Source organism: Chlamydotis macqueenii, unplaced genomic scaffold, assembly GCF_036417535.1.
Source record: "Chlamydotis macqueenii isolate bChlMac1 unplaced genomic scaffold, bChlMac1.mat HAP1_SCAFFOLD_233, whole genome shotgun sequence".
Classification (NCBI taxonomy): domain Eukaryota; kingdom Metazoa; phylum Chordata; class Aves; order Otidiformes; family Otididae; genus Chlamydotis; species Chlamydotis macqueenii.
In genome coordinates, this window is record NW_028239106.1 from 430,784 (window position 1) to 574,962 (window position 144,179).

The 144,179-nt window shown below is 46.0% G+C and overlaps 1 long non-coding RNA gene across 2 annotated transcripts; it reads right to left on the reverse strand.

The window, feature by feature from the left end:
• Positions 1 to 24,576: 24,576 nt before the first annotated feature.
• On the reverse strand, positions 24,577 to 106,932 carry LOC147596058 (uncharacterized). 2 transcript variants are annotated; one of them, XR_015261640.1, is made up of 4 exons: positions 106,718 to 106,932; positions 106,515 to 106,616; positions 105,251 to 105,396; positions 24,577 to 24,658 (listed from the first exon to the last, which is right to left on the reverse strand). It is a non-coding gene; the product is annotated as an uncharacterized LOC147596058 (long non-coding RNA). The 2 variants fall into 2 exon arrangements; XR_015261639.1 differs by lacking the exon at positions 24,577 to 24,658 and adding an exon at positions 104,226 to 104,307.
• Positions 106,933 to 144,179: the final 37,247 nt, after the last annotated feature.

Here is a 144,179-nt window from a genome sequence, read left to right on the forward strand (position 1 = left end):
GCATCTACAGCACCACAGACATCGGGGCTCCGGGCTTTCCCTGACCAACAGGGCTTCGACATATACCACCAGCTGCACCTGGGCGCCCACTGATAAAAAACCACGAAAAATCACCAAGATCGGACGATTGCTCCCACACCGAAAGTGCCAGCCAGTCAAGCTCTTGCTGCTCCTCACCGCCCATTCCCAGCGCATGTACAGCACCAGAGACATCGGGGCTTCGGGCTTTCCCTGACCAACAGGGTTTCGACGTTTACCACCAGCTGCACCTGGGCGCCCACTGATAAAAAAATCCCGAAAAAACACAAACGTCGGACGATTGCTTCAATACATTACGTGCCAGCAACACAAGCTCTTCCTGCTCCTCACGGGCCATTGGCAGCGCATCTACAGCACCACAGACATCGGGGCTCCGAGCTTTCCCTCACAAACAGAGCTTCGACATTTACCACCAGCTGCACCTAGGCGCCCACTGGAAAAAAAACCCACAAAAACACAAACGTCGGACGATTGCTCCCACACCGAAAGTGCCAGCCTGTCAAGCTCTTGCTGCTCCTCACCGCCCATTCCCAGCGCATCTACAACACCACAGACATCGGGGCTCCGGGCCTTCCCTGACCAATATGGCTTCGACGTTTACCAACCGCTGCACCTGGGCGCCCACTGAAAAAAATCCCCAAAAAATCAAGAACATCGGACGATTGCTCCCAAACAGAAAGTGCCAGCCTGTCAAGCTCCTGCTGCTCCTCACCGCCCATTGGCAGCGCATCTACAGCACCACAGACATCGGGACTCCGGGCTTTCCCTGACCAACAGGGCTTCGACGTTTACCACCCGCTGCACCTGGGCGCCCACTGAAAAAAAACCCCGAAAAATCACGGACATCGCATGATTGCTCCCACACCGAAAGTGCCAGCCAGTCAAGCTCTTGCTGCTCCTCACCGCCCATTCCCAGCGCAACTACAGCAGCACAGACATCGGGGCTCCTGGCTTTGCCTGACCAAGACGGCTTCGACGTTTACCACCCGCTGCACCTGGGCGCCCACTGATAAAAAATCCCCAGAAATCAAAAACGTCAGACGATTACTCCCACACATTAAGTTCCAGCTAGTCAAGCTCTTGATGCCCCTCAGCGGCCATTGGCAGCGCATCTACAGCACCACAGACATCGGGGCTCTGGGCTTTCCCTGACCAACAGGGCTTCGACGATTACCACCAGCTGCACCTGGGCGCCCACTGAAAAAAAACCCCGAAAAATCACGGACATCGCATGATTGCTCCCACACCGAAAGTGCCAGCCATCAAGCTCTTTCTGTTCCTCACCGGCCATTGGCAGCGCATCTACAGCACCACAGACATCGGGGCTCCGGGCTTTCCCTGACCAACAGGGCTTCGACGTTTACCACAAGCTGAACCTGGGAGCCCACTGAAAACAAATCCCCAGAAATCACAAACGTCGGACGATTGCTCCCACACATTAAGTTCCAGCCAGTCAAGCTGTTGATGATCCTCACCGGCCATTGGCAGCGCATCTACAGCACCACAGACATCGGGGCTCCGGGCTTTCCCTGACCAACAGGGCTTCGACATTTACCAGCAGCTGCACCTTGGCGCCCACTGAAAAAAACCCCGAAAAATCACGAACATCGGACGATTGCTCCCACACAGAAAGTGCCAGCAACACAAGCTCTTGCTGCTCCTCACCGGCCATTCCCAGCGCATCTACAGCACCACAGACATCGGGGCTCTGGGCTTTCCCTGAAGAACAGGGCTTCGACATATACCAATAGCTGCACCTGGGCGCCCACTGAAAAAAAACCCCGAAAAATCATGACCATCGGACGATTGCTCCCACACCTAAGGTGCCAGCCACTCAAACTCTTGCTGCTCCTCACCGGCCATTCCCAGCCCATCTACAGCACCACAGACATCGGGGCTCCGGGCTTTCCCTGACCAACAGGGCTTCGACGTTTAGTACCCGCTGAATCTGGGCGCCCACTGAAAAAAACTCCGAAAAATAACGAACGTCGGACAATTCCTCCCACACCTTAATTGCCATCTTGTCAAGCACTTGATGCTCCTCACGGGCCATTGGCAGCGCATCTACAGCACCAGAGACATCGGGGCTCCGGGCTTTCCGTGACCAACAGGGCTTCGACATTTACCACACGCTGCACCTGGGCGCCCACTGAGAATAAACTCCGAAAAATCCCGAACGTCGGACGATTGCTCCCACACCCAAAGTGCCAGCCAGTCAAGCTCTTGCTGCTCCTCAACGGCCATTGGCAGCGCATCTACAGCACCACAGACATCGGGGCTGCGGGCTTTCCCTGACTAACAGGGCTTCGACATTTACCACCAGCTGCACCTGGGCGCCCATTAAGAAAAAATCCCCACAAATCACAAACTTCAGACGATTGCTCTCACACCTTAAGTGCCAGCCTGTCAAGCTCTTGCTGCTCCTCATGGGCCATTGGCAGCGAATCTACAGCACCACAGACATCGGGGCTCCGGGCTTTCCCTGACCAACTGGGATTCGACATTTACCACCAGCTGCACATGGGCGCCCACTGAAAAAAACCCCGAAAAATCACGAACATGTGACGACTGCTTCCACACCATAAGTGCCATCCAGTCAAGCCCTTGCTGCCCCTCACCGGCCATTGGCTGCGCATCTACAGCACCACAGACATCGGGGCTCCGGGCTTTCCCTGACCAACAGAGCTTCGACGTTTACCACCAGCTGCAGGTGGGCGCCCATTGAAAAAAAATCCCCAGAAATCACAGACGTCGGACAATTGCTCCCACACCGAAAGTGCCAGCCAGTCAAGCTCTTGCTGCTCCTCACCGGCCATTGGCAGCGCATCTACAGCACCACAGACATCGGGACTCCGGGCTTTCCCTGACCAACAGGGCTTCGACGTTTGCCACCAGCTGCACCTGGGCGCCCACTGAAAGTAAAACCCCGAAAAATCACGAACATCGGACAATTGCTCCCACACCAAAAGAGCCAGCAACTCAAGCTCTTGCTCCTCCTCACCGCCATTGGCAGCGCATCTACAGCACCACAGACATCGGGGCTCCGGGCTTTCCCTGACCAACAGGGCTTCGACATATACCACCAGCTGCACCTGGGCGCCCACTGAAAAAAATCCCCGAAAAATCACGAACGTTGGACGATTGCTCCCACACCGAAATTGCCAGCAACTCAAGCTCTTGCTGCTCCTCACCGGCCATTGGCAGCCCATCTACAGCACCACAGACATCAGTGCTCCGGGCTTTCCCTGACCAACAGGGCTTCGACATATACCACCAGCTGCACCTGGGCGCCCACTGAAAAAAAACCCCGAAAACTCACGAACGTCGTACGATTGCTCCCACACCGAAAGTGCCAGCAACTCAAGCTCTTGCTGCTCCTCACCGGCCATTGCCAGCCCATCTACAGCACCACAGACATCAGGGCTCCGGGCTTTCCCTGACCAACAGGGCTTCGACATTTACCACCAGCTGCACCTGGGCGCCCACTGGAAAAAATAAAACTAAAAATCACGAACTTCGGACGATTGCTCCCACACCGAAAGTGCCAGCCTGTCAAGCTCTTGCTGCTCCTCAGCGGCCATTGGCAGCGCATCTACAGCACCACAGACATCGGGGCTCCAGGCTTTCCCTGACCAACAGGGCTTCGACATATACCACCAGCTGCACCTGGGCGCTTACTGAAAGTAAAACCACCGGAAAATCACAAATGTCGTACGATTGCTCCCACACCGAAAGTGCCAGCAACTCAAGCTCTTGCTGCTCCTCACCGGCCATTGCCAGCCCATCTACAGCACCACAGACATCAGGGCTCCGGGCTTTCCCTGACCAACAGGGCTTCGACATTTACCACCAGCTGCACCTGGGCGCCCACTGGAAAAAATAAAACTAAAAATCACGAACTTCGGACGATTGCTCCCACACCGAAAGTGCCAGCAACACAAGCTCTTCCTGCTCCTCCCCGGCCATTGGCAGCGCATCTACAGCACCACAGACATCGGGGCTCCGGGCTTTCCCTGACCAACAGGGCTTCGACGTTTACCACCATTTGCACCTGGGTGCCCACTGAAAAAAAATCCCCAAAAATCACAAACGTCGGACGATTGCTCCCACACCTTAAATGCCAGCCAGTCAAGCTCTTGCTGCTCCTCCCCGGCCATTGGCAGCGCATCTACAGCACCACAGACATCGGGGCTCTGGGCTTTCCCTGACTAACACACAGCTCTCTCTCTCTCTCTCGCCCACACGCGCGCTCTCTCTCTCTCGCCCACACGCGCGCTCTCACACTCTCTCGCGCGCTCTCTCTTCATCCACCTACTTCCATTTTGGTAAACATCTATTGGTTACTTCCCAAATCCAACAGGGAAGATTATAAAGGATGTTGTAGTTTAGTCACCCCGGTAGTTGTGGTAGCCAATTTGTTCGTCACGTGTTACTAAGGTAGCTAAATTTGGGTGACCGTCTCTGGAAGAACGTCCTATAATGCTGTCGCATCAAACGAGACCTTGCCGTTATGTATTCTTTCAGTTACACATTACTGCTAAGATGCAGAAAAATATTACAAGGCCGATCATAAATCCAGTTAAACGATTGATCACTTTTAAAATTTAGGCTTCCAAATTAATTATCAGGCCTGTGCAGCTCACTCAGAATTCCTGTGAAAGACAAAAGAAAAAAAAAATATGCTCGGTTGAGGATGCAACAAGCAGTTAAAAGGAGGGTATTATCCACTGGGTACTGATGGGGTGTATTTTTCCTGCTTCCATTAAAAAGAGCCCACTGTTTGTGTTGCCCATCTCCCACAAAGGTGGGGCTGTCAGCAGATGCGTGACATTTCTTTTCCTTCAAGTGAATATCATTTCCGGTTAGACCACGTTGATACCACCTTGCTCAGCTCCTTGAGGGATAAACTGTAAAGACAGCATTGCTGACAGGTGCCTCGCAGTCCTCCTTCTGCGGTTTTCAAACAAGGACTGGATTGACTGACTGGCTAGGCCGGGGGGTGAAGCACAAGTCCCTACTTCCTGGATAGCATCTATGCGGTTATCTTAGCAGGCCAGCTCCTTCCCTGGTAATGGAGAACGGACAGTCTGCTGTCCCCGCTGCAGGACCTTTACGCCTCTGGCTTCCACAGAAACTGCACTCCACCCGTGGGAATAGCAACCGAGGCTTACTGTGAAACCTGCATTTGGCTCATGAAAGCAGCAACTGCAGACGAAATCAAAACGGAACAAACATTGCATCTTAGGGCCAGGAAACAAATACAGACATGGCTAGAGGGAAGACAGAACCAAACTGCTAGCCTGCATCAGAGATGCAGACTCCACAACTCTGCTGAGGAAATGACAGAGAGCTCTGGTGGGGGCGAGAGGAGTGTGGAATTAGAGGCAAATGAAGGACCGCTGACACAACGAGGTACTAGGGATGAGATCCAAACAGAGTACAGATATCCTTGGGGAACTGATGATGAAACACAGACACTGGATGGGGCGGAAGAACAGTATGAACGCTCTGACACAAATTGAAAGCCCGAGGAAGACTTGTCTCCTCAATTAACAAAGACAAAAAACTTGCCGCATACCTGAAGGATGGCCAGAGAACACAAGGACGCTTACAGGAAGCGACGTGCGAGAAACAGAGGGGAGCCGAAATACGCGGAGAAATAGAAAGCGGCTTGAAGGCGCAAAGGTATTGGGAAGAAATTGGAACAGACGGCACAGGATGCGTGAGGAAGATTAACAAAATGGAAGGTGGGACTAAATTACATCTCTGAGCATAAGGAATGACCCGATGAGATGTTCTGACAAACAAATATACAAATTACGTTCCAGAGGTAAAAGCCAGCCGAGGAGACCCTCTGAAGCCTCACAAAGAAATGGAGACAAGAGAAAAACCGTCTGAGACAAAAATAAAATTTTTAAAAGCTCAACGTGAGTGACAGACATAAAAAAATAAAAATATGCAGCTCAGTAACAGTAGACGTAGAAATAAAATCCTAAAGTCAACGTGGTATAAGGCAAAAAGGAAAAAAGAATGCAAGTAGGGACAGAATGCTAGATAAAACTGGGCATAGAACAAAACAAATAGAAAACAGCACCATAAGAAGATCAAAAAATGAATAGACAAGCACAAGATGCAAAGTAAACAGGGAAGCGGAAATACAATTCAAAAATTGAGAGAGTAGGTGGGACATGAGAAAAAATTAAATAGACATGGGACCTGAATAAAAGCAAACATAAAAAAAAAATTTTTTAAACTGCAAGAAAAAAAGAAATTACAATAGGAAAAAGGATAACAGACATATCAAAGTAAACAAACACATAGATAAAAAAATAAACAAAACAACAAGGTACACTACAGACTAGAATGGAAAAAAAAAATTACAATGACCCAGATAAAAAGACACAGGAAAAAAAAAAACGACACAAGGACCCACAAAGACATGAAAAAATAAGGAACCAATAAAAAATCATGAACCTGAATAAAAGTAGACAGAAAGAAAATGTTAAAGGTGACAGTGTACAGGACTCATAGAAAAAAAAAAACCCAAAAATAAAGACCAAAAAATCCATAAAAGGGAATGTATGAACAAAAATTTAATAGCAAGGGCATAAAGATAAAGAAAAAAATTAAAAACAGCCAAAAAAATTAAACAGAGAAAGACACAGAAAGAAAATGTAAAAAGCGACTGGGTACAGGACAAACTACAACATTAAAAAGTAAATATGAAAAATCAAATAAAAATAAAGAGGAGAAAGGTAAATTTACAAGGTGACAGCATACAAGACATACGGCAGAACATGAAAAACCAGAGAGAGACATCCTGATAAAAGTAGACGTAAAACAAAAATTTTTAGAGTGACAGCACACAGTAAACATAAAAAAAATTTGAAAGTTGACATAGAAAATGAAATAAACAAACACCAATGGTAAGAAGTTTGAAAATAAAAAAAAAACACAGTGTCGTGGTTTTGTTAGTAAGGGGGGGCCTAAGGTGGTAGCTTCTGTAGGAAACTGCTAGAAGTCGCTCCCCTTTGTTCAGGGGACTCGGCCGGGCCTAGGGCGGACCTGCTGCTGGCCAAGGCCGAGCCGAGTGGTAGCAGAATGTCTCGTGATAACGCCTCTGCGATAACGTATTTAAGAAGGGGAAAACAGAAAAAAAGAGAGAGGAGAGAAGATGTGAAGAAGCTGAGCGGGGGCAGAGGCGCAGAGGGGGAGGCGCAGGCCTCATGGGCCTTGCAGGCCTCACCCTCTGGCCTCTCGCCAGGCAGCCGATTGGGCCCAACTCGGTCCAGCCCAGCTGCAAGAAGTGGAGAGGAGATGAGAAGTGAATGAGATGTAAAAAGGATCCTGAGAGACATCTACCAGCCTGTTGTGAGGAACGGCTGCAGACACCAAGGTCAGTTCAGAAGGAGTGGGAGGAGTAATGCGGCTCCTGGCCAAGATTCCCCTGCAGCCTGTGGTGACGACCATGGTGGAGCAGGTTGTCCCCCTGCAGCCCATGGAGGTCCACGGAGGAGCAGAGATCCACTTGGAGCCCGTGAAGGATCCCGTACTGGGGGAGGTGGATGCCTGAAGGCAGCTGTGGCCCGTGGAGGGCCCGCTGGGACAGCTGTTCTGGAGAGACTGCACCCCGTGGAAGAGATGACCCACGCCGGAGCAGTTCCACAAAGGACTGTGGCCCGTGGGAGGGACCCCACAATGGAGCAGGGGAGGAATGTGAGGAGTTCTTCCCCCGACCATGAAGCAGCGGCGTAAAACAACATATGATGAACTGACTGCAACCCCCATTCCCTCTTCCCCCCTGTGCCGCTCGGGGGGGGAAGGTAGTAGAGATAATGTTAAGCTTGGGAAGAGGGAGGGGTGGATGGAGGTTATCGTGTTCCCTGTCTCATTATCCTGCTGTTTGTAGTAATAAATGAATAGTTTTCCCCAAGTCGAGTCTGTTTTGCCCGTGACGGTAACTTTAAGGATTTCTCCCTGTCCTTATCTCAAACCTCGAGCCGTTTTTCCTTATATTTTCTCTCCCTGTTCTCTCAGAAGGTGGGGGGAGTGAGAGAGAGACTGCGTAGTCTGGTCCGATCGGGGCTGAACTACAACACACAGACAGACAAAAATGGAACGATAGGAACAGTTACCTAGAGAAAATTACACATAACAAGAAGAAAATTTGAAAACCGACTTGGTGACAAACAGGTAATAAAAAACACAACTAGGACTGAAATAAGATTAAACATACAAAAAAAACCAATTTAAAATCAAGAGGAATAAAAAAAATAAAGGCACAAAAAAAAAAAAAAAGGACACCTAACAACAACAGAACAATATTGACAAACACACTGATATTATTACTTCTTCGGATACAAACCAAGCCCACTATCTTAACACTTTCTATACATAGAAAAAATTCCAAAAATCACCATGACTAAAGAAAATTAAGAAACGATTTGGTTAAAAAAAAAAACCAGTGACTGCTATAAAAGTAAACAAAGGCAGTGGATCTTACAAAGAAAAGATTAGGAAAATAGAAAAAAAATCGAAATGTAAAAACAATGTGTTAAAACATGAACAACGGGGTAAAAAAATCACAAATAAGTGGTGTATAGCACAAACCAGAAAAACACTACAATAAATATTAAGCTGATTAAAATGAGACAGAAAATACGAAAACCTACGGAGTTTAGAGAGATTGTTCTAGTTTCATCTAAGATGGACTTACATTTCCTCTCAATACCTAATGTGTTTTTTTTAATTTCCTATCAGAACAATATTGACAAACACACTGATGTTGTTACTTGTTCTGATACAGACCAAGACCACTATCTTGTCTTCCAGGGTCCGCTAATGTGCGGGTGCAGGAAACTGAGACGGATATACCTGGAACAGCTGACCCCGTCTAGCCAGAAAATACAATCCCCCAACCCAAACCTACACAAATGAATAACGACATAAAGAAAAAATTTTAAAAAGACAAAAATGGCAAACCAAAACACATCTGTGCAAAAAAATTTACAAGCTAACGGCAGCACCAAAGGATTAGAAATAATTGTGTAAAAACAGGGAACAGAAATAAAGTATGCATAGAAAGAGTATTTAAAAAACATGTGGTAACAAAGAAATAAGGGAAAAAATGAAAGATAGGGACAGCTAACCAAAATAAATGTAACAATAAATGGAAAAATCAATACCTCTAAGGAAACACTGAGACTAAGTAAAATATGAAAGAGCAATTTAAAAACGGGAAATGGGATAAAGGTAGAAAACATAAACAACTGAGATAATGGAAATAAATGAAAAAAAATTTGAAATCAACACAGGGAGCTAAACACATGTACAAATAAAATCTAAAAAGCGAGGAGGCTAACAAAATTCAAGGTATAAAAATAGATACTGCAAAATGAATACAAAAAAACCAATAAAACTAGACAAACTTTTTAAAGCAACAGAGATGGGGGAAATAACAAAAAATTAAAAAACATTGAGGGCAAACTAAAATGTAGATGTAGAAAAAAAATTAAAAAGCAGCAACGCTAAGGAAGGTTGATAAATAATGAAAACTAACCAATGCAATAAACATTAAAAAACCTGAAAAAAGCACAGGGCATTCCCAAAATAGACAAAAAAAACCCCAAAAAATAGGAACAGCACACTAAAACCAAGATAGAACAAAAACTACAAAAATCACAGGACTGGATAAACACTATACTGTTTTGGTTTTTTTTAATAAAAGTAGAGTACACATAGAATAAGCAAGGAAAAAGCAAGATCATTCAAGTAAATAAATAGAAAAATTAAACCGTAAAGATGACAAACTCAGTCATGTAGAGATACTTGAAAAAGCAAGGTTGCAAATGAAAGGCAAAAAACATTGGCAAAAAAGCAACAACATAAAGACAGCAAACAAGATAAATGCAGAACATTCAAAAAGCAAAATGATTTATAGAAACAAGCATAAAAAAAAAAACTGATGAAAACCTAAACCAGAAATGCAAAAAAAAAATGTGAAAAGCAAATGCTCCAATAAATACAAGAAATGCTTCAAAAATAAATACAGCAAGGAGATTAAAAATCATAATATGTTAGAATACAGTAAGATTACAGAAATAATGAAAAAAATAACAAGTAGCAATATCAAAATAAAATAGAAATAATGAAATTGGGTGAAAAATTCCCAAATAACAGAGTCCACCTAAGAGACGTACAAAATTTAAAAATCAAGGACACTAGACATTGTTGGAATGTAATTAAAAAAAAAATAAAGATAGCAAAATAAAGACATAAACCAGATAGAAGTAAAGACAACATATCAACATCAATTGAAGATTAAAGAAATGACAAAAAAAAAAAAAGAAATAAAACACTCAATGTCAACCAACAAAAATAAAAAAAGGAGAAAGAGAATTTTGAAAGTCAGGATTCTGTGGAACAACAAGAAATTATTATTTTAAAACTGCAAAGAGCATAAAATTAGCCACTGAAATGCTGAAAAAGGAACGGGGAATAGCTGATAAAAGGAAATCTAAAAAAATAGGTACAGCACGGCAAAAAAAGAATTAGGAAGAAACTATCAAAATCAAGAATGCTAAGGAAATAAATAGTTTTTAAAAGACAGCACACAAAAGAAAAGTAGGTACGAAAAAGTGGTGAGTGTTAGAGAAAATAAGTAAAAAAAAAAAAAAAAAAAAAAAAAAAAAGGCAGACAGCTACCTAAAACAGATGTTTTAAAAAAAAAATGAAGAATTCAGACGCTAAGGAAACGTGACAAAAAATTTAAAAACCAATAAATAAAGACAGCAAGCAATATAAATATACAAAGTTTTTTAAATTACAGGCACTACGGAGAATAATAAAAAAAATATTTACATCAAAATAAAACGAAGACAAAAAAAAAATCTAATGGGGAACAACATTAACAAAACACTAGACATACCAAAAAAAAAAAAAAAAAAAAAGACGTGGAAGGAAAAATACAGCCACAGAATAAACATTGCAAAAGCGACAAGAACACAGAAATAAAAGGGAAAAAAAAAAAAACCTGACCCCAAACTTAACCAGGTGTGTACAAAAATGTAAAAAGCAAGGATGCTAATAAAAAACAAGAAATAATTAGCATAAACACATCAGGACGGGGAAAAAAGATGATGAATGAATACACCTTTTAAAGTGAGGCAGATCACGGAAAGACATGTTAAAATTTCAAACTAAAAACGATAAACTAACATAAGCATATAAAAAATTTGAAATGTAGAGACGCAAACACAACATAATATCTAATTAAGGGACAACAAAATACAGAAAAGACATAAAAATAGAAAATTTAAACAGTAAAACATAACACCAATAAATAGAAAAATTTGAAAAAACACACCTACCTAAAACAATAGTAGAAGGAAAATTTATAAAATAAATGCACTTATAACAAAAAAAAAAAAAATTTAAAGACAAAAAATAAAATAAAAATAAAATATCACAAGCTACAGGGATAAAGAAAATGAAAAAAAACCAACAAAAAATAATGGTAAACTGAAACAAAAAAAGTAGAAAGAAAATTAACCATGCAAAGGGATGAGGAACAGAGGAAGAACCAAATAGGGGTTGTAAACTAAATAGATGAAATCACCGAAACTTAATTTAAAAGGTAGAAGACAGGCACAAAGAGATAAAAAACACAGGCAGAGAACACGAGATGAGTGGAGCTGTAAAGGCAAAACTTAGAAAACAACAGAGTACAATCCCAGAAGGAACAATGAAAAAATAAGACCAAGGGGCTTTATGAAAAAAAAAAAAAACAAACTTAGCAACATCAAACTAAAACGTAGATAGAGAAGGAAAATCTAAAAAGCAACAGCTCTAGGGAAAACTCAGGGGGGGTGTGGGAAAGGTTAAAAACTAATAATGCTGAAAGACATAAAAGTAGAAAATTTTTAAAGCCCGAGGTTTAAGACAAGAAGGAACACACAATACAGTCAGAGAACTCAAATGCAAACAGAGGCAGATATTTGTAAAAGTGGTGGCACTAAAAACAGACAAGAAAAAAAATGCAGAAAAAAAATAAGAGACCAATGTAAAGGTAGACATAGAGGGAAAAAAAAAAAAAAAGAATTAATGAAATAAAATACAAGAAGCATGAGGGAAATAGAGACAGCAGACCACAACAGAGATTTAAAAAGAATCTCTAAAAAGCCAGGATGCTAAGGAAAGACAAGAAACAATGAACAAAAAAAGCAAAAAGTAATAACTAAATCATGAAAAAAAACCCTTAAAAACGCAGACAACAAGGACCTAACCAGAGGTAAAAATAAACTTCAAAAAGCCACCACACTAACGACAGACAAAAAATAACTAAAGAAGGGAAAAATCAAGACAATCACCAGCACGAAGGTAGACAGATGCTTTTTAAAGCAGTGACATTTAAGGAAAAAGAAGACAAAATGGTCTCGTGAAACCGAGACAGACACATAGAAAGAAAATTTTTAAGGCGAGGACACTAATGAAAGATGAGATAGAATTTAAAAACGAATACAGCAAATTAAAGGCTGGGAGGGAACTGAAATCAGACAAATATTTGCTGGACTGCAGGGATGAAGACCATAAGGGAAAAATTCTTAAAGGGGGACAGCAACCCGATACCGTAGCCTCGGCCAAAAGAAACTCTCCAAGATTCGATTCTGGAGTTTTAAAAAGCTGGCATTCTTTCATGACGCTGCTAGGTACACGGGGGATAGGTTCCACCTAGCGTACGTGTTGCAAATCGTAACAGACAAACCTTATCTTGCCCAACTCTATCTGGATGCAATACATTTCTCAGAATGCGTATACAAATTCATTCTCTTGCCTGGAACTAACTGTAGTACTCGCGTCTTACTTACACGTGTGCTTCAAGTCCTTTACGGTCTTCTGCACGGGTCTTTGGTGGTCTTCAGGACCCTCTGGGGACTGCTTTCTTGGAGTGCTTTAGTTGAACCTAGCTTTGAAGCATACGCAGCGTGGACCGACTCGTACGGCTCGCTGCTGCTGCTCGAATCGCGAGGCTGGCGACTTCCTCGAGTCCCTTGTCTGTCTGCACAAACCTAAAAGTTTTAAAAGTGTTTCAGTTGAGCACAAATCAAGCACAACGTGTCCACCGCAAAAGGCACAGCGCAATCTTCTCCCTTTCACCTTTTGCTCAAGGTAACCACCAAAGACAGAGACTTAGACATAAAAATGAAAAAGCAAGGGCGGTAAGAAAGGAGAAGACACGATTAAAAGAAAAGAGAGGAAAGGGAATAAAAGAGAGACAGAAACGGAATGTTTTAAAACAAAATAGGACTATAGAAATAAGTGGGGGAAAATGAAAAAGAAGCACCAGTGAGCTAAAAGGGACGTATAAAATAGAACAAAGGAAGAGCGCTGAGGAAAGGCACCAAATAAATAAAGGAGAAAACAGGCAAATAGATTCAGGGAAGCGGATAAAAACAGAAGACTTGGTGATGGGTATCAGAGAAATCGAGAAAAAATTAAAAACCACAAATGAAAAACTGTAACAAGGATCTAGAAAGTTTTACAATAAGAGGCATGAATACAGACAAGAAATATATATTTTTTTTTAAAGATAGCAAACAGAATAAAAGTACAAAGAAAAACGTAGATGCAACAAGGGCACTAGAGATAGTCAGGACATAATTAAAAAAAAAAATACAGATTGCAAAATAAAGGCCGACACCAGACAGAAGTAAAGAGAACATTTCAAAGGCAATTGAAGATTGAGGAAATAAGGAAAAAATGAAAACACAGTGCCGTCAAACAAAAACAAAAAAAAAAAGAAAAAGAAAGTGTAGGAAAAGAATGTTCAAAGTGAGGGTTCTGTGGAACAAGAAGAAATTCTTCTGTTAAAAACTGCAAAGGGCATAAAAGTAGACTTTGAAGGAATGCTGAAAAAGCAATGGGGAATAGGGAAATAAAAGGAAAGCTAAAATTATAGGGACAGCAAGCTAAAAGAGACTTAGCAAGAAAGTTTAAAAACTGAGAATGCTAAGGAAATAAATAGATTTTTAAAAGACAGCAGACGGAAGAAAAGTGGGCACAGAAAAGTGGTGCGTGTTAGAGAAAATAAGACAAAAACTAGAAAAAAAAAATTACAAACAGCTACCTAAAACAGATATATTAAGAAAAATGAAGAAGTTGGGGCACTAAGGAACGGTGAGAAATGATTTAAAGCCAAAACATAAAGACAGCAAGCAAGACAGATAAAGGTATAATTTTTTTTAAATTACAGGGAGTAGGGAAATAAACATGAAAAAAATAAACAGAGTTACATCAAACTAAAACGGAGACGTAGAAAGAAAATCTAAAGGGCGACAACAGTAACGAAAGAGGAGAAATACCAAAAAACAAAGACGTGGAAGGAAAAATGCAGCCACAGAATAAACATTTCAAAAGCGAGGGGAGGAGGGAAATAAATGGAAAGAAAACGAAAACACATGACCACAAACTAAGCCAGAGATGTAGAAAAATGTAAAAAGCAAGGATGCTAAGACAAGGGAAGAAATAATTAGCGTAAACACATCGAGTGGGGAAAAAAAAGACGACGTATAAAGAAGCTTTTAAAAGTGAGGCAGATCAGGGAAATACATGTTAAAATTTCAAACTAGGGACCATAAACTAATAGAGACATAGCAAAAAATCAAAAGCAGTGACACAAATAAAATACAAGAGCTAATTAAGAGATGACAAAATAAGGACAGAGACAAAAGTAGAAAATTGAAATGGTCAGAGATTAGAGCGATATAGAGAAAACTTTTAAAAAACACAACTACCTAAAACAGTCGTAGAAGGAAAATTTAGAAAGTAAAGGCATTTATTACAACAGGAAAAAATGAAAAATGTAAAGACAGCAAATAAAAATAAAAGTAAAAAGAAACTGTCAAAAGCGACAGGGATGAAGAAAATGAAATAAAATCGATAAACACTAATGGCAAACTGAAACGGAAAAGTAGAAATAAAATTTACCATGCAAAGGGATGAGGAACAGAGGAAGAACCAAATAGGGGTTGTAAACTAAATAGATGAAATTACCAAAACGTAATTTAAAAGGTAGAAGACAGGCACAAAGAGATAAAAAAACACAGGCAGAGAACACGAGATGAGTGGAGCTGTAAAGGCAAAATTTAGAAAACAACAGAGTACAATTCCCAGAAGGAACAATGAAAAAATAAGACCAAGGGGCTTGTCAGAGGTACACATATATATAAATAAAAATTGAAAACTAAGGGGATAAATCAAGGAGCAAGAATATATAAAAAATATGAAAAGAGAGGGAAATGGAAGGAGATAGAGATATTAAGTTTGTGAAATTTATGTACTGAAGAGCAGGGGAATGTACTAAGAAACGGCGTCCAGAAGGGAGATACATAGAAATATATTTTTTAAATTATTGCGGTACAATGAAATGTGGGAAGACTAAACTAGGGACAGAGCTCCAGTTAGAGAGAAACATAAGAAAAAAATTTAAAGACTAGACAGTATGGGGCAGAGTGGGCAAAATAACAACATGTTTTTGGGAGCCATACAGATATGTGGATGGACAGAGGAGGAGACAGGGGAAAAGAGGATGGGAGGCAATTGCAGAAGGGATGCAAACCTGAACCCGAATGCAGAGAACAGGACAAGCAACTGACCGCAGCTCCTGGTGCTGGCAGGAGACCCTCACCGCCATGACTCCTCTCTCCTTCTCTGACGCTTGGTCCTGTACTGTGCCACCTGCCCGACCCTCAGCTGTTCGGCAAGCACACAGTGGACACCTCGATGCTCCTCATCTGTGAGGCTTCCCTGATACGTGTTGGCTCATGCGCGTGGTGGACAGAGCTACTGAGCTCCCAACACAGCGTGGTGGTGTGTGCTCTGAAAAGGACAGCTGGGAGGCACCTGCCTCTGGAACCCTCTTGGACTCACTCCTCAGCTGGTTCCCCTTCATCAGCTCCCTCAAGCACTCCTGCCCTCTCTATCCCCTTTATAGCTGGAGCCCCTTCACACTGCAGGACCAGCCTCACTGGCCCCACCTGGGGCTGCCCCACCTCCAGCCCCAGCTGGAGCCCATCAGGAGCAGGGGCCCTTCCCAAAGCCCCGCAGCCCATCACCCCCTCCCCTGCAACTGTCTTCAGCCAAAAGCTATGCCCTCAGGGGCTGCAAACACATCCAGGGGCACAGAGGAGGCAGGAAAAGTCTATTCATGAATGCACATTGAAAAAATCCCAGCAGTGAGTTAGCTACAAGGCTCCATCCAAAAAATGCAGCAGGACACAGGGAGAAAGAGGAAAGAGAAAAGCAGGAGGAAGGACATAGAGAAAAGGTGGGGGATGGGGAATTGGAAAACGGGATGCTGCAAACGAGAGATGTGGAGCCAGAGAAGTGTGTATAGAGAGGAGAGCCAAGACATTGTGTGAATACACAGAAAGACGGGGATAGGGCAGTGAATAAGAGACAGAGGGCAGGAGAGAAATGCAGAAGGAACCACCAGAACACCAAGATGAAGACAAGACAAGGAACGGTGAAAATTATAAAGAGGGGGCGGGAACATTGGCAAAAATCAAAACTAGAAACAGAGAGATAGATAGAGGTGGATGTAGAAAGGAAATTTTGAGAAGCAGCAACCTACAACAAACATAAGCAACCAGGAACTAACAAATTAGTGACAAAGAAACAGAAAGTCTTAAAAGTATCAGGGCACAAAACAGAGGGAAGAATTAAGAATTACAGACAGGGAGATGGAGAGTGGCAGACATACCAAGAAAATTTTGAAATTGCCAGGATACAGGTAGCATACTCAAGACTTAAAAAGTAGAGGAGCTGATCAGAGGGAGACATAGGAAGAAAATCTGAAAAGGGACAGGGTACGAGAAACACGATCAAAGAATTAGAATTAGGTCAGAGAAACAGGATAAGGTGGCAAAAAAAAATGTACATACCTACTGAGTTGGAGCGACTTAGGCAAGAATTAAAAAGATAGGGTTGGAGAGATAGAAAGAAAATTACAGAAGTGGTCGGGTGCAAGAAACATAGCCAACGATTACAAGAAGACAGACAGGGAGCCCGATGGGAGGAAACTGCAGTGACTTAATATTGGATGGCTGCCGTGTGCCCTCAGAGCTGCTCTATAGCTCCCGCTCCTCAGCAAGACAGGATGACAAAATACAACAAAAACCTTGTAGGCGGACATACAGAGAGATCGCTCACCAATGACCATCACAGGCGTAAACAGACTCAACTTGGGGAAATCCATTAAATTTATTGTCGCTCAAAGTCAGAGTAGAATCAACAGAAATAAGACCAAATCTAAAAAGAACAGCTTTCCCCCACCCCCTCTCCCTTTTCCTGGTCTCACCTTCACTGCTTACTGCTGTACATTGTAGCCCTGAGCAACGCAGGGTGACACGGGATGAGAGGTGCAGTCAGTTCATCGCATGTAGTCTCGGTCGCTACTTTGTCCTCAAACTCTTTTTATTGCTGCAGCCTAGGCTCTTCTCCACGGAGTCGCGGATTCTGCCAGGAGATGCCTCCAGCGCAATCTCTCTGCACGGTCACGCCTTCCTTCAGGCACATCCTCCTGCTCTGCTGTGGGGTGCTCCACGCGCTGCCGGACGACAGCCTGCCTGAGCGTGGTCATCACCACAGGCTGCAGGGAAACCTCTGCTCTGGCATCTGGAGTGCCCCCCCCAGCCCCCTTTTTCACTGACCTTGGCATCGGCAGGGCTGGTTCGCATTTTCTCTATCACAGCTTGCGCGCAGCATTTTTTACCTGCTCTAAAACGTTCATCGCAGAGGTGCTACCGGTGTTGCTGACGGTCTCGGCTTTGACCGGCAGCAAAGGGGTCTTGGAACTAGAAGTGGCTGTGTCCAGCGCGGAGGCAGCTCCCAGTGTCTTCTCACAGAACCCATCCCTGCAGCCCCTGCCCGGCCCTGCCGCCACAGCTAACGTAACCTTGCCACGTAACCCCAATACGACAGCAATCAGCCCCAGGACAGAGACGTGGGCTTGAGAAATAGGGCAAGGGAGCCACAGGGAGGGGCCCAGATGGAAAAACAATATCAACGGACTTCAGGCCATACAGGAGGGAGCACATGCTCCACATAAGCCCGAGAGCAATGCGGCGGCGTGGCAGCAAAAACTAAACCTACCTGCACGCACTGGCAAACACAGGATGGGTGCTCGGCCCTGGGTGCGGAAAGACTACACCTCCCAGGATGCTCCGCGGAGACATCATGGCGGAGCAGACGCCTCGTGCCTCAGGACTTCAGCTCCCGGCATGCTCTGCGAAGCCATAACGGCCAACCGCAAGCCCTGTACCCCAGGACTACAGTTCCCAGCATGCCGCACAAAGCAGCCTTTCCTGTGGAGCACACCGTTACCCCTGCGCCGAGCGCCACTGCAGAGCCTCGCAACCCCCAGCGCGGACGCTGGCAGCCCCCACCGCTGACTGCAGCACGCCGCAGCACGGCCGCGCCCCCGCCACTTCCTGTACCCGCACACAGACCGCGCCAGCCCGGCCGCTGCGCTCCTCGGGGCTTTTTCCGAGACCCGCCGGTCCATTGCCCGGCCCCGCTCAGCTTCTCCATCGCTGCAGGCGCAGCCGCAGCCCGGCGGCGCTCGGGACCGCTCCACGCCCCCCGTGGCTCGCACTGGCCCCTCCACGGCCACCCGGGGCGGGGCAGGGCAGCACCAGCCCCTCCAGCAGCACCCACCCCTTTACAGGGAGGGGCCGCCTCCATCACCCTCACTGCCCGCACCTGGGGCTCCTCCAGCCCCAGCCCACAGCTGGAGCCCGGCAGGAACTGGGGGCCATCGCCTGACCCCCACACTGCATCACCTCCTCCCCTGGGCTCCTCACCTCCCATGGCCCCGGGCAAAGGGAGCAGAAACGCAGCCATGAAGTCAAAGGAGACAGCGAGTGTTTATTCAGTCACGCACATAAGTCCGAGCAGCGAGTCTGCTCTGGAGCTTGCAGCCTCCGATCCCCTCTCCGTGTCACTGGAACGACTGCCAAGTCGTTCCGGGAGCCACGCTCGTTGGTTCGGCAGGGAACGTACGGTGGGTCGGCTGTGTCCTGGAGCGCCGGGCTGCCGGGCAGACTTGGAGGCTGCTAAAAACAAAGAGCAGGGCACGGAACACCACAAGAGAAGAGAAGAGAGGCAGCTTGCAAGACAGAGGGGCGTAGCGAGAAAGCACGAGGCAGGAAACAGGATAGCGAGAGAAGGATGGGGACAGAGAAGGACAGGGAGCCTGACAGAGGTGGGCAAAGAAGCAGTGGAGAGAGGAAGAGAGGCAGCAGAAAGAGGGAGAGGGAGCGGGACAGAGACCAGCAAAGAAGGATGGGGAGCAGGATGGAGATGCAGGAAAAACCTGAGCTGGGCAGTACGACAGGGAGGTAAAGACAACTAGGTGCAGGAAGCGAGACCGAGAGAGATGGAGAAAGCTAAAGCCATCACAAGAACAGGGCAGAGAGGGAGGAATGAAACAACAGTGAAACAACAGGGACAGGACGCCAGGACATCAAAGGTTGGACAGAAGAGGTGACAGCAAGGGGACAACACAAAACAAATCATACAGCTGCATGCTTAGAGGGCAGAGAGGGAAGAATTAAGAAATAGGGTCAAGGAGCCTGAAAAAAAGAGAGAGCTGGGAAAAAAAAACAAACAGTGTAGCAATGCATACAGAAAGAACAGGGGCAGAATGGAAAATCAGGTGCATCGGGGAGCCAGAGACGGCAAGCTGGATAAAGGAGAAAAGCGACAGGCTAGAGGGCACAGAGGGAGGAAATGGAAAGCCAGAGACTGGGAGCTGGACAGAGAGAGAGGCAGAAATTAAATGGGCAAGTGCGACAGGCCACAGGGCAGAGAGGGAGCAATGGATAAATACGGACAGAGGACCAGGCAGAACACAATGTGAAATAATAGGAACACGACTGGCATACAGGGAAGAGGGAAGAATTAAAAAACGGGGACTGAGAAGCTAGACAGAATGACATGGAGAAACAAAAAAATAACAGTGACGGCTTACCAGACAGATAGGGAGCCGCAGGCAGAGAGAGATGGAGGGGAAACAATCAAATAGCGTGCAGCTGCAAGACAGAGAATGTAGAATTTAAACTGAGCATTACAAGCAGGTGGGCTAGCTTTGTGGGTTTAGCCCCTAGCACCCATCGCTGTGCAGAAATTACAGAAATAAATACCTCTGCTCCGTGCGTAAGCCTGGCGTACTGCGCACTGGGTAAACAAACCCAGATTTGGGACAGCAAGAGGGATAGGGAGCAGGACAGAATGGGAAAGGAAAAAATGCTGGGAGGCTGAACAAAGGCAAAGAGAAACAAAGACAGAAAGCAGGGCACGGGAACGGAAGCAAAACAAAATAGCGATGGCCTGCAGGACCGAGACGGAGAAATTAAAAAACAACCACAGGGAGCAGCACAGAATGACAGAGAGAGAATAAAAGGACAGAGAGCAGGACAGCTCTGGAGGAAAAATCAACTGTGATAGGCAGTGGGAGAGAGATACCAGAAAAGGAAAAAAACAGTGAGGGAAAGAGAAAGGAAAGAAGAGACAGCCAGCTGAACAGGGGAATACAGTTAGAAAAGACAGGAGAGCAAACGGGACACAGAGAGAAAAACAGAAAATAAAGTAGGAGGAAGCAGGGCAACAGGACAAAACCAGGAAAAAATAGGAGTGAGATCTGGACAAAAAAGGGAAAAAAAAAAACTGACCAAGGAAAAGAGACAGAAAGAGGGACAGGGAGATGGCAGAGAAAAGAAACAGCAGCAGCAGGATGGAGATGGGAAAAAACCATCAACCTTAGATTGTTAGGAGGACAGAGAAGAACATGAATACAAGCAATGGCCTGCAGGACCAAGACGGAGAAATTAGAAAACAACCATGGGGAGCAGCACAGAATGACAGAGAGAGAATAAAAGGACAGAGAGCAGGACAGCTCTGGAGGAAAAATCAACTGTGATAGGCAGTGGGAGAGAGATACCAGAAAAGGAAAAAAACAGTGAGGGAAAGAGAAAGGAAAGAAGAGACACCCAGCTGTACAGGGGAGCACAGTTAGAAAAGACAGGAGAGCAAACGGGACAGAGAAAGAAACAAACAGACAATAAAGTGGAAGGAAGCAGAGGAAAAGGACAAAAAGAGGAAAATAAATAGGAATAGGAGTGAGATCGGGACAAAATGGCGGGGGGGGAAACACTGACCAAGGAAAAGAGACAGAAAGAGGGACAAGGGAGAAGGCAGAGAAAAAAAATGGCAGCAGCCAGACGGAGATGGGGGTGGGAAAAAAACCTTGGATAGACAGCCGGACAGAGAAGAACATGAATATGAGCAAGGATCGGGACCTCATTGCACTCTATAGCTTCCTGAAGGCAGGTTGTGATGAACAGGGGTTTGGCCTCTTCTTCCAGGCAACAAGCAGGACCCGAGGAAATGGCCACAAGTTGTACCAGAGGAGGTTTAGATTGGACTTGAGGAAAAACTTTTTCTCTCAAAGAGTGGTAAGGCACTGGAACGGCCTGCCCAGGGAGGTGGTGGAGACTCCGTCCCTGGCAGTGTTCAAGAGGTGGCTTGATGAGAAGCTACAGGATATGGTTTAGTAGCTGTGGCAGCAATGGTAGTGAGAAGACGGTTGGACTAGATGATCTTATAGGTCCCATCCAACCATGTGATTCTATGATTCTATGAAAGGGATATAGCAAGAAACGACAAGACAGGGAGCAAGACAGACAGAACAAAAAAGCATTGAAAGAGAGAGAGCATGCACTTGTGAGAGCCACAGGGGTTGGAGAGATAAAGATAGATCTCAAAAGAGCTACAAAGGCACATCAACTTAATAAAAAGGGCCAGGGAACAGCATGAAGGCCCAGAGACGGCAAGAGATGAACAGGACGGAGTGAGAGGCAGAATGGAAGAAAAACAGCAACACCAAGCAAGACAAAGGGATAAAGCAAGAAGGGGAAGGGAGGAGAGAGACAGGAAGGCAGGGACTCAGAGCAGCACGTACAGGCACAGGGAGGAAACAAATGCCAGAAAACAGACCAGAGAAACTGCAAAGAAAAAAAGAGAAGGATGCAGAACGGCACAAAGGGAAATAAAAGGAAAAAACAGCGATGGGCTGCAGGACAGAGCCAGAGGGTGGAAAAAAGGGAGAGGAGAGGGGAGAACAAGAGCCCAGATAGAAAAAGAAAGGGTGCTGTACAAGAAGAGAGAGAAGGGGAAAGAGAAAGACTGAGAAAACAAAAAAAAAATAGAACAAGAAGAGAGATACAGGGAAGCCAAGAAAATCACAGCAGCGTGAGAAAGAAAAAGGGAAAGAGAGGCAGCTGGGGGAGGGCCAAGGAGGCCCTGGGATGGAGAGGAGGGGAGAAGGGGCCCCGAGGGCCCGGGACTCACCGCAGCTCTCGGCGCTCCAGGGAGAGTTTGCCAGTTCAGACCCTTCTTTCTCTGCTCTTCCCTTCCTCTTCTGTCACTCCAGTTGCTTGACTGTCCCCAACCTAAGAAAAGAGGGGGATGCGTTACAGCTCTTATGAGACAAAGCTTCCTAGAAACGCAGCCTCGCTCACCCAGTACTTGACCGTGCCCCCTTTTTAAATTATGTGTACAGACCCTGCAGCGCTCTTTGGCGATCTAGCCTGCTGCGGCCTTCAAAACGGGATCTTCCTCACCCAGAGAGGCAGGCTGTCTCTTGCACACAGCACAGGCAGCTGCCGGTCAGACGGCCTTCAGTTACGTCTTCCGGAATACCGATCCACAGTGACAGGTGGCTGCCTTCGTCCGACCGGACTGCGCACCAGCTTGCGGCTTTGCCACCCCCTTGCCCTTGAGAGAGTGGCTACCTGGAGCGGCTCCACAACCACTGCTGCCCAAAACAGCAGAGGAAAAGGCACTAAAAAGCAACGACAAAGAACAAAGACAAACTGTCAAGACACTAGGAATGACATCGACAGCCTAAAGCATCAGCGAGGCAGGGCTTGCAGCTGACCTTGTGCCGCGGTTTAACCCCAGCCAGCAACTGTGCTCGCTCACTGCCCCCGACCCTGTGGGATGGGGAGAGACTCAGAAAGGTCAACGTGACAACTCTTGGGTCTTGAGATAAAAACAGTTTAATATTAAGGAAAAAAACAACCACCACTGGTAAGGAAAAGCGGAACAAAAAAAAAAAATTACAGCAAAAGAAAACCCAAGACATGCAACTGATACAAATGAACACACTTGTAAGTTTCTAATGAAAACATTTAGAGTGTTTTCATTTTAGAATGGAAACAATCTCCATAAAAGTTGGGGGTGGGGGCACTGGGTAAGTTGGGGAACACAGGCAGCACCCCAAGGATCCCAAGACAGAGGGGTCATGGGGAGGCAGCGCCAAAAAGGGGGGCGTCGAACAGGGACACAAAACAAGAGTGCAGGGCACGCAACGGGCAAAACACAGGGGAAAAAAAACTCACAAGGGAGGAAAACCTCACACGGTGGGGGGGTGTTTTAGTGAAAAGCATTTGCAAGTGATACAGGGAATTAACGGTCTGCTAAATATTGCTTGATTTAGAAGACTGACTGTCTGCATACTGCTTGATTTAGGAGACTAACTGTCTGCTAGACAATGCCTAACAATCCTCTTGGCCTTGAAACTCACTTAAGCTTATCAGGGACTGGTACTTGTCAAGAAACTGGTATTCAGTCAAGGACTAATATGTCAAGCAAAGGACATGATAACAGGAGTCGTTCAGAAACTGCTGAAATCCCCAAGTGAAAGGAGAGCATGGGTGAATGACTGAAGTTCATCTAGAGGAAGATCAGACCCCTGAAGAAGTAAACGACCACCAGAGACAGATCTGAAATGCTAATGCAAGTGGTTTTTTAATAACCCCGCCTCGCTTATGCACATGTATGTCTGTATTGTGCAATCCTAGGAATGTGTGTACCTGCACCGGATACATTTTTGGTAAAATGTGCTGTCAGCGTGCGTGCTTTTGGAGAAGCAATCCCCCACGCACCCGGTGCCAAATAAACATGCCTGCTTTATAACTCTCTCCGAGTTGTAGAGTTTGATCCACGCGTCAGGAGGGCTGAGAAACACAGAGCGGGACAGTGGGGACGGATACGAGGGAGAGACGGACACGCAAGGACAAGGGGTACGTGTGGGAAGAAAGGTGCGTAAGGATGACCCATAGCAGGGAGTCCACGCAGGACAATCCACAGCACGTAACTCACCCGGCATAACCTGCACGAGATGACCCACACCGGACAATGGACCCACACTGCGTAATCCCCAGCGAGAACCCCTCCGTCTCCCACTGGGTCACACCAACTATCCCCAAATTGAGTGGCTTTTTTTTTTTTCCTTGTCCAGAATATTTTTTTTCCCATGGCCAGACTATGCTCCAGACCACACCTCATTTGATTTTTCCTGTGTCTGAATATTTAGTTAAAAGACTACAGAAGGAAAATCACCACATTCTTAACATTCACTCTAAAATCCATGCGGCAAGTCCCTTAGGAAAAATGCAGTCACGCATCGCAGACGTACCTTGTACTTGCAGACCGCTGCGGCTCCTTTCCATCCATCTCGTACTTTCATGGCCAAGGAAAGGGCGACCACGGTGAAACGCTGGCAGCAGACATTCAGCAGAGAGAGGGAAAAACCCCTTAGTTTGAAGCTAGGCAGGAATCTAACTCTTCCTTTTGGGGCGAGGTTTCTCAGGACTAAAACCACGTGAAGGACAGAGTATCTTGCAGCACCTTTGGTACAGCTGTTGATACTGGCCTTTAAAGCTTTTGCATTTTTCAGACACCCGGGCCTTTTTTTGACTCATTGGCAGCTTTAGTTTCACTCGAACCGCTGTCCTACATACAGGCAGGGGACAGACACAGATGCCTACATACATTTTCTCAACCCTAAGTACAGCCGAGATCTCCTCACCCTCTATGTGCCAAGTTGAATATTTGTTTGTTAAGGAGCACAGCAACACTTCTGTCCTCGTGAACTGCCTCCGAGCAGAGGAGGGCTCTGGGATTTCCTGGACGCCAGTGCTCCCGCTTTCACTGTCAACTCCGCACGGCCACCCACCGGAAAAAAGGCCTCAAAATAACGGACGTCAGACGATTGCTGCCACACCAAAAGTGCCAGCACTGAAAGCTCGTGCTGCTCCTCGCCGGCCCTTGCCAGCGCCTCTACAGGCCCACAAACGTTATCCAGCCTAGAGACTGCATAAAAGGCAGACCGCCCCAGGCTGCAACACTCTTGCCCAGCGTACACTGACCAGTAACGTCTCCCCCTTCACCTTCCCGAGAGAGACTGTTCCCAGGGAGCCCTCTTCCTCCCATCAATTTACTACACCCTCCCTGCAGTTTTCAACCTTCTTCCCTCCTCGGCTGTGGTCCCTCAACTTAGCTCTCAAATGGCCAGAAATCAGATTCCATCCTCAAAAGAACAACCCCATGCTAACTAAGGTGGCGCTTCCTCGCCCAGCTCCTCATCACCATCTGCAAAAAAAAAAACCCAAAAATAAAACCTACCAAACAGCACCGCCCTTCAACATCACACCACTTACCACCAATCTCTTCTATGGCACTCTCCTCCTCAAAAGCGCCGCAGTGCTCTGCTCACCGGCTCCACTCATTGCCAAGAAGTCCGACGCTGCAACTGCCGCTCGTGGTGCTTCAGATGCTGAGAGACGCAAAGCTCAACTTACTTTTTCTGGGGTGTAGGTAGAAAAAAAATAGGTGTCATACCAAGCTAACTAGAAAAGTATGTCATTACATGCAATGACAACATTATCAAAAACCACCTGCTTTAGCTTCCTACAAGAAAACAAATGCTCCAGGCTTCATTTCTAGCAAGACCATGCATGCTATCTAACTTCTACCACAGCTACGTTCTGGACAGGGCTGAATGACAAATGTAGCAGAACGTGGTGGCTCGCACACGTGGCCGACAGAGGCACGGAGCTCCTGGCACTGCGTCCTGGTGTCTGCTCTGTCAGGGAGGGCTCAGATGGACCAGCCACTCCTTGCTGGAGGCACCTGCCTGTGATTCACTCCTCAGTCCCCTCCAGCAGCCATGCCCAGGCGGCCCCCTTTACAGCTGGAGGCCCCTCATACAGCAGGGCCAGGGCCAGGCCCACCCTCAGCCTCACTGGACCCATCTGGGGCTGCCCCACCTCCAGCCCCAGCTGGAGCCCATCAGGAGCAGGGGCCCTTGCCAAAGCCCCACAGCACATCACCCCCTTCCCTGTGCCTGTCCTCAGCCATCAGCTCTGCACCCAGGGGCTGCAAACACATCCAGGGGCACAGAGGACGTCACAGACAGTGAGATACAGAACAGAAAAAAAAAACAGTGACAGTACGCAAGACAAAGAGATAGAGAAAGAAAGATAAGAAAAGAAAGAGAGAGATAGAAAGGCAGAGGCACAGGGCAGGCATGCAGAGGCGCAAAGAAAAGCAGGCCAGAAAACAGGCTGGAGAAATTAGGTGGGGGGAGAAGACGGATGCAGATCAGGACAAAGAGATGGAAAAGGCAAAAACAGCAATGGGCCGCAGGACAGAGACAGAGGACAAACAAAGGAAGGAAAGGGAGCAGAACAAAAGTGCAGGGATACAAAACAAAAGGAAGCGGTAGAACAAGAGATTTAAAGGGAGAGAGAAAGGGGGAAGAGCATACAAGAACAGACAGAAGAGGAGAGGTAGAAGGAAACAATAACAACAACAACAAATCACAGCAGCTTGGGAAAGGTAGGGGTCACGGGAGCGGCAGGGAAGGACAGGGACGCACAAGAGAGGAGGCAGAGCCCCAGGGGCCGGGGACTCACCACAGCTCTCACTCCCGGCACTGCTGGGAGAATCTGACAGGTCAGATGCTGCTTTCTGCTTCTCTCCTCTTCTGTAACTCCGACCACTTGGCTGTCCTCCACCTAAGAGAATACGTGGGTGTCTTACAGCTCTTAGACAAAAAGCTTCCTAGACACGTAGCCACCCACCCACGCTCGCGCGCTATGTGGCCGTACCGTGCTTCAGGTTCCACATACAGACTGTGCAGTGCGCACTGGCGGTCTGGCCTGCTGAAGAGTACAAAGAGGGATCCTTCCTCACCCGGAGAGGCAGGCTAGGCTCTCTCTGGCCTGCAGCGGGAGGCAGCTGCTGGCTGGCTGGCCTTTGGTTTCTTCTTCTTCTTTACCTTTCTGTGGCCTCTCCAGCTTCAGCTGCAGCAGCTCCTCTCCACAGGCAGTAAGCGCTCTGTTACATGACATAAATGTTGAAAATTAAATATCAGTATGAGGTGATTCTTGCTAACTGTAGAACTGTAGTCACATAGGTTAAGTTTTATACGAAATCTATTTGTCCTTAGAGGGAGTGGGACCCTAGAGATCTTATAATACGCATTTGTTAGAAGCTAGCCTAGCATATCTTTAATACAATGGTAAGTCCCAAACACCCCCAAACACCACCTGCAGAAATAGGCCCTGAGCCATCACTTTGGAGCCAGGAAAATCAAGCAGCACCGCGACCTGTTCTCAAGACCAGATATGGAGATTTCAAGGAGGAGTTTGACCAGCGAATTTGAGGAGGGGGCGTTTTGACGACCACCAAGACCACCAAAAGACCCTCGACTCAAAAGACTGGGCATGCGCGAGTGGGTAGGGAAATGATGTAATGGTTTCTCAGAAAATTTATGTTTATGCATATTATTTCTTGGAATTTAATGAATATGTATAATTAATGTGTATTTAACCCGTGCTGTTGATCAAATGGGTGCGCACGCTAGGTGGAGCGATCCCCCGTGCGCCCAGCGCTGCAATGAAGAAGTGCCTGCTTCTTAACTTCTCATTGCTGTTAAGGAGTTTTATTCCGGATTTCGGTAACAGTTTTGGCGACCCAGATGGGACCTTGCGAGTGAGACTGAACGAGATCGAGTGTTGATCGAACTCCAGCCGGCACCGAGGTATTCTCGTGGAGACCCATCGCTCTCGACTCACAAAGCTCCTCGCAACGTTCCCTGGAGAAAAGGGTAAGGCACTTCTTCTTTGAAATCTGTCTGGTCTGGATAGCCTGCCCGTAAGGCGCGGCGAAAGCTTCGCAGGGTTGGGGCTTAGAGGGTACCCGTTTGGTTTGGAAGCCTAGGCGTCTGCCCGTAAGTCATAAGCGAAAGCTATTGCTGGGTTGGACATTTGTGTATTTGGGACAATTGTCATTTGCATTTGTTTGGTTTTTGTATTTGGGACAATTGTCATTTGCATTTATCTGGTATTTGGCATTTAGTCTAAATTGTTTAAGAGTAAGAGTATGGGGAGTATTGGTAAGATTTGTACATAGCTTGGAAAGGGGCCCCAGGGTGTTTTAGAAGTGATTTACAAGCTGGTAATTGTTGCTTCAGTGCGTTTTTGTTTTGTTTTGTTTTGTTTTTTTTAAGTCTGTATGCATGTGTTGCAGTGTAGGGACTTGAATGATATACAGTATTGCATTTGGGGTTTTAAACTTTTCTTGGTGACGGGATTGACTTTGTTTGTAGAACAGTGTTATTGTCTTTTTGGTACCAAAAACTCCTTTGTAAAATATGGGAAAACACATATCTTCTATGTCTACCTCAATGGTAGGGGAAATATTAATGAAGTCTCCACTGGGATGTGTTCTTAAACATTGGGAGGATATAAGGGGAGACCCAGTAACTAGAAAAAAAAAAAATTGATACAATATTTTACAGTTGATGTTATCTTGTAGAAGGGAAGGAAAGTGAGATGTGGTCCCCGATGTTGATTTGTTCTTTACTTTGGGAAATCATCCCAAGTGGCAGAAAGATTGCAGATACGTCCCCAAGGATCCGATGGTTTTGGCATAAAAAAAAAAAAAAAAAAAAAAAAAAAAAAAAAAAGGAAAAAGGTTGAAAAGATCCTGGCTTGTAGTACAGAAAGTGATGTTTAAAATGTGGAACTGAAGAGGAAAGCATAGAATTCATGTGTTAAATTTCTGTATTATCTTTATGTGTGGTCTGGAAGTGTTGATGCAGGTTTAACAAATGAAACAGTAGAAAAAGGGGCCAGAACACCGAACCCCCGGTGGGAGCTGTAGAGTGGGACAGTTGAATTATGAGGGTTTCAGTCCTATTGCAGGGAGAACTGGAAGCTGACAAGACCAGATAGAACAAGGAGCGGCTCAAGCCTTGCCCCCCCTACCACTTTGACAAGCAGTAGGGGAACAAACCGGGGATGAGATCGGGCTGTGGTAGAGGAATGGATAAAATAACTGCAATAGGAGAGAGATTGGGAATATCAGTGTGCAAAGTGTGAAGCATGGTGGCACTGGAAAAATGCGTGTCCTTATTCTGAAAAAGAAACAAAAAACTGGCAGCACAGCAGATGCCTTTGTCAGAGGTGCAAAGAGGACTGGGGGAGAATTCCCCAGCAGAACCCCTGGTTACAATCCAGCTGGGGACCCAAACCATGGATTTTCTATTTTGATACTGGAGCTATTCATTTTAAGTACTGGTAGAAGAAAATTGAGTAAAAAGCATGTAGACAAAATTGGTGCCACAGGGAAAGCTGAAAATAAATTTTTCATTCAATCCTTAACTTTAAGGTGGGTAAAAATGGGGAACTGGCCAATTTTTATATATACCAGAGTGTCCTGTTGCCTTAGTGGGGAGAGATTTATTGAGCAAATTGAAAGCACAAATTAATTTTTAAAACTGTGACATTCAATTAAATATACCCTAATCAAAAGCCAGAGAGGCAAGAATTTTTATGTTGCAGACAACTTCAGAGCCATATGAAATCCCTCAAGAAGTGGACAATGCAGTAACCCTTTGGTGTGGGCTGGCGAAGTTCCCGGACATTCAAAAGCAGCAGAACCGGTAAAGATTTTCCTAAAGGAGAGCACCAAACTGGTAAGACAAAAACAGTACCCTTTAAAATTAGAAGCTAGAAGAGGCCTTGAGAAAATGATTGAAAATTTCTTAAAAAAATATCGACTATTAGTCGAATGTGAATCAGAATTCAATACTCCCATTTTACCTGTGAAAAAGCCAGAAAGTGAGGAATATAGGTTAGTACAAGATTTTAATAGCAATAAATTTAATAGTTCAAGATACTCACCCCTTAGTGGCAAACCTGTATCCTTGTTGACAGCTTTAAAAGAAAATCACAAGTGGTTCACTGTATTGAACTTATAGGATGCCTTTTTCTGTATTCTTCTTGACAAAAATAGTCAGGCATATTTTGCCTTTGAACTGCAAAATCCCACAACTGGGCAGAAGACTCAGCTCACCTGGGCAGTGCTACCTCAAGGATTTAAAAATAGCCCAATGATCTTTGGAAATCAATTGGCTAAGGAATTAGAAACATGCAAAATAATTTATCCTGAAAGACTGGTGTTGCAATATGTAGATGATATTTTAATAGCCACAGAAACCAGAGAAGAATATTTCAACTTGACTACTAACCTGCTAAATTTCTTGGGCCAAAGTGATAACAGATTTTCCAAGAAGAAAGCACAGATTGGAAAAGAGACTGTCATGTATTTGGGATTTGAAATCACACAGGGACAAAGACAACTTGGAAATGAGAGAAAAGAGGCAATTTGCCAAATGCCGGAGCCAAAAGGAGCTAAGGAGCTGCAAACGTTTCTGGGAATGGCTGGCTGGTGTCACCTGTGGATTAAAGGAATTGAAGGAGGGACCCCTTGTGTGAGAATCTGAAGCTCGAAAGGCATTCCAGAATGTAAAGGTAGCTCTGATGTTCACTCCTGCTCTAGGGTTGCCCGATTTAACCAAACCCTTTGAACTGTTTGTTCATGAAAGACAACATTCGGCCCTCAGAAGAATCCTTTCTCAGAAAAATGGAGAATGAAGAAGACCGGTTGGTTATTTCTCCAAACAATTGGACAATGTTAGCTAAGGATGACCAGGTTGTCTATGGGCTGTAGCAGCAACTGTCCTCCTGACTTAAGAAGCTTGTAAGCTGACAACGGGACACCCAAGAACAGCTTATGTACCGCATATGGTACTTTCTGTTCTGGAACAGAAAGGAGGACACTGGTTATCCCCAAGCAGGATGCTCAAACATCACATTGTCCTGTTGGAACAAGATGATGTCAAATCAAAAACAACTACAACAATAAATCCTGCCATCTTTTTAAGTTCAATAGAAGAAGAAGTTCTAAGTCATGACTGTCTACAGACCATCAAACAAGTTTATTCCAGCAGAAGTAACAGAAGAGTGAACATACCTGACCCAGAATTCGAGATATGTACTGATGGAAGCAGCCTCGTGAGAAATGGAAGAAGATTGGCTGGATATGCAATAACAATAACAAACTCTGTTATTGATGCAAAGCCGCTCTCAGTGAACACCTCAGCACAAAAGGCGGAATTGATAACTAGCCCTCATAAAAGCCCTAAAATGGACAGAACATAAAAAGTGAATATATGGACTGATTTAAAGTATGCTCTTGGAGTAGTACATGCCCATGGAGCCACATGGAAAGAAAGAGGAATGCTGACAGCACAAGGAACATCCATGAAACACCAAGAAGAAATTCTGCAATTGCTCCAAGTGGTGCAGAAACCCAAAGAAGTTGCAATAATGCACTGCAAAGCCCACCAATTTGGGAATTTCCCAGTGAATACTGGAAATAAATTAGTCAATAAAAAGGCAAAGAAGAGAGCAGAAAAAGGCATCATGACAATAATACTAGTTAAAGAAGTGAAATTTGAGCAACAAACCCCAAATTACAGTAAGGTTGATTTGGAATTAGCTAAATCAATTCAAATAAATATGAAAAATGATCATTAGTCCTAAAAATCAAGTTGTGGTCTCACCACAATCAAAGCTAAAAGCATAGAAAAATTCATTGGGAAACAGAGGCAATGATCAGTGATTTAAGAAGACAGGTGATTAGTGTTAGGATGATAAAGCTAATAAAATCAGTAACAAAAAGTGTGAAACTTGTTTAAAGAATAACCCGAGAAATATTAAATAACCACCCCCAGGAACCATATATATGGGAAACTTGCCTGAAAATTATTGGCAGATTGATTTTTCAGAATTGCCACAACAAAATGGATATAGATATCTATTGGTATTAGTAAATATGGCCAAAAGATTTTCTTTTCCTGTCGCACCAATAGGCAAGAGAAGTGGCTAAAAATATGTTAAAAGAAATAATATCATGGTTTGGAATCCCCAAAAGAATATAATCAAATAGAGGTCCTCATTTTGTGTCTGAAATTATTCAAATATTGAGGAAAATTCTGGGAATCAAATTGAATTTACACACTCCTTGAAGGCCACAATCTAATAGACAAGTAAAATTTGTCAGAAAATATCTTTAAAATGGCCTCATGCTCTTCCTTAAGCACTTCCGAGAATCAAGATTCAATCCAGATCTAAGACTAAAATTAGTCCATATGTTAATGTATGGAAAATCTTATCAGACTCTAACCCTTGTTCAAAATGTGACTGCTACTGGGGATAATGAAATGGAATTGTATTTGATATCCCTTGGAAGAACTCTGATATGGATATGGAACTGCCACAGAGCCTCTTTCTTTAGATTCCCCAGTTCATCATTTTAACCAGGAGATTACGTGTACCTGAAAATTTGGGAATCAGAAACTCTTCAATAAGAATGGAAAGAACCATATCAGGTGCTTCTAGCAATATATACAGCCCCTAAATTTGAAGATATTGATTCTTGGATTCATTATTTGAGAGTCAAGAAGCACAGCCTCCAAAACAGAAACAATGGATTTCTAAAGAAATATGTCATTTAAAGTTAACAGTCTCTCATTTTTAATGAATTAGACAAAATCATATCAAAATAATGAAATCTATCAAAGGAATTTTAGTAGTAATGCTAATAATACTTTTTGTTTTACTGATTATGGAGATTAGTTATAAGTAAATGAGACTTATTGAAAAAAATTAAATAAGTCTCAAAGGGGGGAAATGTTACATGACATAAATGTTGAAAATTAAATATCAGTATGAGGTGATTCTTGCTAACTGTAGAACTGTAGTCACATAGGTTAAGTTTTATACGAAATCTATTTGTCCTTAGAGGGAGTGGGACCCTAGAGATCTTATAATACGCATTTGTTAGAAGCTAGCCTAGCATATCTTTAATACAATGGTAAGTCCCAAACACCCCCAAACACCACCTGCAGAAATAGGCCCTGAGCCATCACTTTGGAGCCAGGAAAATCAAGCAGCACCGCGACCTGTTCTCAAGACCAGATATGGAGATTTCAAGGAGGAGTTTGACCAGCGAATTTGAGGAGGGGGCGTTTTGACGACCACCAAGACCACCAAAAGACCCTCGACTCAAAAGACTGGGCATGCGCGAGTGGGTAGGGAAATGATGTAATGGTTTCTCAGAAAATTTATGTTTATGCATATTATTTCTTGGAATTTAATGAATATGTATAATTAATGTGTATTTAACCCGTGCTGCTGATCAAATGGGTGCGCACGCTAGGTGGAGCGATCCCCCGTGCGCCCAGCGCTGCAATGAAGAAGTGCCTGCTTCTTAACTTCTCATTGCTGTTAAGGAGTTTTATTCCGGATTTCGGTAACAGCTCCATCCGTTCATTTTTGCTCCCGCACCGCCAGGAGAGCGCGGCCGGGCAGAGACAGCCCACACAAGCCTGAGGCGAGTGCAGTCAACAGCGTTCCCAGGGGAGGAACGGACAGCCACGGCCTCTGGGAGAGGGAAAGAAGAAGCAGCGACCGTTATTACCGCACGCGGCCCCTGGCCGGAGCGCCTGCTGCCGCAGGGGATTCTCCAGATACACTGAGGTCCCCCCTCGCAGCCTTCAAGGCAGGGCGTGGCCCGGTGCTACGGGACAGGCTTCAGGGGACGCGCCGGAGCGGCGGGCAGCTGCACGGGGCCGGGGGAGGCTCGGGGGGAGCTCTGGCGAGCTGGGGAGGTGCCCGGCGTCTCCGCCCGGGAGGGGGGGCCCCCTCCTGCCCCTCTTCCCTTCTCTCTGCTCTCGGGTCACTCCCCGGGGCTGCCCTCGCCCGGCTCGGCTCCGAGCGGGCGGCTTGAGGCTCCCCGGGCGGGCAGGAGACAGCGCTGCAGCCACGAAAGGGGCTCGCTCACCTCACGGGTGCCCTCGGTACTCACCCGTCACCGCCGCCGGGACCCGCCGGCCGCACACCGCCATGCTGCTCCCGGGCGCATGCGCAGTCCGAAGTCCGAACACAGTGCCTGCCGGGAGACGGGCAGAGCACTGCGCACGCGCGACTCCCGAGCTGCAGTTCCCGCTTTCCGTCACCAGGTGGCAGCAGCCCCCTACCGCTCCGGTCCTGGGTGTTCAGCCGGACGAGCCACGGCCGGTTCCTCCCTCCCGTTCGCGCCGTCCGCAGCCGGTCACCCCTTCCCGGGGCACGGCTGCCCCTTCCCCCCGCGCAGCCTGGGCAGTGACATTTGTGGCCTCTGTACCAAAAAGCGTCCCCGTGGGAGGGGGAGAGAATGAGAAGGGTGAAAGTCAGGAAACTCGCGGGTTGAGATGAAAACAGTTTAACAATTAAGAAGAAACAAACCACCACCAATACCCCTTGTGAGGAAAGGAGAGAACAATAAATGCCCAGAAAGAGAAGTGATAAAACTGAAAACAATTGCAAATTATCAATTAAAACAACTGAGATGCAGTGAGGTGCAGGGAAGCAGGTGGGAGGTTTCAGTTTGGGGGTGGTGGGGGGCAGGCATCACCCCAGGGTCTGCAGGCAGAGGGGTTACGGGGGGCAGGGTCAAATACGGGGAGGCAGAGCAGGGGTGGAGGGGGGAGTGAGGGCATGAGACAGGAGGGCAGGGGTTGCGAGGGTGCCGGGGGGGGGGGGTGCGGAGAAATACCAAAAAACCTCAAAGAGCTAAGGGGAGGGACCAAGGGAGCCAGACACAGAGAGAATGATACAGACAAAAGCGGGCTATGGCACAGAAAGGGAAGAAATTAAAACAAAGGGATAGGGACCTAAAGTAACTTAATCTAATGTAAGAAAGAAAAGGTGTATGTAGGACACAGGGCAGAGAGAGAGGAACTGAAAAATCAGGGACATGGACCTGGACACAGAGAGATAGGGGGGTGGGAACTGTGAAAGGCTAAAAGGCAGATGAGGAGAAATTTTGAAAGTTGTGATAGGAAGACAGACAGATAAATGGAAAAAAAATGGGCAGCAGAGAGAAAAAGAAAGCAAAGAGGTAGAAGGAGAGAGGGAGAGGTATAGGGAAGTAAAAAAAACCTACAGCAGTGAAAGAAAGAGAGGGAGAGGCAGGGGGTGTTACCGAAATCCGGAATAAAACTCCTTAACAGCAATGAGAAGTTAAGAAGCAGGCACTTCTTTATTGCAGCGCTGGGCGCACGGGGGATCGCTCCACCTAGCGTGCGCACCCATTTGATCAACAGCACGGGTTAAATACACATTAATTATACATATTCATTAAATTCCAAGAAATAATATGCATAAACATAAATTTTCTGAGAAACCATTACATCATTTCCCTACCCACTCGCGCATGCCCAGTCTTTTGAGTCGAGGGTCTTTTGGTGGTCTTGGTGGTCGTCAAAACGCCCCCTCCTCAAATTCGCTGGTCAAACTCCTCCTTGAAATCTCCATATCTGGTCTTGAGAACAGGTCGCGGTGCTGCTTGATTTTCCTGGCTCCAAAGTGATGGCTCAGGGCCTATTTCTGCAGGTGGTGTTTGGGGGTGTTTGGGACTTACCATTGTATTAAAGATATGCTAGGCTAGCTTCTAACAAATGCGTATTATAAGATCTCTAGGGTCCCACTCCCTCTAAGGACAAATAGATTTCGTATAAAACTTAACCTATGTGACTACAGTTCTACAGTTAGCAAGAATCACCTCATACTGATATTTAATTTTCAATGTTTATGTCATGTAACATTTCCCCCCTTTGAGACTTATTTAATTTTTTTCAATAAGTCTCATTTACTTATAACTAATCTCCATAATCAGTAAACCAAAAAGTATTATTAACATTACTAATAAAATTCCTTTGATAGATTTCATTATTTTTGATATGATTTTGTCTAATTCATTAAAAATGAGAGACTGTTAACTTTAAATGACATGTTTCTTTAGAAATCCATTGTTTCTGTTTTGGAGGCTGTGCTTCTTGACTCTCAAATAATGAATCCAAGAATCAATATCTTCAAATTTAGGGGCTGTATATATTGCTAGAAGCACCTGATATGGTTCTTTCCATTTTTATTGAAGAGTTTCTGATTCCCAAATTTTCAGGTACACGTAATCTCCTGGTTAAAATGATGAACTGGGGAATCTAAAGAAAGAGGCTCTGTGGCAGTTCCATATCCATATCAGAGTTCTTCCAAGGGATATCAAATACAATTCCATTTCATTATCCCCAGTAGCAGTCACATTTTGAATAAGGGTTAGAGTCTGATAAGATTTTCCATACATTAACATATGGACTAATTTTAGTCCTAGATCTGGATTGAATCTTGATTCTCGGAAGTGCTTAAGGAAGAGCATGAGGCCATTTTAAAGATATTTTCTGAAAAATTTTACTTGTCTATTAGATTGTGGCCTTCAAGGAGTGTGTAAATTCAATTTGATTCCCAGAATTTTCCTCAATATTTGAATAATTTCAGACACAAAATGAGGACCTCTATTTGATTATATTCTTTTGGGGATTCCAAACCATGATATTATTTCTTTTAACATATTTTTAGCCACTTCTCTTGCCTATTGGTGCGACAGGAAAAGAAAATCTTTTGGCCATATTTACTAATACCAATAGATATCTATATCCATTTTGTTGTGGCAATTCTGAAAAATCAATCTGCCAATAATTTTCAGGCAAGTTTCCCATATATATGGTTCCTGGGGGTGGTTATTTAATATTTCTCGGGTTATTCTTTAAACAAGTTTCACACTTTTTGTTACTGATTTTATTAGCTTTATCATCCTAACACTAATCACCTGTCTTCTTAAATCACTGATCATTGCCTCTGTTTCCCAATGAATTTTTCTATGCTTTTAGCTTTGATTGTGGTGAGACCACAACTTGATTTTTAGGACTAATGATCATTTTTCATATTTATTTGAATTGATTTAGCTAATTCCAAATCAACCTTACTGTAATTTGGGGTTTGTTGTTCAAATTTCACTTCTTTAACTAGTATTATTGTCATGATGCCTTTTTCTGCTCTCTTCTTTGCCTTTTTATTGACTAATTTATTTCCAATATTCACTGGGAAATTCCCAAATTGGTGGGCTTTGCAGTGCATTATTGCAACTTCTTTGGGTTTCTGCACCACTTGGAGCAATTGCAGAATTTCTTCTTGGTGTTTCATGGATGTTCCTTGTGCTGTCAGCATTCCTCTTTCTTTCCATGTGGCTCCATGGGCATGTACTACTCCAAGAGCATACTTTAAATCAGTCCATATATTCACTTTTTATGTTCTGTCCATTTTAGGGCTTTTATGAGGGCTAGTTATCAATTCAGCCTTTTGTGCTGAGGTGTTCACTGAGAGCGGCTTTGCATCAATAACAGAGTTTGTTATTGTTATTGCATATCCAGCCAATCTTCTTCCATTTCTCACGAGGCTGCTTCCATCAGTACATATCTCGAATTCTGGGTCAGGTATGTTCACTCTTCTGTTACTTCTGCTGGAATAAACTTGTTTGATGGTCTGTAGACAGTCATGACTTAGAACTTCTTCTTCTATTGAACTTAAAAAGATGGCAGGATTTATTGTTGTAGTTGTTTTCGATTTGACATCATCTTGTTCCAACAGGACAATGTGATGTTTGAGCATCCTGCTTGGGGATAACCAGTGTCCTCCTTTCTGTTCCAGAACAGAAAGTACCATATGCGGTACATAAGCTGTTCTTGGGTGTCCCGTTGTCAGCTTACAAGCTTCTTAAGTCAGGAGGACAGTTGCTGCTACAGCCCATAGACAACCTGGTCATCCTTAGCTAACATTGTCCAATTGTTTGGAGAAATAACCAACCGGTCTTCTTCATTCTCCATTTTTCTGAGAAAGCATTCTTCTGAGGGCCGAATGTTGTCTTTCATGAACAAACAGTTCAAAGGGTTTGGTTAAATCGGGCAACCCTAGAGCAGGAGTGAACATCAGAGCTACCTTTACATTCTGGAATGCCTTTCGAGCTTCAGATTCTCACACAAGGGGTCCCTCCTTCAATTCCTTTAATCCACAGGTGACACCAGCCAGCCATTCCCAGAAACGTTTGCAGCTCCTTAGCTCCTTTTGGCTCCGGCATTTGGCAAATTGCCTCTTTTCTCTCATTTCCAAGTTGTCTTTGTCCCTGTGTGATTTCAAATCCCAAATACATGACAGTCTCTTTTCCAATCTGTGCTTTCTTCTTGGAAAATCTGTTATCACTTTGGCCCAAGAAATTTAGCAGGTTAGTAGTCAAGTTGAAATATTCTTCTCTGGTTTCTGTGGCTATTAAAATATCATCTACATATTGCAACACCAGTCTTTCAGGATAAATTATTTTGCATGTTTCTAATTCCTTAGCCAATTGATTTCCAAAGATCATTGGGCTATTTTTAAATCCTTGAGGTAGCACTGCCCAGGTGAGCTGAGTCTTCTGCCCAGTTGTGGGATTTTGCAGTTCAAAGGCAAAATATGCCTGACTATTTTTGTCAAGAAGAATACAGAAAAAGGCATCCTATAAGTTCAATACAGTGAACCACTTGTGATTTTCTTTTAAAGCTGTCAACAAGGATACAGGTTTGCCACTAAGGGGTGAATATCTTGAACTATTAAATTTATTGCTATTAAAATCTTGTACTAACCTATATTCCTCACTTTCTGGCTTTTTCACAGGTAAAATGGGAGTATTGAATTCTGATTCACATTCGACTAATAGTCGATATTTTTTTAAAAAATTTTCAATCATTTTCTCAAGGCCTCTTCTAGCTTCTAATTTTAAAGGGTACTGTTTTTGTCTTACCAGTTTGGTGCTCTCCTTTAGGAAAATCTTTACCGGTTCTGCTGCTTTTGAATGTCCGGGAACTTCGCCAGCCCACACCAAAGGGTTACTGCATTGTCCACTTCTTGAGGGATTTCATATGGCTCTGAAGTTGTCTGCAACATAAAAATTCTTGCCTCTCTGGCTTTTGATTAGGGTATATTTAATTGAATGTCACAGTTTTAAAAATTAATTTGTGCTTTCAATTTGCTCAATAAATCTCTCCCCAATAAGGCAACAGGACACTCTGGCATGTATAAAAATTGGCCAGTTCCCCATTTTTACCCACCTTAAAGTTAAGGATTGAATGAAAAATTTATTTTCAGCTTTCCCTGTGGCACCAATTTTGTCTACATGCTTTTTACTCAATTTTCTTCTACCAGTACTTAAAATGAATAGCTCCAGTATCAAAATAGAAAATCCATGGTTTGGGTCCCCAGCTGGATTGTAACCAGGGGTTCTGCTGGGGAATTCTCCCCCAGTCCTCTTTGCACCTCTGACACAGGCATCTGCTGTGCTGCCAGTTTTTTGTTTCTTTTTCAGAATAAGGACATTCATTTTTCCAGTGCCACCATGCTTCACACTTTGCACACTGATATTCCCAATCTCTCTCCTATTGCAGTTATTTTATCCATTCCTCTACCACACCCCGATCTCATCCCCGGTTTGTTCCCCTACTGCTTGTCGAAGTGGTAGGGGGGGCAAGGCTTGAGCCGCTCCTTGTTCTATCTGGTCTTGTCAGCTTCCAGTTCTCCCTGCAATAGGGCTGAAACCCTCATAATTCAACTGTCCCACTCTACAGCTCCCACCGGGGGTTCGGTGTTCTGGCCCCTTTTTCTACTGTTTCATTTGTTAAATCTGCATCAACACTTCCAGACCACACATAAAGATAATACAGAAATTTAACACATGAATTCTATGCTTTCCTCTTCAGTTCCATATTTTAAACATCACTTTCTATACTACAAGCCAGGATCTTTTCAACCTTTTTCCTTTTTTTTTTTTTTTTTTTTTTTAATGCCAAAACCATCGGATCCTTGGGGACGTATCTGCAATCTTTCTGCCACTTGGGATGATTTCCCAAAGTAAAGAACAAATCAACATCGGGGACCACATCTCACTTTCCTTCCCTTCTACAAGATAACATCAACTGTAAAATATTGTATCAATTTTTTTTTCTAGTTACTGGGTCTCCCCTTATATCCTCCCAATGTTTAAGAACACATCCCAGTGGAGACTTCATTAATATTTCCCCTACCATTGAGGTAGACATAGAAGATATGTGTTTTCCCATATTTTACAAAGGAGTTTTTGGTACCAAAAAGACAATAACACTGTTCTACAAACAAAGTCAATCCCGTCACCAAGAAAAGTTTAAAACCCCAAATGCAATACTGTATATCATTCAAGTCCCGTACACTGCAACACATGCATACAGCCTTAAAAAAAACAAAACAAAACAAAACAAAAACGCACTGAAGCAACAATTACCAGCTTGTAAATCACTTCTAAAACACCCTGGGGCCCCTTTCCAAGCTATGTACAAATCTTACCAATACTCCCCATACTCTTACTCTTAAACAATTTAGACTAAATGCCAAATACCAGATAAATGCAAATGACAATTGTCCCAAATACAAAAACCAAACAAATGCAAATGACAATTGTCCCAAATACAAAAACCAAACAAATGCAAATGACAATTGTCCCAAATACAAAAACCAAACAAATGCAAATGACAATTGTCCCAAATACAAAAACCAAACAAATGCAAATGACAATTGTCCCAAATACACAAATGTCCAACCCAGCAATAGCTTTCGCTTATGACTTACGGGCAGACGCCTAGGCTTCCAAACCAAACGGGTACCCTCTAAGCCCCAACCCTGCGAAGCTTTCGCCGCGCCTTACGGGCAGGCTATCCAGACCAGACAGATTTCAAAGAAGAAGTGCCTTACCCTTTTCTCCAGGGAACGTTGCGAGGAGCTTTGTGAGTCGAGAGCGATGGGTCTCCACGAGAATACCTCGGTGCCGGCTGGAGTTCGATCAACACTCGATCTCGTTCAGTCTCACTCGCAAGGTCCCATCTGGGTCGCCAAAACTGTTACCGAAATCCGGAATAAAACTCCTTAACAGCAATGAGAAGTTAAGAAGCAGGCACTTCTTTATTGCAGCGCTGGGCGCACGGGGGATCGCTCCACCTAGCGTGCGCACCCATTTGATCAACAGCACGGGTTAAATACACATTAATTATACATATTCATTAAATTCCAAGAAATAATATGCATAAACATAAATTTTCTGAGAAACCATTACATCATTTCCCTACCCACTCGCGCATGCCCAGTCTTTTGAGTTGAGGGTCTTTTGGTTGTCTTGGTGGTCGTCAAAACGCCCCCTCCTCGAATTCGCTGGTCAAACTCCTCCTTGAAATCTCCATATCTGGTCTTGAGAACAGGTCGCGGTGCTGCTTGATTTTCCTGGCTCCAAAGTGATGGCTCAGGGCCTATTTCTGCAGGTGGTGTTTGGGGGTGTTTGGGACTTACCATTGTATTAAAGATATGCTAGGCTAGCTTCTAACAAATGCGTATTATAAGATCTCTAGGGTCCCACTCCCTTTAGGAACAAACGAATTTTATGAAGATTTAACCTATGTGACTACAGTTCTATAGTTAGCAAGAATCACCTCATATTGATATTTAATTTTCAATGTTTATGTCATGTAACAGGGGGATGAGGATGCAGAAGAGGGATGAAACAACGCTGCTGGTCCAGGACCCATTGCTTCTCCTGCTCTCAGATCTGCTGCGAGAATTTGACGGTTTGGATGAGTTTTTCTCTCTCTCTCTCTCACCCCACCCTCCCTTCCTCCGCTGTACCTCTGGTCACTTCACTGTCATCCACTTAAGAGAACAGATTGGCGTCTTACACTCTTACAGTAGGAGGCTTTGAGGACACACAGCCTCACGCGCACACACGTGCCTGTCCTGCGCTTTCGGTTGCATACAGACCCTGCGGTGCATGTTGCCAGTCTGGCCTGCCGCCGGCTACGAAGAGGAATTCTTCCTCACCTGGAGAGGGAGGCTCCCTCTGGGCTGCAGCAGGAGGCCGATACCAGTCAGACGGCATTTGTTTTTTTCTTCCTTACCTTTCACCAGCCTCTCCAGCTTCCCGCTGCAGCAGCTCCTGTCCACAGCCAGTAAGTCCTCCCATGGCTCGCACTGGCCCCTCCACGGCCACCCGGGGCGGGGCAGGGCAGCACCAGCCCCTCCAGCAGCACCCACCCCTTTACAGGGAGGGGCCGCCTCCATCACCCTCACTGCCCGCACCTGGGGCTCCTCCAGCCCCAGCCCACAGCTGGAGCCCGGCAGGAACTGGGGGCCATCGCCTGACCCCCACACTGCATCACCTCCTCCCCTGGGCTCCTCACCTCCCATGGCCCCGGGCAAAGGGAGCAGAAACGCAGCCATGAAGTCAAAGGAGACAGCGAGTGTTTATTCAGTCACGCACATAAGTCCGAGCAGCGAGTCTGCTCTGGAGCTTGCAGCCTCCGATCCCCTCTCCGTGTCACTGGAACGACTGCCAAGTCATTCCAGGAGCCACGCTCGTTGGTTCGGCAGGGAACGTACGGTGGGTCGGCTGTGTCCTGGAGTGCCGGGCTGCCGGGCAGACTTGGAGGCTGCTAAAAACAAAGAGCAGGGCATGGAACACTACAAGAGAAGAGAAGAGAGGCAGCTTGCAAGACAGAGGGGCGTAGCGAGAAAGCACGAGGCAGGAAACAGGATAGCGAGAGAAGGATGGGGACAGAGAAGGACAGGGAGCCTGACAGAGGTGGGCAAAGATGCAGTGGAGAGAGGAAGAGAGGCAGCAGAAAGAGGGAGAGGGAGCAGGACAGAGACCAGCAAAGAAGGATGGGGAGCAGGATGGAGATGCAGGAAAAACCTGAGCTGGTGTCCTGGTTTTGGCAGGGATGGAGTTAATTTTTCCTCTCAGTAGCTGGTATGTTTTGGATTTTGTGTGTGAAGAATGTTCATAAACACCCTGATGATACCAGTTGTTGTGAATGACACCAAGGACACCGTCCTGCTTTCCAAGTCTCGCTAATTTGCAGATGCAGGAAGCTGGGAGAAAGACAGACAGCATAATTGATCCAAACTAGCCAAAGAGAGTATTCCATGCCATAAACGTCATGCTCAGTATATAAGTGGGGGCAGGCGAGGGTGGGTATCTGCCTTCCTGGCATCCATCCTTCCTGCTTGTTTTTGCTGGCATCGTTCCCCCTACCTTGCTGGCTCCCTTTTGCTCCTTTGCTTGCTGCTCGGTTTTGTTTCCGTGATCGCTGCTCGGGACGGGCTGTATCGGTCATTGGGACATCGGGTGGTGAGAAAACACATATTGTTCACTTTGTATATTTTTGATATCCTTATATTCTGTTATTATTGTAGTTTTCCCTTTTATTTTAGTAAATTGTCTTCATCTCAACCCACGAGTTCTCCTTCCTTCCCAATTCTCTCCCCCATCCCCCTGGGGAGGGGGAGAGTGAGCGAGAAGCTGTGTGGTGATTTGGGCTAAACCATCACAGTCATTTTGGCGCCCAACGTGGGGCTCGAAGGGTTGAGGTAAGGACAGATCTGACTAGAGTGTGTTAAAGTTGTTACAAGTGCTCATTATTTTATTTGAATCCCTGGTCACAATGTTGTACTACGTGTTCACATGGTTGTGTTATGTCTTTCCTAAGTTGCATCACGTATTTCCTTTGGTGCTGTTTATCATTTCTCGGAAATGGATGAGAATTCTCATGTTGATTTACTGGGCACTACTGGCTTATGATATGGTATCATCACTGGTCATTAAATTAATCTGGTCCTTGTTTTCGGCATTGCTGGCAACTCCGTACTTTGGATGCCATTTGGTAAGAATTATTAATAATCACACATTTTTCTTTTTCTCCCCGGAGAACCAATCTATGGGGAAGTCAGAGGAGGGTACCTTCCCATACTCCTTTACCTTCCCTTTTTCTTTTGAGCGAGTCACATCAGCTCTCGAGAATTTTGAATATCCTTGGGATGTGCAAGCCAGCATACTCCTATTGCTCTGTGTCCTAAATGGGTTTCAGATGTTGTTTAGGATTAAACAATTATTTACAAAATTCACCCGGAGATCTACCTTGAGGTTGGAGGGGCAGGGGTGGCATGGTATGTGGGAGAAGACAGGCAGGTACCTAGAAAACTTCTCGCCTCCAATGGTCTGGAACTTCACTCCCGAACAACTACAGAATCCAGATGAAGTGATTGAATATTTGAAAGAAAAATGCCATAGCTATTCTAAAGAGGCAAAGCTTACCGCTTTGTGCTGGGCACTGGCTAGTATCTACCAAACACTGCTTAACGTGCAGCACCCTCAGGAAGAAGGGAGAAAAAATCAACCGACCGATACCCTGGCTACTCCAGCCCCGGCTACCGGCCCTGCGGCTACTCCAGCCCCGGCTACCGGCCCTGCGGCTGCTCCAGCCCCGGCTACCGGCCCTGCGGCTGCTCCAGCCCCGGCTACCGGCCCTGCGGCTGCTCCAGCCCCGGCTACCGGCCCTGCGGCTGCTCCAGCCCCGGCTACCGGCCCTGCGGCTACTCCAGCCCCGGCTACCGGCCCTGCGGCTACTCCAGCCCCGGCTACCGGCCCTGCGGCTGCTCCAGCCCCGGCTACCGGCACTGCGGCTGCTCCAGCCCCGGCTACCGGCCCTGCGGCTACTCCAGCCCCGGCTACCGGCCCTGCGGCTACTCCAGCCCCGGCTACCGGCCCTGCGGCTGCTCCAGCCCCGGCTACCGGCCCTGCGGCTGCTCCAGCCCCGGCTACCGGCACTGCGGCTGCTCCAGCCCCGGCTACCGGCACTGCGGCTGCTCCAGCCCCGGCTACCGGCCCTGCGGCTACTCCAGCCCCGGCTACCGGCCCTGCGGCTACTCCAGCCCCGGCTACCGGCCCTGCGGCTACTCCAGCCCCGGCTACCGGCCCTGCGGCTACTCCAGCCCCGGCTACTGGCACTGCGGCTACTCCAGCCCCGGCTACCGGCACTGCGGCTACTCCAGCCCCAGCTACCGGCCCTGTGGCTACTCCAGCCCCAATGACAGGCACTGCGGCTACTCCAACTCTAGCTACTGGCACTGCACCGAATCAGAGAACCAACCTGTGTCAGTATCAGTCGCCCCTGTACAGAAGAAGAAATCTTGGAAGCGAAAGTCAGCTCGTTTAGTAAGGGATGAGGGAAAACCAGGGACCTGGATGTACTTGGTGGGTGATGCGGGAGGATGGGGAAGTCCGATGTGTACCTCAAGGAGATCTGATTTTAGGTGAGAACAGCCAATAATTTGAACTGTATATAATCATTTCCATAGTTCTTATATGTCATATCAAAGGTATTGCAGCAAGAACACCCTGATCAGTGAAGAATGAGTTTCAATAAAACCAAGAGAGATGCAACGATGATGGAACAGGAACTGGCGCCCAACAATTTCCTCAAGATCAACATCTTCAATTTGCAGACTATGGACATGATACACCAGCCACGCCAGATGTACCAACTGCGAGTTCCAGATGCAGCATGCAACAGTCCCATACTACATACCATCTCTCTTGTCCTGAAAGACTGTATGACATATGGAACCCAAAGTCATGGACTAAATGAACTCAACAGACTTTGGAGGGATAGCCCATAGATTGAAGGAGTTACATCTATGTGTGTGTATATGTATACGCATGACGTAGGTGGTATGGAATAAGGGGTGGATACTGTCCTGGTTTTGGCAGGGATGCGGCAAGTCCCTTAGGAAAAATGCAGTCACGCATCGCAGACGTACCTTGTACTTGCAGACCGCGGCGGCTCCTTTCCATCCATCTCGTACTTTCATGGCCAAGGAAAGGGCGACCACGGTGAAACGCTGGCAGCAGACATTCAGCAGAGAGAGGGAAAAACCCCTTAGTTTGAAGCTAGGCAGGAATCTAACTCTTCCTTTTGGGGCGAGGTTTCTCAGGACTAAAACCACGTGAAGGACAGAGTATCTTGCAGCACCTTTGGTACAGCTGTTGATACTGGCCTTTAAAGCTTTTGCATTTTTCAGACACCCGGGCCTTTTTTTGACTCATTGGCAGCTTTAGTTTCACTCGAACCGCTGTCCTACATACAGGCAGGGGACAGACACAGATGCCTACATACATTTTCTCAACCCTAAGTACAGCCGAGATCTCCTCACCCTCTATGTGCCAAGTTGAATATTTGTTTGTTAAGGAGCACAGCAACACTTCTGTCCTCGTGAACTGCCTCCGAGCAGAGGAGGGCTCTGGGATTTCCTGGACGCCAGTGCTCCCGCTTTCACTGTCAACTCCGCACGGCCACCCACCGGAAAAAAGGCCTCAAAATAACGGACGTCAGACGATTGCTGCCACACCAAAAGTGCCAGCACTGAAAGCTCGTGCTGCTCCTCGCCGGCCCTTGCCAGCGCCTCTACAGGCCCACAAACGTTATCCAGCCTAGAGACTGCATAAAAGGCAGACCGCCCCAGGCTGCAACACTCTTGCCCAGCGTACACTGACCAGTAACGTCTCCCCCTTCACCTTCCCGAGAGAGACTGTTCCCAGGGAGCCCTCTTCCTCCCATCAATTTACTACACCCTCCCTGCAGTTTTCAACCTTCTTCCCTCCTCGGCTGTGGTCCCTCAACTTAGCTCTCAAATGGCCAGAAATCAGATTCCATCCTCAAAAGAACAACCCCATGCTAACTAAGATGGCGCTTCCTCGCCCAGCTCCTCATCACCATCTGCAAAAAAAAAAAACCCCAAAAATAAAACCTACCAAACAGCACCGCCCTTCAACATCACACCACTTACCACCAATCTCTTCTATGGCACTCTCCTCCTCAAAAGCGCCGCAGTGCTCTGCTCACCGGCTCCACTCATTGCCAAGAAGTCCGACGCTGCAACTGCCGCTCGTGGTGCTTCAGATGCTGAGAGACGCAAAGCTCAACTTACTTTTTCTGGGGTGTAGGTAGAAAAAAAATAGGTGTCATACCAAGCTAACTAGAAAAGTATGTCATTACATGCAATGACAACATTATCAAAAACCACCTGCTTTAGCTTCCTACAAGAAAACAAATGCTCCAGGCTTCATTTCTAGCAAGACCATGCATGCTATCTAACTTCTACCACAGCTACGTTCTGGACAGGGCTGAATGACAAATGTAGCAGAACGTGGTGGCTCGCACACGTGGCCGACAGAGGCACGGAGCTCCTGGCACTGCGTCCTGGTGTCTGCTCTGTCAGGGAGGGCTCAGATGGACCAGCCACTCCTTGCTGGAGGCACCTGCCTGTGATTCACTCCTCAGTCCCCTCCAGCAGCCATGCCCAGGCGGCCCCCTTTACAGCTGGAGGCCCCTCATACAGCAGGGCCAGGGCCAGGGCCAGGCCCACCCTCAGCCTCACTGGACCCATCTGGGGCTGCCCCACCTCCAGCCCCAGCTGGAGCCCATCAGGAGCAGGGGCCCTTGCCAAAGCCCCACAGCACATCACCCCCTTCCCTGTGCCTGTCCTCAGCCATCAGCTCTGCACCCAGGGGCTGCAAACACATCCAGGGGCACAGAGGACGTCACAGACAGTGAGATACAGAACAGAAAAAAAAAAACAGTGACAGTACGCAAGACAAAGAGATAGAGAAAGAAAGATAAGAAAAGAAAGAGAGAGATAGAAAGGCAGAGGCACAGGGCAGGCATGCAGAGGCGCAAAGAAAAGCAGGCCAGAAAACAGGCTGGAGAAATTAGGTGGGGGGAGAAGACGGATGCAGATCAGGACAAAGAGATGGAAAAGGCAAAAACAGCAATGGGCCGCAGGACAGAGACAGAGGACAAACAAAGGAAGGAAAGGGAGCAGAACAAAAGTGCAGGGATACAAAACAAAAGGAAGCGGTAGAACAAGAGATTTAAAGGGAGAGAGAAAGGGGGAAGAGCATACAAGAACAGACAGAAGAGGAGAGGTAGAAGGAAACAGTAACAACAACAACAAATCACAGCAGCTTGGGAAAGGTAGGGGTCACGGGAGCGGCAGGGAAGGACAGGGACGCACAAGAGAGGAGGCAGAGCCCCAGGGGCCGGGGACTCACCACAGCTCTCACTCCCGGCACTGCTGGGAGAATCTGACAGGTCAGATGCTGCTTTCTGCTTCTCTCCTCTTCTGTAACTCCGACCACTTGGCTGTCCTCCACCTAAGAGAATACGTGGGTGTCTTACAGCTCTTAGACAAAAAGCTTCCTAGACACGTAGCCACCCACCCACGCTCGCTCGCTCGCTATGTGGCCGTACCGTGCTTCAGGTTCCACGTACAGACTGTGCAGTGCGCACTGGCGGTCTGGCCTGCTGAAGAGTACAAAGAGGGATCCTTCCTCACCCGGAGAGGCAGGCTAGGCTCTCTCTGGCCTGCAGCGGGAGGCAGCTGCTGGCTGGCTGGCCTTTGGTTTCTTCTTCTTCTTTACCTTTCTGTGGCCTCTCCAGCTTCAGCTGCAGCAGCTCCTCTCCACAGGCAGTAAGCGCTCTGTTACATGACATAAATGTTGAAAATTAAATATCAGTATGAGGTGATTCTTGCTAACTGTAGAACTGTAGTCACATAGGTTAAGTTTTATACGAAATCTATTTGTCCTTAGAGGGAGTGGGACCCTAGAGATCTTATAATACGCATTTGTTAGAAGCTAGCCTAGCATATCTTTAATACAATGGTAAGTCCCAAACACCCCCAAACACCACCTGCAGAAATAGGCCCTGAGCCATCACTTTGGAGCCAGGAAAATCAAGCAGCACCGCGACCTGTTCTCAAGACCAGATATGGAGATTTCAAGGAGGAGTTTGACCAGCGAATTTGAGGAGGGGGCGTTTTGATGACCACCAAGACCACCAAAAGACCCTCGACTCAAAAGACTGGGCATGCGCGAGTGGGTAGGGAAATGATGTAATGGTTTCTCAGAAAATTTATGTTTATGCATATTATTTCTTGGAATTTAATGAATATGTATAATTAATGTGTATTTAACCCGTGCTGTTGATCAAATGGGTGCGCACGCTAGGTGGAGCGATCCCCCGTGCGCCCAGCGCTGCAATAAAGAAGTGCCTGCTTCTTAACTTCTCATTGCTGTTAAGGAGTTTTATTCCGGATTTCGGTAACAGTTTTGGCGACCCAGATGGGACCTTGCGAGTGAGACTGAACGAGATCGAGTGTTGATCGAACTCCAGCCGGCACCGAGGTATTCTCGTGGAGACCCATCGCTCTCGACTCACAAAGCTCCTCGCAACGTTCCCTGGAGAAAAGGGTAAGGCACTTCTTCTTTGAAATCTGTCTGGTCTGGATAGCCTGCCCGTAAGGCGCGGCGAAAGCTTCGCAGGGTTGGGGCTTAGAGGGTACCCGTTTGGTTTGGAAGCCTAGGCGTCTGCCCGTAAGTCATAAGCGAAAGCTATTGCTGGGTTGGACATTTGTGTATTTGGGACAATTGTCATTTGCATTTGTTTGGTTTTTGTATTTGGGACAATTGTCATTTGCATTTATCTGGTATTTGGCATTTAGTCTAAATTGTTTAAGAGTAAGAGTATGGGGAGTATTGGTAAGATTTGTACATAGCTTGGAAAGGGGCCCCAGGGTGTTTTAGAAGTGATTTACAAGCTGGTAATTGTTGCTTCAGTGCGTTTTTTTTTTGTTTTGTTTTGTTTTTTTTAAGTCTGTATGCATGTGTTGCAGTGTAGGGACTTGAATGATATACAGTATTGCATTTGGGGTTTTAAACTTTTCTTGGTGACGGGATTGACTTTGTTTGTAGAACAGTGTTATTGTCTTTTTGGTACCAAAAACTCCTTTGTAAAATATGGGAAAACACATATCTTCTATGTCTACCTCAATGGTAGGGGAAATATTAATGAAGTCTCCACTGGGATGTGTTCTTAAACATTGGGAGGATATAAGGGGAGACCCAGTAACTAGAAAAAAAAAAAATTGATACAATATTTTACAGTTGATGTTATCTTGTAGAAGGGAAGGAAAGTGAGATGTGGTCCCCGATGTTGATTTGTTCTTTACTTTGGGAAATCATCCCAAGTGGCAGAAAGATTGCAGATACGTCCCCAAGGATCCGATGGTTTTGGCATAAAAAAAAAAAAAACAAAAAAAAAAAAAAAAAAAAAGGAAAAAGGTTGAAAAGATCCTGGCTTGTAGTATAGAAAGTGATGTTTAAAATGTGGAACTGAAGAGGAAAGCATAGAATTCATGTGTTAAATTTCTGTATTATCTTTATGTGTGGTCTGGAAGTGTTGATGCAGGTTTAACAAATGAAACAGTAGAAAAAGGGGCCAGAACACCGAACCCCCGGTGGGAGCTGTAGAGTGGGACAGTTGAATTATGAGGGTTTCAGTCCTATTGCAGGGAGAACTGGAAGCTGACAAGACCAGATAGAACAAGGAGCGGCTCAAGCCTTGCCCCCCCTACCACTTTGACAAGCAGTAGGGGAACAAACCGGGGATGAGATCGGGGTGTGGTAGAGGAATGGATAAAATAACTGCAATAGGAGAGAGATTGGGAATATCAGTGTGCAAAGTGTGAAGCATGGTGGCACTGGAAAAATGCGTGTCCTTATTCTGAAAAAGAAACAAAAAACTGGCAGCACAGCAGATGCCTTTGTCAGAGGTGCAAAGAGGACTGGGGGAGAATTCCCCAGCAGAACCCCTGGTTACAATCCAGCTGGGGACCCAAACCATGGATTTTCTATTTTGATACTGGAGCTATTCATTTTAAGTACTGGTAGAAGAAAATTGAGTAAAAAGCATGTAGACAAAATTGGTGCCACAGGGAAAGCTGAAAATAAATTTTTCATTCAATCCTTAACTTTAAGGTGGGTAAAAATGGGGAACTGGCCAATTTTTATATATACCAGAGTGTCCTGTTGCCTTAGTGGGGAGAGATTTATTGAGCAAATTGAAAGCACAAATTAATTTTTAAAACTGTGACATTCAATTAAATATACCCTAATCAAAAGCCAGAGAGGCAAGAATTTTTATGTTGCAGACAACTTCAGAGCCATATGAAATCCCTCAAGAAGTGGACAATGCAGTAACCCTTTGGTGTGGGCTGGCGAAGTTCCCGGACATTCAAAAGCAGCAGAACCGGTAAAGATTTTCCTAAAGGAGAGCACCAAACTGGTAAGACAAAAACAGTACCCTTTAAAATTAGAAGCTAGAAGAGGCCTTGAGAAAATGATTGAAAATTTCTTAAAAAAATATCGACTATTAGTCGAATGTGAATCAGAATTCAATACTCCCATTTTACCTGTGAAAAAGCCAGAAAGTGAGGAATATAGGTTAGTACAAGATTTTAATAGCAATAAATTTAATAGTTCAAGATATTCACCCCTTAGTGGCAAACCTGTATCCTTGTTGACAGCTTTAAAAGAAAATCACAAGTGGTTCACTGTATTGAACTTATAGGATGCCTTTTTCTGTATTCTTCTTGACAAAAATAGTCAGGCATATTTTGCCTTTGAACTGCAAAATCCCACAACTGGGCAGAAGACTCAGCTCACCTGGGCAGTGCTACCTCAAGGATTTAAAAATAGCCCAATGATCTTTGGAAATCAATTGGCTAAGGAATTAGAAACATGCAAAATAATTTATCCTGAAAGACTGGTGTTGCAATATGTAGATGATATTTTAATAGCCACAGAAACCAGAGAAGAATATTTCAACTTGACTACTAACCTGCTAAATTTCTTGGGCCAAAGTGATAACAGATTTTCCAAGAAGAAAGCACAGATTGGAAAAGAGACTGTCATGTATTTGGGATTTGAAATCACACAGGGACAAAGACAACTTGGAAATGAGAGAAAAGAGGCAATTTGCCAAATGCCGGAGCCAAAAGGAGCTAAGGAGCTGCAAACGTTTCTGGGAATGGCTGGCTGGTGTCACCTGTGGATTAAAGGAATTGAAGGAGGGACCCCTTGTGTGAGAATCTGAAGCTCGAAAGGCATTCCAGAATGTAAAGGTAGCTCTGATGTTCACTCCTGCTCTAGGGTTGCCCAATTTAACCAAACCCTTTGAACTGTTTGTTCATGAAAGACAACATTCGGCCCTCAGAAGAATCCTTTCTCAGAAAAATGGAGAATGAAGAAGACCGGTTGGTTATTTCTCCAAACAATTGGACAATGTTAGCTAAGGATGACCAGGTTGTCTATGGGCTGTAGCAGCAACTGTCCTCCTGACTTAAGAAGCTTGTAAGCTGACAACGGGACACCCAAGAACAGCTTATGTACCGCATATGGTACTTTCTGTTCTGGAACAGAAAGGAGGACACTGGTTATCCCCAAGCAGGATGCTCAAACATCACATTGTCCTGTTGGAACAAGATGATGTCAAATCAAAAACAACTACAACAATAAATCCTGCCATCTTTTTAAGTTCAATAGAAGAAGAAGTTCTAAGTCATGACTGTCTACAGACCATCAAACAAGTTTATTCCAGCAGAAGTAACAGAAGAGTGAACATACCTGACCCAGAATTCGAGATATGTACTGATGGAAGCAGCCTCGTGAGAAATGGAAGAAGATTGGCTGGATATGCAATAACAATAACAAACTCTGTTATTGATGCAAAGCCGCTCTCAGTGAACACCTCAGCACAAAAGGCGGAATTGATAACTAGCCCTCATAAAAGCCCTAAAATGGACAGAACATAAAAAGTGAATATATGGACTGATTTAAAGTATGCTTTTGGAGTAGTACATGCCCATGGAGCCACATGGAAAGAAAGAGGAATGCTGACAGCACAAGGAACATCCATGAAACACCAAGAAGAAATTCTGCAATTGCTCCAAGTGGTGCAGAAACCCAAAGAAGTTGCAATAATGCACTGCAAAGCCCACCAATTTGGGAATTTCCCAGTGAATACTGGAAATAAATTAGTCAATAAAAAGGCAAAGAAGAGAGCAGAAAAAGGCATCATGACAATAATACTAGTTAAAGAAGTGAAATTTGAGCAACAAACCCCAAATTACAGTAAGGTTGATTTGGAATTAGCTAAATCAATTCAAATAAATATGAAAAATGATCATTAGTCCTAAAAATCAAGTTGTGGTCTCACCACAATCAAAGCTAAAAGCATAGAAAAATTCATTGGGAAACAGAGGCAATGATCAGTGATTTAAGAAGACAGGTGATTAGTGTTAGGATGATAAAGCTAATAAAATCAGTAACAAAAAGTGTGAAACTTGTTTAAAGAATAACCCGAGAAATATTAAATAACCACCCCCAGGAACCATATATATGGGAAACTTGCCTGAAAATTATTGGCAGATTGATTTTTCAGAATTGCCACAACAAAATGGATATAGATATCTATTGGTATTAGTAAATATGGCCAAAAGATTTTCTTTTCCTGTCACACCAATAGGCAAGAGAAGTGGCTAAAAATATGTTAAAAGAAATAATATCATGGTTTGGAATCCCCAAAAGAATATAATCAAATAGAGGTCCTCATTTTGTGTCTGAAATTATTCAAATATTGAGGAAAATTCTGGGAATCAAATTGAATTTACACACTCCTTGAAGGCCACAATCTAATAGACAAGTAAAATTTGTCAGAAAATATCTTTAAAATGGCCTCATGCTCTTCCTTAAGCACTTCCGAGAATCAAGATTCAATCCAGATCTAAGACTAAAATTAGTCCATATGTTAATGTATGGAAAATCTTATCAGACTCTAACCCTTGTTCAAAATGTGACTGCTACTGGGGATAATGAAATGGAATTGTATTTGATATCCCTTGGAAGAACTCTGATATGGATATGGAACTGCCACAGAGCCTCTTTCTTTAGATTCCCCAGTTCATCATTTTAACCAGGAGATTACGTGTACCTGAAAATTTGGGAATCAGAAACTCTTCAATAAGAATGGAAAGAACCATATCAGGTGCTTCTAGCAATATATACAGCCCCTAAATTTGAAGATATTGATTCTTGGATTCATTATTTGAGAGTCAAGAAGCACAGCCTCCAAAACAGAAACAATGGATTTCTAAAGAAATATGTCATTTAAAGTTAACAGTCTCTCATTTTTAATGAATTAGACAAAATCATATCAAAATAATGAAATCTATCAAAGGAATTTTAGTAGTAATGCTAATAATACTTTTTGTTTTACTGATTATGGAGATTAGTTATAAGTAAATGAGACTTATTGAAAAAAATTAAATAAGTCTCAAAGGGGGGAAATGTTACATGACATAAATGTTGAAAATTAAATATCAGTATGAGGTGATTCTTGCTAACTGTAGAACTGTAGTCACATAGGTTAAGTTTTATACGAAATCTATTTGTCCTTAGAGGGAGTGGGACCCTAGAGATCTTATAATACGCATTTGTTAGAAGCTAGCCTAGCATATCTTTAATACAATGGTAAGTCCCAAACACCCCCAAACACCACCTGCAGAAATAGGCCCTGAGCCATCACTTTGGAGCCAGGAAAATCAAGCAGCACCGCGACCTGTTCTCAAGACCAGATATGGAGATTTCAAGGAGGAGTTTGACCAGCGAATTTGAGGAGGGGGCGTTTTGACGACCACCAAGACCACCAAAAGACCCTCGACTCAAAAGACTGGGCATGCGCGAGTGGGTAGGGAAATGATGTAATGGTTTCTCAGAAAATTTATGTTTATGCATATTATTTCTTGGAATTTAATGAATATGTATAATTAATGTGTATTTAACCCGTGCTGTTGATCAAATGGGTGCGCACGCTAGGTGGAGCGATCCCCCGTGCGCCCAGCGCTGCAATAAAGAAGTGCCTGCTTCTTAACTTCTCATTGCTGTTAAGGAGTTTTATTCCGGATTTCGGTAACAGCTCCATCCGTTCATTTTCGCTCCCGCACCGCCAGGAGAGCGCGGCCGGGCAGAGACAGCCCACACAAGCCTGAGGCGAGTGCAGTCAACAGCGTTCCCAGGGGAGGAACGGACAGCCACGGCCTCTGGGAGAGGGAAAGAAGAAGCAGCGACCGTTATTACCGCACGCGGCCCCTGGCCGGAGCGCCTGCTGCCGCAGGGGATTCTCCAGATACACTGAGGTCCCCCCTCGCAGCCTTCAAGGCAGGGCGTGGCCCGGTGCTACGGGACAGGCTTCAGGGGACGCGCCGGAGCGGCGGGCAGCTGCACGGGGCCGGGGGAGGCTCGGGGGGAGCTCTGGCGAGCTGGGGAGGTGCCCGGCGTCTCCGCCCGGGAGGGGGGGCCCCCTCCTGCCCCTCTTCCCTTCTCTCTGCTCTCGGGTCACTCCCCGGGGCTGCCCTCGCCCGGCTCGGCTCCGAGCGGGCGGCTTGAGGCTCCCCGGGCGGGCAGGAGACAGCGCTGCAGCCACGAAAGGGGCTCGCTCACCTCACGGGTGCCCTCGGTACTCACCCGTCACCGCCGCCGGGACCCGCCGGCCGCACACCGCCATGCTGCTCCCGGCCGCATGCGCAGTCCGAAGGCCGAACACAGTGCCTGCCGGGAGAAGGGCAGAGCACTGCGCACGCGCGACTCCCGAGCTGCAGTTCCCGCTTTCCGTCACCAGGTGGCAGCAGCCCCCTACCGCTCCGGTCCTGGGTGTTCAGCCGGACGAGCCACGGCCGCTTCCTCCTGACGTGCGGAAAACGGACTCCACAATCTGTAAGATTGTAAAGTAGGTATGCTTATTCAGCGCTGGGCAGCACAGGGGGGTAGTCCCACCAAAACCGTGCGCGCCTTACGTGGCAACTCACTTTAAATTTATACAACCAAATGTTACATATACATCAAGTTTCACAATACGCCTAGACATATGCATGACCTATCCCCGCTTCGTATTAAAATTAGTCCCAAGGGGTCATTTTCATAAACTCCTCCTGTCTGGGCTTGCGCAGTGCCTCCTGCTGGTGGTCGTCGGGGGTCGTGGGGATGAAGGCAGGTGACTCCTCTTCGTCACCGCTAGTAACCTTTTGTTCTTGCGCAAACTCAGTTATCCCTTGGCTTTCATTCAAGCTGCAGGGTCGGTTTTAGCTGGTTCTTGAAGCGACCCCCCTAGTCCTTACCGGGAACTGTCTTTCGTGAAGAATTGCAAGACTTTCTGCTTCAAATAGTTTGCACAATGGTTAGCAAATTATTAAGCAAGTAGTTAACAAAACATTAAGCACTATTTATCAACTTGATTCCTTAGGATGCACAGCAATAATTAATCAATGCCATATCTATTAAGATTTCTTTAACTCCTTCTCTCAGTCCCCCCTTTTCTAGAAAATTAGTAAATTCTTTTACTGCCAGCTATGTTCATCGTTTGTAGATTTACCAGGATTACACAAACCTTAATCCACATTCTACCTTCTCAGTTTAAGCTTTAGGGGTCCCTGAACTTCAGAAGTCCAGAGTTTTTGTGGTGCCTTTTGTACCCTAGTGTGGTGTATCCAGGCATTCTGCTCTCTGATCTTGATTGCTGTAAAGGAGGTGAGGAGTACCTGGTATGGTCCTTCCCACTGTGGTTCCAAGGTTTTTTCTGCAAGAGACTTTACATATACATCATCTCCAGGTTGTATATCATGCACAGGTTCATCTAGACCTCTTCCCCGGGTCCCAATTACATGCTTTCCAATTTTATTGAGCTGTTTGCCCAATGCCACCATGTAGGAAGTCATAATTTCATCCCCAGCTTGCGTAGACATTCCCCTCTGTATTCCATAGGGTCGTCCATACAAAATTTCAAAGGGACTCAGTCCTTCCTTTGCCCTTGGTCTCGTTCGTATACGCAGAAGGGCTAAAGGGAGTGACTGAGGCCACGTTAAGTTTGCTTCTTGTCCCAATTTCACAATTTGCTGTTTGATTAAGTGATTCATTTTCTCTACTTGGCCACTCGACTGAGGGCGATACGGGGTATGAAGTTGCCAATCTATACCTAAATGGTGGCTGATTTGTTGCACTATTTTTGAGACAAAATGTGGTCCTCTGTCTGAGGATATGGTTGCTGGAACCCCAAAACGTGGTATTCTCTCTTGTACCAACACTTTAGTTACCTCCCGAGCCTTGGCTGTCCTAGTTGGGAACGCTTCTGGCCAACCTGAAAAGGTATCAGTTAATACCAGCAAATAGCGATACCCCCCTTTTCTTGGAAGTTCTGTAAAATCAACCTGCCATTGTTGTCCAGGCCCATTGCCCTTCCCAATCTGGCCCATTTCTGGTTTGGGAGTATTTTTTGGATTAGTCTGGAGGCAAAGGTCACACTGTTGAGTCACCTGTCTCACTGTGGTATATAAGTTTCTAGCCACGATTTCCCTTATCAAATGTTTATACAGAGCCTCTGTTCCCCAATGCCTTTTTCTATGTTCCTCCCGTATCAAGTGCCACAGTAAACAAGAGGGAATAATTAGTCTTCCCTGTGGGGTATAAGCCCACCCCTCTTCATTATATGACCCTTCCAAGTCTGTGATAAGTTTCTGATCTTCCTTGGTATATTCTGGCTTACCTTCTAGAGAGATTTGCCTATCAGGAATTAGAGCCCCTTCTATTCTCACCTTCATTTTGGCCGCTTGTTTTGCCTCTCTGTCCGCCAGTTCATTCCCTTTCTCCAAATCGGAGCTCACTCTCTGCTGTGCCTTAATATGCATAATTGCCACTTTCTCAGGGAGCTGGACAGCTTCTAGTAGCTTCAAAATTTCTTCTGCATGTTTGATATTTTTTCCCTGGGAGTTCAATAGTCCTCTTTCTTTCCAGATTGCTCCATGTGCGTGCACAACTCCGAAGGCATATTTTGAGTCCATGTCAATGTTCACAGTTTTGCCCTGGGCCAACTCCAGGGCTCGGGTTAGGGCAATTATTTCTGCCTTCTGTGCGGAGGTGTTCATGGGCAAAGGCCCTGACTCTATTACCTGCTGGCTGGTAGTGATGGCATATCCCGCGTGTCGATTGCCATTTAAGACATAACTGCTCCCGTCTGTGAACCAGTTTTCCCCATTTTCCATGGGGCTATCCTTCAGGTCTGGGCGGCTTGCATATGTTGCTTCGATGGTTTCCAAACAGTCATGGTGCACTGGTTCTCCTGTGTTCCCACTGAGAAAAGAAGCTGGGTTGACAATGTTAGTGACCACGATTTCCACATCGTCCTGTTCTACTAATACAGCTTGATATCTCAGGAACCTTTGTGGAGAGAGCCAGTGCCCACCCTTTGCTTCCAGTACTGCTGATACTGTATGAGACACCAAAACAGTCATTTTCTGGCCCAGGGTAAACTTTCGGGCTTCCTGTATGTTCAGTATCACAGCTGCAACCGCCCGTAGGCATCCAGGCCAACCCTTTGCAGTGGCGTCTCACTGCTTAGAGAGATAGGCAACTGCCCGTCGATATGGACCCAGATCTTGTGCTAATATTCCCAGGGCAATACCCTGTTTCTCATGGGAGAAAAGAAGAAACGGCTTACTCACATCTGGGAGTCCTAAGGCCGGGGCCGACATCAACGCCTTTTTCAGTAGCTCAAAGGCTCGTTCGGTCTCTTTGTTCCACTCAAGGTGCTTCTGCTCAGTAGCTGTCAGAGCATACAGTGGTTTAACAAGCAGTCCATAATTATAGATCCACAATCGGCACCACCCGGTCATTCCCAGAAAAGTCCGTAACTCCTTTACTGTCTGAGGTCTCTGAGTCTGGCATATTGCCTCTTTGCGGGCCTGTCCCAAAGTTCTCTGCCCCGCACTAATTTCATAGCCCAAATAATTCACTTTACGTTGCATTACCTGGGCTTTCTTCTTGGAGACACGGTATCCCTGGAGTCCCAAGAAATTCAACAGACTCACCGTCCATGCCATACAGTCTTCCTCTGTTTTCGTGGCAATCAGGATATCATCTACATACTGCAACAATTTTCCTTCCCCAGATGGGGTTTCCCAGGATTCTAAGTCTTTTGCAAGCTGATTCCCAAAAATGGTAGGACTATTTTTAAATCCTTGTGGCAACGCCGTCCAAGTGAGCTGGGTCTTCCGACCACTTTTAGGGTTTTCCCATTCGAACGCAAACAATTTTTGACTGGCTTCATGGAGAGGGAGGCAAAAGAAAGCATCCTTCAAATCTAAAACAGTAAACCAAATTAGTTCAGGTGTCAACACAGTCAGCAGGGTATATGGATTGGCCACTACTGGGTAGAGGTCCTCAGTTATCTTATTCACCGCCCGTAAGTCTTGGACCACCCTATATGACCCATCGGGTTTCCGAACAGGTAATATAGGGGTATTGAATTCTGACTCACACTCCTTTAATAGTCCTAACTGTAGAAATTTTTCTATCACCGGCCGGATTCCTTCTCTGTCTTCCTTCTTTAGGGGACATTGTTTAATTCTTACCGGTCGTCGGCCTTCCTTAACCTTAACTTCAACAGGTGGAGCACTTTTCGCCCTTCCAGGTACATCAGTAGCCCATACCCCCGGGTACACTTGGTTTAGGATTTCCTCATTCATTTTTCCTTCTGAGGGGAGACTGGTTAAGGTGAGACTCAATATCTGAATATATTGCTGATCTTTTACCTCCAGAGTAATTTCTCCTTTTTCAAATATAATTTTTGCTCCCAATTCTTCCAATAGATCTCTCCCCAAAAGTGCTTTCGGGGAGTTGGGCATATATAAAAATTTGTGGATACCCCATTGTTTTCCCAATTTGTATTTTAGAGGCTTACAAAAATATGCCTTTTCACTTTGGCCAGTCGCTCCTTTTACCATGACATAATCATTTCCCAGGGGCATCAAAGCTTGATTCAGAACCGAATATGTTGCCCCTGTATCTACTAAGAATTCTACTTGTTGTTGTTTTTCCCCTAGCTTAATTATAACCAGTGGATCCGCTAGGGTAGACTCCCCAGGTTCCCGTCAGTCTTCTATCACATTAGCTATCCTCACATTCGCCGGGATCCTCCGGCCTTCTTTCTTGTTCCTTGGGCATTCCTTTTTCCAGTGGCCAAAGCCCTTGCACATTGCACACTGATCCTTTTCCAACCCCAACCGAGGCTGATTTCGCCTACCTCTCCACTCCCCATCTCCCCGAACGACAGCCACCAACCTTCTTTGTCCCTGCCGATACCCTTCTTCTCTATTACTGAACACTCTCCAAGCCTCATCCAGCAAGATCTCTAAATTCCTGCTTTCCGCAGGACCCAACTTTTGAAGCTTTCGTCTTATGTCCCCCGTAGACTGACCCAGGAACAGAGCAGAGAAACTAGTTGCTGTATCCCTACCTCAGACCCCGGGTCCAGCGGCGTGCTACGACGCATCACATCCCTCAGTCGATCCGGGAATTCAGATGGAGACTCGGAAGGACCTTGTTTAATTGCATATAAGGCTGACCAATTTATAGTCTTAGGGATTGCCCGTTCCATCCCCTTCGAAATCCACTCCTGATATTCCTGCAATCTTTCCATATGTACTGACCTGTTTACCTCCCATTTCGGGTCCTGGAGGGGGAAGTGTTCCTTAACATCTCCCCCGGTAACTTTATAATAATCCTCGGCTAGATTTCCTGCCGTTTTTAAAATCAACTGCTTCTCCGTTTCAGTCATGTATTCTAATAGCAGCTGTATGTCTTTCCAGTCCGGATTATGTTGTTTTACAATGAACTGGAAATGTTTAGCCACACTTACCGGATCGCTTCTGTAATCTTTAGCAATTTTTCTCCACTCTCCCAAGTCAGCGGTGGAGAAGGGTACTTTAATTAACATTGTTCCGCCATCCGGCCCCACCGCCTCCTGGAGGGGTGCTTGTAAGATTGTCGGAGCAGATTTCTGTCTAGTACGGGAAGATACAGGGCTATCAGGGGGATTCGATGTCCCTTCCGAGTCTGCGTCCTGGTCCTGTGATCGGGGGGGGAGGTTTAAACAAATCACTTAAATCTTGTTCTGGAACCTGGCGTACTTTATCTGCTTTCGTACACCTCTGCCCAATGCTGCATGATGAACAGCACCTTTTTAACCTGCCCCCACCCCCCTTGTTCTCCCGTTCGAGTGCGAGTACCATAGGGTCCTGCGGGGATATCATCCCACAGTCCCTTTGCCACTCTGGGTGATTTCGTAGGGTAAAAAACATATCTGCATACGACACCTCGTCCCATTTCCCTTCTCTTCTAAGAAACAACATAAGCTGCAACAAAGTATTGTAATCCAACGTTCCATTGAACGGCCACTTGACTTCACCCTCTAACTTATACAATGGCCACCACTGATTGCAATATTTAATAAGAGTCTTTTTACTTTCCGTACCTCCACCCCCGGCAATATCTTTCCAGTGGGCGAGTATGCAGCCCAGGGGGCTTTTCCTTAATATTCCCCCTTGAGTGTTGCCCATTTTATATTTCCTCTGTGAGAGGGTCTCAAGGAATGATTCAAATTTAGACTAACTATTTCACTCCTCCACACCACACTTACAATCAATCACTCAACCACACTCTCTTAACCATACAGCACAGGGATCCCTCATTCATACCAGCCTTTTAAAGCAGCTGCAAAATGGTTGCAAGAACAAACTCACCTACTGATGTTAAACTATCTCCAAATCCGGGTTAAAGAGGCCCGCTTACCCTTCTCCTGCTTCTCATGTACCGATCATCAGCAGGTCCATCCTGGCTCCCAGCAATGGGATGCAGCGGTTACCTCGGACTCGCTCGATCTACCCCCAAGATCGCTAGCGGCCGCTCTATCGGTCAGCGAGTCCCCTTTGATGCTCCAAACTAACCTGGGTACCCAACCAACAGGGACTATGCTGCACGCCAGACGTCTCTGCGCGATTTACCAGCTGCCCCAGCCACGCGTACGACTTACAGGCCCCTACCATTAAACATACCGTTTGGTCCGCGGCTTCAGGAGGTCGTTGTCTGCTCCTGCGGTGAGCGGCTGGCAGCGGAGGCTCCTCCGAGGAAAGTGCTCGGGGCGCGCCTAGGGGCGTCCGCTCCGCAGTCGATCCCGCAGCCAAGCAGAGATCCTCCTGGCTGGCTCGCCAAACTGACGTGCGGAAAACGGACTCCACAATCTGTAAGACTGTAAAGTAGGTATGTTTATTCAGCGCTGGGCAGCACAGGGGGCTAGTCCCACCAAAACCGTGCGCGCCTTACGTGGCAACTCACGTTGGGGGTGGGGGGCACTGGGCAAGTTGGGGAACACAGGCAGCGCCCCCAGGATCCCAAGACAGAGGGGTCATGGGGAGGCAGCGCCAAAAAGGGGGGCGTCGAACAGGGACACAAAACAAGAGTGCAGGGCACGCAACGGGCAAAACACGGGAAAAAAAACTCACAAGGGAGGAAAACCTCACACGGTGGGGGGGTGTTTTAGTGAAAAGCATTTGCAAGTGATACAGGGAATTAACGGTCTGCTAAATATTGCTTGATTTAGAAGACTGACTGTCTGCATACTGCTTGATTTAGGAGACTAACTGTCTGCTAGACAATGCCTAACAATCCTCTTGGCCTTGAAACTCACTTAAGCTTATCAGGGACTGGTACTTGTCAAGAAACTGGTATTCAGTCAAGGACTAATATGTCAAGCAAAGGACATGATAACAGGAGTCGTTCAGAAACTGCTGAAATCCCCAAGTGAAAGGAGAGCATGGGTGAATGACTGAAGTTCATCTAGAGGAAGATCAGACCCCTGAAGAAGTAAACGACCACCAGAGACAGATCTGAAATGCTAACGCAAGTGGTTTTTTAATAACCCCGCCTCGCTTATGCACATGTATGTCTGTATTGTGCAATCCTAGGAATGTGTGTACCTGCACCGGATACATTTTTGGTAAAATGTGCTGTCAGTGTGCGTGCTTTTGGAGAAGCAATCCCCCACGCACCCGGTGCCAAATAAACATGCCTGCTTTATAACTCTCTCCGAGTTGTAGAGTTTGATCCACGCGTCAGGAGGGCTGAGAAACACAGAGCGGGACAGTGGGGACGGATACGAGGGAGAGACGGACACGCAAGGACAAGGGGTACGTGTGGGAAGAAAGGTGCGTAAGGATGACCCATAGCAGGGAGTCCACGCAGGACAATCCACAGCACGTAACTCACCCGGCATAACCTGCACGAGATGACCCACACCGGACAATGGACCCACACTGCGTAATCCCCAGCGAGAACCCCTCCGTCTCCCACTGGGTCACACCAACTATCCCCAAATTGAGTGGCTTTTTTTTTTTTCCTTGTCCAGAATATTTTTTTTCCCATGGCCAGACTATGCTCCAGACCACACCTCATTTGATTTTTCCTGTGTCTGAATATTTAGTTAAAAGACTACAGAAGGAAAATCGCCACATTCTTAACATTCACTTTAAAATCCATGCGGCAAGTCCCTTAGGAAAAATGCAGTCACGCATCATAGACGTACCTTGTACCTGCAGACCGCTACGGCTCCTTTCCATCCATCTCGTACTTTCATGGCCAAGGAAAGGGCGACCACGGTGAAACGCTGGCAGCAGACATTCAGCAGAGAGAGGGAAAAACCCCTTAGTTTGAAGCTAGGCAGGAATCTAACTCTTCCTTTTGGGGCGAGGTTTCTCAGGACTAAAACCACGTGAAGGACAGAGTATCTTGCAGCACCTTTGGTACAGCTGCTGATACCGGCCTTTAAAGCTTTTGCATTTTTCAGACACCCGGGCCTTTTTTTGACTCATTGGCAGCTTTAGTTTCACTCGAACCGCTGTCCTACATACAGGCAGGGGACAGACACAGATGCCTACATACATTTTCTCAACCCTAAGTACAGCCGAGATCTCCTCACCCTCTATGTGCCAAGTTGAATATTTGTTTGTTAAGGAGCACAGCAACACTTCTGTCCTCGTGAACTGCCTCCGAGCAGAGGAGGGCTCTGGGATTTCCTGGACGCCAGTGCTCCCGCTTTCACTGTCAACTCCGCACGGCCACCCACCGGAAAAAAGGCCTCAAAATAACGGACGTCAGACGATTGCTGCCACACCAAAAGTGCCAGCACTGAAAGCTCGTGCTGCTCCTCGCCGGCCCTTGCCAGCGCCTCTACAGGCCCACAAACGTTATCCAGCCTAGAGACTGCATAAAAGGCAGACCGCCCCAGGCTGCAACACTCTTGCCCAGCGTACACTGACCAGTAACGTCTCCCCCTTCACCTTCCCGAGAGAGACTGTTCCCAGGGAGCCCTCTTCCTCCCATCAATTTACTACACCCTCCCTGCAGTTTTCAACCTTCTTCCCTCCTCGGCTGTGGTCCCTCAACTTAGCTCTCAAATGGCCAGAAATCAGATTCCATCCTCAAAAGAACAACCCCATGCTAACTAAGATGGCGCTTCCTCGCCCAGCTCCTCATCACCATCTGCAAAAAAAAAAAACCCCAAAAATAAAACCTACCAAACAGCACCGCCCTTCAACATCACACCACTTACCACCAATCTCTTCTATGGCACTCTCCTCCTCAAAAGCGCCGCAGTGCTCTGCTCACCGGCTCCACTCATTGCCAAGAAGTCCGACGCTGCAACTGCCGCTCGTGGTGCTTCAGATGCTGAGAGACGCAAAGCTCAACTTACTTTTTCTGGGGTGTAGGTAGAAAAAAAATAGGTGTCATACCAAGCTAACTAGAAAAGTATGTCATTACATGCAATGACAACATTATCAAAAACCACCTGCTTTAGCTTCCTACAAGAAAACAAATGCTCCAGGCTTCATTTCTAGCAAGACCATGCATGCTATCTAACTTCTACCACAGCTACGTTCTGGACAGGGCTGAATGACAAATGTAGCAGAACGTGGTGGCTCGCACACGTGGCCGACAGAGGCACGGAGCTCCTGGCACTGCGTCCTGGTGTCTGCTCTGTCAGGGAGGGCTCAGATGGACCAGCCACTCCTTGCTGGAGGCACCTGCCTGTGATTCACTCCTCAGTCCCCTCCAGCAGCCATGCCCAGGCGGCCCCCTTTACAGCTGGAGGCCCCTCATACAGCAGGGCCAGGGCCAGGGCCAGGGCCACCCTCAGCCTCACTGGACCCATCTGGGGCTGCCCCACCTCCAGCCCCAGCTGGAGCCCATCAGGAGCAGGGGCCCTTGCCAAAGCCCCACAGCACATCACCCCCTTCCCTGTGCCTGTCCTCAGCCATCAGCTCTGCACCCAGGGGCTGCAAACACATCCAGGGGCACAGAGGACGTCACAGACAGTGAGATACAGAACAGAAAAAAAAAAACAGTGACAGTACGCAAGACAAAGAGATAGAGAAAGAAAGATAAGAAAAGAAAGAGAGAGATAGAAAGGCAGAGGCACAGGGCAGGCATGCAGAGGCGCAAAGAAAAGCAGGCCAGAAAACAGGCTGGAGAAATTAGGTGGGGGGAGAAGACGGATGCAGATCAGGACAAAGAGATGGAAAAGGCAAAAACAGCAATGGGCCGCAGGACAGAGACAGAGGACAAACAAAGGAAGGAAAGGGAGCAGAACAAAAGTGCAGGGATACAAAACAAAAGGAAGCGGTAGAACAAGAGATTTAAAGGGAGAGAGAAAGGGGGAAGAGCATACAAGAACAGACAGAAGAGGAGAGGTAGAAGGAAACAGTAACAACAACAACAAATCACAGCAGCTTGGGAAAGGTAGGGGTCACGGGAGCGGCAGGGAAGGACAGGGACGCACAAGAGAGGAGGCAGAGCCCCAGGGGCCGGGGACTCACCACAGCTCTCACTCCCGGCACTGCTGGGAGAATCTGACAGGTCAGATGCTGCTTTCTGCTTCTCTCCTCTTCTGTAACTCCGACCACTTGGCTGTCCTCCACCTAAGAGAATACGTGGGTGTCTTACAGCTCTTAGACAAAAAGCTTCCTAGACACGTAGCCACCCACCCACGCTCGCTCGCGCGCTATGTGGCCGTACCGTGCTTCAGGTTCCACGTACAGACTGTGCAGTGCGCACTGGCGGTCTGGCCTGCTGAAGAGTACAAAGAGGGATCCTTCCTCACCCGGAGAGGCAGGCTAGGCTCTCTCTGGCCTGCAGCGGGAGGCAGCTGCTGGCTGGCTGGCCTTTGGTTTCTTCTTCTTCTTTACCTTTCTGTGGCCTCTCCAGCTTCAGCTGCAGCAGCTCCTCTCCACAGGCAGTAAGCGCTCTGTTACATGACATAAATGTTGAAAATTAAATATCAGTATGAGGTGATTCTTGCTAACTGTAGAACTGTAGTCACATAGGTTAAGTTTTATACGAAATCTATTTGTCCTTAGAGGGAGTGGGACCCTAGAGATCTTATAATACGCATTTGTTAGAAGCTAGCCTAGCATATCTTTAATACAATGGTAAGTCCCAAACACCCCCAAACACCACCTGCAGAAATAGGCCCTGAGCCATCACTTTGGAGCCAGGAAAATCAAGCAGCACCGCGACCTGTTCTCAAGACCAGATATGGAGATTTCAAGGAGGAGTTTGACCAGCGAATTTGAGGAGGGGGCGTTTTGACGACCACCAAGACCACCAAAAGACCCTCGACTCAAAAGACTGGGCATGCGCGAGTGGGTAGGGAAATGATGTAATGGTTTCTCAGAAAATTTATGTTTATGCATATTATTTCTTGGAATTTAATGAATATGTATAATTAATGTGTATTTAACCCGTGCTGTTGATCAAATGGGTGCGCACGCTAGGTGGAGCGATCCCCCGTGCGCCCAGCGCTGCAATAAAGAAGTGCCTGCTTCTTAACTTCTCATTGCTGTTAAGGAGTTTTATTCCGGATTTCGGTAACAGTTTTGGCGACCCAGATGGGACCTTGCGAGTGAGACTGAACGAGATCGAGTGTTGATCGAACTCCAGCCGGCACCGAGGTATTCTCGTGGAGACCCATCGCTCTCGACTCACAAAGCTCCTCGCAACGTTCCCTGGAGAAAAGGGTAAGGCACTTCTTCTTTGAAATCTGTCTGGTCTGGATAGCCTGCCCGTAAGGCGCGGCGAAAGCTTCGCAGGGTTGGGGCTTAGAGGGTACCCGTTTGGTTTGGAAGCCTAGGCGTCTGCCCGTAAGTCATAAGCGAAAGCTATTGCTGGGTTGGACATTTGTGTATTTGGGACAATTGTCATTTGCATTTGTTTGGTTTTTGTATTTGGGACAATTGTCATTTGCATTTATCTGGTATTTGGCATTTAGTCTAAATTGTTTAAGAGTAAGAGTATGGGGAGTATTGGTAAGATTTGTACATAGCTTGGAAAGGGGCCCCAGGGTGTTTTAGAAGTGATTTACAAGCTGGTAATTGTTGCTTCAGTGCGTTTTTTTTTTGTTTTGTTTTGTTTTTTTTAAGTCTGTATGCATGTGTTGCAGTGTAGGGACTTGAATGATATACAGTATTGCATTTGGGGTTTTAAACTTTTCTTGGTGACGGGATTGACTTTGTTTGTAGAACAGTGTTATTGTCTTTTTGGTACCAAAAACTCCTTTGTAAAATATGGGAAAACACATATCTTCTATGTCTACCTCAATGGTAGGGGAAATATTAATGAAGTCTCCACTGGGATGTGTTCTTAAACATTGGGAGGATATAAGGGGAGACCCAGTAACTAGAAAAAAAAAAAATTGATACAATATTTTACAGTTGATGTTATCTTGTAGAAGGGAAGGAAAGTGAGATGTGGTCCCCGATGTTGATTTGTTCTTTACTTTGGGAAATCATCCCAAGTGGCAGAAAGATTGCAGATACGTCCCCAAGGATCCGATGGTTTTGGCATAAAAAAAAAAAAAAAAAAAAAAAAAAAAAAAAAAAAAGGAAAAAGGTTGAAAAGATCCTGGCTTGTAGTACAGAAAGTGATGTTTAAAATGTGGAACTGAAGAGGAAAGCATAGAATTCATGTGTTAAATTTCTGTATTATCTTTATGTGTGGTCTGGAAGTGTTGATGCAGGTTTAACAAATGAAACAGTAGAAAAAGGGGCCAGAACACCGAACCCCCGGTGGGAGCTGTAGAGTGGGACAGTTGAATTATGAGGGTTTCAGTCCTATTGCAGGGAGAACTGGAAGCTGACAAGACCAGATAGAACAAGGAGCGGCTCAAGCCTTGCCCCCCCTACCACTTTGACAAGCAGTAGGGGAACAAACCGGGGATGAGATCGGGCTGTGGTAGAGGAATGGATAAAATAACTGCAATAGGAGAGAGATTGGGAATATCAGTGTGCAAAGTGTGAAGCATGGTGGCACTGGAAAAATGCGTGTCCTTATTCTGAAAAAGAAACAAAAAACTGGCAGCACAGCAGATGCCTTTGTCAGAGGTGCAAAGAGGACTGGGGGAGAATTCCCCAGCAGAACCCCTGGTTACAATCCAGCTGGGGACCCAAACCATGGATTTTCTATTTTGATACTGGAGCTATTCATTTTAAGTACTGGTAGAAGAAAATTGAGTAAAAAGCATGTAGACAAAATTGGTGCCACAGGGAAAGCTGAAAATAAATTTTTCATTCAATCCTTAACTTTAAGGTGGGTAAAAATGGGGAACTGGCCAATTTTTATATATACCAGAGTGTCCTGTTGCCTTAGTGGGGAGAGATTTATTGAGCAAATTGAAAGCACAAATTAATTTTTAAAACTGTGACATTCAATTAAATATACCCTAATCAAAAGCCAGAGAGGCAAGAATTTTTATGTTGCAGACAACTTCAGAGCCATATGAAATCCCTCAAGAAGTGGACAATGCAGTAACCCTTTGGTGTGGGCTGGCGAAGTTCCCGGACATTCAAAAGCAGCAGAACCGGTAAAGATTTTCCTAAAGGAGAGCACCAAACTGGTAAGACAAAAACAGTACCCTTTAAAATTAGAAGCTAGAAGAGGCCTTGAGAAAATGATTGAAAATTTCTTAAAAAAATATCGACTATTAGTCGAATGTGAATCAGAATTCAATACTCCCATTTTACCTGTGAAAAAGCCAGAAAGTGAGGAATATAGGTTAGTACAAGATTTTAATAGCAATAAATTTAATAGTTCAAGATATTCACCCCTTAGTGGCAAACCTGTATCCTTGTTGACAGCTTTAAAAGAAAATCACAAGTGGTTCACTGTATTGAACTTATAGGATGCCTTTTTCTGTATTCTTCTTGACAAAAATAGTCAGGCATATTTTGCCTTTGAACTGCAAAATCCCACAACTGGGCAGAAGACTCAGCTCACCTGGGCAGTGCTACCTCAAGGATTTAAAAATAGCCCAATGATCTTTGGAAATCAATTGGCTAAGGAATTAGAAACATGCAAAATAATTTATCCTGAAAGACTGGTGTTGCAATATGTAGATGATATTTTAATAGCCACAGAAACCAGAGAAGAATATTTCAACTTGACTACTAACCTGCTAAATTTCTTGGGCCAAAGTGATAACAGATTTTCCAAGAAGAAAGCACAGATTGGAAAAGAGACTGTCATGTATTTGGGATTTGAAATCACACAGGGACAAAGACAACTTGGAAATGAGAGAAAAGAGGCAATTTGCCAAATGCCGGAGCCAAAAGGAGCTAAGGAGCTGCAAACGTTTCTGGGAATGGCTGGCTGGTGTCACCTGTGGATTAAAGGAATTGAAGGAGGGACCCCTTGTGTGAGAATCTGAAGCTCGAAAGGCATTCCAGAATGTAAAGGTAGCTCTGATGTTCACTCCTGCTCTAGGGTTGCCCAATTTAACCAAACCCTTTGAACTGTTTGTTCATGAAAGACAACATTCGGCCCTCAGAAGAATCCTTTCTCAGAAAAATGGAGAATGAAGAAGACCGGTTGGTTATTTCTCCAAACAATTGGACAATGTTAGCTAAGGATGACCAGGTTGTCTATGGGCTGTAGCAGCAACTGTCCTCCTGACTTAAGAAGCTTGTAAGCTGACAACGGGACACCCAAGAACAGCTTATGTACCGCATATGGTACTTTCTGTTCTGGAACAGAAAGGAGGACACTGGTTATCCCCAAGCAGGATGCTCAAACATCACATTGTCCTGTTGGAACAAGATGATGTCAAATCGAAAACAACTACAACAATAAATCCTGCCATCTTTTTAAGTTCAATAGAAGAAGAAGTTCTAAGTCATGACTGTCTACAGACCATCAAACAAGTTTATTCCAGCAGAAGTAACAGAAGAGTGAACATACCTGACCCAGAATTCGAGATATGTACTGATGGAAGCAGCCTCGTGAGAAATGGAAGAAGATTGGCTGGATATGCAATAACAATAACAAACTCTGTTATTGATGCAAAGCCGCTCTCAGTGAACACCTCAGCACAAAAGGCGGAATTGATAACTAGCCCTCATAAAAGCCCTAAAATGGACAGAACATAAAAAGTGAATATATGGACTGATTTAAAGTATGCTTTTGGAGTAGTACATGCCCATGGAGCCACATGGAAAGAAAGAGGAATGCTGACAGCACAAGGAACATCCATGAAACACCAAGAAGAAATTCTGCAATTGCTCCAAGTGGTGCAGAAACCCAAAGAAGTTGCAATAATGCACTGCAAAGCCCACCAATTTGGGAATTTCCCAGTGAATACTGGAAATAAATTAGTCAATAAAAAGGCAAAGAAGAGAGCAGAAAAAGGCATCATGACAATAATACTAGTTAAAGAAGTGAAATTTGAGCAACAAACCCCAAATTACAGTAAGGTTGATTTGGAATTAGCTAAATCAATTCAAATAAATATGAAAAATGATCATTAGTCCTAAAAATCAAGTTGTGGTCTCACCACAATCAAAGCTAAAAGCATAGAAAAATTCATTGGGAAACAGAGGCAATGATCAGTGATTTAAGAAGACAGGTGATTAGTGTTAGGATGATAAAGCTAATAAAATCAGTAACAAAAAGTGTGAAACTTGTTTAAAGAATAACCCGAGAAATATTAAATAACCACCCCCAGGAACCATATATATGGGAAACTTGCCTGAAAATTATTGGCAGATTGATTTTTCAGAATTGCCACAACAAAATGGATATAGATATCTATTGGTATTAGTAAATATGGCCAAAAGATTTTCTTTTCCTGTCACACCAATAGGCAAGAGAAGTGGCTAAAAATATGTTAAAAGAAATAATATCATGGTTTGGAATCCCCAAAAGAATATAATCAAATAGAGGTCCTCATTTTGTGTCTGAAATTATTCAAATATTGAGGAAAATTCTGGGAATCAAATTGAATTTACACACTCCTTGAAGGCCACAATCTAATAGACAAGTAAAATTTGTCAGAAAATATCTTTAAAATGGCCTCATGCTCTTCCTTAAGCACTTTCGAGAATCAAGATTCAATCCAGATCTAAGACTAAAATTAGTCCATATGTTAATGTATGGAAAATCTTATCAGACTCTAACCCTTATTCAAAATGTGACTGCTACTGGGGATAATGAAATGGAATTGTATTTGATATCCCTTGGAAGAACTCTGATATGGATATGGAACTGCCACAGAGCCTCTTTCTTTAGATTCCCCAGTTCATCATTTTAACCAGGAGATTACGTGTACCTGAAAATTTGGGAATCAGAAACTCTTCAATAAGAATGGAAAGAACCATATCAGGTGCTTCTAGCAATATATACAGCCCCTAAATTTGAAGATATTGATTCTTGGATTCATTATTTGAGAGTCAAGAAGCACAGCCTCCAAAACAGAAACAATGGATTTCTAAAGAAATATGTCATTTAAAGTTAACAGTCTCTCATTTTTAATGAATTAGACAAAATCATATCAAAATAATGAAATCTATCAAAGGAATTTTAGTAGTAATGCTAATAATACTTTTTGTTTTACTGATTATGGAGATTAGTTATAAGTAAATGAGACTTATTGAAAAAAATTAAATAAGTCTCAAAGGGGGGAAATGTTACATGACATAAATGTTGAAAATTAAATATCAGTATGAGGTGATTCTTGCTAACTGTAGAACTGTAGTCACATAGGTTAAGTTTTATACGAAATCTATTTGTCCTTAGAGGGAGTGGGACCCTAGAGATCTTATAATACGCATTTGTTAGAAGCTAGCCTAGCATATCTTTAATACAATGGTAAGTCCCAAACACCCCCAAACACCACCTGCAGAAATAGGCCCTGAGCCATCACTTTGGAGCCAGGAAAATCAAGCAGCACCGCGACCTGTTCTCAAGACCAGATATGGCGATTTCAAGGAGGAGTTTGACCAGCGAATTTGAGGAGGGGGCGTTTTGACGACCACCAAGACCACCAAAAGACCCTCGACTCAAAAGACTGGGCATGCGCGAGTGGGTAGGGAAATGATGTAATGGTTTCTCAGAAAATTTATGTTTATGCATATTATTTCTTGGAATTTAATGAATATGTATAATTAATGTGTATTTAACCCGTGCTGTTGATCAAATGGGTGCGCACGCTAGGTGGAGCGATCCCCCGTGCGCCCAGCGCTGCAATGAAGAAGTGCCTGCTTCTTAACTTCTCATTGCTGTTAAGGAGTTTTATTCCGGATTTCGGTAACAGTTTTGGCAACCCAGATGGGACCTTGCGAGTGAGACTGAACGAGATCGAGTGTTGATTGAACTCCAGCCGGCACAGAGGTATTCTCGGGGAGACCCATCGCTCTCGACTCACAAAGCTCCTCGCAACGTTCCCTGGAGAAAAGGGTAAGGCACTTCTTCTTTGAAATCTGTCTGCTCTGGATAGCCTGCCCGTAAGGCGCGGCGAAAGCTTCGCAGGGTTGGGGCTTAGAGGGTACCCGTTTGGTTTGGAAGCCTAGGCGTCTGCCCGTAAGTCATAAGCGAAAGCTATTGCTGGGTTGGATATTTGTGTATTTGGGACAATTGTCATTTGCATTTGTTTGGTTTTTGTATTTGGGACAATTGTCATTTGCATTTATCTGGTATTTGGCATTTAATCTAAATTGTTTAAGAGTAAGAGTATGGGGAGTATTGGTAAGATTTGTACATAGCTTGGAAAGGGGCCCCAGGGTGTTTTAGAAGTGATTTACAAGCTGGTAATTGTTGCTTCAGTGCGTTTTTGTTTTGTTTTGGTTTGGTTTTTTTAAGTCTGTATGCATGTGTTGCAGTGTAGGGACTTGAATGATATACAGTATTGCATTTGGGGTTTTAAACTTTTCTTGGTGACGGGATTGACTTTGTTTGTAGAACAGTGTTATTGTCTTTTTGGTACCAAAAACTCCTTTGTAAAATATGGGAAAACACATATCTTCTATGTCTACCTCAATGGTAGGGGAAATATTAATGAAGTCTCCACTGGGATGTGTTCTTAAACATTGGGAGGATATAAGGGGAGACCCAGTAACTAGAAAAAAAAATTGATACAATATTTTACAGTTGATGTTATCTTGTAGAAGGGAAGGAAAGTGAGATGTGGTCCCCGATGTTGATTTGTTCTTTACTTTGGGAAATCATCCCAAGTGGCAGAAAGATTGCAGATACGTCCCCAAGGATCCGATGGTTTTGGCATAAAAAAAAAAAACAAAAAAAAAAAAAAAAGGAAAAAGGTTGAAAAGATCCTGGCTTGTAGTACAGAAAGTGATGTTTAAAATGTGGAACTGAAGAGGAAAACATAGAATTCATGTGTTAAATTTCTGTGTTAAATTTCTGTATTATCTTTATGTGTGGTCTGGAAGTGTTGATGCAGGTTTAACAAATGAAACAGTAGAAAAAGGGGCCAGAACACCGAACCCCCGGTGGGAGCTGTAGAGTGGGACAGTTGAATTATGAGGGTTTCAGTCCTATTGCAGGGAGAACTGGAAGCTGACAAGACCAGATAGAACAAGGAGCGGCTCAAGCCTTGCCCCCCCTACCACTTCGACAAGCAGTAGGGGAACAAACCGGGGATGAGATCGGGGTGTGGTAGAGGAATGGATAAAATAACTGCAATAGGAGAGAGATTGGGAATATCAGTGTGCAAAGTGTGAAGCATGGTGGCACTGGAAAAATGCGTGTCCTTATTCTGAAAAAGAAACAAAAAACTGGCAGCACAGCAGATGCCTTTGTCAGAGGTGCAAAGAGGACTGGGGGAGAATTCCCCAGCAGAACCCCTGGTTACAATCCAGCTGGGGACCCAAACCATGGATTTTCTATTTTGATACTGGAGCTATTCATTTTAAGTACTGGTAGAAGAAAATTGAGTAAAAAGCATGTAGACAAAATTGGTGCCACAGGGAAAGCTGAAAATAAATTTTTCATTCAATCCTTAACTTTAAGGTGGGTAAAAATGGGGAACTGGCCAATTTTTATATATACCAGAGTGTCCTGTTGCCTTATTGGGGAGAGATTTATTGAGCAAATTGAAAGCACAAATTAATTTTTAAAACTGTGACATTCAATTAAATATACCCTAATCAAAAGCCAGAGAGGCAAGAATTTTTATGTTGCAGACAACTTCAGAGCCATATGAAATCCCTCAAGAAGTGGACAATGCAGTAACCCTTTGGTGTGGGCTGGCGAAGTTCCCGGACATTCAAAAGCAGCAGAACCGGTAAAGATTTTTCTAAAGGAGAGCACCAAACTGGTAAGACAAAAACAGTACCCTTTAAAATTAGAAGCTAGAAGAGGCCTTGAGAAAATGATTGAAAATTTCTTAAAAAAATATCGACTATTAGTCGAATGTGAATCAGAATTCAATACTCCCATTTTACCTGTGAAAAAGCCAGAAAGTGAGGAATATAGGTTAGTACAAGATTTTAATAGCAATAAATTTAATAGTTCAAGATATTCACCCCTTAGTGGCAAACCTGTATCCTTGTTGACAGCTTTAAAAGAAAATCACAAGTGGTTCACTGTATTGAACTTATAGGATGCCTTTTTCTGTATTCTTCTTGACAAAAATAGTCAGGCATATTTTGCCTTTGAACTGCAAAATCCCACAACTGGGCAGAAGACTCAGCTCACCTGGGCAGTGCTACCTCAAGGATTTAAAAATAGCCCAATGATCTTTGGAAATCAATTGGCTAAGGAATTAGAAACATGCAAAATAATTTATCCTGAAAGACTGGTGTTGCAATATGTAGATGATATTTTAATAGCCACAGAAACCAGAGAAGAATATTTCAACTTGACTACTAACCTGCTAAATTTCTTGGGCCAAAGTGATAACAGATTTTCCAAGAAGAAAGCACAGATTGGAAAAGAGACTGTCATGTATTTGGGATTTGAAATCACACAGGGGCAAAGACAACTTGGAAATGAGAGAAAAGAGGCAATTTGCCAAATGCCGGAGCCAAAAGGAGCTAAGGAGCTGCAAACGTTTCTGGGAATGGCTGGCTGGTGTCACCTGTGGATTAAAGGAATTGAAGGAGGGACCCCTTGTGTGAGAATCTGAAGCTCGAAAGGCATTCCAGAATGTAAAGGTAGCTCTGATGTTCACTCCTGCTCTAGGGTTGCCCGATTTAACCAAACCCTTTGAACTGTTTGTTCATGAAAGACAACATTCGGCCCTCAGAAGAATCCTTTCTCAGAAAAATGGAGAATGAAGAAGACCGGTTGGTTATTTCTCCAAACAATTGGACAATGTTAGCTAAGGATGACCAGGTTGTCTATGGGCTGTAGCAGCAACTGTCCTCCTGACTTAAGAAGCTTGTAAGCTGACAACGGGACACCCAAGAACAGCTTATGTACCGCATATGGTACTTTCTGTTCTGGAACAGAAAGGAGGACACTGGTTATCCCCAAGCAGGATGCTCAAACATCACATTGTCCTGTTGGAACAAGATGATGTCAAATCGAAAACAACTACAACAATAAATCCTGCCATCTTTTTAAGTTCAATAGAAGAAGAAGTTCTAAGTCATGACTGTCTACAGACCATCAAACAAGTTTATTCCAGCAGAAGTAACAGAAGAGTGAACATACCTGACCCAGAATTCGAGATATGTACTGATGGAAGCAGCCTCGTGAGAAATGGAAGAAGATTGGCTGGATATGCAATAACAATAACAAACTCTGTTATTGATGCAAAGCCGCTCTCAGTGAACACCTCAGCACAAAAGGCGGAATTGATAACTAGCCCTCATAAAAGCCCTAAAATGGACAGAACATAAAAAGTGAATATATGGACTGATTTAAAGTATGCTCTTGGAGTAGTACATGCCCATGGAGCCACATGGAAAGAAAGAGGAATGCTGACAGCACAAGGAACATCCATGAAACACCAAGAAGAAATTCTGCAATTGCTCCAAGTGGTGCAGAAACCCAAAGAAGTTGCAATAATGCACTGCAAAGCCCACCAATTTGGGAATTTCCCAGTGAATACTGGAAATAAATTAGTCAATAAAAAGGCAAAGAAGAGAGCAGAAAAAGGCATCATGACAATAATACTAGTTAAAGAAGTGAAATTTGAGCAACAAACCCCAAATTACAGTAAGGTTGATTTGGAATTAGCTAAATCAATTCAAATAAATATGAAAAATGATCATTAGTCCTAAAAATCAAGTTGTGGTCTCACCACAATCAAAGCTAAAAGCATAGAAAAATTCATTGGGAAACAGAGGCAATGATCAGTGATTTAAGAAGACAGGTGATTAGTGTTAGGATGATAAAGCTAATAAAATCAGTAACAAAAAGTGTGAAACTTGTTTAAAGAATAACCCGAGAAATATTAAATAACCACCCCCAGGAACCATATATATGGGAAACTTGCCTGAAAATTATTGGCAGATTGATTTTTCAGAATTGCCACAACAAAATGGATATAGATATCTATTGGTATTAGTAAATATGGCCAAAAGATTTTCTTCTCCTGTCGCACCAATAGGCAAGAGAAGTGGCTAAAAATATGTTAAAAGAAATAATATCATGGTTTGGAATCCCCAAAAGAATATAATCAAATAGAGGTCCTCATTTTGTGTCTGAAATTATTCAAATATTGAGGAAAATTCTGGGAATCAAATTGAATTTACACACTCCTTGAAGGCCACAATCTAATAGACAAGTAAAATTTGTCAGAAAATATCTTTAAAATGGCCTCATGCTCTTCCTTAAGCACTTCCGAGAATCAAGATTCAATCCAGATCTAAGACTAAAATTAGTCCATATGTTAATGTATGGAAAATCTTATCAGACTCTAACCCTTGTTCAAAATGTGACTGCTACTGGGGATAATGAAATGGAATTGTATTTGATATCCCTTGGAAGAACTCTGATATGGATATGGAACTGCCACAGAGCCTCTTTCTTTAGATTCCCCAGTTCATCATTTTAACCAGGAGATTACGTGTACCTGAAAATTTGGGAATCAGAAACTCTTCAATAAGAATGGAAAGAACCATATCAGGTGCTTCTAGCAATATATACAGCCCCTAAATTTGAAGATATTGATTCTTGGATTCATTATTTGAGAGTCAAGAAGCACAGCCTCCAAAACAGAAACAATGGATTTCTAAAGAAATATGTCATTTAAAGTTAACAGTCTCTCATTTTTAATGAATTAGACAAAATCATATCAAAATAATGAAATCTATCAAAGGAATTTTAGTAGTAATGCTAATAATACTTTTTGTTTTACTGATTATGGAGATTAGTTATAAGTAAATGAGACTTATTGAAAAAAATTAAATAAGTCTCAAAGGGGGGAAATGTTACATGACATAAATGTTGAAAATTAAATATCAGTATGAGGTGATTCTTGCTAACTGTAGAACTGTAGTCACATAGGTTAAGTTTTATACGAAATCTATTTGTCCTTAGAGGGAGTGGGACCCTAGAGATATTATAATACGCATTTGTTAGAAGCTAGCCTAGCATATCTTTAATACAATGGTAAGTCCCAAACACCCCCAAACACCACCTGCAGAAATAGGCCCTGAGCCATCACTTTGGAGCCAGGAAAATCAAGCAGCACCGCGACCTGTTCTCAAGACCAGATATGGAGATTTCAAGGAGGAGTTTGACCAGCGAATTTGAGGAGGGGGCGTTTTGACGACCACCAAGACCACCAAAAGACCCTCGACTCAAAAGACTGGGCATGCGCGAGTGGGTAGGGAAATGATGTAATGGTTTCTCAGAAAATTTATGTTTATGCATATTATTTCTTGGAATTTAATGAATATGTATAATTAATGTGTATTTAACCCGTGCTGTTGATCAAATGGGTGCGCACGCTAGGTGGAGCGATCCCCCGTGCGCCCAGCGCTGCAATGAAGAAGTGCCTGCTTCTTAACTTCTCATTGCTGTTAAGGAGTTTTATTCCGGATTTCGGTAACAGCTCCATCCGTTCATTTTCGCTCCCGCACCGCCAGGAGAGCGCGGCCGGGCAGAGACAGCCCACACAAGCCTGAGGCGAGTGCAGTCAACAGCGTTCCCAGGGGAGGAACGGACAGCCACGGCCTCTGGGAGAGGGAAAGAAGAAGCAGCGACCGTTATTACCGCACGCGGCCCCTGGCCGGAGCGCCTGCTGCCGCAGGGGATTCTCCAGATACACTGAGGTCCCCCCTCGCAGCCTTCAAGGCAGGGCGTGGCCCGGTGCTACGGGACAGGCTTCAGGGGACGCGCCGGAGCGGCGGGCAGCTGCACGGGGCCGGGGGAGGCTCGGGGGGAGCTCTGGCGAGCTGGGGAGGTGCCCGGCGTCTCCGCCCGGGAGGGGGGGCCCCCTCCTGCCCCTCTTCCCTTCTCTCTGCTCTCGGGTCACTCCCCGGGGCTGCCCTCGCCCGGCTCGGCTCCGAGCGGGCGGCTTGAGGCTCCCCGGGCGGGCAGGAGACAGCGCTGCAGCCACGAAAGGGGCTCGCTCACCTCACGGGTGCCCTCGGTACTCACCCGTCACCGCCGCCGGGACCCGCCGGCCGCACACCGCCATGCTGCTCCCGGGCGCATGCGCAGTCCGAAGGCCGAACACAGTGCCTGCCGGGAGAAGGGCAGAGCACTGCGCACGCGCGACTCCCGAGCTGCAGTTCCCGCTTTCCGTCACCAGGTGGCAGCAGCCCCCCACCGCTCCGGTCCTGGGTGTTCAGCCGGACGAGCCACGGCCGCTTCCTCCTGACGTGCGGAAAACGGACTCCACAATCTGTAAGATTGTAAAGTAGGTATGCTTATTCAGCGCTGGGCAGCACCGGGGGGTAGTCCCACCAAAACCGTGCGCGCCTTACGTGGCAACTCACTTTAAATTTATACAACCAAATGTTACATATACATCAAGTTTCACAATACGCCTAGACATATGCATGACCTATCCCCGCTTCGTATTAAAATTAGCCCCAAGGGGTCATTTTCATAAACTCCTCCTGTCTGGGCTTGCGCAGTGCCTCCTGCTGGTGGTCGTCGGGGGTCGTGGGGATGAAGGCAGGTGACTCCTCTTCGTCACCGCTAGTAACCTTTTGTTCTTGCGCAAACTCAGTTATCCCTTGGCTTTCATTCAAGCTGCAGGGTCGGTTTTAGCTGGTTCTTGAAGCGACCCCCCTAGTCCTTACCGGGAACTGTCTTTCGTGAAGAATTGCAAGACTTTCTGCTTCAAATAGTTTGCACAATGGTTAGCAAATTATTAAGCAAGTAGTTAACAAAACATTAAGCACTATTTATCAACTTGATTCCTTAGGATGCACAGCAATAATTAATCAATGCCATATCTATTAAGATTTCTTTAACTCCTTCTCTCAGTCCCCCCTTTTCTAGAAAATTAGTAAATTCTTTTACTGCCAGCTATGTTCATCGTTTGTAGATTTACCAGGATTACACAAACCTTAATCCACATTCTACCTTCTCAGTTTAAGCTTTAGGGGTCCCTGAACTTCAGAAGTCCAGAGTTTTTGTGGTGCCTTTTTTACCCTAGTGTGGTGTATCCAGGCATTCTGCTCTCTGATCTTGATTGCTGTAAAGGAGGTGAGGAGTACCTGGTATGGTCCTTCCCACTGTGGTTCCAAGGTTTTTTCTGCAAGAGACTTTACATATACATCATCTCCAGGTTGTATATCATGCACAGGTTCATCTAGACCTCTTCCCCGGGTCCCAATTACATGCTTTCCAATTTTATTGAGCTGTTTGCCCAATGCCACCATGTAGGAAGTCATAATTTCATCCCCAGCTTGCGTAGACATTCCCCTCTGTATTCCATAGGGTCGTCCATACAAAATTTCAAAGGGACTCAGTCCTTCCTTTGCCCTTGGTCTCGTTCGTATACGCAGAAGGGCTAAAGGGAGTGACTGAGGCCACGTTAAGTTTGCTTCTTGTCCCAATTTCACAATTTGCTGTTTGATTAAGTGATTCATTTTCTCTACTTGGCCACTCGACTGAGGGCGATACGGGGTATGAAGTTGCCAATCTATACCTAAATGGTGGCTGATTTGTTGCACTATTTTTGAGACAAAATGTGGTCCTCTGTCTGAGGATATGGTTGCTGGAACCCCAAAACGTGGTATTCTCTCTTGTACCAACACTTTAGTTACCTCCCGAGCCTTGGCTGTCCTAGTTGGGAACGCTTCTGGCCAACCTGAAAAGGTATCAGTTAATACCAGCAAATAGCGATACCCCCCTTTTCTTGGAAGTTCTGTAAAATCAACCTGCCATTGTTGTCCAGGCCCATTGCCCTTCCCAATCTGGCCCATTTCTGGTTTGGGAGTATTTTTTGGATTAGTCTGGAGGCAAAGGTCACACTGTTCAGTCACCTGTCTCACTGTGGTATATAAGTTTCTAGCCACGATTTCCCTTATCAAATGTTTATACAGAGCCTCTGTTCCCCAATGCCTTTTTCTATGTTCCTCCCATATCAAGTGCCACAGTAAACAAGAGGGAATAATTAGTCTTCCCTGTGGGGTATAAGCCCACCCCTCTTCATTATATGACCCTTCCAAGTCTGTGATAAGTTTCTGATCTTCCTTGGTATATTCTGGCTTACCTTCTAGAGAGATTTGCCTATCAGGAATTAGAGCCCCTTCTATTCTCACCTTCATTTTGGCCGCTTGTTTTGCCTCTCTGTCCGCCAGTTCATTCCCTTTCTCCAAATCGGAGCTCACTCTCTGCTGTGCCTTAATATGCATAATTGCCACTTTCTCAGGGAGCTGGACAGCTTCTAGTAGCTTCAAAATTTCTTCTGCATGTTTGATATTTTTTCCCTGGGAGTTCAATAGTCCTCTTTCTTTCCAGATTGCTCCATGTGCGTGCACAACTCCGAAGGCATATTTTGAGTCCGTGTCAATGTTCACAGTTTTGCCCTGGGCCAACTCCAGGGCTCGGGTTAGGGCAATTATTTCTGCCTTCTGTGCGGAGGTGTTCATGGGCAAAGGCCCTGACTCTATTACCTGCTGGCTGGTAGTGATGGCATATCCCGCGTGTCGATTGCCATTTAAGACATAACTGCTCCCGTCTGTGAACCAGTTTTCCCCATTTTCCATGGGGCTATCCTTCAGGTCTGGGCGGCTTGCATATGTTGCTTCGATGGTTTCCAAACAGTCATGGTGCACTGGTTCTCCTGTGTTCCCACTGAGAAAAGAAGCTGGGTTGACAATGTTAGTGACCACGATTTCCACATCGTCCTGTTCTACTAATACAGCTTGATATCTCAGGAACCTTTGTGGAGAGAGCCAGTGCCCACCCCTTTGCTTCCAGTACTGCTGATACTGTATGAGACACCAAAACAGTCATTTTCTGGCCCAGGGTAAACTTTCGGGCTTCCTGTATGTTCAGTATCACAGCTGCAACCGCCCGTAGGCATCCAGGCCAACCCTTTGCAGTGGCGTCTCACTGCTTAGAGAGATAGGCAACTGCCCGTCGATATGGACCCAGATCTTGTGCTAATATTCCCAGGGCAATACCCTGTTTCTCATGGGAGAAAAGAAGAAACGGCTTACTCACATCTGGGAGTCCTAAGGCCGGGGCCGACATCAACGCCTTTTTCAGTAGCTCAAAGGCTCGTTCGGTCTCTTTGTTCCACTCAAGGTGCTTCTGCTCAGTAGCTGTCAGAGCATACAGTGGTTTAACAAGCAGTCCATAATTATAGATCCACAATCGGCACCACCCGGTCATTCCCAGAAAAGTCCGTAACTCCTTTACTGTCTGAGGTCTCTGAGTCTGGCATATTGCCTCTTTGCGGGCCTGTCCCAAAGTTCTCTGCCCCGCACTAATTTCATAGCCCAAATAATTCACTTTACGTTGCATTACCTGGGCTTTCTTCTTGGAGACACGGTATCCCTGGAGTCCCAAGAAATTCAACAGACTCACCGTCCATGCCATACAGTCTTCCTCTGTTTTCGTGGCAATCAGGATATCATCTACATACTGCAACAATTTTCCTTCCCCAGATGGGGTTTCCCAGGATTCTAAGTCTTTTGCAAGCTGATTCCCAAAAATGGTAGGACTATTTTTAAATCCTTGTGGCAACGCCGTCCAAGTGAGCTGGGTCTTCCGACCACTTTTAGGGTTTTCCCATTCGAACGCAAACAATTTTTGACTGGCTTCATGGAGAGGGAGGCAAAAGAAAGCATCCTTCAAATCTAAAACAGTAAACCAAATTAGTTCAGGTGTCAACACAGTCAGCAGGGTATATGGATTGGCCACTACTGGGTAGAGGTCCTCAGTTATCTTATTCACCGCCCGTAAGTCTTGGACCACCCTATATGACCCATCGGGTTTCCGAACAGGTAATATAGGGGTATTGAATTCTGACTCACACTCCTTTAATAGTCCTAACTGTAGAAATTTTTCTATCACCGGCCGGATTCCTTCTCTGTCTTCCTTCTTTACGGGACATTGTTTAATTCTTACCGGTCGTCGGCCTTCCTTAACCTTAACTTCAACAGGTGGAGCACTTTTCGCCCTTCCAGGTACATCAGTAGCCCATACCCCCGGGTACACTTGGTTTAGGATTTCCTCATTCATTTTTCCTTCTGAGGGGAGACTGGTTAAGGTGAGACTCAATATCTGAATATATTGCTGATCTTTTACCTCCAGAGTAATTTCTCCTTTTTCAAATATAATTTTTGCTCCCAATTCTTCCAATAGATCTCTCCCCAAAAGTGCTTTCGGGGAGTTGGGCATATATAAAAATTTGTGGATACCCCATTGTTTTCCCAATTTGTATTTTAGAGGCTTACAAAAATATGCCTTTTCACTTTGGCCAGTCGCTCCTTTTACCATGACATAATCATTTCCCAGGGGCATCAAAGCTTGATTCAGAACCGAATATGTTGCCCCTGTATCTACTAAGAATTCTACTTGTTGTTGTTTTTCCCCTAGCTTAATTATAACCAGTGGATCCGCTAGGGTAGACTCCCCAGGTTCCCGTCAGTCTTCTATCACATTAGCTATCCTCACATTCGCCGGGATCCTCCGGCCTTCTTTCTTGTTCCTTGGGCATTCCTTTTTCCAGTGGCCAAAGCCCTTGCACATTGCACACTGATCCTTTTCCAACCCCAACCGAGGCTGATTTCGCCTACCTCTCCACTCCCCATCTCCCCGAACGACAGCCACCAACCTTCTTTGTCCCTGCCGATACCCTTCTTCTCTATTACTGAACACTCTCCAAGCCTCATCCAGCAATATCTCTAAATTCCTGCTTTCCGCAGGAAAAAGCAACTTTTGAAGCTTTCGTCTTATGTCCCCCGTAGACTGACCCAGGAACAGAGCAGAGAAACTAGTTGCTGTATCCCTACCTCAGACCCCGGGTCCAGCGGCGTGCTACGACGCATCACATCCCTCAGTCGATCCGGGAATTCAGATGGAGACTCGGAAGGACCTTGTTTAATTGCATATAAGGCTGACCAATTTATAGTCTTAGGGATTGCCCGTTCCATCCCCTTCGAAATCCACTCCTGATATTCCTGCAATCTTTCCATATGTACTGACCTGTTTACCTCCCATTTCGGGTCCTGGAGGGGGAAGTGTTCCTTAACATCTCCCCCGGTAACTTTATAATAATCCTCGGCTAGATTTCCTGCCGTTTTTAAAATCAACTGCTTCTCCGTTTCAGTCATGTATTCTAATAGCAGCTGTATGTCTTTCCAGTCCGGATTATGTTGTTTTACAATGAACTGGAAATGTTTAGCCACACTTACCGGATCGCTTCTGTAATCTTTAGCAATTTTTCTCCACTCTCCCAAGTCAGCGGTGGAGAAGGGTACTTTAATTAACATTGTTCCGCCATCCGGCCCCACCGCCTCCCGGAGGGGTGCTTGTAAGATTGTCGGAGCAGATTTCTGTCTAGTACGGGAAGATACAGGGCTATCAGGGGGATTCGATGTCCCTTCCGAGTCTGCGTCCTGGTCCTGTGATCGGGGGGGAGGTTTAAACAAATCACCTAAATCTTGTTCTGGAACCTGGCGTACTTTATCTGCTTTCGTACACCTCTGCCCAATGCTGCATGATGAACAGCACCTTTTTAACCTGCCCCCACCCCCCTTGTTCTCCCGTTCGAGTGCGAGTACCATAGGGTCCTGCGGGGATATCATCCCACAGTCCCTTTGCCACTCCGGGTGATTTCGTAGGGTAAAAAACATATCTGCATACGACACCTCGTCCCATTTCCCTTCTCTTCTAAGAAACAACATAAGCTGCAACAAAGTATTGTAATCCAACGTTCCATTGAACGGCCACTTGACTTCACCCTCTAACTTATACAATGGCCACCACTGATTGCAATATTTAATAAGAGTCTTTTTACTTTCCGTACCTCCACCCCCGGCAATATCTTTCCAGTGGGCGAGTATGCAGCCCAGGGGGCTTTTCCTTAATATTCCCCCTTGAGTGTTGCCCATTTTATATTTCCTCTGTGAGAGGGTCTCAAGGAATGATTCAAATTTAGACTAACTATTTCACTCCTCCACACCACACTTACAATCAATCACTCAACCACACTCTCTTAACCATACAGCACAGGGATCCCTCATTCATACCAGCCTTTTAAAGCAGCTGCAAAATGGTTGCAAGAACAAACTCACCTACTGATGTTAAACTATCTCCAAATCCGGGTTAAAGAGGCCCGCTTACCCTTCTCCTGCTTCTCATGTACCGATCATCAGCAGGTCCATCCTGGCTCCCAGCAATGGGATGCAGCGGTTACCTCGGACTCGCTCGATCTACCCCCAAGATCGCTAGCGGCCGCTCTATCGGTCAGCGAGTCCCCTTTGATGCTCCAAACTAACCTGGGTACCCAACCAACGGGGACTATGCTGCACGCCAGACGTCTCTGCGCGATTTACCAGCTGCCCCAGCCACGCGTACGACTTACAGGCCCCTACCATTAAACATACCGTTTGGTCCGCGGCTTCAGGAGGTCGTTGTCTGCTCCTGCGGTGAGCGGCTGGCAGCGGAGGCTCCTCCGAGGAAAGTGCTCGGGGCGCGCCTAGGGGCGTCCGCTCCGCAGTCGATCCCGCAGCCAAGCAGAGATCCTCCTGGCTGGCTCGCCAAACTGACGTGCGGAAAACGGACTCCACAATCTGTAAGATTGTAAAGTAGGTATGTTTATTCAGCGCTGGGCAGCACAGGGGGGTAGTCCCACCAAAACCGTGCGCGCCTTACGTGGCAACTCACGTTGGGGGTGGGGGGCACTGGGCAAGTTGGGGAACACAGGCAGCGCCCCCAGGATCCCAAGACAGAGGGGTCATGGGGAGGCAGCGCCAAAAAGGGGGGCGTCGAACAGGGACACAAAACAAGAGTGCAGGGCACGCAACGGGCAAAACACAGGGGAAAAAAAACTCACAAGGGAGGAAAACCTCACACGGTGGGGGGGTGTTTTAGTGAAAAGCATTTGCAAGTGATACAGGGAATTAACGGTCTGCTAAATATTGCTTGATTTAGAAGACTGACTGTCTGCATACTGCTTGATTTAGGAGACTAACTGTCTGCTAGACAATGCCTAACAATCCTCTTGGCCTTGAAACTCACTTAAGCTTATCAGGGACTGGTACTTGTCAAGAAACTGGTATTCAGTCAAGGACTAATATGTCAAGCAAAGGACATGATAACAGGAGTCGTTCAGAAACTGCTGAAATCCCCAAGTGAAAGGAGAGCATGGGTGAATGACTGAAGTTCATCTAGAGGAAGATCAGACCCCTGAAGAAGTAAACGACCACCAGAGACAGATCTGAAATGCTAACGCAAGTGGTTTTTTAATAACCCCGCCTCGCTTATGCACATGTATGTCTGTATTGTGCAATCCTAGGAATGTGTGTACCTGCACCGGATACATTTTTGGTAAAATGTGCTGTCAGCGTGCGTGCTTTTGGAGAAGCAATCCCCCACGCACCCGGTGCCAAATAAACATGCCTGCTTTATAACTCTCTCCGAGTTGTAGAGTTTGATCCACGCGTCAGGAGGGCTGAGAAACACAGAGCGGGACAGTGGGGACGGATACGAGGGAGAGACGGACACGCAAGGACAAGGGGTACGTGTGGGAAGAAAGGTGCGTAAGGATGACCTATAGCAGGGAGTCCACGCAGGACAATCCACAGCACGTAACTCACCCGGCATAACCTGCACGAGATGACCCACACCGGACAATGGACCCACACTGCGTAATCCCCAGCGAGAACCCCTCCGTCTCCCACTGGGTCACACCAACTATCCCCAAATTGAGTGGCTTTTTTTTTTTTCCTTGTCCAGAATATTTTTTTTCCCATGGCCAGACTATGCTCCAGACCACACCTCATTTGATTTTTCCTGTGTCTGAATATTTAGTTAAAAGACTACAGAAGGAAAATCACCACATTCTTAACATTCACTCTAAAATCCATGCGGCAAGTCCCTTAGGAAAAATGCAGTCACGCATCATAGACGTACCTTGTACCTGCAGACCGCTACGGCTCCTTTCCATCCATCTCGTACTTTCATGGCCAAGGAAAGGGCGACCACGGTGAAATGCTGGCAGCAGACATTCAGTAGAGAGAGGGAAAAACCCCTTAGTTTGAAGCTAGGCAGGAATCTAACTCTTCCTTTTGGGGCGAGGTTTCTCAGGACTAAAACCACGTGAAGGACAGAGTATCTTGCAGCACCTTTGGTACAGCTGCTGATACCGGCCTTTAAAGCTTTTGCATTTTTCAGACACCCAGGCCTTTTTTTGACTCATTGGCAGCTTTAGTTTCACTCGAACCGCTGTCCTACATACAGGCAGGGGACAGACACAGATGCCTACATACATTTTCTCAACCCTAAGTACAGCCGAGATCTCCTCACCCTCTATGTGCCAAGTTGAATATTTGTTTGTTAAGGAGCACAGCAACACTTCTGTCCTCGTGAACTGCCTCCGAGCAGAGGAGGGCTCTGGGATTTCCTGGACGCCAGTGCTCCCGCTTTCACTGTCAACTCTGCACGGCCACCCACCGGAAAAAAGGCCTCAAAATAACGGACGTCAGACGATTGCTGCCACACCAAAAGTGCCAGCACTGAAAGCTCGTGCTGCTCCTCGCCGGCCCTTGCCAGCGCCTCTACAGGCCCACAAACATTATCCAGCCTAGAGACTGCATAAAAGGCAGACCGCCCCAGGCTGCAACACTCTTGCCCAGCGTACACTGACCAGTAACGTCTCCCCCTTCACCTTCCCGAGAGAGACTGTTCCCAGGGAGCCCTCTTCCTCCCATCAATTTACTACACCCTCCCTGCAGTTTTCAACCTTCTTCCCTCCTCGGCTGTGGTCCCTCAACTTAGCTCTCAAATGGCCAGAAATCAGATTCCATCCTCAAAAGAACAACCCCATGCTAACTAAGATGGCGCTTCCTCGCCCAGCTCCTCATCACCACTGCAAAAAAAAAAAACCCAAAAATAAAACCTACCAAACAGCACCGCCCTTCAACATCACACCACTTACCACCAATCTCTTCTATGGCACTCTCCTCCTCAAAAGCGCCGCAGTGCTCTGCTCACCGGCTCCACTCATTGCCAAGAAGTCCGACGCTGCAACTGCCGCTCGTGGTGCTTCAGATGCTGAGAGACGCAAAGCTCAACTTACTTTTTCTGGGGTGTAGGTAGAAAAAAAATAGGTGTCATACCAAGCTAACTAGAAAAGTATGTCATTACATGCAATGACAACATTATCAAAAACCACCTGCTTTAGCTTCCTACAAGAAAACAAATGCTCCAGGCTTCATTTCTAGCAAGACCATGCATGCTATCTAACTTCTACCACAGCTACGTTCTGGACAGGGCTGAATGACAAATGTAGCAGAACGTGGTGGCTCGCACACGTGGCCGACAGAGGCACGGAGCTCCTGGCACTGCGTCCTGGTGTCTGCTCTGTCAGGGAGGGCTCAGATGGACCAGCCACTCCTTGCTGGAGGCACCTGCCTGTGATTCACTCCTCAGTCCCCTCCAGCAGCCATGCCCAGGCGGCCCCCTTTACAGCTGGAGGCCCCTCATACAGCAGGGCCAGGGCCAGGGCCAGGCCCACCCTCAGCCTCACTGGACCCATCTGGGGCTGCCCCACCTCCAGCCCCAGCTGGAGCCCATCAGGAGCAGGGGCCCTTGCCAAAGCCCCACAGCACATCACCCCCTTCCCTGTGCCTGTCCTCAGCCATCAGCTCTGCACCCAGGGGCTGCAAACACATCCAGGGGCACAGAGGACGTCACAGACAGTGAGATACAGAACAGAAAAAAAAAAACAGTGACAGTACGCAAGACAAAGAGATAGAGAAAGAAAGATAAGAAAAGAAAGAGAGAGATAGAAAGGCAGAGGCACAGGGCAGGCATGCAGAGGCGCAAAGAAAAGCAGGCCAGAAAACAGGCTGGAGAAATTAGGTGGGGGGAGAAGACGGATGCAGATCAGGACAAAGAGATGGAAAAGGCAAAAACAGCAATGGGCCGCAGGACAGAGACAGAGGACAAACAAAGGAAGGAAAGGGAGCAGAACAAAAGTGCAGGGATACAAAACAAAAGGAAGCGGTAGAACAAGAGATTTAAAGGGAGAGAGAAAGGAGGAAGAGCATACAAGAACAGACAGAAGAGGAGAGGTAGAAGGAAACAGTAACAACAACAACAAATCACAGCAGCTTGGGAAAGGTAGGGGTCACGGGAGCGGCAGGGAAGGACAGGGACGCACAAGAGAGGAGGCAGAGCCCCAGGGGCCGGGGACTCACCACAGCTCTCACTCCCGGCACTGCTGGGAGAATCTGACAGGTCAGATGCTGCTTTCTGCTTCTCTCCTCTTCTGTAACTCCGACCACTTGGCTGTCCTCCACCTAAGAGAATACGTGGGTGTCTTACAGCTCTTAGACAAAAAGCTTCCTAGACACGTAGCCACCCACCCACGCTCGCTCGCTCGCGCGCTATGTGGCCGTACCGTGCTTCAGGTTCCACGTACAGACTGTGCAGTGCGCACTGGCGGTCTGGCCTGCTGAAGAGTACAAAGAGGGATCCTTCCTCACCCGGAGAGGCAGGCTAGGCTCTCTCTGGCCTGCAGCGGGAGGCAGCTGCTGGCTGGCTGGCCTTTGGTTTCTTCTTCTTCTTTACCTTTCTGTGGCCTCTCCAGCTTCAGCTGCAGCAGCTCCTCTCCACAGGCAGTAAGCGCTCTGTTACATGACATAAATGTTGAAAATTAAATATCAGTATGAGGTGATTCTTGCTAACTGTAGAACTGTAGTCACATAGGTTAAGTTTTATACGAAATCTATTTGTCCTTAGAGGGAGTGGGACCCTAGAGATCTTATAATACGCATTTGTTAGAAGCTAGCCTAGCATATCTTTAATACAATGGTAAGTCCCAAACACCCCCAAACACCACCTGCAGAAATAGGCCCTGAGCCATCACTTTGGAGCCAGGAAAATCAAGCAGCACCGCGACCTGTTCTCAAGACCAGATATGGAGATTTCAAGGAGGAGTTTGACCAGCGAATTTGAGGAGGGGGCGTTTTGACGACCACCAAGACCACCAAAAGACCCTCGACTCAAAAGACTGGGCATGCGCGAGTGGGTAGGGAAATGATGTAATGGTTTCTCAGAAAATTTATGTTTATGCATATTATTTCTTGGAATTTAATGAATATGTATAATTAATGTGTATTTAACCCGTGCTGTTGATCAAATGGGTGCGCACGCTAGGTGGAGCGATCCCCCGTGCGCCCAGCGCTGCAATGAAGAAGTGCCTGCTTCTTAACTTCTCATTGCTGTTAAGGAGTTTTATTCCGGATTTCGGTAACAGTTTTGGCGACCCAGATGGGACCTTGCGAGTGAGACTGAACGAGATCGAGTGTTGATTGAACTCCAGCCGGCACAGAGGTATTCTCGGGGAGACCCATCGCTCTCGACTCACAAAGCTCCTCGCAACGTTCCCTGGAGAAAAGGGTAAGGCACTTCTTCTTTGAAATCTGTCTGCTCTGGATAGCCTGCCCGTAAGGCGCGGCGAAAGCTTCGCAGGGTTGGGGCTTAGAGGGTACCCGTTTGGTTTGGAAGCCTAGGCGTCTGCCCGTAAGTCATAAGCGAAAGCTATTGCTGGGTTGGATATTTGTGTATTTGGGACAATTGTCATTTGCATTTGTTTGGTTTTTGTATTTGGGACAATTGTCATTTGCATTTATCTGGTATTTGGCATTTAATCTAAATTGTTTAAGAGTAAGAGTATGGGGAGTATTGGTAAGATTTGTACATAGCTTGGAAAGGGGCCCCAGGGTGTTTTAGAAGTGATTTACAAGCTGGTAATTGTTGCTTCAGTGCGTTTTTGTTTTGGTTTGGTTTGGTTTTTTTAAGTCTGTATGCATGTGTTGCAGTGTAGGGACTTGAATGATATACAGTATTGCATTTGGGGTTTTAAACTTTTCTTGGTGACGGGATTGACTTTGTTTGTAGAACAGTGTTATTGTCTTTTTGGTACCAAAAACTCCTTTGTAAAATATGGGAAAACACATATCTTCTATGTCTACCTCAATGGTAGGGGAAATATTAATGAAGTCTCCACTGGGATGTGTTCTTAAACATTGGGAGGATATAAGGGGAGACCCAGTAACTAGAAAAAAAAATTGATCCAATATTTTACAGTTGATGTTATCTTGTAGAAGGGAAGGAAAGTGAGATGTGGTCCCCGATGTTGATTTGTTCTTTACTTTGGGAAATCATCCCAAGTGGCAGAAAGATTGCAGATACGTCCCCAAGGATCCGATGGTTTTGGCATAAAAAAAAAAAACAAAAAAAAAAAAAAAAAGGAAAAAGGTTGAAAAGATCCTGGCTTGTAGTACAGAAAGTGATGTTTAAAATGTGGAACTGAAGAGGAAAACATAGAATTCATGTGTTAAATTTCTGTGTTAAATTTCTGTATTATCTTTATGTGTGGTCTGGAAGTGTTGATGCAGGTTTAACAAATGAAACAGTAGAAAAAGGGGCCAGAACACCGAACCCCCGGTGGGAGCTGTAGAGTGGGACAGTTGAATTATGAGGGTTTCAGTCCTATTGCAGGGAGAACTGGAAGCTGACAAGACCAGATAGAACAAGGAGCGGCTCAAGCCTTGCCCCCCCTACCACTTCGACAAGCAGTAGGGGAACAAACCGGGGATGAGATCGGGCTGTGGTAGAGGAATGGATAAAATAACTGCAATAGGAGAGAGATTGGGAATATCAGTGTGCAAAGTGTGAAGCATGGTGGCACTGGAAAAATGCGTGTCCTTATTCTGAAAAAGAAACAAAAAACTGGCAGCACAGCAGATGCCTTTGTCAGAGGTGCAAAGAGGACTGGGGGAGAATTCCCCAGCAGAACCCCTGGTTACAATCCAGCTGGGGACCCAAACCATGGATTTTCTATTTTGATACTGGAGCTATTCATTTTAAGTACTGGTAGAAGAAAATTGAGTAAAAAGCATGTAGACAAAATTGGTGCCACAGGGAAAGCTGAAAATAAATTTTTCATTCAATCCTTAACTTTAAGGTGGGTAAAAATGGGGAACTGGCCAATTTTTATATATACCAGAGTGTCCTGTTGCCTTAGTGGGGAGAGATTTATTGAGCAAATTGAAAGCACAAATTAATTTTTAAAACTGTGACATTCAATTAAATATACCCTAATCAAAAGCCAGAGAGGCAAGAATTTTTATGTTGCAGACAACTTCAGAGCCATATGAAATCCCTCAAGAAGTGGACAATGCAGTAACCCTTTGGTGTGGGCTGGCGAAGTTCCCGGACATTCAAAAGCAGCAGAACCGGTAAAGATTTTTCTAAAGGAGAGCACCAAACTGGTAAGACAAAAACAGTACCCTTTAAAATTAGAAGCTAGAAGAGGCCTTGAGAAAATGATTGAAAATTTCTTAAAAAAATATCGACTATTAGTCGAATGTGAATCAGAATTCAATACTCCCATTTTACCTGTGAAAAAGCCAGAAAGTGAGGAATATAGGTTAGTACAAGATTTTAATAGCAATAAATTTAATAGTTCAAGATATTCACCCCTTAGTGGCAAACCTGTATCCTTGTTGACAGCTTTAAAAGAAAATCACAAGTGGTTCACTGTATTGAACTTATAGGATGCCTTTTTCTGTATTCTTCTTGACAAAAATAGTCAGGCATATTTTGCCTTTGAACTGCAAAATCCCACAACTGGGCAGAAGACTCAGCTCAGCTGGGCAGTGCTACCTCAAGGATTTAAAAATAGCCCAATGATCTTTGGAAATCAATTGGCTAAGGAATTAGAAACATGCAAAATAATTTATCCTGAAAGACTGGTGTTGCAATATGTAGATGATATTTTAATAGCCACAGAAACCAGAGAAGAATATTTCAACTTGACTACTAACCTGCTAAATTTCTTGGGCCAAAGTGATAACAGATTTTCCAAGAAGAAAGCACAGATTGGAAAAGAGACTGTCATGTATTTGGGATTTGAAATCACACAGGGACAAAGACAACTTGGAAATGAGAGAAAAGAGGCAATTTGCCAAATGCCGGAGCCAAAAGGAGCTAAGGAGCTGCAAACGTTTCTGGGAATGGCTGGCTGGTGTCACCTGTGGATTAAAGGAATTGAAGGAGGGACCCCTTGTGTGAGAATCTGAAGCTCGAAAGGCATTCCAGAATGTAAAGGTAGCTCTGATGTTCACTCCTGCTCTAGGGTTGCCCGATTTAACCAAACCCTTTGAACTGTTTGTTCATGAAAGACAACATTCGGCCCTCAGAAGAATCCTTTCTCAGAAAAATGGAGAATGAAGAAGACCGGTTGGTTATTTCTCCAAACAATTGGACAATGTTAGCTAAGGATGACCAGGTTGTCTATGGGCTGTAGCAGCAACTGTCCTCCTGACTTAAGAAGCTTGTAAGCTGACAACGGGACACCCAAGAACAGCTTATGTACCGCATATGGTACTTTCTGTTCTGGAACAGAAAGGAGGACACTGGTTATCCCCAAGCAGGATGCTCAAACATCACATTGTCCTGTTGGAACAAGATGATGTCAAATCAAAAACAACTACAACAATAAATCCTGCCATCTTTTTAAGTTCAATAGAAGAAGAAGTTCTAAGTCATGACTGTCTACAGACCATCAAACAAGTTTATTCCAGCAGAAGTAACAGAAGAGTGAACATACCTGACCCAGAATTCGAGATATGTACTGATGGAAACAGCCTCGTGAGAAATGGAAGAAGATTGGCTGGATATGCAATAACAATAACAAACTCTGTTATTGATGCAAAGCCGCTCTCAGTGAACACCTCAGCACAAAAGGCGGAATTGATAACTAGCCCTCATAAAAGCCCTAAAATGGACAGAACATAAAAAGTGAATATATGGACTGATTTAAAGTATGCTTTTGGAGTAGTACATGCCCATGGAGCCACATGGAAAGAAAGAGGAATGCTGACAGCACAAGGAACATCCATGAAACACCAAGAAGAAATTCTGCAATTGCTCCAAGTGGTGCAGAAACCCAAAGAAGTTGCAATAATGCACTGCAAAGCCCACCAATTTGGGAATTTCCCAGTGAATACTGGAAATAAATTAGTCAATAAAAAGGCAAAGAAGAGAGCAGAAAAAGGCATCATGACAATAATACTAGTTAAAGAAGTGAAATTTGAGCAACAAACCCCAAATTACAGTAAGGTTGATTTGGAATTAGCTAAATCAATTCAAATAAATATGAAAAATGATCATTAGTCCTAAAAATCAAGTTGTGGTCTCACCACAATCAAAGCTAAAAGCATAGAAAAATTCATTGGGAAACAGAGGCAATGATCAGTGATTTAAGAAGACAGGTGATTAGTGTTAGGATGATAAAGCTAATAAAATCAGTAACAAAAAGTGTGAAACTTGTTTAAAGAATAACCCGAGAAATATTAAATAACCACCCCCAGGAACCATATATATGGGAAACTTGCCTGAAAATTATTGGCAGATTGATTTTTCAGAATTGCCACAACAAAATGGATATAGATATCTATTGGTATTAGTAAATATGGCCAAAAGATTTTCTTCTCCTGTCGCACCAATAGGCAAGAGAAGTGGCTAAAAATATGTTAAAAGAAATAATATCATGGTTTGGAATCCCCAAAAGAATATAATCAAATAGAGGTCCTCATTTTGTGTCTGAAATTATTCAAATATTGAGGAAAATTCTGGGAATCAAATTGAATTTACACACTCCTTGAAGGCCACAATCTAATAGACAAGTAAAATTTGTCAGAAAATATCTTTAAAATGGCCTCATGCTCTTCCTTAAGCACTTCCGAGAATCAAGATTCAATCCAGATCTAAGACTAAAATTAGTCCATATGTTAATGTATGGAAAATCGTATCAGACTCTAACCCTTGTTCAAAATGTGACTGCTACTGGGGATAATGAAATGGAATTGTATTTGATATCCCTTGGAAGAACTCTGATATGGATATGGAACTGCCACAGAGCCTCTTTCTTTAGATTCCCCAGTTCATCATTTTAACCAGGAGATTACGTGTACCTGAAAATTTGGGAATCAGAAACTCTTCAATAAGAATGGAAAGAACCATATCAGGTGCTTCTAGCAATATATACAGCCCCTAAATTTGAAGATATTGATTCTTGGATTCATTATTTGAGAGTCAAGAAGCACAGCCTCCAAAACAGAAACAATGGATTTCTAAAGAAATATGTCATTTAAAGTTAACAGTCTCTCATTTTTAATGAATTAGACAAAATCATATCAAAATAATGAAATCTATCAAAGGAATTTTAGTAGTAATGCTAATAATACTTTTTGTTTTACTGATTATGGAGATTAGTTATAAGTAAATGAGACTTATTGAAAAAAATTAAATAAGTCTCAAAGGGGGGAAATGTTACATGACATAAATGTTGAAAATTAAATATCAGTATGAGGTGATTCTTGCTAACTGTAGAACTGTAGTCACATAGGTTAAGTTTTATACGAAATCTATTTGTCCTTAGAGGGAGTGGGACCCTAGAGATCTTATAATACGCATTTGTTAGAAGCTAGCCTAGCATATCTTTAATACAATGGTAAGTCCCAAACACCCCCAAACACCACCTGCAGAAATAGGCCCTGAGCCATCACTTTGGAGCCAGGAAAATCAAGCAGCACCGCGACCTGTTCTCAAGACCAGATATGGAGATTTCAAGGAGGAGTTTGACCAGCGAATTTGAGGAGGGGGCGTTTTGACGACCACCAAGACCACCAAAAGACCCTCGACTCAAAAGACTGGGCATGCGCGAGTGGGTAGGGAAATGATGTAATGGTTTCTCAGAAAATTTATGTTTATGCATATTATTTCTTGGAATTTAATGAATATGTATAATTAATGTGTATTTAACCCGTGCTGTTGATCAAATGGGTGCGCACGCTAGGTGGAGCGATCCCCCGTGCGCCCAGCGCTGCAATAAAGAAGTGCCTGCTTCTTAACTTCTCATTGCTGTTAAGGAGTTTTATTCCGGATTTCGGTAACAGCTCCATCCGTTCATTTTCGCTCCCGCACCGCCAGGAGAGCACGGCCGGGCAGAGACAGCCCACACAAGCCTGAGGCGAGTGCAGTCAACAGCGTTCCCAGGGGAGGAACGGACAGCCACGGCCTCTGGGAGAGGGAAAGAAGAAGCAGCGACCGTTATTACCGCACGCGGCCCCTGGCCGGAGCGCCTGCTGCCGCAGGGGATTCTCCAGATACACTGAGGTCCCCCCTCGCAGCCTTCAAGGCAGGGCGTGGCCCGGTGCTACGGGACAGGCTTCAGGGGACGCGCCGGAGCGGCGGGCAGCTGCACGGGGCCGGGGGAGGCTCGGGGGGAGCTCTGGCGAGCTGGGGAGGTGCCCGGCGTCTCCGCCCGGGAGGGGGGGCCCCCTCCTGCCCCTCTTCCCTTCTCTCTGCTCTCGGGTCACTCCCCGGGGCTGCCCTCGCCCGGCTCGGCTCCGAGCGGGCGGCTTGAGGCTCCCCGGGCGGGCAGGAGACAGCGCTGCAGCCACGAAAGGGGCTCGCTCACCTCACGGGTGCCCTCGGTACTCACCCGTCACCGCCGCCGGGACCCGCCGGCCGCACACCGCCATGCTGCTCCCGGCCGCATGCGCAGTCCGAAGGCCGAACACAGTGCCTGCCGGGAGAAGGGCAGAGCACTGCGCACGCGCGACTCCCGAGCTGCAGTTCCCGCTTTCCGTCACCAGGTGGCAGCAGCCCCCTACCGCTCCGGTCCTGGGTGTTCAGCCGGACGAGCCACGGCCGCTTCCTCCTGACGTGCGGAAAACGGACTCCACAATCTGTAAGATTGTAAAGTAGGTATGCTTATTCAGCGCTGGGCAGCACCGGGGGGTAGTCCCACCAAAACCGTGCGCGCCTTACGTGGCAACTCACTTTAAATTTATACAACCAAATGTTACATATACATCAAGTTTCACAATACGCCTAGACATATGCATGACCTATCCCCGCTTCGTATTAAAATTAGTCCCAAGGGGTCATTTTCATAAACTCCTCCTGTCTGGGCTTGCGCAGTGCCTCCTGCTGGTGGTCGTCGGGGGTCGTGGGGATGAAGGCAGGTGACTCCTCTTCGTCACCGCTAGTAACCTTTTGTTCTTGCGCAAACTCAGTTATCCCTTGGCTTTCATTCAAGCTGCAGGGTCGGTTTTAGCTGGTTCTTGAAGCGACCCCCCTAGTCCTTACCGGGAACTGTCTTTCGTGAAGAATTGCAAGACTTTCTGCTTCAAATAGTTTGCACAATGGTTAGCAAATTATTAAGCAAGTAGTTAACAAAACATTAAGCACTATTTATCAACTTGATTCCTTAGGATGCACAGCAATAATTAATCAATGCCATATCTATTAAGATTTCTTTAACTCCTTCTCTCAGTCCCCCCTTTTCTAGAAAATTAGTAAATTCTTTTACTGCCAGCTATGTTCATCGTTTGTAGATTTACCAGGATTACACAAACCTTAATCCACATTCTACCTTCTCAGTTTAAGCTTTAGGGGTCCCTGAACTTCAGAAGTCCAGAGTTTTTGTGGTGCCTTTTTTACCCTAGTGTGGTGTATCCAGGCATTCTGCTCTCTGATCTTGATTGCTGTAAAGGAGGTGAGGAGTACCTGGTATGGTCCTTCCCACTGTGGTTCCAAGGTTTTTTCTGCAAGAGACTTTACATATACATCATCTCCAGGTTGTATATCATGCACAGGTTCATCTAGACCTCTTCCCCGGGTCCCAATTACATGCTTTCCAATTTTATTGAGCTGTTTGCCCAATGCCACCATGTAGGAAGTCATAATTTCATCCCCAGCTTGCGTAGACATTCCCCTCTGTATTCCATAGGGTCGTCCATACAAAATTTCAAAGGGACTCAGTCCTTCCTTTGCCCTTGGTCTCGTTCGTATACGCAGAAGGGCTAAAGGGAGTGACTGAGGCCACGTTAAGTTTGCTTCTTGTCCCAATTTCACAATTTGCTGTTTGATTAAGTGATTCATTTTCTCTACTTGGCCACTCGACTGAGGGCGATACGGGGTATGAAGTTGCCAATCTATACCTAAATGGTGGCTGATTTGTTGCACTATTTTTGAGACAAAATGTGGTCCTCTGTCTGAGGATATGGTTGCTGGAACCCCAAAACGTGGTATTCTCTCTTGTACCAACACTTTAGTTACCTCCCGAGCCTTGGCTGTCCTAGTTGGGAACGCTTCTGGCCAACCTGAAAAGGTATCAGTTAATACCAGCAAATAGCGATACCCCCCTTTTCTTGGAAGTTCTGTAAAATCAACCTGCCATTGTTGTCCAGGCCCATTGCCCTTCCCAATCTGGCCCATTTCTGGTTTGGGAGTATTTTTTGGATTAGTCTGGAGGCAAAGGTCACACTGTTGAGTCACCTGTCTCACTGTGGTATATAAGTTTCTAGCCACGATTTCCCTTATCAAATGTTTATACAGAGCCTCTGTTCCCCAATGCCTTTTTCTATGTTCCTCCCGTATCAAGTGCCACAGTAAACAAGAGGGAATAATTAGTCTTCCCTGTGGGGTATAAGCCCACCCCTCTTCATTATATGACCCTTCCAAGTCTGTGATAAGTTTCTGATCTTCCTTGGTATATTCTGGCTTACCTTCTAGAGAGATTTGCCTATCAGGAATTAGAGCCCCTTCTATTCTCACCTTCATTTTGGCCGCTTGTTTTGCCTCTCTGTCCGCCAGTTCATTCCCTTTCTCCAAATCGGAGCTCACTCTCTGCTGTGCCTTAATATGCATAATTGCCACTTTCTCAGGGAGCTGGACAGCTTCTAGTAGCTTCAAAATTTCTTCTGCATGTTTGATATTTTTTCCCTGGGAGTTCAATAGTCCTCTTTCTTTCCAGATTGCTCCATGTGCGTGCACAACTCCGAAGGCATATTTTGAGTCCGTGTCAATGTTCACAGTTTTGCCCTGGGCCAACTCCAGGGCTCGGGTTAGGGCAATTATTTCTGCCTTCTGTGCGGAGGTGTTCATGGGCAAAGGCCCTGACTCTATTACCTGCTGGCTGGTAGTGATGGCATATCCCGCGTGTCGATTGCCATTTAAGACATAACTGCTCCCGTCTGTGAACCAGTTTTCCCCATTTTCCATGGGGCTATCCTTCAGGTCTGGGCGGCTTGCATATGTTGCTTCGATGGTTTCCAAACAGTCATGGTGCACTGGTTCTCCTGTGTTCCCACTGAGAAAAGAAGCTGGGTTGACAATGTTAGTGACCACGATTTCCACATCGTCCTGTTCTACTAATACAGCTTGATATCTCAGGAACCTTTGTGGAGAGAGCCAGTGCCCACCCTTTGCTTCCAGTACTGCTGATACTGTATGAGACACCAAAACAGTCATTTTCTGGCCCAGGGTAAACTTTCGGGCTTCCTGTATGTTCAGTATCACAGCTGCAACCGCCCGTAGGCATCCAGGCCAACCCTTTGCAGTGGCGTCTCACTGCTTAGAGAGATAGGCAACTGCCCGTCGATATGGACCCAGATCTTGTGCTAATATTCCCAGGGCAATACCCTGTTTCTCATGGGAGAAAAGAAGAAACGGCTTACTCACATCTGGGAGTCCTAAGGCCGGGGCCGACATCAACGCCTTTTTCAGTAGCTCAAAGGCTCGTTCGGTCTCTTTGTTCCACTCAAGGTGCTTCTGCTCAGTAGCTGTCAGAGCATACAGTGGTTTAACAAGCAGTCCATAATTATAGATCCACAATCGGCACCACCCGGTCATTCCCAGAAAAGTCCGTAACTCCTTTACTGTCTGAGGTCTCTGAGTCTGGCATATTGCCTCTTTGCGGGCCTGTCCCAAAGTTCTCTGCCCCGCACTAATTTCATAGCCCAAATAATTCACTTTACGTTGCATTACCTGGGCTTTCTTCTTGGAGACACGGTATCCCTGGAGTCCCAAGAAATTCAACAGACTCACCGTCCATGCCATACAATCTTCCTCTGTTTTCGTGGCAATCAGGATATCATCTACATACTGCAACAATTTTCCTTCCCCAGATGGGGTTTCCCAGGATTCTAAGTCTTTTGCAAGCTGATTCCCAAAAATGGTAGGACTATTTTTAAATCCTTGTGGCAACGCCGTCCAAGTGAGCTGGGTCTTCCGACCACTTTTAGGGTTTTCCCATTCGAACGCAAACAATTTTTGACTGGCTTCATGGAGAGGGAGGCAAAAGAAAGCATCCTTCAAATCTAAAACAGTAAACCAAATTAGTTCAGGTGTCAACACAGTCAGCAGGGTATATGGATTGGCCACTACTGGGTAGAGGTCCTCAGTTATCTTATTCACCGCCCGTAAGTCTTGGACCACCCTATATGACCCATCGGGTTTCCGAACAGGTAATATAGGGGTATTGAATTCTGACTCACACTCCTTTAATAGTCCTAACTGTAGAAATTTTTCTATCACCGGCCGGATTCCTTCTCTGTCTTCCTTCTTTAGGGGACATTGTTTAATTCTTACCGGTCGTCGGCCTTCCTTAACCTTAACTTCAACAGGTGGAGCACTTTTCGCCCTTCCAGGTACATCAGTAGCCCATACCCCCGGGTACACTTGGTTTAGGATTTCCTCATTCATTTTTCCTTCTGAGGGGAGACTGGTTAAGGTGAGACTCAATATCTGAATATATTGCTGATCTTTTACCTCCAGAGTAATTTCTCCTTTTTCAAATATAATTTTTGCTCCCAATTGTTCCAATAGATCTCTCCCCAAAAGTGCTTTCGGGGAGTTGGGCATATATAAAAATTTGTGGATACCCCATTGTTTTCCCAATTTGTATTTTAGAGGCTTACAAAAATATGCCTTTTCACTTTGGCCAGTCGCTCCTTTTACCATGACATAATCATTTCCCAGGGGCAGCAAAGCTTGATTCAGAACTGAATATGTTGCCCCTGTATCTACTAAGAATTCTACTTGTTGTTGTTTTTCCCCTAGCTTAATTATAACCAGTGGATCCGCTAGGGTAGACTCCCCAGGTTCCCGTCAGTCTTCTATCACATTAGCTATCCTCACATTCGCCGGGATCCTCCGGCCTTCTTTCTTGTTCCTTGGGCATTCCTTTTTCCAGTGGCCAAAGCCCTTGCACATTGCACACTGATCCTTTTCCAACCCCAACCGAGGCTGATTTCGCCTACCTCTCCACTCCCCATCTCCCCGAACGACAGCCACCAACCTTCTTTGTCCCTGCCGATACCCTTCTTCTCTATTACTGAACACTCTCCAAGCCTCATCCAGCAAGATCTCTAAATTCCTGCTTTCCGCAGGAAAAAGCAACTTTTGAAGCTTTCGTCTTATGTCCCCCGTAGACTGACCCAGGAACAGAGCAGAGAAACTAGTTGCTGTATCCCTACCTCAGACCCCGGGTCCAGCGGCGTGCTACGACGCATCACATCCCTCAGTCGATCCGGGAATTCAGATGGAGACTCGGAAGGACCTTGTTTAATTGCATATAAGGCTGACCAATTTATAGTCTTAGGGATTGCCCGTTCCATCCCCTTCGAAATCCACTCCTGATATTCCTGCAATCTTTCCATATGTACTGACCTGTTTACCTCCCATTTCGGGTCCTGGAGGGGGAAGTGTTCCTTAACATCTCCCCCGGTAACTTTATAATAATCCTCGGCTAGATTTCCTGCCGTTTTTAAAATCAACTGCTTCTCCGTTTCAGTCATGTATTCTAATAGCAGCTGTATGTCTTTCCAGTCCGGATTATGTTGTTTTACAATGAACTGGAAATGTTTAGCCACACTTACCGGATCGCTTCTGTAATCTTTAGCAATTTTTCTCCACTCTCCCAAGTCAGCGGTGGAGAAGGGTACTTTAATTAACATTGTTCCGCCATCCGGCCCCACCGCCTCCCGGAGGGGTGCTTGTAAGATTGTCGGAGCAGATTTCTGTCTAGTACGGGAAGATACAGGGCTATCAGGGGGATTCGATGTCCCTTCCGAGTCTGCGTCCTGGTCCTGTGATCGGGGGGGAGGTTTAAACAAATCACCTAAATCTTGTTCTGGAACCTGGCGTACTTTATCTGCTTTCGTACACCTCTGCCCAATGCTGCATGATGAACAGCACCTTTTTAACCTGCCCCCACCCCCCTTGTTCTCCCGTTCGAGTGCGAGTACCATAGGGTCCTGCGGGGATATCATCCCACAGTCCCTTTGCCACTCCGGGTGATTTCGTAGGGTAAAAAACATATCTGCATACGACACCTCGTCCCATTTCCCTTCTCTTCTAAGAAACAACATAAGCTGCAACAAAGTATTGTAATCCAACGTTCCATTGAACGGCCACTTGACTTCACCCTCTAACTTATACAATGGCCACCACTGATTGCAATATTTAATAAGAGTCTTTTTACTTTCCGTACCTCCACCCCCGGCAATATCTTTCCAGTGGGCGAGTATGCAGCCCAGGGGGCTTTTCCTTAATATTCCCCCTTGAGTGTTGCCCATTTTATATTTCCTCTGTGAGAGGGTCTCAATGAATGATTCAAATTTAGACTAACTATTTCACTCCTCCACACCACACTTACAATCAATCACTCAACCACACTCTCTTAACCATACAGCACAGGGATCCCTCATTCATACCAGCCTTTTAAAGCAGCTGCAAAATGGTTGCAAGAACAAACTCACCTACTGATGTTAAACTATCTCCAAATCCGGGTTAAAGAGGCCCGCTTACCCTTCTCCTGCTTCTCATGTACCGATCATCAGCAGGTCCATCCTGGCTCCCAGCAATGGGATGCAGCGGTTACCTCGGACTCGCTCGATCTACCCCCAAGATCGCTAGCGGCCGCTCTATCGGTCAGCGAGTCCCCTTTGATGCTCCAAACTAACCTGGGTACCCAACCAACGGGGACTATGCTGCACGCCAGACGTCTCTGCGCGATTTACCAGCTGCCCCAGCCACGCGTACGACTTACAGGCCCCTACCATTAAACATACCGTTTGGTCCGCGGCTTCAGGAGGTCGTTGTCTGCTCCTGCGGTGAGCGGCTGGCAGCGGAGGCTCCTCCGAGGAAAGTGCTCGGGGCGCGCCTAGGGGCGTCCGCTCCGCAGTCGATCCCGCAGCCAAGCAGAGATCCTCCTGGCTGGCTCGCCAAACTGACGTGCGGAAAACGGACTCCACAATCTGTAAGATTGTAAAGTAGGTATGTTTATTCAGCGCTGGGCAGCACAGGGGGGTAGTCCCACCAAAACCGTGCGCGCCTTACGTGGCAACTCACGTTGGGGGTGGGGGGCACTGGGCAAGTTGGGGAACACAGGCAGCGCCCCCAGGATCCCAAGACAGAGGGGTCATGGGGAGGCAGCGCCAAAAAGGGGGGCGTCGAACAGGGACACAAAACAAGAGTGCAGGGCACGCAACGGGCAAAACACAGGGGAAAAAAAACTCACAAGGGAGGAAAACCTCACACGGTGGGGGGGTGTTTTAGTGAAAAGCATTTGCAAGTGATACAGGGAATTAACGGTCTGCTAAATATTGCTTGATTTAGAAGACTGACTGTCTGCATACTGCTTGATTTAGGAGACTAACTGTCTGCTAGACAATGCCTAACAATCCTCTTGGCCTTGAAACTCACTTAAGCTTATCAGGGACTGGTACTTGTCAAGAAACTGGTATTCAGTCAAGGACTAATATGTCAAGCAAAGGACATGATAACAGGAGTCGTTCAGAAACTGCTGAAATCCCCAAGTGAAAGGAGAGCATGGGTGAATGACTGAAGTTCATCTAGAGGAAGATCAGACCCCTGAAGAAGTAAACGACCACCAGAGACAGATCTGAAATGCTAACGCAAGTGGTTTTTTAATAACCCCGCCTCGCTTATGCACATGTATGTCTGTATTGTGCAATCCTAGGAATGTGTGTACCTGCACCGGATACATTTTTGGTAAAATGTGCTGTCAGCGTGCGTGCTTTTGGAGAAGCAATCCCCCACGCACCCGGTGCCAAATAAACATGCCTGCTTTATAACTCTCTCCGAGTTGTAGAGTTTGATCCACGCGTCAGGAGGGCTGAGAAACACAGAGCGGGACAGTGGGGACGGATACGAGGGAGAGACGGACACGCAAGGACAAGGGGTACGTGTGGGAAGAAAGGTGCGTAAGGATGACCTATAGCAGGGAGTCCACGCAGGACAATCCACAGCACGTAACTCACCCGGCATAACCTGCACGAGATGACCCACACCGGACAATGGACCCACACTGCGTAATCCCCAGCGAGAACCCCTCCGTCTCCCACTGGGTCACACCAACTATCCCCAAATTGAGTGGCTTTTTTTTTTTTCCTTGTCCAGAATATTTTTTTTCCCATGGCCAGACTATGCTCCAGACCACACCTCATTTGATTTTTCCTGTGTCTGAATATTTAGTTAAAAGACTACAGAAGGAAAATCACCACATTCTTAACATTCACTCTAAAATCCATGCGGCAAGTCCCTTAGGAAAAATGCAGTCACGCATCATAGACGTACCTTGTACCTGCAGACCGCTACGGCTCCTTTCCATCCATCTCGTACTTTCATGGCCAAGGAAAGGGCGACCACGGTGAAACGCTGGCAGCAGACATTCAGTAGAGAGAGGGAAAAACCCCTTAGTTTGAAGCTAGGCAGGAATCTAACTCTTCCTTTTGGGGCGAGGTTTCTCAGGACTAAAACCACGTGAAGGACAGAGTATCTTGCAGCACCTTTGGTACAGCTGCTGATACCGGCCTTTAAAGCTTTTGCATTTTTCAGACACCTGGGCCTTTTTTTGACTCATTGGCAGCTTTAGTTTCACTCGAACCGCTGTCCTACATACAGGCAGGGGACAGACACAGATGCCTACATACATTTTCTCAACCCTAAGTACAGCCGAGATCTCCTCACCCTCTATGTGCCAAGTTGAATATTTGTTTGTTAAGGAGCACAGCAACACTTCTGTCCTCGTGAACTGCCTCCGAGCAGAGGAGGGCTCTGGGATTTCCTGGACGCCAGTGCTCCCGCTTTCACTGTCAACTCTGCACGGCCACCCACCGGAAAAAAGGCCTCAAAATAACGGACGTCAGACGATTGCTGCCACACCAAAAGTGCCAGCACTGAAAGCTCGTGCTGCTCCTCGCCGGCCCTTGCCAGCGCCTCTACAGGCCCACAAACGTTATCCAGCCTAGAGACTGCATAAAAGGCAGACCGCCCCAGGCTGCAACACTCTTGCCCAGCGTACACTGACCAGTAACGTCTCCCCCTTCACCTTCCCGAGAGAGACTGTTCCCAGGGAGCCCTCTTCCTCCCATCAATTTACTACACCCTCCCTGCAGTTTTCAACCTTCTTCCCTCCTCGGCTGTGGTCCCTCAACTTAGCTCTCAAATGGCCAGAAATCAGATTCCATCCTCAAAAGAACAACCCCATGCTAACTAAGATGGCGCTTCCTCGCCCAGCTCCTCATCACCACTGCAAAAAAAAAAAACCCAAAAATAAAACCTACCAAACAGCACCGCCCTTCAACATCACACCACTTACCACCAATCTCTTCTATGGCACTCTCCTCCTCAAAAGCGCCACAGTGCTCTGCTCACCGGCTCCACTCATTGCCAAGAAGTCCGACGCTGCAACTGCCGCTCGTGGTGCTTCAGATGCTGAGAGACGCAAAGCTCAACTTACTTTTTCTGGGGTGTAGGTAGAAAAAAAATAGGTGTCATACCAAGCTAACTAGAAAAGTATGTCATTACATGCAATGACAACATTATCAAAAACCACCTGCTTTAGCTTCCTACAAGAAAACAAATGCTCCAGGCTTCATTTCTAGCAAGACCATGCATGCTATCTAACTTCTACCACAGCTACGTTCTGGACAGGGCTGAATGACAAATGTAGCAGAACGTGGTGGCTCGCACACGTGGCCGACAGAGGCACGGAGCTCCTGGCACTGCGTCCTGGTGTCTGCTCTGTCAGGGAGGGCTCAGATGGACCAGCCACTCCTTGCTGGAGGCACCTGCCTGTGATTCACTCCTCAGTCCCCTCCAGCAGCCATGCCCAGGCGGCCCCCTTTACAGCTGGAGGCCCCTCATACAGCAGGGCCAGGGCCAGGGCCAGGGCCACCCTCAGCCTCACTGGACCCATCTGGGGCTGCCCCACCTCCAGCCCCAGCTGGAGCCCATCAGGAGCAGGGGCCCTTGCCAAAGCCCCACAGCACATCACCCCCTTCCCTGTGCCTGTCCTCAGCCATCAGCTCTGCACCCAGGGGCTGCAAACACATCCAGGGGCACAGAGGACGTCACAGACAGTGAGATACAGAACAGAAAAAAAAAAACAGTGACAGTACGCAAGACAAAGAGATAGAGAAAGAAAGATAAGAAAAGAAAGAGAGAGATAGAAAGGCAGAGGCACAGGGCAGGCATGCAGAGGCGCAAAGAAAAGCAGGCCAGAAAACAGGCTGGAGAAATTAGGTGGGGGGAGAAGACGGATGCAGATCAGGACAAAGAGATGGAAAAGGCAAAAACAGCAATGGGCCGCAGGACAGAGACAGAGGACAAACAAAGGAAGGAAAGGGAGCAGAACAAAAGTGCAGGGATACAAAACAAAAGGAAGCGGTAGAACAAGAGATTTAAAGGGAGAGAGAAAGGGGGAAGAGCATACAAGAACAGACAGAAGAGGAGAGGTAGAAGGAAACAGTAACAACAACAACAAATCACAGCAGCTTGGGAAAGGTAGGGGTCACGGGAGCGGCAGGGAAGGACAGGGACGCACAAGAGAGGAGGCAGAGCCCCAGGGGCCGGGGACTCACCACAGCTCTCACTCCCGGCACTGCTGGGAGAATCTGACAGGTCAGATGCTGCTTTCTGCTTCTCTCCTCTTCTGTAACTCCGACCACTTGGCTGTCCTCCACCTAAGAGAATACGTGGGTGTCTTACAGCTCTTAGACAAAAAGCTTCCTAGACACGTAGCCACCCACCCACGCTCGCTCGCTCGCGCGCTATGTGGCCGTACCGTGCTTCAGGTTCCACATACAGACTGTGCAGTGCGCACTGGCGGTCTGGCCTGCTGAAGAGTACAAAGAGGGATCCTTCCTCACCCGGAGAGGCAGGCTAGGCTCTCTCTGGCCTGCAGCGGGAGGCAGCTGCTGGCTGGCTGGCCTTTGGTTTCTTCTTCTTTACCTTTCTGTGGCCTCTCCAGCTTCAGCTGCAGCAGCTCCTCTCCACAGGCAGTAAGCGCTCTGTTACATGACATAAATGTTGAAAATTAAATATCAGTATGAGGTGATTCTTGCTAACTGTAGAACTGTAGTCACATAGGTTAAGTTTTATACGAAATCTATTTGTCCTTAGAGGGAGTGGGACCCTAGAGATCTTATAATACGCATTTGTTAGAAGCTAGCCTAGCATATCTTTAATACAATGGTAAGTCCCAAACACCCCCAAACACCACCTGCAGAAATAGGCCCTGAGCCATCACTTTGGAGCCAGGAAAATCAAGCAGCACCGCGACCTGTTCTCAAGACCAGATATGGAGATTTCAAGGAGGAGTTTGACCAGCGAATTTGAGGAGGGGGCGTTTTGACGACCACCAAGACCACCAAAAGACCCTCGACTCAAAAGACTGGGCATGCGCGAGTGGGTAGGGAAATGATGTAATGGTTTCTCAGAAAATTTATGTTTATGCATATTATTTCTTGGAATTTAATGAATATGTATAATTAATGTGTATTTAACCCGTGCTGTTGATCAAATGGGTGCGCACGCTAGGTGGAGCGATCCCCCGTGCGCCCAGCGCTGCAATGAAGAAGTGCCTGCTTCTTAACTTCTCATTGCTGTTAAGGAGTTTTATTCCGGATTTCGGTAACAGTTTTGGCGACCCAGATGGGACCTTGCGAGTGAGACTGAACGAGATCGAGTGTTGATTGAACTCCAGCCGGCACAGAGGTATTCTCGGGGAGACCCATCGCTCTCGACTCACAAAGCTCCTCGCAACGTTCCCTGGAGAAAAGGGTAAGGCACTTCTTCTTTGAAATCTGTCTGGTCTGGATAGCCTGCCCATAAGGCGCGGCGAAAGCTTCGCAGGGTTGGGGCTTAGAGGGTACCCGTTTGGTTTGGAAGCCTAGGCGTCTGCCCGTAAGTCATAAGCGAAAGCTATTGCTGGGTTGGATATTTGTGTATTTGGGACAATTGTCATTTGCATTTGTTTGGTTTTTGTATTTGGGACAATTGTCATTTGCATTTATCTGGTATTTGGCATTTAATCTAAATTGTTTAAGAGTAAGAGTATGGGGAGTATTGGTAAGATTTGTACATAGCTTGGAAAGGGGCCCCAGGGTGTTTTAGAAGTGATTTACAAGCTGGTAATTGTTGCTTCAGTGCGTTTTTGTTTTGTTTTGTTTTGTTTTTTTTAAGGCTGTATGCATGTGTTGCAGTGTACGGGACTTGAATGATATACAGTATTGCATTTGGGGTTTTAAACTTTTCTTGGTGACGGGATTGACTTTGTTTGTAGAACAGTGTTATTGTCTTTTTGGTACCAAAAACTCCTTTGTAAAATATGGGAAAACACATATCTTCTATGTCTACCTCAATGGTAGGGGAAATATTAATGAAGTCTCCACTGGGATGTGTTCTTAAACATTGGGAGGATATAAGGGGAGACCCAGTAACTAGAAAAAAAAATTGATCCAATATTTTACAGTTGATGTTATCTTGTAGAAGGGAAGGAAAGTGAGATGTGGTCCCCGATGTTGATTTGTTCTTTACTTTGGGAAATCATCCCAAGTGGCAGAAAGATTGCAGATACGTCCCCAAGGATCCGATGGTTTTGGCATAAAAAAAAAAAACAAAAAAAAAAAAAAAAAGGAAAAAGGTTGAAAAGATCCTGGCTTGTAGTACAGAAAGTGATGTTTAAAATGTGGAACTGAAGAGGAAAACATAGAATTCATGTGTTAAATTTCTGTGTTAAATTTCTGTATTATCTTTATGTGTGGTCTGGAAGTGTTGATGCAGGTTTAACAAATGAAACAGTAGAAAAAGGGGCCAGAACACCGAACCCCCGGTGGGAGCTGTAGAGTGGGACAGTTGAATTATGAGGGTTTCAGTCCTATTGCAGGGAGAACTGGAAGCTGACAAGACCAGATAGAACAAGGAGCGGCTCAAGCCTTGCCCCCCCTACCACTTTGACAAGCAGTAGGGGAACAAACCGGGGATGAGATCGGGCTGTGGTAGAGGAATGGATAAAATAACTGCAATAGGAGAGAGATTGGGAATATCAGTGTGCAAAGTGTGAAGCATGGTGGCACTGGAAAAATGCGTGTCCTTATTCTGAAAAAGAAACAAAAAACTGGCAGCACAGCAGATGCCTTTGTCAGAGGTGCAAAGAGGACTGGGGGAGAATTCCCCAGCAGAACCCCTGGTTACAATCCAGCTGGGGACCCAAACCATGGATTTTCTATTTTGATACTGGAGCTATTCATTTTAAGTACTGGTAGAAGAAAATTGAGTAAAAAGCATGTAGACAAAATTGGTGCCACAGGGAAAGCTGAAAATAAATTTTTCATTCAATCCTTAACTTTAAGGTGGGTAAAAATGGGGAACTGGCCAATTTTTATATATACCAGAGTGTCCTGTTGCCTTAGTGGGGAGAGATTTATTGAGCAAATTGAAAGCACAAATTAATTTTTAAAACTGTGACATTCAATTAAATATACCCTAATCAAAAGCCAGAGAGGCAAGAATTTTTATGTTGCAGACAACTTCAGAGCCATATGAAATCCCTCAAGAAGTGGACAATGCAGTAACCCTTTGGTGTGGGCTGGCGAAGTTCCCGGACATTCAAAAGCAGCAGAACCGGTAAAGATTTTCCTAAAGGAGAGCACCAAACTGGTAAGACAAAAACAGTACCCTTTAAAATTAGAAGCTAGAAGAGGCCTTGAGAAAATGATTGAAAATTTCTTAAAAAAATATCGACTATTAGTCGAATGTGAATCAGAATTCAATACTCCCATTTTACCTGTGAAAAAGCCAGAAAGTGAGGAATATAGGTTAGTACAAGATTTTAATAGCAATAAATTTAATAGTTCAAGATATTCACCCCTTAGTGGCAAACCTGTATCCTTGTTGACAGCTTTAAAAGAAAATCACAAGTGGTTCACTGTATTGAACTTATAGGATGCCTTTTTCTGTATTCTTCTTGACAAAAATAGTCAGGCATATTTTGCCTTTGAACTGCAAAATCCCACAACTGGGCAGAAGACTCAGCTCACCTGGGCAGTGCTACCTCAAGGATTTAAAAATAGCCCAATGATCTTTGGAAATCAATTGGCTAAGGAATTAGAAACATGCAAAATAATTTATCCTGAAAGACTGGTGTTGCAATATGTAGATGATATTTTAATAGCCACAGAAACCAGAGAAGAATATTTCAACTTGACTACTAACCTGCTAAATTTCTTGGGCCAAAGTGATAACAGATTTTCCAAGAAGAAAGCACAGATTGGAAAAGAGACTGTCATGTATTTGGGATTTGAAATCACACAGGGACAAAGACAACTTGGAAATGAGAGAAAAGAGGCAATTTGCCAAATGCCGGAGCCAAAAGGAGCTAAGGAGCTGCAAACGTTTCTGGGAATGGCTGGCTGGTGTCACCTGTGGATTAAAGGAATTGAAGGAGGGACCCCTTGTGTGAGAATCTGAAGCTCGAAAGGCATTCCAGAATGTAAAGGTAGCTCTGATGTTCACTCCTGCTCTAGGGTTGCCCGATTTAACCAAACCCTTTGAACTGTTTGTTCATGAAAGACAACATTCGGCCCTCAGAAGAATCCTTTCTCAGAAAAATGGAGAATGAAGAAGACCGGTTGGTTATTTCTCCAAACAATTGGACAATGTTAGCTAAGGATGACCAGGTTGTCTATGGGCTGTAGCAGCAACTGTCCTCCTGACTTAAGAAGCTTGTAAGCTGACAACGGGACACCCAAGAACAGCTTATGTACCGCATATGGTACTTTCTGTTCTGGAACAGAAAGGAGGACACTGGTTATCCCCAAGCAGGATGCTCAAACATCACATTGTCCTGTTGGAACAAGATGATGTCAAATCAAAAACAACTACAACAATAAATCCTGCCATCTTTTTAAGTTCAATAGAAGAAGAAGTTCTAAGTCATGACTGTCTACAGACCATCAAACAAGTTTATTCCAGCAGAAGTAACAGAAGAGTGAACATACCTGACCCAGAATTCGAGATATGTACTGATGGAAGCAGCCTCGTGAGAAATGGAAGAAGATTGGCTGGATATGCAATAACAATAACAAACTCTGTTATTGATGCAAAGCCGCTCTCAGTGAACACCTCAGCACAAAAGGCGGAATTGATAACTAGCCCTCATAAAAGCCCTAAAATGGACAGAACATAAAAAGTGAATATATGGACTGATTTAAAGTATGCTCTTGGAGTAGTACATGCCCATGGAGCCACATGGAAAGAAAGAGGAATGCTGACAGCACAAGGAACATCCATGAAACACCAAGAAGAAATTCTGCAATTGCTCCAAGTGGTGCAGAAACCCAAAGAAGTTGCAATAATGCACTGCAAAGCCCACCAATTTGGGAATTTCCCAGTGAATACTGGAAATAAATTAGTCAATAAAAAGGCAAAGAAGAGAGCAGAAAAAGGCATCATGACAATAATACTAGTTAAAGAAGTGAAATTTGAGCAACAAACCCCAAATTACAGTAAGGTTGATTTGGAATTAGCTAAATCAATTCAAATAAATATGAAAAATGATCATTAGTCCTAAAAATCAAGTTGTGGTCTCACCACAATCAAAGCTAAAAGCATAGAAAAATTCATTGGGAAACAGAGGCAATGATCAGTGATTTAAGAAGACAGGTGATTAGTGTTAGGATGATAAAGCTAATAAAATCAGTAACAAAAAGTGTGAAACTTGTTTAAAGAATAACCCGAGAAATATTAAATAACCACCCCCAGGAACCATATATATGGGAAACTTGCCTGAAAATTATTGGCAGATTGATTTTTCAGAATTGCCACAACAAAATGGATATAGATATCTATTGGTATTAGTAAATATGGCCAAAAGATTTTCTTTTTCTGTCGCACCAATAGGCAAGAGAAGTGGCTAAAAATATGTTAAAAGAAATAATATCATGGTTTGGAATCCCCAAAGGAATATAATCAAATAGAGGTCCTCATTTTGTGTCTGAAATTATTCAAATATTGAGGAAAATTCTGGGAATCAAATTGAATTTACACACTCCTTGAAGGCCACAATCTAATAGACAAGTAAAATTTGTCAGAAAATATCTTTAAAATGGCCTCATGCTCTTCCTTAAGCACTTCCGAGAATCAAGATTCAATCCAGATCTAAGACTAAAATTAGTCCATATGTTAATGTATGGAAAATCTTATCAGACTCTAACCCTTGTTCAAAATGTGACTGCTACTGGGGATAATGAAATGGAATTGTATTTGATATCCCTTGGAAGAACTCTGATATGGATATGGAACTGCCACAGAGCCTCTTTCTTTAGATTCCCCAGTTCATCATTTTAACCAGGAGATTACGTGTACCTGAAAATTTGGGAATCAGAAACTCTTCAATAAGAATGGAAAGAACCATATCAGGTGCTTCTAGCAATATATACAGCCCCTAAATTTGAAGATATTGATTCTTGGATTCATTATTTGAGAGTCAAGAAGCACAGCCTCCAAAACAGAAACAATGGATTTCTAAAGAAATATGTCATTTAAAGTTAACAGTCTCTCATTTTTAATGAATTAGACAAAATCATATCAAAATAATGAAATCTATCAAAGGAATTTTAGTAGTAATGCTAATAATACTTTTTGTTTTACTGATTATGGAGATTAGTTATAAGTAAATGAGACTTATTGAAAAAAATTAAATAAGTCTCAAAGGGGGGAAATGTTACATGACATAAATGTTGAAAATTAAATATCAGTATGAGGTGATTCTTGCTAACTGTAGAACTGTAGTCACATAGGTTAAGTTTTATACGAAATCTATTTGTCCTTAGAGGGAGTGGGACCCTAGAGATCTTATAATACGCATTTGTTAGAAGCTAGCCTAGCATATCTTTAATACAATGGTAAGTCCCAAACACCCCCAAACACCACCTGCAGAAATAGGCCCTGAGCCATCACTTTGGAGCCAGGAAAATCAAGCAGCACCGCGACCTGTTCTCAAGACCAGATATGGAGATTTCAAGGAGGAGTTTGACCAGCGAATTCGAGGAGGGGGCGTTTTGACGACCACCAAGACCACCAAAAGACCCTCGACTCAAAAGACTGGGCATGCGCGAGTGGGTAGGGAAATGATGTAATGGTTTCTCAGAAAATTTATGTTTATGCATATTATTTCTTGGAATTTAATGAATATGTATAATTAATGTGTATTTAACCCGTGCTGTTGATCAAATGGGTGCGCACGCTAGGTGGAGCGATCCCCCGTGCGCCCAGCGCTGCAATGAAGAAGTGCCTGCTTCTTAACTTCTCATTGCTGTTAAGGAGTTTTATTCCGGATTTCGGTAACAGCTCCATCCGTTCATTTTTGCTCCCGCACCGCCAGGAGAGCGCGGCCGGGCAGAGACAGCCCACACAAGCCTGAGGCGAGTGCAGTCAACAGCGTTCCCAGGGGAGGAACGGACAGCCACGGCCTCTGGGAGAGGGAAAGAAGAAGCAGCGACCGTTATTACCGCACGCGGCCCCTGGCCGGAGCGCCTGCTGCCGCAGGGGATTCTCCAGATACACTGAGGTCCCCCCTCGCAGCCTTCAAGGCAGGGCGTGGCCCGGTGCTACGGGACAGGCTTCAGGGGACGCGCCGGAGCGGCGGGCAGCTGCACGGGGCCGGGGGAGGCTCGGGGGGAGCTCTGGCGAGCTGGGGAGGTGCCCGGCGTCTCCGCCCGGGAGGGGGGGCCCCCTCCTGCCCCTCTTCCCTTCTCTCTGCTCTCGGGTCACTCCCCGGGGCTGCCCTCGCCCGGCTCGGCTCCGAGCGGGCGGCTTGAGGCTCCCCGGGCGGGCAGGAGACAGCGCTGCAGCCACGAAAGGGGCTCGCTCACCTCACGGGTGCCCTCGGTACTCACCCGTCACCGCCGCCGGGACCCGCCGGCCGCACACCGCCATGCTGCTCCCGGCCGCATGCGCAGTCCGAAGGCCGAACACAGTGCCTGCCGGGAGAAGGGCAGAGCACTGCGCACGCGCGACTCCCGAGCTGCAGTTCCCGCTTTCCGTCACCAGGTGGCAGCAGCCCCCTACCGCTCCGGTCCTGGGTGTTCAGCCGGACGAGCCACGGCCGCTTCCTCCTGACGTGCGGAAAACGGACTCCACAATCTGTAAGATTGTAAAGTAGGTATGCTTATTCAGCGCTGGGCAGCACAGGGGGGTAGTCCCACCAAAACCGTGCGCGCCTTACATGGCAACTCACTTTAAATTTATACAACCAAATGTTACATATACATCAAGTTTCACAATACGCCTAGACATATGCATGACCTATCCCCGCTTCGTATTAAAATTAGTCCCAAGGGGTCATTTTCATAAACTCCTCCTGTCTGGGCTTGCGCAGTGCCTCCTGCTGGTGGTCGTCGGGGGTCGGGGGGATGAAGGCAGGTGACTCCTCTTCGTCACCGCTAGTAACCTTTTGTTCTTGCGCAAACTCAGTTATCCCTTGGCTTTCATTCAAGCTGCAGGGTCGGTTTTAGCTGGTTCTTGAAGCGACCCCCCTAGTCCTTACCGGGAACTGTCTTTCGTGAAGAATTGCAAGACTTTCTGCTTCAAATAGTTTGCACAATGGTTAGCAAATTATTAAGCAAGTAGTTAACAAAACATTAAGCACTATTTATCAACTTGATTCCTTAGGATGCACAGCAATAATTAATCAATGCCATATCTATTAAGATTTCTTTAACTCCTTCTCTCAGTCCCCCCTTTTCTAGAAAATTAGTAAATTCTTTTACTGCCAGCTATGTTCATCGTTTGTAGATTTACCAGGATTACACAAACCTTAATCCACATTCTACCTTCTCAGTTTAAGCTTTAGGGGTCCCTGAACTTCAGAAGTCCAGAGTTTTTGTGGTGCCTTTTTTACCCTAGTGTGGTGTATCCAGGCATTCTGCTCTCTGATCTTGATTGCTGTAAAGGAGGTGAGGAGTACCTGGTATGGTCCTTCCCACTGTGGTTCCAAGGTTTTTTCTGCAAGAGACTTTACATATACATCATCTCCAGGTTGTATATCATGCACAGGTTCATCTAGACCTCTTCCCCGGGTCCCAATTACATGCTTTCCAATTTTATTGAGCTGTTTGCCCAATGCCACCATGTAGGAAGTCATAATTTCATCCCCAGCTTGCGTAGACATTCCCCTCTGTATTCCATAGGGTCGTCCATACAAAATTTCAAAGGGACTCAGTCCTTCCTTTGCCCTTGGTCTCGTTCGTATACGCAGAAGGGCTAAAGGGAGTGACTGAGGCCACGTTAAGTTTGCTTCTTGTCCCAATTTCACAATTTGCTGTTTGATTAAGTGATTCATTTTCTCTACTTGGCCACTCGACTGAGGGCGATACGGGGTATGAAGTTGCCAATCTATACCTAAATGGTGGCTGATTTGTTGCACTATTTTTGAGACAAAATGTGGTCCTCTGTCTGAGGATATGGTTGCTGGAACCCCAAAACGTGGTATTCTCTCTTGTACCAACACTTTAGTTACCTCCCGAGCCTTGGCTGTCCTAGTTGGGAACGCTTCTGGCCAACCTGAAAAGGTATCAGTTAATACCAGCAAATAGCGATACCCCCCTTTTCTTGGAAGTTCTGTAAAATCAACCTGCCATTGTTGTCCAGGCCCATTGCCCTTCCCAATCTGGCCCATTTCTGGTTTGGGAGTATTTTTTGGATTAGTCTGGAGGCAAAGGTCACACTGTTCAGTCACCTGTCTCACTGTGGTATATAAGTTTCTAGCCACGATTTCCCTTATCAAATGTTTATACAGAGCCTCTGTTCCCCAATGCCTTTTTCTATGTTCCTCCCGTATCAAGTGCCACAGTAAACAAGAGGGAATAATTAGTCTTCCCTGTGGGGTATAAGCCCACCCCTCTTCATTATATGACCCTTCCAAGTCTGTGATAAGTTTCTGATCTTCCTTGGTATATTCTGGCTTACCTTCTAGAGAGATTTGCCTATCAGGAATTAGAGCCCCTTCTATTCTCACCTTCATTTTGGCCGCTTGTTTTGCCTCTCTGTCCGCCAGTTCATTCCCTTTCTCCAAATCGGAGCTCACTCTCTGCTGTGCCTTAATATGCATAATTGCCACTTTCTCAGGGAGCTGGACAGCTTCTAGTAGCTTCAAAATTTCTTCTGCATGTTTGATATTTTTTCCCTGGGAGTTCAATAGTCCTCTTTCTTTCCAGATTGCTCCATGTGCGTGCACAACTCCGAAGGCATATTTTGAGTCCGTGTCAATGTTCGCAGTTTTGCCCTGGGCCAACTCCAGGGCTCGGGTTAGGGCAATTATTTCTGCCTTCTGTGCGGAGGTGTTCATGGGCAAAGGCCCTGACTCTATTACCTGCTGGCTGGTAGTGATGGCATATCCCGCGTGTCGATTGCCATTTAAGACATAACTGCTCCCGTCTGTGAACCAGTTTTCCCCATTTTCCATGGGGCTATCCTTCAGGTCTGGGCGGCTTGCATATGTTGCTTCGATGGTTTCCAAACAGTCATGGTGCACTGGTTCTCCTGTGTTCCCACCGAGAAAAGAAGCTGGGTTGACAATGTTAGTGACCACGATTTCCACATCGTCCTGTTCTACTAATACAGCTTGATATCTCAGGAACCTTTGTGGAGAGAGCCAGTGCCCACCCTTTGCTTCCAGTACTGCTGATACTGTATGAGACACCAAAACAGTCATTTTCTGGCCCAGGGTAAACTTTCGGGCTTCCTGTATGTTCAGTATCACAGCTGCAACCGCCCGTAGGCATCCAGGCCAACCCTTTGCAGTGGCGTCTAACTGCTTAGAGAGATAGGCAACTGCCCGTCGATATGGACCCAGATCTTGTGCTAATATTCCCAGGGCAATACCCTGTTTCTCATGGGAGAAAAGAAGAAACGGCTTACTCACATCTGGGAGTCCTAAGGCCGGGGCCGACATCAACGCCTTTTTCAGTAGCTCAAAGGCTCGTTCGGTCTCTTTGTTCCACTCAAGGTGCTTCTGCTCAGTAGCTGTCAGAGCATACAGTGGTTTAACAAGCAGTCCATAATTATAGATCCACAATCGGCACCACCCGGTCATTCCCAGAAAAGTCCGTAACTCCTTTACTGTCTGAGGTCTCTGAGTCTGGCATATTGCCTCTTTGCGGGCCTGTCCCAAAGTTCTCTGCCCCGCACTAATTTCATAGCCCAAATAATTCACTTTACGTTGCATTACCTGGGCTTTCTTCTTGGAGACACGGTATCCCTGGAGTCCCAAGAAATTCAACAGACTCACCGTCCATGCCATACAATCTTCCTCTGTTTTCGTGGCAATCAGGATATTATCTACATACTGCAACAATTTTCCTTCCCCAGATGGGGTTTCCCAGGATTCTAAGTCTTTTGCAAGCTGATTCCCAAAAATGGTAGGACTATTTTTAAATCCTTGTGGCAACGCCGTCCAAGTGAGCTGGGTCTTCCGACCACTTTTAGGGTTTTCCCATTCGAACGCAAACAATTTTTGACTGGCTTCATGGAGAGGGAGGCAAAAGAAAGCATCCTTCAAATCTAAAACAGTAAACCAAATTAGTTCAGGTGTCAACACAGTCAGCAGGGTATATGGATTGGCCACTACTGGGTAGAGGTCCTCAGTTATCTTATTCACCGCCCGTAAGTCTTGGACCACCCTATATGACCCATCGGGTTTCCGAACAGGTAATATAGGGGTATTGAATTCTGACTCACACTCCTTTAATAGTCCTAACTGTAGAAATTTTTCTATCACCGGCCGGATTCCTTCTCTGTCTTCCTTCTTTAGGGGACATTGTTTAATTCTTACCGGTCGTCGGCCTTCCTTAACCTTAACTTCAACAGGTGGAGCACTTTTCGCCCTTCCAGGTACATCAGTAGCCCATACCCCCGGGTACACTTGGTTTAGGATTTCCTCATTCATTTTTCCTTCTGAGGGGAGACTGGTTAAGGTGAGACTCAATATCTGAATATATTGCTGATCTTTTACCTCCAGAGTAATTTCTCCTTTTTCAAATATAATTTTTGCTCCCAATTGTTCCAATAGATCTCTCCCCAAAAGTGCTTTCGGGGAGTTGGGCATATATAAAAATTTGTGGATACCCCATTGTTTTCCCAATTTGTATTTTAGAGGCTTACAAAAATATGCCTTTTCACTTTGGCCAGTCGCTCCTTTTACCATGACATAATCATTTCCCAGGGGCAGCAAAGCTTGATTCAGAACTGAATATGTTGCCCCTGTATCTACTAAGAATTCTACTTGTTGTTGTTTTTCCCCTAGCTTAATTATAACCAGTGGATCCGCTAGGGTAGACTCCCCAGGTTCCCGTCAGTCTTCTATCACATTAGCTATCCTCACATTCGCCGGGATCCTCCGGCCTTCTTTCTTGTTCCTTGGGCATTCCTTTTTCCAGTGGCCAAAGCCCTTGCACATTGCACACTGATCCTTTTCCAACCCCAACCGAGGCTGATTTCGCCTACCTCTCCACTCCCCATCTCCCCGAACGACAGCCACCAACCTTCTTTGTCCCTGCCGATACCCTTCTTCTCTATTACTGAACACTCTCCAAGCCTCATCCAGCAAGATCTCTAAATTCCTGCTTTCCGCAGGAAAAAGCAACTTTTGAAGCTTTCGTCTTATGTCCCCCGTAGACTGACCCAGGAACAGAGCAGAGAAACTAGTTGCTGTATCCCTACCTCAGACCCCGGGTCCAGCGGCGTGCTACGACGCATCACATCCCTCAGTCGATCCGGGAATTCAGATGGAGACTCGGAAGGACCTTGTTTAATTGCATATAAGGCTGACCAATTTATAGTCTTAGGGATTGCCCGTTCCATCCCCTTCGAAATCCACTCCTGATATTCCTGCAATCTTTCCATATGTACTGACCTGTTTACCTCCCATTTCGGGTCCTGGAGGGGGAAGTGTTCCTTAACATCTCCCCCGGTAACTTTATAATAATCCTCGGCTAGATTTCCTGCCGTTTTTAAAATCAACTGCTTCTCCGTTTCAGTCATGTATTCTAATAGCAGCTGTATGTCTTTCCAGTCCGGATTATGTTGTTTTACAATGAACTGGAAATGTTTAGCCACACTTACCGGATCGCTTCTGTAATCTTTAGCAATTTTTCTCCACTCTCCCAAGTCAGCGGTGGAGAAGGGTACTTTAATTAACATTGTTCCGCCATCCGGCCCCACCGCCTCCCGGAGGGGTGCTTGTAAGATTGTCGGAGCAGATTTCTGTCTAGTACGGGAAGATACAGGGCTATCAGGGGGATTCGATGTCCCTTCCGAGTCTGCGTCCTGGTCCTGTGATCGGGGGGGAGGTTTAAACAAATCACCTAAATCTTGTTCTGGAACCTGGCGTACTTTATCTGCTTTCGTACACCTCTGCCCAATGCTGCATGATGAACAGCACCTTTTTAACCTGCCCCCACCCCCCTTGTTCTCCCGTTCGAGTGCGAGTACCATAGGGTCCTGCGGGGATATCATCCCACAGTCCCTTTGCCACTCCGGGTGATTTCGTAGGGTAAAAAACATATCTGCATACGACACCTCGTCCCATTTCCCTTCTCTTCTAAGAAACAACATAAGCTGCAACAAAGTATTGTAATCCAACGTTCCATTGAACGGCCACTTGACTTCACCCTCTAACTTATACAATGGCCACCACTGATTGCAATATTTAATAAGAGTCTTTTTACTTTCCGTACCTCCACCCCCGGCAATATCTTTCCAGTGGGCGAGTATGCAGCCCAGGGGGCTTTTCCTTAATATTCCCCCTTGAGTGTTGCCCATTTTATATTTCCTCTGTGAGAGGGTCTCAATGAATGATTCAAATTTAGACTAACTATTTCACTCCTCCACACCACACTTACAATCAATCACTCAACCACACTCTCTTAACCATACAGCACAGGGATCCCTCATTCATACCAGCCTTTTAAAGCAGCTGCAAAATGGTTGCAAGAACAAACTCACCTACTGATGTTAAACTATCTCCAAATCCGGGTTAAAGAGGCCCGCTTACCCTTCTCCTGCTTCTCATGTACCGATCATCAGCAGGTCCATCCTGGCTCCCAGCAATGGGATGCAGCGGTTACCTCGGACTCGCTCGATCTACCCCCAAGATCGCTAGCGGCCGCTCTATCGGTCAGCGAGTCCCCTTTGATGCTCCAAACTAACCTGGGTACCCAACCAACGGGGACTATGCTGCACGCCAGACGTCTCTGCGCGATTTACCAGCTGCCCCAGCCACGCGTACGACTTACAGGCCCCTACCATTAAACATACCGTTTGGTCCGCGGCTTCAGGAGGTCGTTGTCTGCTCCTGCGGTGAGCGGCTGGCAGCGGAGGCTCCTCCGAGGAAAGTGCTCGGGGCGCGCCTAGGGGCGTCCGCTCCGCAGTCGATCCCGCAGCCAAGCAGAGATCCTCCTGGCTGGCTCGCCAAACTGACGTGCGGAAAACGGACTCCACAATCTGTAAGATTGTAAAGTAGGTATGTTTATTCAGCGCTGGGCAGCACAGGGGGGTAGTCCCACCAAAACCGTGCGCGCCTTACGTGGCAACTCACGTTGGGGGTGGGGGGCACTGGGCAAGTTGGGGAACACAGGCAGCGCCCCCAGGATCCCAAGACAGAGGGGTCATGGGGAGGCAGCGCCAAAAAGGGGGGCGTCGAACAGGGACACAAAACAAGAGTGCAGGGCACGCAACGGGCAAAACACAGGGGAAAAAAAACTCACAAGGGAGGAAAACCTCACACGGTGGGGGGGTGTTTTAGTGAAAAGCATTTGCAAGTGATACAGGGAATTAACGGTCTGCTAAATATTGCTTGATTTAGAAGACTGACTGTCTGCATACTGCTTGATTTAGGAGACTAACTGTCTGCTAGACAATGCCTAACAATCCTCTTGGCCTTGAAACTCACTTAAGCTTATCAGGGACTGGTACTTGTCAAGAAACTGGTATTCAGTCAAGGACTAATATGTCAAGCAAAGGACATGATAACAGGAGTCGTTCAGAAACTGCTGAAATCCCCAAGTGAAAGGAGAGCATGGGTGAATGACTGAAGTTCATCTAGAGGAAGATCAGACCCCTGAAGAAGTAAACGACCACCAGAGACAGATCTGAAATGCTAACGCAAGTGGTTTTTTAATAACCCCGCCTCGCTTATGCACATGTATGTCTGTATTGTGCAATCCTAGGAATGTGTGTACCTGCACCGGATACATTTTTGGTAAAATGTGCTGTCAGCGTGCGTGCTTTTGGAGAAGCAATCCCCCACGCACCCGGTGCCAAATAAACATGCCTGCTTTATAACTCTCTCCGAGTTGTAGAGTTTGATCCACGCGTCAGGAGGGCTGAGAAACACAGAGCGGGACAGTGGGGACGGATACGAGGGAGAGACGGACACGCAAGGACAAGGGGTACGTGTGGGAAGAAAGGTGCGTAAGGATGACCTATAGCAGGGAGTCCACGCAGGACAATCCACAGCACGTAACTCACCCGGCATAACCTGCACGAGATGACCCACACCGGACAATGGACCCACACTGCGTAATCCCCAGCGAGAACCCCTCCGTCTCCCACTGGGTCACACCAACTATCCCCAAATTGAGTGGCTTTTTTTTTTTTCCTTGTCCAGAATATTTTTTTTCCCATGGCCAGACTATGCTCCAGACCACACCTCATTTGATTTTTCCTGTGTCTGAATATTTAGTTAAAAGACTACAGAAGGAAAATCACCACATTCTTAACATTCACTCTAAAATCCATGCGGCAAGTCCCTTAGGAAAAATGCAGTCACGCATCATAGACGTACCTTGTACCTGCAGACCGCTACGGCTCCTTTCCATCCATCTCGTACTTTCATGGCCAAGGAAAGGGCGACCACGGTGAAATGCTGGCAGCAGACATTCAGTAGAGAGAGGGAAAAACCCCTTAGTTTGAAGCTAGGCAGGAATCTAACTCTTCCTTTTGGGGCGAGGTTTCTCAGGACTAAAACCACGTGAAGGACAGAGTATCTTGCAGCACCTTTGGTACAGCTGCTGATACCGGCCTTTAAAGCTTTTGCATTTTTCAGACACCCGGGCCTTTTTTTGACTCATTGGCAGCTTTAGTTTCACTCGAACCGCTGTCCTACATACAGGCAGGGGACAGACACAGATGCCTACATACATTTTCTCAACCCTAAGTACAGCCGAGATCTCCTCACCCTCTATGTGCCAAGTTGAATATTTGTTTGTTAAGGAGCACAGCAACACTTCTGTCCTCGTGAACTGCCTCCGAGCAGAGGAGGGCTCTGGGATTTCCTGGACGCCAGTGCTCCCGCTTTCACTGTCAACTCTGCACGGCCACCCACCGGAAAAAAGGCCTCAAAATAACGGACGTCAGACGATTGCTGCCACACCAAAAGTGCCAGCACTGAAAGCTCGTGCTGCTCCTCGCCGGCCCTTGCCAGCGCCTCTACAGGCCCACAAACGTTATCCAGCCTAGAGACTGCATAAAAGGCAGACCGCCCCAGGCTGCAACACTCTTGCCCAGCGTACACTGACCAGTAACGTCTCCCCCTTCACCTTCCCGAGAGAGACTGTTCCCAGGGAGCCCTCTTCCTCCCATCAATTTACTACACCCTCCCTGCAGTTTTCAACCTTCTTCCCTCCTCGGCTGTGGTCCCTCAACTTAGCTCTCAAATGGCCAGAAATCAGATTCCATCCTCAAAAGAACAACCCCATGCTAACTGAGATGGCGCTTCCTCGCCCAGCTCCTCATCACCACTGCAAAAAAAAAAAACCCAAAAATAAAACCTACCAAACAGCACCGCCCTTCAACATCACACCACTTACCACCAATCTCTTCTATGGCACTCTCCTCCTCAAAAGCGCCGCAGTGCTCTGCTCACCGGCTCCACTCATTGCCAAGAAGTCCGACGCTGCAACTGCCGCTCGTGGTGCTTCAGATGCTGAGAGACGCAAAGCTCAACTTACTTTTTCTGGGGTGTAGGTAGAAAAAAAATAGGTGTCATACCAAGCTAACTAGAAAAGTATGTCATTACATGCAATGACAACATTATCAAAAACCACCTGCTTTAGCTTCCTACAAGAAAACAAATGCTCCAGGCTTCATTTCTAGCAAGACCATGCATGCTATCTAACTTCTACCACAGCTACGTTCTGGACAGGGCTGAATGACAAATGTAGCAGAACGTGGTGGCTCGCACACGTGGCCGACAGAGGCACGGAGCTCCTGGCACTGCGTCCTGGTGTCTGCTCTGTCAGGGAGGGCTCAGATGGACCAGCCACTCCTTGCTGGAGGCACCTGCCTGTGATTCACTCCTCAGTCCCCTCCAGCAGCCATGCCCAGGCGGCCCCCTTTACAGCTGGAGGCCCCTCATACAGCAGGGCCAGGGCCAGGGCCAGGCCCACCCTCAGCCTCACTGGACCCATCTGGGGCTGCCCCACCTCCAGCCCCAGCTGGAGCCCATCAGGAGCAGGGGCCCTTGCCAAAGCCCCACAGCACATCACCCCCTTCCCTGTGCCTGTCCTCAGCCATCAGCTCTGCACCCAGGGGCTGCAAACACATCCAGGGGCACAGAGGACGTCACAGACAGTGAGATACAGAACAGAAAAAAAAAAACAGTGACAGTACGCAAGACAAAGAGATAGAGAAAGAAAGATAAGAAAAGAAAGAGAGAGATAGAAAGGCAGAGGCACAGGGCAGGCATGCAGAGGCGCAAAGAAAAGCAGGCCAGAAAACAGGCTGGAGAAATTAGGTGGGGGGAGAAGACGGATGCAGATCAGGACAAAGAGATGGAAAAGGCAAAAACAGCAATGGGCCGCAGGACAGAGACAGAGGACAAACAAAGGAAGGAAAGGGAGCAGAACAAAAGTGCAGGGATACAAAACAAAAGGAAGCGGTAGAACAAGAGATTTAAAGGGAGAGAGAAAGGGGGAAGAGCATACAAGAACAGACAGAAGAGGAGAGGTAGAAGGAAACAGTAACAACAACAACAAATCACAGCAGCTTGGGAAAGGTAGGGGTCACGGGAGCGGCAGGGAAGGACAGGGACGCACAAGAGAGGAGGCAGAGCCCCAGGGGCCGGGGACTCACCACAGCTCTCACTCCCGGCACTGCTGGGAGAATCTGACAGGTCAGATGCTGCTTTCTGCTTCTCTCCTCTTCTGTAACTCCGACCACTTGGCTGTCCTCCACCTAAGAGAATACGTGGGTGTCTTACAGCTCTTAGACAAAAAGCTTCCTAGACACGTAGCCACCCACCCACGCTCGCTCGCTCGCGCTATGTGGCCGTACCGTGCTTCAGGTTCCACATACAGACTGTGCAGTGCGCACTGGCGGTCTGGCCTGCTGAAGAGTACAAAGAGGGATCCTTCCTCACCCGGAGAGGCAGGCTAGGCTCTCTCTGGCCTGCAGCGGGAGGCAGCTGCTGGCTGGCTGGCCTTTGGTTTCTTCTTCTTCTTTACCTTTCTGTGGCCTCTCCAGCTTCAGCTGCAGCAGCTCCTCTCCACAGGCAGTAAGCGCTCTGTTACATGACATAAATGTTGAAAATTAAATATCAGTATGAGGTGATTCTTGCTAACTGTAGAACTGTAGTCACATAGGTTAAGTTTTATACGAAATCTATTTGTCCTTAGAGGGAGTGGGACCCTAGAGATATTATAATACGCATTTGTTAGAAGCTAGCCTAGCATATCTTTAATACAATGGTAAGTCCCAAACACCCCCAAACACCACCTGCAGAAATAGGCCCTGAGCCATCACTTTGGAGCCAGGAAAATCAAGGAGCATCGCGACCTGTTCTCAAGACCAGATATGGAGATTTCAAGGAGGAGTTTGACCAGCGAATTTGAGGAGGGGGCGTTTTGACGACCACCAAGACCACCAAAAGACCCTCGACTCAAAAGACTGGGCATGCGCGAGTGGGTAGGGAAATGATGTAATGGTTTCTCAGAAAATTTATGTTTATGCATATTATTTCTTGGAATTTAATGAATATGTATAATTAATGTGTATTTAACCCGTGCTGTTGATCAAATGGGTGCGCACGCTAGGTGGAGCGATCCCCCGTGCGCCCAGCGCTGCAATGAAGAAGTGCCTGCTTCTTAACTTCTCATTGCTGTTAAGGAGTTTTATTCCGGATTTCGGTAACAGTTTTGGCGACCCAGATGGGACCTTGCGAGTGAGACTGAACGAGATCGAGTGTTGATTGAACTCCAGCCGGCACAGAGGTATTCTCGGGGAGACCCATCGCTCTCGACTCACAAAGCTCCTCGCAACGTTCCCTGGAGAAAAGGGTAAGGCACTTCTTCTTTGAAATCTGTCTGGTCTGGATAGCCTGCCCATAAGGCGCGGCGAAAGCTTCGCAGGGTTGGGGCTTAGAGGGTACCCGTTTGGTTTGGAAGCCTAGGCGTCTGCCCGTAAGTCATAAGCGAAAGCTATTGCTGGGTTGGATATTTGTGTATTTGGGACAATTGTCATTTGCATTTGTTTGGTTTTTGTATTTGGGACAATTGTCATTTGCATTTATCTGGTATTTGGCATTTAATCTAAATTGTTTAAGAGTAAGAGTATGGGGAGTATTGGTAAGATTTGTACATAGCTTGGAAAGGGGCCCCAGGGTGTTTTAGAAGTGATTTACAAGCTGGTAATTGTTGCTTCAGTGCGTTTTTGTTTTGTTTTGTTTTGTTTTTTTTAAGGCTGTATGCATGTGTTGCAGTGTACGGGACTTGAATGATATACAGTATTGCATTTGGGGTTTTAAACTTTTCTTGGTGACGGGATTGACTTTGTTTGTAGAACAGTGTTATTGTCTTTTTGGTACCAAAAACTCCTTTGTAAAATATGGGAAAACATATGGGCGGCGGTGACGGGTGAGTACCGAGGGCACCCGTGAGGTGAGCGAGCCCCTTTCGTGGCTGCAGCGCTGTCTCCTGCCCGCCCGGGGAGCCTCAAGCCGCCCGCTCGGAGCCGAGCCGGGCGAGGGCAGCCCCGGGGAGTGACCCGAGAGCAGAGAGAAGGGAAGAGGGGCAGGAGGGGGCCCCCCCTCCCGGGCGGAGACGCCGGGCACCTCCCCAGCTCGCCAGAGCTCCCCCCGAGCCTCCCCCGGCCCCGTGCAGCTGCCCGCCGCTCCGGCGCGTCCCCTGAAGCCTGTCCCGTAGCACCGGGCCACGCCCTGCCCTGAAGGCTGCGAGGGGGGACCTCAGTGTATCTGGAGAATCCCCTGCGGCAGCAGGCGCTCCGGCCAGGGGCCGCGTGCGGTAATAACGGTCGCTGCTTCTTCTTTCCCTCTCCCAGAGGCCGTGGCTGTCCGTTCCTCCCCTGGGAACGCTGTTGACTGCACTCGCCTCAGGCTTGTGTGGGCTGTCTCTGCCCGGCCGCGCTCTCCTGGCGGTGCGGGAGCAAAAATGAACGGATGGAGCTGTTACCGAAATCCGGAATAAAACTCCTTAACAGCAATGAGAAGTTAAGAAGCAGGCACTTCTTCATTGCAGCGCTGGGCGCACGGGGGATCGCTCCACCTAGCGTGCGCACCCATTTGATCAACAGCACGGGTTAAATACACATTAATTATACATATTCATTAAATTCCAAGAAATAATATGCATAAACATAAATTTTCTGAGAAACCATTACATCATTTCCCTACCCACTCGCGCATGCCCAGTCTTTTGAGTCGAGGGTCTTTTGGTGGTCTTGGTGGTCGTCAAAACGCCCCCTCCTCAAATTCGCTGGTCAAACTCCTCCTTGAAATCTCCATATCTGGTCTTGAGAACAGGTCGCGGTGCTGCTTGATTTTCCTGGCTCCAAAGTGATGGCTCAGGGCCTATTTCTGCAGGTGGTGTTTGGGGGTGTTTGGGACTTACCATTGTATTAAAGATATGCTAGGCTAGCTTCTAACAAATGCGTATTATAAGATCTCTAGGGTCCCACTCCCTCTAAGGACAAATAGATTTCGTATAAAACTTAACCTATGTGACTACAGTTCTACAGTTAGCAAGAATCACCTCATACTGATATTTAATTTTCAACATTTATGTCATGTAACAGAGCGCTTACTGCCTGTGGAGAGGAGCTGCTGCAGCTGAAGCTGGAGAGGCCACAGAAAGGTAAAGAAGAAGAAGAAACCAAAGGCCAGCCAGCCAGCAGCTGCCTCCCGCTGCAGGCCAGAGAGAGCCTAGCCTGCCTCTCCGGGTGAGGAAGGATCCCTCTTTGTACTCTTCAGCAGGCCAGACCGCCAGTGCGCACTGCACAGTCTGTATGTGGAACCTGAAGCACGGTACGGCCACATAGCGCGCGAGCGAGCGAGCGTGGGTGGGTGGCTACGTGTCTAGGAAGCTTTTTGTCTAAGAGCTGTAAGACACCCACGTATTCTCTTAGGTGGAGGACAGCCAAGTGGTCGGAGTTACAGAAGAGGAGAGAAGCAGAAAGCAGCATCTGACCTGTCAGATTCTCCCAGCAGTGCCGGGAGTGAGAGCTGTGGTGAGTCCCCTGCCCCTGGGGCTCTGCCTCCTCTCTTGTGCGTCCCTGTCCTTCCCTGCCGCTCCCGTGACCCCTACCTTTCCCAAGCTGCTGTGATTTGTTGTTGTTGTTACTGTTTCCTTCTACCTCTCCTCTTCTGTCTGTTCTTGTATGCTCTTCCCCCTTTCTCTCTCCCTTTAAATCTCTTGTTCTACCGCTTCCTTTTGTTTTGTATCCCTGCACTTTTGTTCTGCTCCCTTTCCTTCCTTTGTTTGTCCTCTGTCTCTGTCCTGCGGCCCATTGCTGTTTTTGCCTTTTCCATCTCTTTGTCCTGATCTGCATCCGTCTTCTCCCCCCACCTAATTTCTCCAGCCTGTTTTCTGGCCTGCTTTTCTTTGCGCCTCTGCATGCCTGCCCTGTGCCTCTGCCTTTCTATCTCTCTCTTTCTTTTCTTATCTTTCTTTCTCTATCTCTTTGTCTTGCGTACTGTCACTGTTTTTTTTTTTCTGTTCTGTATCTCACTGTCTGTGACGTCCTCTGTGCCCCTGGATGTGTTTGCAGCCCCTGGGTGCAGAGCTGATGGCTGAGGACAGGCACAGGGAAGGGGGTGATGTGCTGTGGGGCTTTGGCAAGGGCCCCTGCTCCTGATGGGCTCCAGCTGGGGCTGGAGGTGGGGCAGCCCCAGATGGGTCCAGTGAGGCTGAGGGTGGCCCTGGCCCTGGCCCTGGCCCTGCTGTATGAGGGGCCTCCAGCTGTAAAGGGGGCCGCCTGGGCATGGCTGCTGGAGGGGACTGAGGAGTGAATCACAGGCAGGTGCCTCCAGCAAGGAGTGGCTGGTCCATCTGAGCCCTCCCTGACAGAGCAGACACCAGGACGCAGTGCCAGGAGCTCCGTGCCTCTGTCGGCCACGTGTGCGAGCCACCACGTTCTGCTACATTTGTCATTCAGCCCTGTCCAGAACGTAGCTGTGGTAGAAGTTAGATAGCATGCATGGTCTTGCTAGAAATGAAGCCTGGAGCATTTGTTTTCTTGTAGGAAGCTAAAGCAGGTGGTTTTTGATAATGTTGTCATTGCATGTAATGACATACTTTTCTAGTTAGCTTGGTATGACACCTATTTTTTTTCTACCTACACCCCAGAAAAAGTAAGTTGAGCTTTGCGTCTCTCAGCATCTGAAGCACCACGAGCGGCAGTTGCGGCGTCGGACTTCTTGGCAATGAGTGGAGCCGGTGAGCAGAGCACTGCGGCGCTTTTGAGGAGGAGAGTGCCATAGAAGAGATTGGTGGTAAGTGGTGTGATGTTGAAGGGCGGTGCTGTTTGGTAGGTTTTATTTTTGGGTTGTTTTTTTTTGCAGATGGTGATGAGGAGCTGGGCGAGGAAGCGCCATCTTAGTTAGCATGGGGTTGTTCTTTTGAGGATGGAATCTGATTTCTGGCCATTTGAGAGCTAAGTTGAGGGACCACAGCCGAGGAGGGAAGAAGGTTGAAAACTGCAGGGAGGGTGTAGTAAATTGATGGGAGGAAGAGGGCTCCCTGGGAACAGTCTCTCTCGGGAAGGTGAAGGGGGAGACGTTACTGGTCAGTGTACGCTGGGCAAGAGTGTTGCAGCCTGGGGCGGTCTGCCTTTTATGCAGTCTCTAGGCTGGATAACGTTTGTGGGCCTGTAGAGGCGCTGGCAAGGGCCGGCGAGGAGCAGCACGAGCTTTCAGTGCTGGCACTTTTGGTGTGGCAGCAATCGTCTGACGTCCGTTATTTTGAGGCCTTTTTTCCGGTGGGTGGCCGTGCGGAGTTGACAGTGAAAGCGGGAGCACTGGCGTCCAGGAAATCCCAGAGCCCTCCTCTGCTCGGAGGCAGTTCACGAGGACAGAAGTGTTGCTGTGCTCCTTAACAAACAAATATTCAACTTGGCACATAGAGGGTGAGGAGATCTCGGCTGTACTTAGGGTTGAGAAAATGTATGTAGGCATCTGTGTCTGTCCCCTGCCTGTATGTAGGACAGCGGTTCGAGTGAAACTAAAGCTGCCAATGAGTCAAAAAAAGGCCCGGGTGTCTGAAAAATGCAAAAGCTTTAAAGGCCGGTATCAGCAGCTGTACCAAAGGTGCTGCAAGATACTCTGTCCTTCACGTGGTTTTAGTCCTGAGAAACCTCGCCCCAAAAGGAAGAGTTAGATTCCTGCCTAGCTTCAAACTAAGGGGTTTTTCCCTCTCTCTGCTGAATGTCTGCTGCCAGCGTTTCACCGTGGTCGCCCTTTCCTTGGCCATGAAAGTACGAGATGGATGGAAAGGAGCCGTAGCGGTCTGCAGGTACAAGGTACGTCTATGATGCGTGACTGCATTTTTCCTAAGGGACTTGCCGCATGGATTTTAAAGTGAATGTTAAGAATGTGGCGATTTTCCTTCTGTAGTCTTTTAACTAAATATTCAGACACAGGAAAAATCAAATGAGGTGTGGTCTGGAGCATAGTCTGGCCATGGGAAAAAAAATATTCTGGACAAGGAAAAAAAAAAAAGCCACTCAATTTGGGGATAGTTGGTGTGACCCAGTGGGAGACGGAGGGGTTCTCGCTGGGGATTACGCAGTGTGGGTCCATTGTCCGGTGTGGGTCATCTCGTGCAGGTTATGCCGGGTGAGTTACGTGCTGTGGATTGTCCTGCGTGGACTCCCTGCTATAGGTCATCCTTACGCACCTTTCTTCCCACACGTACCCCTTGTCCTTGCGTGTCCGTCTCTCCCTCGTATCCGTCCCCACTGTCCCGCTCTGTGTTTCTCAGCCCTCCTGACGCGTGGATCAAACTCTACAACTCGGAGAGAGTTATAAAGCAGGCATGTTTATTTGGCACCGGGTGCGTGGGGGATTGCTTCTCCAAAAGCACGCACGCTGACAGCACATTTTACCAAAAATGTATCCGGTGCAGGTACACACATTCCTAGGATTGCACAATACAGACATACATGTGCATAAGCGAGGCGGGGTTATTAAAAAACCACTTGCGTTAGCATTTCAGATCTGTCTCTGGTGGTCGTTTACTTCTTCAGGGGTCTGATCTTCCTCTAGATGAACTTCAGTCATTCACCCATGCTCTCCTTTCACTTGGGGATTTCAGCAGTTTCTGAACGACTCCTGTTATCATGTCCTTTGCTTGACATATTAGTCCTTGACTGAATACCAGTTTCTTGACAAGTACCAGTCCCTGATAAGCTTAAGTGAGTTTCAAGGCCAAGAGGATTGTTAGGCATTGTCTAGCAGACAGTTAGTCTCCTAAATCAAGCAGTATGCAGACAGTCAGTCTTCTAAATCAAGCAATATTTAGCAGACCGTTAATTCCCTGTATCACTTGCAAATGCTTTTCACTAAAACACCCCCCCACCGTGTGAGGTTTTCCTCCCTTGTGAGTTTTTTTTCCCCTGTGTTTTGCCCGTTGCGTGCCCTGCACTCTTGTTTTGTGTCCCTGTTCGACGCCCCCCTTTTTGGCGCTGCCTCCCCATGACCCCTCTGTCTTGGGATCCTGGGGGCGCTGCCTGTGTTCCCCAACTTGCCCAGTGCCCCCCACCCCCAACGTGAGTTGCCACGTAAGGCGCGCACGGTTTTGGTGGGACTACCCCCCTGTGCTGCCCAGCGCTGAATAAACATACCTACTTTACAATCTTACAGATTGTGGAGTCCGTTTTCCGCACGTCAGTTTGGCGAGCCAGCCAGGAGGATCTCTGCTTGGCTGCGGGATCGACTGCGGAGCGGACGCCCCTAGGCGCGCCCCGAGCACTTTCCTCGGAGGAGCCTCCGCTGCCAGCCGCTCACCGCAGGAGCAGACAACAACCTCCTGAAGCCGCGGACCAAACGGTATGTTTAATGGTAGGGGCCTGTAAGTCGTACGCGTGGCTGGGGCAGCTGGTAAATCGCGCAGAGACGTCTGGCGTGCAGCATAGTCCCCGTTGGTTGGGTACCCAGGTTAGTTTGGAGCATCAAAGGGGACTCGCTGACCGATAGAGCGGCCGCTAGCGATCTTGGGGGTAGATCGAGCGAGTCCGAGGTAACCGCTGCATCCCATTGCTGGGAGCCAGGATGGACCTGCTGATGATCGGTACATGAGAAGCAGGAGAAGGGTAAGCGGGCCTCTTTAACCCGGATTTGGAGATAGTTTAACATCAGTAGGTGAGTTTGTTCTTGCAACCATTTTGCAGCTGCTTTAAAAGGCTGGTATGAATGAGGGATCCCTGTGCTGTATGGTTAAGAGAGTGTGGTTGAGTGATTGATTGTAAGTGTGGTGTGGAGGAGTGAAATAGTTAGTCTAAATTTGAATCATTCCTTGAGACCCTCTCACAGAGGAAATATAAAATGGGCAACACTCAAGGGGGAATATTAAGGAAAAGCCCCCTGGGCTGCATACTCGCCCACTGGAAAGATATTGCCGGGGGTGGAGGTACGGAAAGTAAAAAGACTCTTATTAAATATTGCAATCAGTGGTGGCCATTGTATAAGTTAGAGGGTGAAGTCAAGTGGCCGTTCAATGGAACGTTGGATTACAATACTTTGTTGCAGCTTATGTTGTTTCTTAGAAGAGAAGGGAAATGGGACGAGGTGTCGTATGCAGATATGTTTTTTACCCTACGAAATCACCCGGAGTGGCAAAGGGACTGTGGGATGATATCCCCGCAGGACCCTATGGTACTCGCACTCGAACGGGAGAACAAGGGGGGTGGGGGCAGGTTAAAAAGGTGCTGTTCATCATGCAGCATTGGGCAGAGGTGTACGAAAGCAGATAAAGTACGCCAGGTTCCAGAACAAGATTTAAGTGATTTGTTTAAACCTCCCCCCCGATCACAGGACCAGGACGCAGACTCGGAAGGGACATCGAATCCCCCTGATAGCCCTGTATCTTCCCGTACTAGACAGAAATCTGCTCCGACAATCTTACAAGCACCCCTCCGGGAGGCGGTGGGGCCGGATGGCGGAACAATGTTAATTAAAGTACCCTTCTCCACCGCTGACTTGGGAGAGTGGAGAAAAATTGCTAAAGATTACAGAAGCGATCCGGTAAGTGTGGCTAAACATTTCCAGTTCATTGTAAAACAACATAATCCGGACTGGAAAGACATACAGCTGCTATTAGAATACATGACTGAAACGGAGAAGCAGTTGATTTTAAAAACGGCAGGAAATCTAGCCGAGGATTATTATAAAGTTACCGGGGGAGATGTTAAGGAACACTTCCCCCTCCAGGACCCGAAATGGGAGGTAAACAGGTCAGTACATATGGAAAGATTGCAGGAATATCAGGAGTGGATTTCGAAGGGGATGGAACGGGCAATCCCTAAGACTATAAATTGGTCAGCCTTATATGCAATTAAACAAGGTCCTTCCGAGTCTCCATCTGAATTCCCGGATCGACTGAGGGATGTGATGCGTCGTAGCACGCCGCTGGACCCGGGGTCTGAGGTAGGGATACAGCAACTAGTTTCTCTGCTCTGTTCCTGGGTCAGTCTACGGGGGACATAAGACGAAAGCTTCAAAAGTTGGGTCCTGCGGAAAGCAGGAATTTAGAGATCTTGCTGGATGAGGCTTGGAGAGTGTTCAGTAATAGAGAAGAAGGGTGTCGGCAGGGACAAAGAAGGTTGGTGGCTGTCGTTCGGGGAGATGGGGAGTGGAGAGGTAGGCGAAATCAGCCTCGGTTGGGGTTGGAAAAGGATCAGTGTGCAATGTGCAAGGGCTTTGGCCACTGGAAAAAGGAATGCCCAAGGAACAAGAAAGAAGGCCGGAGGATCCCGGCGAATGTGAGGATAGCTAATGTGATAGAAGACTGACGGGAACCTGGGGAGTCTACCCTAGCGGATCCACTGGTTATAATTAAGCTAGGGGAAAAACAACAACAAGTAGAATTCTTAGTAGATACAGGGGCAACATATTCGGTTCTGAATCAAGCTTTGCTGCCCCTGGGAAATGATTATGTCATGGTAAAAGGAGCGACTGGCCAAAGTGAAAAGGCATATTTTTGTAAGCCTCTAAAATACAAATTGGGAAAACAATGGGGTATCCACAAATTTTTATATATGCCCAACTCCCCGAAAGCACTTTTGGGGAGAGATCTATTGGAACAATTGGGAGCAAAAATTATATTTGAAAAAGGAGAAATTACTCTGGAGGTAAAAGATCAGCAATATATTCAGATATTGAGTCTCACCTTAACCAGTCTCCCCTCAGAAGGAAAAATGAATGAGGAAATCCTAAACCAAGTGTACCCGGGGGTATGGGCTACTGATGTACCTGGAAGGGCGAAAAGTGCTCCACCTGTTGAAGTTAAGGTTAAGGAAGGCCGACGACCGGTAAGAATTAAACAATGTCCCCTAAAGAAGGAAGACAGAGAAGGAATCCGGCCGGTGATAGAAAAATTTCTACAGTTAGGACTATTAAAGGAGTGTGAGTCAGAATTCAATACCCCTATATTACCTGTTCGGAAACCCGATGGGTCATATAGGGTGGTCCAAGACTTACGGGCGGTGAATAAGATAACTGAGGACCTCTACCCAGTAGTGGCCAATCCATATACCCTGCTGACTGTGTTGACACCTGAACTAATTTGGTTTACTGTTTTAGATTTGAAGGATGCTTTCTTTTGCCTCCCTCTCCATGAAGCCAGTCAAAAATTGTTTGCGTTCGAATGGGAAAACCCTAAAAGTGGTCGGAAGATCCAGCTCACTTGGACGGTGTTGCCACAAGGATTTAAAAATAGTCCTACCATTTTTGGGAATCAGCTTGCAAAAGACTTAGAATCCTGGGAAACCCCATCTGGGGAAGGAAAATTGTTGCAGTATGTAGATGATATCCTGATTGCCACGAAAACAGAGGAAGACTGTATGGCATGGACGGTGAGTCTGTTGAATTTCTTGGGACTCCAGGGATACCGTGTCTCCAAGAAGAAAGCCCAGGTAATGCAACGTAAAGTGAATTATTTGGGCTATGAAATTAGTGCGGGGCAGAGAACTTTGGGACAGGCCCGCAAAGAGGCAATATGCCAGACTCGGAGACCTCAGACAGTAAAGGAGTTACGGACTTTTCTGGGAATGACCGGGTGGTGCCGATTGTGGATCTATAATTATGGACTGCTTGTTAAACCACTGTATGCTCTGACAGCTACTGAGCAGAAGCACCTTGAGTGGAACAAAGAGACCGAACGAGCCTTTGAGCTACTGAAAAAGGCGTTGATGTCGGCCCCGGCCTTAGGACTCCCAGATGTGAGTAAGCCGTTTCTTCTTTTCTCCCATGAGAAACAGGGTATTGCCCTGGGAATATTAGCACAAGATCTGGGTCCATATCGACGGGCAGTTGCCTATCTCTCTAAGCAGTTAGACGCCACTGCAAAGGGTTGGCCTGGATGCCTACGGGCGGTTGCAGCTGTGATACTGAACATACAGGAAGCCCGAAAGTTTACCCTGGGCCAGAAAATGACTGTTTTGGTGTCTCGTACAGTATCAGCAGTACTGGAAGCAAAGGGTGGGCACTGGCTCTCTCCACAAAGGTTCCTGAGATATCAAGCTGTATTAGTAGAACAGGACGATGTGGAAATCGTGGTCACTAACATTGTCAACCCAGCTTCTTTTCTCAGTGGGAACACAGGAGAACCAGTGCACCATGACTGTTTGGAAACCATCGAAGCAACATATGCAAGCCGCCCAGACCTGAAGGATAGCCCCATGGAAAATGGGGAAAACTGGTTCACAGACGGGAGCAGTTATGTCTTAAATGGCAATCGACACGCGGGATATGCCATCACTACCAGCCAGCAGGTAATAGAGTCAGGGCCTTTGCCCATGAACACCTCCGCACAGAAGGCAGAAATAATTGCCCTAACCCGAGCCCTGGAGTTGGCCCAGGGCAAAACTGTGAACATTGACACGGACTCAAAATATGCCTTCGGAGTTGTGCACGCACATGGAGCAATCTGGAAAGAAAGAGGACTATTGAACTCCCAGGGAAAAAATATCAAACATGCAGAAGAAATTTTGAAGCTACTAGAAGCTGTCCAGCTCCCTGAGAAAGTGGCAATTATGCATATTAAGGCACAGCAGAGAGTGAGCTCCGATTTGGAGAAAGGGAATGAACTGGCGGACAGAGAGGCAAAACAAGCGGCCAAAATGAAGGTGAGAATAGAAGGGGCTCTAATTCCTGATAGGCAAATCTCTCTAGAAGGTAAGCCAGAATATACCAAGGAAGATCAGAAACTTATCACAGACTTGGAAGGGTCATATAATGAAGAGGGGTGGGCTTATACCCCACAGGGAAGACTAATTATTCCCTCTTGTTTACTGTGGCACTTGATACGGGAGGAACATAGAAAAAGGCATTGGGGAACAGAGGCTCTGTATAAACATTTGATAAGGGAAATCGTGGCTAGAAACTTATATACCACAGTGAGACAGGTGACTCAACAGTGTGACCTTTGCCTCCAGACTAATCCAAAAAATACTCCCAAACCAGAAATGGGCCAGATTGGGAAGGGCAATGGGCCTGGACAACAATGGCAGGTTGATTTTACAGAACTTCCAAGAAAAGGGGGGTATCGCTATTTGCTGGTATTAACTGATACCTTTTCAGGTTGGCCAGAAGCGTTCCCAACTAGGACAGCCAAGGCTCGGGAGGTAACTAAAGTGTTGGTACAAGAGAGAATACCACGTTTTGGGGTTCCAGCAACCATATCCTCAGACAGAGGACCACATTTTGTCTCAAAAATAGTGCAACAAATCAGCCACCATTTAGGTATAGATTGGCAACTTCATACCCCGTATCGCCCTCAGTCGAGTGGCCAAGTAGAGAAAATGAATCACTTAATCAAACAGCAAATTGTGAAATTGGGACAAGAAGCAAACTTAACGTGGCCTCAGTCACTCCCTTTAGCCCTTCTGCGTATACGAACGAGACCAAGGGCAAAGGAAGGACTGAGTCCCTTTGAAATTTTGTATGGACGACCCTATGGAATACAGAGGGGAATGTCTACGCAAGCTGGGGATGAAATTATGACTTCCTACATGGTGGCATTGGGCAAACAGCTCAATAAAATTGGAAAGCATGTAATTGGGACCCGGGGAAGAGGTCTAGATGAACCTGTGCATGATATACAACCTGGAGATGATGTATATGTAAAGTCTCTTGCAGAAAAAACCTTGGAACCACAGTGGGAAGGACCATACCAGGTACTCCTCACCTCCTTTACAGCAATCAAGATCAGAGAGCAGAATGCCTGGATACACCACACTAGGGTAAAAAAGGCACCACAAAAACTCTGGACTTCTGAAGTTCAGGGACCCCTAAAGCTTAAACTGAGAAGGTAGAATGTGGATTAAGGTTTGTGTAATCCTGGTAAATCTACAAACGATGAACATAGCTGGCAGTAAAAGAATTTACTAATTTTCTAGAAAAGGGGGGACTGAGAGAAGGAGTTAAAGAAATCTTAATAGATATGGCATTGATTAATTATTGCTGTGCATCCTAAGGAATCAAGTTGATAAATAGTGCTTAATGTTTTGTTAACTACTTGCTTAATAATTTGCTAACCATTGTGCAAACTATTTGAAGCAGAAAGTCTTGCAATTCTTCACGAAAGACAGTTCCCGGTAAGGACTAGGGGGGTCGCTTCAAGAACCAGCTAAAACCGACCCTGCAGCTTGAATGAAAGCCAAGGGATAACTGAGTTTGCGCAAGAACAAAAGGTTACTAGCGGTGACGAAGAGGAGTCACCTGCCTTCATCCCCACGACCCCCGACGACCACCAGCAGGAGGCACTGCGCAAGCCCAGACAGGAGGAGTTTATGAAAATGACCCCTTGGGACTAATTTTAATACGAAGCGGGGATAGGTCATGCATATGTCTAGGCGTATTGTGAAACTTGATGTATATGTAACATTTGGTTGTATAAATTTAAAGTGAGTTGCCACGTAAGGCGCGCACGGTTTTGGTGGGACTACCCCCCGGTGCTGCCCAGCGCTGAATAAGCATACCTACTTTACAATCTTACAGATTGTGGAGTCCGTTTTCCGCACGTCAGGAGGAACCGGCCGTGGCTCGTCCGGCTGAACACCCAGGACCGGAGCGGTAGGGGGCTGCTGCCACCTGGTGACGGAAAGCGGGAACTGCAGCTCGGGAGTCGCGCGTGCGCAGTGCTCTGCCCGTCTCCCGGCAGGCACTGTGTTCGGCCTTCGGACTGCGCATGCGGCCGGGAGCAGCATGGCGGTGTGCGGCCGGCGGGTCCCGGCGGCGGTGACGGGTGAGTACCGAGGGCACCCGTGAGGTGAGCGAGCCCCTTTCGTGGCTGCAGCGCTGTCTCCTGCCCGCCCGGGGAGCCTCAAGCCGCCCGCTCGGAGCCGAGCCGGGCGAGGGCAGCCCCGGGGAGTGACCCGAGAGCAGAGAGAAGGGAAGAGGGGCAGGAGGGGGCCCCCCCTCCCGGGCGGAGACGCCGGGCACCTCCCCAGCTCGCCAGAGCTCCCCCCGAGCCTCCCCCGGCCCCGTGCAGCTGCCCGCCGCTCCGGCGCGTCCCCTGAAGCCTGTCCCGTAGCACCGGGCCACGCCCTGCCTTGAAGGCTGCGAGGGGGGACCTCAGTGTATCTGGAGAATCCCCTGCGGCAGCAGGCGCTCCGGCCAGGGGCCGCGTGCGGTAATAACGGTCGCTGCTTCTTCTTTCCCTCTCCCAGAGGCCGTGGCTGTCCGTTCCTCCCCTGGGAACGCTGTTGACTGCACTCGCCTCAGGCTTGTGTGGGCTGTCTCTGCCCGGCCGCGCTCTCCTGGCGGTGCGGGAGCGAAAATGAACGGATGGAGCTGTTACCGAAATCCGGAATAAAACTCCTTAACAGCAATGAGAAGTTAAGAAGCAGGCACTTCTTTATTGCAGCGCTGGGCGCACGGGGGATCGCTCCACCTAGCGTGCGCACCCATTTGATCAGCAGCACGGGTTAAATACACATTAATTATACATATTCATTAAATTCCAAGAAATAATATGCATAAACATAAATTTTCTGAGAAACCATTACATCATTTCCCTACCCACTCGCGCATGCCCAGTCTTTTGAGTCGAGGGTCTTTTGGTGGTCTTGGTGGTCGTCAAAACGCCCCCTCCTCGAATTCGCTGGTCAAACTCCTCCTTGAAATCTCCATATCTGGTCTTGAGAACAGGTCGCGGTGCTGCTTGATTTTCCTGGCTCCAAAGTGATGGCTCAGGGCCTATTTCTGCAGGTGGTGTTTGGGGGTGTTTGGGACTTACCATTGTATTAAAGATATGCTAGGCTAGCTTCTAACAAATGCGTATTATAAGATCTCTAGGGTCCCACTCCCTCTAAGGACAAATAGATTTCGTATAAAACTTAACCTATGTGACTACAGTTCTACAGTTAGCAAGAATCACCTCATACTGATATTTAATTTTCAACATTTATGTCATGTAACATTTCCCCCCTTTGAGACTTATTTAATTTTTTTCAATAAGTCTCATTTACTTATAACTAATCTCCATAATCAGTAAAACAAAAAGTATTATTAGCATTACTACTAAAATTCCTTTGATAGATTTCATTATTTTGATATGATTTTGTCTAATTCATTAAAAATGAGAGACTGTTAACTTTAAATGACATATTTCTTTAGAAATCCATTGTTTCTGTTTTGGAGGCTGTGCTTCTTGACTCTCAAATAATGAATCCAAGAATCAATATCTTCAAATTTAGGGGCTGTATATATTGCTAGAAGCACCTGATATGGTTCTTTCCATTCTTATTGAAGAGTTTCTGATTCCCAAATTTTCAGGTACACGTAATCTCCTGGTTAAAATGATGAACTGGGGAATCTAAAGAAAGAGGCTCTGTGGCAGTTCCATATCCATATCAGAGTTCTTCCAAGGGATATCAAATACAATTCCATTTCATTATCCCCAGTAGCAGTCACATTTTGAACAAGGGTTAGAGTCTGATACGATTTTCCATACATTAACATATGGACTAATTTTAGTCTTAGATCTGGATTGAATCTTGATTCTCGGAAGTGCTTAAGGAAGAGCATGAGGCCATTTTAAAGATATTTTCTGACAAATTTTACTTGTCTATTAGATTGTGGCCTTCAAGGAGTGTGTAAATTCAATTTGATTCCCAGAATTTTCCTCAATATTTGAATAATTTCAGACACAAAATGAGGACCTCTATTTGATTATATTCTTTTGGGGATTCCAAACCATGATATTATTTCTTTTAACATATTTTTAGCCACTTCTCTTGCCTATTGGTGTGACAGGAAAAGAAAATCTTTTGGCCATATTTACTAATACCAATAGATATCTATATCCATTTTGTTGTGGCAATTCTGAAAAATCAATCTGCCAATAATTTTCAGGCAAGTTTCCCATATATATGGTTCCTGGGGGTGGTTATTTAATATTTCTCGGGTTATTCTTTAAACAAGTTTCACACTTTTTGTTACTGATTTTATTAGCTTTATCATCCTAACACTAATCACCTGTCTTCTTAAATCACTGATCATTGCCTCTGTTTCCCAATGAATTTTTCTATGCTTTTAGCTTTGATTGTGGTGAGACCACAACTTGATTTTTAGGACTAATGATCATTTTTCATATTTATTTGAATTGATTTAGCTAATTCCAAATCAACCTTACTGTAATTTGGGGTTTGTTGCTCAAATTTCACTTCTTTAACTAGTATTATTGTCATGATGCCTTTTTCTGCTCTCTTCTTTGCCTTTTTATTGACTAATTTATTTCCAGTATTCACTGGGAAATTCCCAAATTGGTGGGCTTTGCAGTGCATTATTGCAACTTCTTTGGGTTTCTGCACCACTTGGAGCAATTGCAGAATTTCTTCTTGGTGTTTCATGGATGTTCCTTGTGCTGTCAGCATTCCTCTTTCTTTCCATGTGGCTCCATGGGCATGTACTACTCCAAAAGCATACTTTAAATCAGTCCATATATTCACTTTTTATGTTCTGTCCATTTCAGGGCTTTTATGAGGACTAGTTATCAATTCCGCCTTTTGTGCTGAGGTGTTCACTGAGAGCGGCTTTGCATCAATAACAGAGTTTGTTATTGTTATTGCATATCCAGCCAATCTTCTTCCATTTCTCACGAGGCTGCTTCCATCAGTACATATCTCGAATTCTGGGTCAGGTATGTTCACTCTTCTGTTACTTCTGCTGGAATAAACTTGTTTGATGGTCTGTAGACAGTCATGACTTAGAACTTCTTCTTCTATTGAACTTAAAAAGATGGCAGGATTTATTGTTGTAGTTGTTTTTGATTTGACATCATCTTGTTCCAACAGGACAATGTGATGTTTGAGCATCCTGCTTGGGGATAACCAGTGTCCTCCTTTCTGTTCCAGAACAGAAAGTACCATATGCGGTACATAAGCTGTTCTTGGGTGTCCCGTTGTCAGCTTACAAGCTTCTTAAGTCAGGAGGACAGTTGCTGCTACAGCCCATAGACAACCTGGTCATCCTTAGCTAACATTGTCCAATTGTTTGGAGAAATAACCAACCGGTCTTCTTCATTCTCCATTTTTCTGAGAAAGGATTCTTCTGAGGGCCGAATGTTGTCTTTCATGAACAAACAGTTCAAAGGGTTTGGTTAAATCGGGCAACCCTAGAGCAGGAGTGAACATCAGAGCTACCTTTACATTCTGGAATGCCTTTCGAGCTTCAGATTCTCACACAAGGGGTCCCTCCTTCAATTCCTTTAATCCACAGGTGACGCCAGCCATTCCCAGAAACGTTTGCAGCTCCTTAGCTCCTTTTGGCTCCGGCATTTGGCAAATTGCCTCTTTTCTCTCATTTCCAAGTTGTCTTTGTCCCTGTGTGATTTCAAATCCCAAATACATGACAGTCTCTTTTCCAATCTGTGCTTTCTTCTTGGAAAATCTGTTATCACTTTGGCCCAAGAAATTTAGCAGGTTAGTAGTCAAGTTGAAATATTCTTCTCTGGTTTCTGTGGCTATTAAAATATCATCTACATATTGCAACACCAGTCTTTCAGGATAAATTATTTTGCATGTTTCTAATTCCTTAGCCAATTGATTTCCAAAGATCATTGGGCTATTTTTAAATCCTTGAGGTAGCACTGCCCAGGTGAGCTGAGTCTTCTGCCCAGTTGTGGGATTTTGCAGTTCAAAGGCAAAATATGCCTGACTATTTTTGTCAAGAAGAATACAGAAAAAGGCATCCTATAAGTTCAATACAGTGAACCACTTGTGATTTTCTTTTAAAGCTGTCAACAAGGATACAGGTTTGCCACTAAGGGGTGAATATCTTGAACTATTAAATTTATTGCTATTAAAATCCTGTACTAACCTATATTCCTCACTTTCTGGCTTTTTCACAGGTAAAATGGGAGTATTGAATTCTGATTCACATTCGACTAATAGTCGATATTTTTTTAAGAAATTTTCAATCATTTTCTCAAGGCCTCTTCTAGCTTCTAATTTTAAAGGGTACTGTTTTTGTCTTACCAGTTTGGTGCTCTCCTTTAGAAAAATCTTTACCGGTTCTGCTGCTTTTGAATGTCCGGGAACTTCGCCAGCCCACACCAAAGGGTTACTGCATTGTCCACTTCTTGAGGGATTTCATATGGCTCTGAAGTTGTCTGCAACATAAAAATTCTTGCCTCTCTGGCTTTTGATTAGGGTATATTTAATTGAATGTCACAGTTTTAAAAATTAATTTGTGCTTTCAATTTGCTCAATAAATCTCTCCCCACTAAGGCAACAGGACACTCTGGCATGTATAAAAATTGGCCAGTTCCCCATTTTTACCCACCTTAAAGTTAAGGATTGAATGAAAAATTTATTTTCAGCTTTCCCTGTGGCACCAATTTTGTCTACATGCTTTTTACTCAATTTTCTTCTACCAGTACTTAAAATGAATAGCTCCAGTATCAAAATAGAAAATCCATGGTTTGGGTCCCCAGCTGGATTGTAACCAGGGGTTCTGCTGGGGAATTCTCCCCCAGTCCTCTTTGCACCTCTGACAAAGGCATCTGCTGTGCTGCCAGTTTTTTGTTTCTTTTTCAGAATAAGGACACGCATTTTTCCAGTGCCACCATGCTTCACACTTTGCACACTGATATTCCCAATCTCTCTCCTATTGCAGTTATTTTATCCATTCCTCTACCACACCCCGACCTCATCCCCGGTTTGTTCCCCTACTGCTTGTCAAAGTGGTAGGGGGGGCAAGGCTTGAGCCGCTCCTTGTTCTATCTGGTCTTGTCAGCTTCCAGTTCTCCCTGCAATAGGACTGAAACCCTCATAATTCAACTGTCCCACTCTACAGCTCCCACCGGGGGTTCGGTGTTCTGGCCCCTTTTTCTACTGTTTCATTTGTTAAACCTGCATCAACACTTCCAGACCACACATAAAGATAATACAGAAATTTAACACAGAAATTTAACACATGAATTCTATGTTTTCCTCTTCAGTTCCACATTTTAAACATCACTTTCTGTACTACAAGCCAGGATCTTTTCAACCTTTTTCCTTTTTTTTTTTTTTTTGTTTTTTTTTTTTATGCCAAAACCATCGGATCCTTGGGGACGTATCTGCAATCTTTCTGCCACTTGGGATGATTTCCCAAAGTAAAGAACAAATCAACATCGGGGACCACATCTCACTTTCCTTCCCTTCTACAAGATAACATCAACTGTAAAATATTGGATCAATTTTTTTTTCTAGTTACTGGGTCTCCCCTTATATCCTCCCAATGTTTAAGAACACATCCCAGTGGAGACTTCATTAATATTTCCCCTACCATTGAGGTAGACATAGAAGATATGTGTTTTCCCATATTTTACAAAGGAGTTTTTGGTACCAAAAAGACAATAACACTGTTCTACAAACAAAGTCAATCCCGTCACCAAGAAAAGTTTAAAACCCCAAATGCAATACTGTATATCATTCAAGTCCCGTACACTGCAACACATGCATACAGCCTTAAAAAAAACAAAACAAAACAAAACAAAAACGCACTGAAGCAACAATTACCAGCTTGTAAATCACTTCTAAAACACCCTGGGGCCCCTTTCCAAGCTATGTACAAATCTTACCAATACTCCCCATACTCTTACTCTTAAACAATTTAGATTAAATGCCAAATACCAGATAAATGCAAATGACAATTGTCCCAAATACAAAAACCAAACAAATGCAAATGACAATTGTCCCAAATACAAAAACCAAACAAATGCAAATGACAATTGTCCCAAATACACAAATGTCCAACCCAGCAATAGCTTTCGCTTATGACTTACGGGCAGACGCCTAGGCTTCCAAACCAAACGGGTACCCTCTAAGCCCCAACCCTGCGAAGCTTTCGCCGCGCCTTATGGGCAGGCTATCCAGACCAGACAGATTTCAAAGAAGAAGTGCCTTACCCTTTTCTCCAGGGAACGTTGCGAGGAGCTTTGTGAGTCGAGAGCGATGGGTCTCCCCGAGAATACCTCTGTGCCGGCTGGAGTTCAATCAACACTCGATCTCGTTCAGTCTCACTCGCAAGGTCCCATCTGGGTCGCCAAAACTGTTACCGAAATCCGGAATAAAACTCCTTAACAGCAATGAGAAGTTAAGAAGCAGGCACTTCTTCATTGCAGCGCTGGGCGCACGGGGGATCGCTCCACCTAGCGTGCGCACCCATTTGATCAACAGCACGGGTTAAATACACATTAATTATACATATTCATTAAATTCCAAGAAATAATATGCATAAACATAAATTTTCT